At 31.9% G+C, this 144,179-nt stretch overlaps 3 protein-coding genes and 2 long non-coding RNA genes across 12 annotated transcripts in view; 3 read left to right on the forward strand and 2 right to left on the reverse strand.

Moving 5' to 3' along the window:
• The window catches only part of LOC143074318 (uncharacterized), a 1,828-nt gene extending 156 nt beyond the window's left edge, over positions 1–1,672 (forward strand). Inside the window, exons 1-3 of the long non-coding RNA XR_012977797.1 lie at positions 1–922; positions 1,207–1,328; positions 1,592–1,672. The exon at positions 1–922 is cut by the window's left edge and continues 156 nt beyond it. This is a non-coding gene — a long non-coding RNA (uncharacterized LOC143074318). The remainder of the gene's footprint in view (positions 923–1,206; positions 1,329–1,591) is intronic.
• Positions 1,673–8,406: 6,734 nt separating this feature from the next.
• On the forward strand, positions 8,407–19,651 carry LOC143074319 (uncharacterized). The gene is made up of 2 exons (XR_012977798.1): positions 8,407–8,491; positions 18,617–19,651. It is a non-coding gene; the product is annotated as an uncharacterized LOC143074319 (long non-coding RNA).
• A 3,622-nt stretch (positions 19,652–23,273) lies between these two features.
• LOC143075127 (pescadillo homolog) lies at positions 23,274–68,658 on the reverse strand. 4 transcript variants are annotated; one of them, XM_076250439.1, is made up of 17 exons: positions 68,540–68,658; positions 47,931–48,010; positions 40,768–40,921; positions 39,878–39,987; positions 39,206–39,333; positions 38,672–38,715; positions 37,243–37,332; positions 36,684–36,800; positions 36,233–36,298; positions 34,643–34,732; positions 34,209–34,342; positions 33,723–33,848; positions 27,477–27,661; positions 26,770–26,871; positions 24,995–25,071; positions 24,289–24,465; positions 23,274–23,394 (listed from the first exon to the last, which is right to left on the reverse strand). In XM_076250439.1, the coding sequence occupies exons 1-17, from the start codon at positions 68,561–68,563 to the stop codon at positions 23,311–23,313; spliced, it is 1,788 nt and encodes a 595-aa protein (XP_076106554.1). In that variant the 5' UTR covers positions 68,564–68,658; the 3' UTR covers positions 23,274–23,310. The 4 variants fall into 4 exon arrangements, with proteins under 4 accessions (XP_076106554.1, XP_076106553.1, XP_076106552.1 ...); XM_076250438.1 differs by having other exon boundaries at positions 24,995–25,074; XM_076250437.1 differs by having other exon boundaries at positions 26,770–26,877.
• A 7,236-nt stretch (positions 68,659–75,894) lies between these two features.
• On the forward strand, positions 75,895–79,339 carry LOC143074320 (uncharacterized). The gene is made up of 2 exons (XM_076249828.1): positions 75,895–77,942; positions 78,515–79,339. The coding sequence occupies exons 1-2, from the start codon at positions 76,058–76,060 to the stop codon at positions 79,285–79,287; spliced, it is 2,658 nt and encodes an 885-aa protein (XP_076105943.1). The 5' UTR covers positions 75,895–76,057; the 3' UTR covers positions 79,288–79,339.
• Positions 79,340–96,324: 16,985 nt separating this feature from the next.
• LOC143075128 (cyclic nucleotide-gated channel alpha-1-like) overlaps positions 96,325–144,179 on the reverse strand; it is a 48,418-nt gene continuing 563 nt past the window's right edge. The window contains exons 1-13 of one of the 5 annotated variants that reach the window (XM_076250441.1): positions 139,281–139,382; positions 131,068–132,921; positions 124,681–124,739; positions 122,010–122,071; positions 120,598–120,686; positions 119,372–119,471; positions 116,788–116,942; positions 116,325–116,411; positions 101,776–101,872; positions 99,645–100,204; positions 98,440–98,572; positions 97,822–97,926; positions 96,325–96,729 (exon numbers count right to left, since the gene is read on the reverse strand). In XM_076250441.1, coding sequence (XP_076106556.1) covers positions 96,670–96,729; positions 97,822–97,926; positions 98,440–98,572; positions 99,645–100,204; positions 101,776–101,872; positions 116,325–116,411; positions 116,788–116,942; positions 119,372–119,471; positions 120,598–120,686; positions 122,010–122,071; positions 124,681–124,739; positions 131,068–132,080 — 2,520 coding nt within the window. In that variant the 5' untranslated portion in view covers positions 132,081–132,921; positions 139,281–139,382 and the 3' untranslated portion in view covers positions 96,325–96,669. Of the gene's footprint in view, positions 96,730–97,821; positions 97,927–98,439; positions 98,573–99,644; positions 100,205–100,462; positions 100,570–101,775; positions 101,873–116,324; positions 116,412–116,787; positions 116,943–119,371; positions 119,472–120,597; positions 120,687–122,009; positions 122,072–124,680; positions 124,740–128,022; positions 128,042–131,067; positions 132,922–139,280; positions 139,383–144,179 lie in introns of those variants that run through there. The other 4 variants (XM_076250442.1, XM_076250440.1, XM_076250444.1 and 1 more) reach the window with 4 other exon arrangements.

Below are 144,179 nucleotides of genomic sequence, written 5' to 3' on the forward strand. Positions count from 1 at the left end.
GACCAAATTTTGCTGTGCCGCTTGATGATCAGGTACTTACTTTACTTTGTTTATTGTATTCAAATTATTATTTTGGAAATTAAAAATTGATTGAATAGTTTGTCTTTGTGTTATACCGAATATTTTTAGTAATTATGTCATTTATAGAAGTATTTTTTATTATTATTTTACGGCTATTTTGTGTCATTAAATTGTATAAGACCGTAGTATGTGTCAATGAACTGGCTACTACAGTAGGCTATATCAATTAGCCGTCTAGTTAGTGTACCGTTTGGAACCGTAGGCTGTCAATTTACCGTCTTTGGTTGTTGGCTGTGTTAATGTGCATTTAAGTATTATAGATTGTGTTATGTGCACTTTAGCGCCTTAGTTTGCAAATGTACTATTTTTAGCCGTAGGCTTTGTTAATATTACAGTGTCATGTGCCGTTTATAAGTTGTAAGAATATGCATTCTAGTTTGTGTAAATAAACTATCCTGAGACGTGTTTTACGGAAAATTTTATTAACGTTATTATTCATATCAGTTTTTGTTTTTTTTAACTTGCAATTGAGGTAGTTTTTTTACATTATAGTCATATAGATTTCTTTAACAATTCATAACTTGTCGAATGCCATGAAATGAAAACAAACCAATAAAACAGCGGGGTTTTTTTCATACTAAAGAAATTGAAAATTCTTACTTATTATAAAAACAGCCTTTACTTTTGAACTTACCTTTGTATTTACTGGTACCTTATGCTTCTCTTACTAAAGAAGAAAGATACTTTTTAGAGCATGCCGAGTTAGATGTTGATGAAAATGAGTCAGAGGAAGAACTCCCAGAAGTGATTATTGATGTACGACACTCATCCTTAACTGAGGCTTCAGATGGAAACCAAATCGCCAGTACAAATCATAATGAAGAAGAACTCACTTTACATGGTTAAGTTTTAAAAACATACGAATAACTTTTTACTTAAAACTGTCGTCCTGTACATGCATGAAGTATTTGCCACTGGACTTTTAGCGACATCAAACAATCAATCATTAATTAAAAAACTTATAAAGTTTAACATATAAAATTTAATTTATAAATTTATTTGTTAAAAATAAATACAATTACTTGTTTTACATGTGATAAAAATCAATGCAAATTTAACACATGCCTAGCTATATTTAAGTTAGAATTTTATATTTTTTAATTATTTTTTGTTTTTATTTTGCAGAGGTGATGAACATTCTAGACGATGGCGTAAATGAAGAAATTGGCAATTTACCACCAGATTGTACACAGGAGGATGCTTTTGTGGTGCCCGAACCATCATTTTCACAAACTGCTATTTTGCAAGTATGTATGTTAAGCCTGGTACATTACTTTGTTTATAATTTTCAACACACGCCCAAAAAAGTAGGACAAAAATAACACATTAGATTTAAATACATGTAGTATGTTGGTTTTTTTTAAATAGAAAAAACACATATTGTAGAATAAGTTGCCGTACGGATTAGACGAATATTTGTACATATGTATTAATGTATTATTTGTTTAGTGGAATATGAAGTAATAAATTGTGAACAAAATAACACGAAATAATATGTCTTTTTTTTTAGGAAAATGTTAGTCCATACTACAAACAAATGTATCAGAGAAAGTTTTATAATGAGCAAAATAAAGAAAATGTACAAGTTCATCAACAGGTATGTGATTTTGTTTGATTTTTTTTTAAATGTCCTATATCTTTCACTTTGTTCCTTAGTAGTTTGTTGCTTATTATGCTGATGTATAGAATAGGCTTGTAACTGTATGATGTGCTTTTTAAAATGTTATTCTTATATCATTACAATTTATGCATTTGATAGAAATCTTTAAAAATGTTGCGACTGCACGTTTACATTTACATGTGTTAAACTTTTAATAATGCTAAACCATTGAAATGAAGATGTGAAATATGAATTTTAGTTTGTTTTGTAGGGTTATTACTAGTATATTAACTTTTTTTAAACTGCTTCACTTTGCATGGATTTTTTAAACCTATAAATCATTAAACGGCGTTTTTTTTATCCTTGAATTATGGTTTTACACTAGTAATTTGTTGGGGCCCTTTATAGCTTGCTGTTAGGTGAAAACCCGTAAATTTTACAAATTGTGACATTGATGGAGAGTTGCCTCCCTGTCACTCCCTGTCACTCATACCACATCTTCTTCACGATTTGCAGTAGTATAACATGTATAACGATACTAAAGATGTCTCGAATACGCATTAAAAAACGTATGCTGCAGCAGCGTGCTTACAGACGAAGAAAAAGGATTGACATGTTAGGGATCACTACATTTTTATCTTTTCTAATTCTTTCAAATGGTTTTTCTTCTCCAAGGAGTATTAGGCAAAGGGAGATATTTATGTTTTTTTTTTTTTTTTTTTTTTTTTATTATTATTTCAAAGTGTATTTAACGTATCTGAGATACTAGACAAACAACACAATTTACCTCACACTTTTTTTAGTAATGCATTTACAAGTGAATCGTTGTTTGAGTAAAGACCAGTGGCAAATATTTCCGTGTACGTCCAGTCGATCGGGAAGACCTTTTGAAATGAATTATGTGTTCGACAATGATTATGGTTTCAGCTTTGAGTCTTGATAAGGGGTGAATAAAGCTACATGAAGTTTTTTTATAACAAATAAATATATTAAGTTTCGACAAATATTTCCGTAAAGAACTTTATTAATAATTGTTATGAATATCAATTTTATTCAAAAATCGTTCCTTCCTTAAATATACTCGGTAAAATTAAAGTTTTAACTGCCCAGTTTTGTGTACACTTAACCTACTCAAGGCCAACATTGACTACCGACTGCATGTAGACAAAACATGATTTAAACTTCATGTAAACATTGAGTTTTATCAATGGAAACGTAATTGTGTTTAGCTTACGTGTGATTTAGGCCGTGTTCACACCAAACTCCATGTACAGTAAACTTATTTACAATTAGTTTAATGTACTGGACATTGGTTTCACAATGAATTTGTTCACATCTATACACCTTGTTTAATTACCTGTAATAAGATTTGTTCACACTTACTCTATGTCATTTAAATGTTCATTGCGTAGAACAAAATTCGTCGGACAACTTTTTAGCATTAAGGGAACGTCAATTTGACTTCAAATCGGGGGGGGGGGGGGGGGGGGGGGGGGGGAGATATTCCGAACCCCAATTGGATAAAAAAAATCTGGTCCTACAGATGATAAAAAAATATTCTGAATCAAGAGTTTCTCCATACAAAATAGTGTTAGATGTTGAAAACAATGAGTACCAGCATCGAAAAAAACAACTGAATAAAACGTTTGCGCGGAAAAATTTCTGACTCAGTTAAATTAACAAAATACCCCCCTTTTTTAAGTTAAGTGGTTGCTTCTTTATGAAAGCCATTTTGATGATTTGCAGTAGTTTAAAGATACTAAAGATGTCTCGATTAAGCATTAGAAAACGTAGGCTGCAGCAGTGTGTTTACAGACGAAGAAGAAGGATTGATATGTTAGGGATCACTATATTTCTATCTTTTCTGTTTGTTTCAAATGGTATTTCTTCTCCAAGGAGTATTTGGCAAAGGGAGGGGGTAATGGTTTTTTTTTTTAGTTTTGAGTGTAATTTTACGGATCCGAGATACTAGACAAACAATACATTTACCTCACACTTTTTAAGTAATGCATTTATGATTGAAACGTTATTTGAGTGAAGACCAGTGTCAAATATTTCTGTGTAAGTCAAGTCGATTCGGAAAGACCTTAATTTTCAAATGAATTATGTGTTCGGCAAAGATGCTGCTTTGAGTCTTGATAAGAGCTTGATAAAGCTACGTTAACTTTTTTTTTCTCAAATAACAAATAGATATCAAGTTTAGACAAATATTTCTGTAAAGAACTTTATTGATAATTGTTATAAATATCAATTTTATTCAAACATCGTTTCTTCCTTAAAGTCATAAGAAACCTCAAATCAAAAAAAAAATAATGCATATGATTTTAATAACTCAATGGATAGTTTTCATTATAAAACTTATGTACATGTACTTTTTTCTGAAGAAATTTCTTTAATTTATTCATATTTAGAAGAAGTTTACTTTATTTGAATAGCTTCCTTCCAGCAAGCAATTCCCCCGAGATATTTTCCGTATGCAAGGTGACCTCAGTGTGACCCATCTCGTAAAAATCCGGTGACCACAATACGCATGGATGTCCTTTATAAAATAAACTATTATCTGAATTTACATGTTAAACACGTGCTCAATTTCCATGCTTTTTTGTTTATTTTTCGTCAATTGTTGACAAACAGGTGACAATCGTTAAACTTCGGCTTCAAGACACGAACTTTAATTACCTGCCATATTTTCACAACAACACTGACCGATTGAAAAAAAAATTGACAATTATACGAAATTTACACGAAAAAAATGATAAATTCGAGCACAGAAGACTAAGTTTATGATGTTTGTATGCATTGGTTCAAGAATTGGAAGAACATTATTTTTCACCGGTCACTCGTTTCTTATGACTTTAAATATACACGGTGAAACTTATGTTTAAATGCCTAGTTTTGTGTACACTTAATCTACACAAGGCCTACATCGCGTATCGACTGCATGTAGACAAAACAGGATTTAAACTTCATGTAAACATTTGAGTTTTATCAATGGGAACGTAATTGTGTTTAGTTTACGTGTGATTTACACTAACACAATACCGAGTTTAGGTCAATGTGAACATGGCCTTAGTTTACAACCCCGAATGAACTTGATGGTGAAGAAAGGAGATGGTACATGCAGTTAAAAATGTGCAATCTATTACTTTTGCACCATGTTTAACATTTGTGACACCATTAAAGGTGTTCAAGCGGCGGTATAATTTTGAGAACGATACGATGTATAAAGGGAAATAACCTCGTTCAATTTTGAACGTTGTATTTTTTAAAAATAAAATATTTGAAATAAGATAACACATTTGTAACTATCCACCATACACCAAATAGCATATTATTGTACAGCTTTAGAAACCATATGACCTTGAACATTGAGCTAGACCCATTGCGGATAGCAACTCATAGCTGTTAAAAAAAATCCTAGATTCACGGATTAAAACTAACGATCTGGTTTATATACGAAAAATATTTTTTCTGTAATAAGTTTATACTTCAGTTTTATTATGTATATCTTTTATATAGTCATTTTATAAAATTTACTGTTTGCAAAAGTATGAATTATTCTAAATAATAAGGATGTTCTTATCCCAAGCAGAAAACCCTAGACGTATTTGGCACAACTTTTTTGAACTTTTGTATATGGGCGTCACTAGTAAGTTTGTGTGGACGAAACGCACTTCTGGCGTATTAAATTTTAAATCTGGTGCCTTTTGGAAGAACACCACTAATTCATGGTCCCATTGCTTTCTATGTTAAATTCCTCCATTTCAAGCAGGCACACCTCTTTCATTTTAAGTTCAAATAAGGTGGCAATCATTGCATGTCAAAGCAACACTTTATGGTGTCTTGTACATAAAGCAACACTTTATGGCGTCTTGTACTGAAAAAAATCAACATACCTCTAATGGCATATAAGAAAGAACTGGTTCCCGGAACTTCGGAAGTACCAAAACAGGTACTTCAGATCTGACAAACAGACAAAATGTACCTTCTTTTTAAAATTTGGTGCAGTTTTTTTAATATTCAAAAATATAAGCACAAAAGTGTTTTACAATGATCACCCGTCCTTCAGCTTTCATTTGATGCCAAAAATACCTAAATATCCTACATATTTTAAAAGTTACACTCGTGCGTAGGAACTCTTTTGTGTTAAGCATGTACTACTTTCTGGTATGTGCTTTCTGACCGGGCCTGAATTAGTGGTGTTACCTTATGTTAGCTATTATTCGTGTGTTTCTTCGTCCAATATGTTCTCCTATTCATTTGTATTGTAGTCCTGTAATGTTATGTTGTCATTTTAATGTTATATTTAACATTGTCATTAAAGCGGGAGGTTTGGCATGCCACAAGACCAGGTTCAACCCACAATTTCTTCTTTAATAATGTCCTGTACCAAGTCAGGAATATGGCCATTGTTATATTATAGTTCGTTTATGTGTGTGTTACATATTAACGTTGTGTTTCTGTTGTGTCGTTTGTTTCCTCTTATGTTTGATTGTGAATTCACATTACTATAAGAATGTCACGGTACTTTTCTATCCCAAATTCATGTATTTAGTTTTGATGTTATATTTGTTATTCTCGTCGGATTTTGTCTAATGCTTAGTTCGTTTCTGGGTGTGTTACATTTTCATGTTGTGTCGTTGTTCTCTTATATTTAATGCGTTTCCCTCGGTTGTAGTTTGTAACCTGGATTTGTTTTTTTCTATCGATTTATGAGTTTCGAACAGCGGTATACTACTGTTGCCTTTATTTGGTACAGTCATTTTAACACTGAATTACCTTACTTTGGACAGGCACATATATAATGTGGCATGGTTAAACAAGTTTGCGATTTGAATCCCTTACCTAGAACAGTGGTGTTAAAGCACAACAAATCCATACAAAGTATATTAGCAGCTGACTAAAACAACTTACAATACAGTGTACTGAGATTACACGCAGTTACTAAAATAAATTTCAAAGCCAACGGAAACTTACAAAGTCTCATATGCATGTATCTAAGACTGACATTTATACATCCAACACCTAATGGATTTAATGTAAAAACATCATTAGCAGTCAGAGAAGGATGGGCATGTTTAATACCAAAATTAGAATGTTGTAACCTCAATGTGTTAGCAATGATGTTTATTTATTTTTTTAGTTTATTGATTACAGAATCAAAATTAAAAACGATCAACACAATATTAAAAAATCTTATAACATGGTGTTAAACTAGAAAAAAGAGGCGAATGATATCAAAGGGACATTCACACTCATGAGTCGAAAGATATTGATCATCCCATAGAATTTTGCAAAAAAATCAACCAAATATGATATATTTCAATTCTATTGTATGATATCACTAATTTATTTATTTGTTGTCTTACTTGTTAATGTAGAATTATAGTATGTAATTGTTAATGTATAACTGTTATCCTCTTGTACCACCATACGTCTGCCTAAGTTGTATTGTCTTGTTTTGTCATAGCAAAACAACGTTACACGTTCAAAAGGCAAACAACACTGTATAAACACAACTCAGGTGGTGCTGGTACAAAGGCAAAGGTAAATGGTTATCTAAATTGTTTCATTTCCAACAGAAAAACGTTATAGATCAATTCTCACTTAGAATCAAACACTTTATTCTGCTATATAGTATATTTCGTTTGCATTTGGATAGATGTCATCAGCAGGGTTGCCAAATTTTGAAGAGAGGTTTCATGTTTGTGTGTTTGGCGGAATGTGAAGATGAATGATAATGCTAGTTGTATTTCATGTTGCTTTTCAAAAGTCTGCTTCTAGTAAAGGAATCAGGTCAGTCAATTGTCTGGTGGAAGCCATGGCCATCCTGCCTAACATAATTTTTTTTACTGGTAGTTGTTTTTCTCTCATTATTATGGCGTTTAGGGGTTTGTTGAAATATACCCTAGCAAAAGAGGGACGAAAGATACCAAAGGGACAGTCAAACTCATAAATCTAAAACAAACTGACAACGCCATGGCTAAAAATGAAAAAAGACAAACAGAAAAACAATAGTACACATGACATCGTGATGTCCCTCATAAATGCTCCCTGGTATTCAGGGCTATCAAAACTCGCAAATAAATTTAAAAGAAAAATGATGTCCCTTAGAGAATCGGCTTGGTAATTAGTGACATAAAAAGTACCTTATATATACTTCTTTAGCAAAAGCAAAAAAAAAAAAGTATGTTAGGTCTCTAGGTTATTACAACTATAAGATACATCCCCAAAAAGTGAGGTCTTTTACGGAGGTTACGTGATAACCAAGGATTTCACAACTAGTAGATCTATACACTAGTAGAAAAAAAAACGAAGTTCCTCAACAAAGCTTTCCTTAATGTGTTTAAACTATCACCTATACCCCAAAGATACAGTGAAATTCCACTGAGCAATAACCAGGTAATTATCGTTATCAAACATTTATTCTACTCAATGTTATAAATAATTGATTTATGAAAGTATTCAGCAATGGCTAAAATTGTTTAAATATGCAATCATAAGCTCAAAAGTGTACTTTTGTGTTGAATACAGCGTATTATAATCACTGGCAATATTTTTTGGTACAAATGTAAATCCGAATTGACTAAAATCGGTGAACGATATAGTATATATAGTATATAGTATTTATATACTATTATACATTCCGGTCATAGTTAATTTTTTGTAAATTACTAGATATAGTAAAAAAAGATCTGTGTGTACAGGTGTAAGTTCCGCAATAGTGTTAAAGCTTCCGTCTTCCTTTTATTATACAGGTGAATAGTATATTTTTCTTTATCATTAGAATGAAATTGATGTCAATATAAGGTGAGTTTTATTTTAAATTATGTATTCACATTGTCGGCATTAGTCTTTTTAAATTAAGTTATGTTGCTTGGACTTGAGTAGTACACATGCCTGTATTTGTGCATATATCAGTTTGCATTAAACATAAAACATATCACAATTTACATTTGTGCAAACATTTCTTTATTGGATTTGAACTAGCTGTCAGAAACAGCGAGTTACCTCAGATATGTACAATGTACTTTGTGTCTTTTTATTTTGTTACCCTGCCACGTCCGGTATATGTATTCATTAGCTCTTTTTTCTGCTTTGTATCGTCATGATGAGTTAAATCTTTTGTAACCATTTTTATAGTTTGTTCTTCTTTTATGTTGCCCCAGGTTAGGGACGGGCTCACAAACATGTTTAACCCGCGGCATTTTTTATATTCACGTCAGTAACCTGCAGGTCAGTGTTTGTCGTTGGTTTGTATATCTCAAAGCTTGTTTTCGTAAATTGTATATTTTTATAATAAGGCCATAAGTTTTCTCAATTGAATTGCTTCCTATTTTTCATGTCGGGGACTTTTATAGCCAATTATACGTTTAAGGGGTTTCTCATTGTTGAAGGCTGTATAGTTACTTATAAATCGTTACATACACTTCATTTGAATTTTAATAGACATTTGTCTCATTTGCTAGCATACTACATATCCTTATTCTTACAAAATGATATGGAATATTACAGTTTGCATTCTTGCATATATGATATAATATGACTTATTCAAGTTTCTTTTTTGAAAACAGACATATGACATATTACAGTTTACATTCTGACACCCATGAGACGAAGTGACAGATAATATGAAACATACTTTATCGGTTTTCTATATGATAGTTTTGACATGAACTTCTCATGAATGTAAGAATGTTTAACCCGAAGTAAGATTATTTTTTCAATATTAAAATATTTAAAGTGAATCGCTTTTATTTTATGGTATCAATATAAAGAACATTATAACCGATATACATATAAGGCTTTGGCTGTATTTCTGCTCTCCTTTCCCATCATATCAATTATCACATATTGACAGGTCTTTACATATCAATATGTTGAATGGCATGTTATTTTATACATTACCGTAGTTTATAAACTCATCATACATAACAGCATAAAAACTTGTGTACGACAGACTTCGCGCGATTCATCTACCATTAACTTATCTGTGATGCTTAAAACAAGAAAGAGAAAAACATCAAATAAAGTTCGATGTTAATGTAGGACCTAAATATATGAATGGTTTTGTACGATATTGCTGTAGTTAATCTATTTCTACGGGAATAATAATATTGAAAAATTATACGATTGTTAATTTGATTTATGATTATTACCATATCAATTATAAAAGAGTGACGAAAGATACCAGAGGGACAGTCAAATTCATAAATCGAAAACAAACTGACAACGCAATGGCTAAAAATGAAAAGGACAAATATACAAACAATAGTAAACATGCCACAACATAGAAAACTAAAGAATAAACAAAACGAACACTTTGATAACCTATGTCAACATTAAAAAGCTGACTTCTGAGTTTGTGATACCATCGTGGCATACCATGTTGTTAAACCAAATCAACATCATGTCTTTGCTTTTTTTTCGCACATTGAATAATCCATCGGTCTATAAATACATTTTTGGAGTGCTTTTGGTAGTTGATGTGGTTAGTTTTTGTCACTCTTGCTATTCTCTTTAATATATCATTCACACTTATAAAACAATACCAGTGCCATATCATAACTGAATACGTTGACTTATTCCAGGCCTTTAATACATTAATATGTTTGTTTGCCAAATTCTATCATTCATCGGTGAATTAGTTGTCATAACTTTGTATTATTTGATGACGAAATTGACTGCAGTTTAAAACATGTGTCATTTACGTAAAATCAATCGTAGACAGAACGTTGCAAAAAAGAACAAGAATGTGTCCATAGTACACGGATGCCCCTCTCGCATTATCATTTTCTATGTTCAGTAGACCGTGATATTGGGGTCAAAACTCGAATTTGGCAATTAAATTAGAAAGATCATATCATAGGGAACATGTGTACTAAGTTTGAAGTTGATTGGACTTCAACTTCATCAAAAACTACCTTGATCAAAAATTTAACCTGAAACTTGCACTATTATTTTCTATGTTCAGTGAACCGTGAAATTGGGGTCAAAAGTCTAGTTTGGCAATTAAATTAGAAAGATAATATCATAGGGAACATGTGTACTAAGTTTGAAGTTGATTGAACTTCAACTTCATCAAAAACTACCTTGACCAAAAACTTTAACCTGAAACTTGCACTATTATTTTCTATGTTCAGTGGACCGTGAAATTGGGATCAAAAGTCTAATTTGGCAATTAAATTAGAAAGATCATATGATAGGGAACATATGTACTAAGTTTGAAGTTGATTGGACTTCAACTTCATCAAAAACTACCTTGATAAAAAAATGTAACCTGAATGAACGGACGGAAGGACGGTACGACGGAAGGACGGACGGAAGGACGGACGCACAGACCAGAAAACATAATGCCGCTCTACTATCGTAGGTGGGGCATAAAAACAATTAAAATACTATGAACAAGTAAAAACAGGTGATATTTTGAGAACTGAAAACATACAAAATCACACGAGGAAATAGCAGTTACAATTCTACACAATTGCTAAGTTATGAAAAAGAAGAAATTCTCAGAAAATCTAGTATAATATTTAGTCAAAGAACTATCTTAGTGACAACTGAGACTGTGTTATCATGATAGCATTCTTTGGTGACATCAATGATGTCCTTGTATTGTGACAATATAATAAAAATGTCTTCACAAGTTCGAATAAACCGCATCTCAAGTTTCCGAATTACAATAGATATTGTGTCAGCTGTAAGATTTCGCATGCAGTCTACTCAGATGTTTTATTCAGGAATTTGCATTATTCTAAAGGAACCGAAAACATCTAAAGCCTTTCATTGCAATTAGAACACCGACAAATTGTTCCCAATGCTTTTTTACAATCTCCCTATCTTGTGACAGATAAATATTGTCCTGATTCAGAATCCTTTGTTCTATTGTACTATATATTGTCCAACTGGTTTGCAAAATATTCAATACAACAGAGAGAGATTTACTGATTATCAACAGGTGGGCAGTCAGTCGACCATTGCCCATCATTTAGACTATACCTAATGTGATTCATCCAATATGACATACTTTTCTTTGAATTACAGCCCCCAGTTGACATAAAGTGATATAATACAAAATAAACAATGAAACTTTTGTAATTTGCATCCTGCGTTTTAATGAACAATTTATTTTCCCGTATTTCGTAAATATATTGTGTCTTGTTTCCGAATAGCTAAATTTTAATCCAACAAGGAAGTGGGGTGATTTTTTGTGCTTTGTAGTACCTTAGTTTTTGGAGCTATTTGTAAATAAGTTAATAAGGATGATATCAAAACTGATCAATATTTTATTATAGAAAATAAGTTGAACTGCAAAACACCTACATAAACGTTGTGCATAGCTATATATACTAGTGACAATGAAAAAATGTTGTCATTAACATCAAATTCACTTTTGGATGAAAAAAAATATAAAAACTTAACTATCGAAAACAATTATTGACCCGATTCCTGACTTAGGAAAGGCAATTGAACCCATGAAAGGGTTTAAAAACAAATCTTCCAAAATATTAAGCATTTTTTATTTTCAAACAACTCATCAAATCTGTTTTGAAGACTTAGTTTCTGAAATATAGAATAGATACTTTTTTGTATTAAAAATAAGAATAACAAAACAATTAAAGAATACAATTAATTCCTACTCGTTGTTTGTCTCCTCATTATAGAACTAATCACTGTGACATACTCTAAAAGATATTGGACAATGGCTGAAATTGTATTAACTTTTTACTGAAAGACAAGATATTCTTAAAACTGATAGGTATTGGAATTTGTACTATTAAAAACTGCCCAAGTCAAAACTCAAGCAGCAAGTCTTTTTAAAATGATCTGTTGTACAATGTTGTTTGCTAGAAAGAAAATCCGAGTAGTGAAAAAGTAACACCAAACAACATAAAAAGAGACAAAATTAGAATATGTCACTAATTTCATTTCTACATTAACTGTGAATTAATACACATCCGTATTGGAGTAGCATACTTCCATTTTGTAGAAGGTCCATCAGATAGTTTGCATTTCTTTAATCATTTTGAGAGGGGTTTCCACCTGAGGTTCTAAGGATCACCTATATAAACACCTTGAGATAATGGGATAATGGATAATTGTAGATTCCATCATTTCAATATAAACTTCAGCATTTATTTCAAGGTAATTGTGTAAGTCTTTAATATTAACCTCCTTATCAACATGAACAAAACACTTTTTAATAAATGGCTGCAAATTCGAACTTTATTTGGCTTTTTTAACTTCTTTAACATTTTGTTCAAGCGTCACTGATGAGTCTTCTGTAGACGAAACGCGCGTCGGGCACAAATCTAAAATGTCAATTCTGGTATCTATGATGAACTTACTTATGTATTCAAACTTTTATTAGATGGTATAAATAAAGGACCACCATTATTTGAAGAGCATATGAAACTGGCTATCTGTAACTCCGTTGTTAACAATGCCAATCGAATTTCGGAAAAATACAATGTACCTTTCATCCTTTTGGATATAATAATCCTCACTGGTTCAGAAGTTATGACCATGGATACATGATTTATATCCTGTTCATAGTATTATGTCTATTAAAATGTACATTACTTATAAAGATGTTTTACTGATAGTAACATTTTGTGCAATGTCCTGGTTACTTAGTTGTCAATGAAATTATATCATGTATATCTTGTTGTTGTAACTAGTATTTGTTTATGTAGGCGGCTTACTTTGATAGTAATTGCGCAAAAAACTAATATTAAATACTAGTAGATATGAGTGTATATACAATTCCTAATTATATAGTTTTAGTATTACATTTTGGCGAGAAATTTTATTAAACTGTAACGAAGAGGGATGACTTTCATTCGTTACTGTTATATAATCAGGTTTCGGAGTAGCTTATAATCTTCAATAGACCAGAGTGTTTAACCTTCTTTTTTTACTTGTTTTAAAAAACAATTACATTTACGTACATATGTTTAAAAGATGATTAATTCACTGATGTACAATACCGGAAGACAAAAGTCTTTTGATTACGTTCAATGAACCGTCGCAAAATTTTAAGTCTGCAAAGGACTTAGCTTAGCTTGTGTATCGTTATTCTATGGATATTAAAAAGCTTTCAGATTCGGGTTAGTGTTTTCTTTTATTGTGCTCGTCTTGTGAGTAATAATCGAACTTATGAGACTACCCTAAGAAACACATCATGAATATTTCTGTTACATAAACATTGATATTTCATCTAAAGACAAACTGAGAACCTTCTTTATTTTCTGAGAAGTATAAAACTTCCTGTATATAGTAATGCAAGGGACTAAAAGTGTGGTTGTTTCAATGAAAGATCGATGACTCCATGCTTTTTGAACGTTTCAAACGTCAGTTTTCTTTACGCATCGTTGTTCTTAGCAGACTAAACAATAATGTGTCCATAGTACACGGATGCCCCACTCGCACTATCATGTTTTATGTTCAGTGGACAGTGAAATTGGGATAAAAACTGTAGTTTGTTATTAAAATGAGAAAGGCATATCATAGGGAACATGTGTACTAAGTTTAGAGTTGTTCTGACTTCAACTTCATCAAAAACTACCTTGATCAAAAACTTTAACCTGAAACGAGACAGACGAACGAACGCACGGACAAACGAATGGACCAGAAGACATAATGCTCCTCTACTTTCGTAGGTAGGGCATAAAAGTTTTTGCGATTATAACCCAGACGAATTTTAGTTGGATGATTGCCATCATAACTACACGTAGATTCAAGAAAGATTTTCTGCATTCTTCGTGAGATCACCTACTTGCAGTCTACTGGTGGTTACATTTTTATATGCAACTTATCAAATTTGATGTAATGGTCTTTGTATACTTTACATTCGTAGTCTATTTTAGATGCTATTAGTGCATTATATATGTTTCGAAAGGAATAAATATGTGCTTCTCATTTAGTGACAGTTCGCAGTGTAATGCAATTTAAGACTTTACTGCATTTTGTCTAAATATATTGCATATGCATTAAGCCAACGTACTATCAATAATTGTTCCTAAACATTTCACTTCATTGACGATTTCTATTAAACTGGATCCAAAATTTAATACTTTATTCTACTAAACACATTCGCACAGTTTTTGAGGGGGGGGGGGAATCAACATTGATTACACCATTTAATTTGAATATGACCAATATTAATACCACACAATCATATAGCAAATTGGGACAAAGAACAGCTCTCAATTTATTATCATATATCTTGATGATAAACTCATCAAAGACGGAATTTGATGCGAGTATCATCTATACAAGTGAGAGGTTTAGCTAGCTTCAAAACCAGGTTCAATCAACAATTTTCTACATAAGAAAATGTCTGTAGCAAGTCAGTAGACAATTGTCCATTCGTTTGATGTGTTTGAGCTTTATATTTTGCCATTTAATTAGGTACTTTCTGTTATGAATTTTCCTCGGAGTTCAGTATTTTCGTGATGTTACTTTTTGCAGATACCAGGATATACATTTAGTATTTGCGCCAGACGCCAACGAAGTTGAAGATTATTGAGGACCAAAATTCCTAACAATTTAGCTAAATCCAGCTAAGACTATCTATTCCCGAGGTAAAAAAAACCTTAGTATTTAAAAAATTATTCAAAAAAAATGTTTGCTTAACCACTAATTTATAATTATTAATTAGATATTGATGAGATATTGCCTCTTATTCATACATAAGAGGAGTAACTGTTGTCTCTTTGGTGTCACATTGGCAGTAATAGATTATAAATAAATTGTTATGTTGCACATACATGTTAAATTACTAGTAACTATAAAGTAAAACAATAACACACATTTATAGAACTGAGCCCATTGACAGATTTCTCTTGTTATATTACCAAAGAGTAGTGGTCCACAACTGTTGTTCCAAAGTCAGTTTTTCATTTCGGTTTAAAAAAAACGTTTTAGTTTGTAACCTTAAAATTGTTTTCTCTCATTCGATTTAGGACTTTTGAACACCTGTATAAACTTTTACCTTTATTTAAACTTTTTGTTATTCAATTATGAATTTTCTTCTTACATCACATTTATAACATTACTATAATGGTTATGGAAATACAACACGAAACTCTATCAATGAAAAAAAATGTTGAGGTAAAACACAACCAGATAAAGATCCAGGTGAAGGGCCTCCGAATGACAAGTTTTTACAATACTATTGTACAATTTAAATGGACAATTTTTTGTGTCAATTCTTTAAACTGTTCACACAAAAAGGTATTACAATAGAACAAAGGTTACTTGATAAGGACAGTAAGATTGATTTATATCGATTTAATAGAGAACTGTGTAATATGTCGTCAATGCAAGGACACCAAGCATAAACCCCCTATAAACACGGAAATAATTTTGTTTTACTTCGATACCGTTTATCTTTCAAGGTATCTAGTAACTCTACTGAAAAGACCCCATCATGATCATTGATGGATATATTATTTCATCCATTTAAATAACAATAATCATGGACACTTGATCAGTTATCAAGAGTTATCTTAAACTGACATAGTGAACATTCGCAATATATAAACATTTTAGAAGGAGTCACTTGAAACTAATTTTAAATTTGAATTTTTGTTTCTTTAAATCAGACAACGTTTATTTGGGGCATTCGACCTATTTTAACTCAGATTTTGGAATTTTTTAATCGAAATTATAGAAAAATGGAATGTTGTTAGTACATATAAAATAGAAAAAGATGAATACTATTAGCTAAAGCAAGTTTAGATGGGGTTCTGTGTATTTACATTGTTTGTACAACTGCCATATTTTGGAATTTCCGTGACCTAAATGATTCGCGAAAATTAATATTTTTATATATAGTATAGTAAATATGAAAGAACATTTTACGATGCGTCTACTCTACTTTTCTGGATTAACCTGCATCAGCGAACTCACTTTCCAATATTTAAAAGTACTTTCATCCAGTTCCAAAGGAAGGGAGGATTTGATCCCAGGTCGTGAAAACTTATATTTTATATGATTATGTAAACCCGTTCCTCCTCCTCTAGCAGCAAATTATCATAGACTTCTATCAATAAATGGTCAACTCGAAGTCAGAACACTGTATGTTGTCATAGTGAAATGTCATATGAGAGCTAAATAGACATACACTGACAATAGGCGTCAAAAAAGATCAAAACAGGGTATATTCCTGCGACTTCAACATGTTATCACCGATTACCGGATAGTAGGTATATATATAGCGAAAGCAAATTTACAGATCTAACATTGTTGGGTTGATGTTTAGACGAGTTGTATATACATTATGTACACAGCCATGTATCACCATCATTGATGGCGATCCGATGGATACATCTGTTGTAGGGTTGTCACTGACTCAGACGTACTTATGAATATAATTATTTTCTGTGACTGTATCTTACATTAATTTGTAGGATCCTTTACTATAGATAATTTAGCTGATCTGTAACAATAACATCTTCATGTCTTATATATCATGTACTGTAGTACGCCGCTAGATTAAAACTGACGTGGAAAGGTAACACATGGCCAGCGAAAGCTCTTTTTTTGAGAGCCCAGGTGGTCGTGTGGTCTAGCGGGACGGATGCAGTGCTGGCGATTTGGTGTCCCGATATCACAGTAGCATGGGTTCGAATCCCGGCGAGGGAAGAACCAAAAATTTGCGAAAGCAAATTTACAGATCTAACATTGTTGGGTTGATGTTTAGACGAGTTGTATATACATTATGTACTTAGCCATGTATCACCATCATTGATGGCGATCCGATGGATACATCTGTTGTAGAGTTGTCACTGACTCAGACGTACTTATAAATATAATTATTTTCTGTGACTGTATATTACATTAATTTGTAGGATCCTTTACTATAGATAATTTAGCTGATCTGTAACAATAACATCTTCATGCCTTATATATCATGTACTGTAGTACGCCGCTAGATTAAAACTGACGTGGAAAGGTAACACACGGCCAGCGAAAGCTCTTTTATTTGAGAGCCCAGGTGGTCGTGTGGTCTAGCGGGACGGCTGCAGTGCAGGCGATTTGGTGTCACGATATCACAGTAGCATGGGTTCGAATCCCGGCGAGGGAAGAACCAAAAATTTGCGAAAGCAAATTAACAGATCTAACATTGTTGGGTTGATGTTTAGACGAGTTGTATATATATATACATATATCTAGCATACATCAGCATCATATCAAATACATGCCCCTGTACGCTAAGCAAATATCAATCAATGAAACACAGTGGCAAACAGCTCTTCAACTTTGTACTTTATTTGGCCTTTTTAAAACTTGTTTATTCGAGCGTAACATATAAGTCTTTTGTAGACGAAACGCGCGTCCGGCGTAAATACAAAATTTCAATCCTGTATCATATGATGAGTGTATATACAAACAAAAGAGCAATATACATGATATAGTGAATACTAAAGATTCGAAAAGTATCCCATGGGATTTACCCAAAATTCCATGGAATAATGATGAAACTCGCGGATTATGCTGAATACCATGTTTATCTAAATTCAAATTGCAATTGAACTGCTTAGTATAGTACTTTAAATGTTGGTATTTAGTTAATAAAATGCTGTTTCGGCCATTTTGGTTATTTACACGACACGGTATTTAATTTTTTAAAAAAATGCGGCGCCAGATTTGCAAATGAGTGTTTTGCATATTTAAACTGTTAAAATTATTACTGTCCCTATAGATACAAGTGGGGTTATCTGGGATAATAAAGAAGCGAACCTTGAAAAATTAATCACATACTAAAATAGTAGACATTTCACTGTTCGCATTCGTTTACTTATTCTACTATATACAGCAAGATAAAAATGTGCATCTGGTGAGAAAATAGTGAATTACCTAAATGCACCATGCTATTTGTAATATGATTGACTTACTGTTTTGTATTTATTACATTTCATTAAACAGGAAAACAGAATGAAGAATTCTTATGTCCACCAAAAGACTGGATCACAAGGAAGTCTAACAACAGCGTTACTAGTATCAAATGTTTCTCTTATGAAGAACCTACTACAGACAGGAAAATGTGGGGATAGCGATAAGTGCATAGCTGGAGTCACTTTGTTGTGTGTGTCTATTTTATTACAAGTAGCAGCTGGAATTATGCTAGTTATACTGGCACCAAGGGAACAGAAAAGTTCAAATCTAAAAAAGAAAGATAGGCAATCTTGCGCCCTGGAAACCGAAGAAATAGTACAAGAAAAAGCTAATATTAGAAAAGCGAGAAAAATTCTAAATGACCGAATCAACACTACAGTACTGATACTGACATTCCTTATTGCAGTGATAAATATTGTTATAAACGGAATTGGTATCTAGATTCAAGTTGAAGTATACTTTAAAATTACTGTTGTACATATTTAGTCAATGTTCAAGTACTTACCTGCAATACATGTAGCTTTTGATAGTCAAGTTATTTGTAAATGTGTTTCATGTGTAGTATATCCATACAATAATTTCGTTAAAAACGTTCATTAATTCAGATGCAATCACTATACATACAAATGTTGACCATATTGAAATGCTATATTGTAAATCGTTTACTACAATTACAAAAGAGCTATAAGCATACTATATCTTTAGAATTTGAAAAGACCAAACTTACTATTTATGTATCAACTGACACGAAACTGGAAGGTAGTTTGTTATTCTCATAACACTATATCCTAATACTATCTGGGTACGGAATAAGTGCAGTGACTACATACTGACAGTTTGCTGATCTTTTATTCCATTTTTATTGTATATTATGTGAAGATTCACAAGGTGAAAAATTGAGATAATCTTGAAGTAAATATCCTTATTATATTGTGTTGATAAAAGTTTTGTTCTACGTGCATTTCAATTCAATGTGCCTATGGTCGACACAAGTAGTTTGAACGAATATTTCATGTAATGACATATTTGAAATTTGTACTCAAAATAAACATGTATATAAGATAATTTATTGTAACCACTACTTCCGGGAAAACTTAACCTTAACCAAAAACTGTAACCTGCAAATGTACAAATTCACACAAGAAATGACTATGTTTTAATGAATCTTGAAATATCGCTACATAATTTCAAATAATTTCATCATACTGTACATGTGTACTTAGTTTCAAATTGATGAGACCATTACATCAGGGTTAACTGCCTGAATAAAAAAAATACACACTGATATGTAACGGACAAAGGAAAAGACATATGCACAGACCAAAAATCATACTGCCTCTGTAAGAACTTCATACAAAGGACATAAAACTGACATATCACAGAAGGACATGAGATGCAATTGATGCAATAGCTCACACTGGTCATCTGAGTTGTGCACTAACAAACCGGGGTAATTTGTAAGCACGTCTGCTTTCGTCCAGACAGATTTTAGGCATTTTATTGTGCAATATAATAATTAGCATATCATTAGGTATAATTTTGTACTTTTAGCCTTCTTTTGTGCTTTAATTATGTTACTAATTTATGCTAGATCTTCTGTTTAAATTTTTTTTATTGGAAACATTTGTAAAATTGGACAAATAAATTGGGAATGTGACCATCAAACACAGAAGATGTGCCCCTGTTTGCAGATAACATTATAAACAGACATACTATAAAAACAATAAAAGTGGCATACTTCATCTGAGTTTTGTGTACAAGTTTCGTAACATTCATTGGGGTCTTCCCGATTGTCCCACTTTTTGAAATTTCAGGTAAAATAGTAATGAAGTTTTGTGGGACAATTGGGAATTGTTTTGGTAGTGATTAATTTGTGTTTATAGTGTGTAGCAGTTAATAACAGGTTACTTATCAATGTAACTAATAAAATATTTTAAAAAAACATGAAAATATTTTTTTTTACATATTTTATTTTGTACATAGGTACAATTGAAGCATCATCAAACACAGAATGTAATATGAAGTCCTAAAATTTTAGTCCTATATGCATGATGTTTTAATAAGTTTTTAGTGGCTTTGATCATGAACTTGCTGTCAGTAACTACGAGTACTCGTGAACTATTTTTATATTGGAGATGATGCACAAGTAGCAGTCCTGGTCTACTCTGTGTTTTGTCCGATGTATTTCTGATTGGTTCCATCTTATGAGATCAGCCTTTTTTCAACCTGTTACGACACTGTCCTACATTATTGGGAGGGTACCTTCAAATAATGTTAACCTCGCCATGTTCTGCATGTGTTTGTCCCAAGTAAGATCCTGTAATTCAGTGGTTATCCTTTGTTGCTGTGCAACATATTTGTTTTTCGTCATTACTTTGTACATAAACTAGGTTATTAGTTTCACACTAGACATTAGTTTTTCTCCTTTGAATTGTTCTACATTTTTCATAAAAGGCCTTTTTATAGTGAACTAAGCGATATAGGCTTTTTCTCATTGTTGAAGGCCACATGTTGACATATAGTTGTTAATTTCCGTGTCATTTGGTCTCTTGTGGAGAATTGTCTCATTGGCAATCATAGCACATCTTCTTATTTTTAATGGAAGTCTGGTTCTTCTTTATAGTTGGTGATGAGTCCTGTTGACTGCATTTTATTGCAAAGACACTGGGAATATTCGGGGAAAAAACTTTGATAGTGATTCGTGGAAAGACTGATGTGGGAGAGTTCTAGACAGCAACTTCGATGTCAATAAAGAAAGTTGTTGAGTTCCGATGAATCTGACGTTGATTGTTCGAAAATGCAGAGAATGTTGTATAAATGTCCCACGACTTCCCAGTAAAATTGCAAGACTAGTGGAAACATTTCTCAAATTCTCTACGTTTGTGTTAAGTGTGATTATGAGTTTATACCTCTTTTTTTGAAAATTGCATGCATTATTTCTAAATTTATTTACAAACTTATAGAGAAAATGAACTTAAAGTTGTTGTCATTTGTTTTAAAAATATCGTACAATTGTTGATATATTTCATAAATCAGAAATATTGTATTTTTTTAAGGGCTATTCCAGAAAAAAATGTATGGGGGGTTGGAAGGCAGTTTTGTCAGCACCCGCCACCCAGACAATTGTAATCGAGAATTATAGTGCATTATTGTGTGAAAAGTTGCTCTGATACCCATCACCCATGTATTATTAATATAATATGCCTTCCAAACCCCCCCTCCCCCAATACATTTTTTTCTGGAATAGCCCTAATCAAAAACTATTTAAAAACTTTTTTTTCTCAATACTTTTATAAAATTAATATTAAATGTACAATAATTAATACCTGTTTATTTAGAAAAACAAACAAGTTACCTTGTTTATTTATGAACATTTTACTTCACAAAATAATGTGGGACAATCAGAATTTTTCATGTTGGACAATCAGAACTATCTATAATTTTAAAAAGTGGGACAATCGGGAATAAACCAATTCAGTTGAGGGAAACTCAAGTAAGAATGGAAACAAAAATTTCATCAATTTTTTCCATTTGTAAAAGTCTAGAATAGTAAAAGTTGCATCACCAAAATCAAAACCTTACTCTTTCATGAATGAATGTTTTTATTACTTTTTATTGACTTTAAACTAGCTGTCAGTAACTAGTAAGTACTCTCAAATCTAATCTAAGGTCCTTTTTGTTGTGGGGATGTACAAGTACTTGGCAATGTCAACTCTGTGACTGTCATACAAGTGAGAGGTTTAGCTAGTTACAAAACCAGGTTCAATCCACCATTTTCTACATAAGAAAATGCCTGTACCAAGTTAGGAATAGACAGTTGTTATCCATTTGTTTGATGTGATTGAACTTTTGATTTTGCCATTTGATTGGGGACTTTCCTTTTTGAATATCCTCGGAGTTCAGTATTAATGTGATTTTACTTTTTATTAATCTGATGAGTTAAGACCTTTTCAACTGATTTTTATAAAACGTTCTTGTATTGTACTGTCCAAGGCTAAAAGATGGGTTGTCATGCCTTCAAAATAGTTTAATCCTTTTACATTTTGTTTGTGCCTCTAATTCAGCAGTTGTCATTTGTTACTGTCAATAGTTTCTTTTTCTCCTTTTTTATTTGTACATATATTGGGCTATTAATTTTCTCATTCGAATTATTTTACATTTGTGATTTTAGGGCTTTTTGTAGCTGACTGCAGTACAGGTTTTACTCATTATTGAAGGACCTACAGCGACCATTTTCATCATGAAAACCACAAAAATAAATATCTATAACCAAATTTTCCCTACATTGATGTTGTAAATAATAAGCTTATAAGATTTTTAGACAAAATGTATTTGATAATGCCATTAGAAAAATGATATACATAATGCAAAAACAACTATCCTCTTTTTTTTTAAAAGTTTGAAAGGAATATTTTAACCCTTTCACTTTTGTATGTGCCCTTCTCAAGTCAGTGGCCTGTAATTAAGATGAAATTTGTTGTTATTTATCATTATTGTTTTTCATTTGTTGTTTTGCACAGAATCAGGTTGTAGATCTTTTCCTTAGAAATGTTTTATATTATGTGGTATTGTAACATATAGTTGCTGACATCTGTGCCATTTGGTCTCTTGTAGAAGGTTCACTTGTCTCATTGAAAATCATACCAAATCTCCTTATTTCATATTAGTATAATCAATCAGTGTGAAGTCTTCTTAACAAGTTTAATTAAATTAGACAATTTATTTTATGATGTAGATTTCCTTTTTCTCTTTCTCTCTGACTTTTTTGACAGTTCAATAGATTTCCTTTTTTCTTCTAATACCTTAGCCTGCAAAATATGAAAGTATATTTTAGCTTAACTGTATTCAAGTAATGCAAACAAATTTTCATAAATGGCATGTACAAAAGATGATCAACCAAAAATTGAATCAATCACCTGTAAGTTACCTGTCCCTTATCATAAAAAGGTTGACCTCACAGAACATCTGTCACAAATCACAAATGACCTTATTTTGGTAAGCTACAATAGGATTTTCTTGACCTCAATTGTGATATTAAAGAATACAAATCATCATAAAAAAAATGTTTACCTGCAATGAGCAAAACAACAGGTGCTACTAGTAGATCAGAATTTGCTTATATTCCAATGCACCTAATTAGATCACACAATGTTTGCTTATATTCCAATGCACCTAATTAGATCACACAATGTTTTCATTGGGACTGTGTAGTGTTTTGTACAATGTCGCTTGTTTCACTTTTTAGCTATAATCTGTTTATCTTTGACTTTGATTAAATTTGTTTCTATCCTAGGCCAATTGTTAACTTTTTTTCATATTTCAAGAGTTATCACTATTGATATTTGAAATTCTCATCCAAAGTAATTTTAAAGACTTGGACATCAACAAAATAATTATTTTTTTAATTTTATCTAAGAGGGTAAACATTTTTTTGTGGTTTGGGACAAAGCTATATTTTTGTGTATATTTCAATGTGTGGTTTCACAGAAGGTGCAGATTAAACTATAAAAAAGTGTATTTTGTTGGAGATTTTAATCTGTAGATTACCTTTTTATCAAAGAAATCTTTAAAAAAATAGGTATCCAGTGAATAATAATTAATCCACAGTTTTGCATATATATAACATGACTTGTATAAGATAAAATAGGTTAGAAACTACCAAAAAAAAACTCTTCAGGATGAAAAAAAATATCCTAACATACCTCCTGTGTTTTCTTTTTTTTAGAATACATCATCTTGTCATATAATCTTTTCTTCTTTTTAGGTATCATCATTTCTGCTAGTCGTTTTTCTTCTTTTGTTTGTCTTTGTAATCTCTGATCAACATTGTCGACCTCCAACTCTCCAGCTTTCACTGACATAGAACGAGTGTTTAACCCCTAAAGAATAAAACAAAGTACAGCGTTAATTGAGTGCTAAGTCTCAGGGAATAAATCAAATTATAGCTTTGATTAACATAGAACTAGTGTATAAATCCTACAGAACAAAACAAGTCATTACTTTTACTGTCAGAACTGATGTTTAATTCCTTGGGAATTATTTCATAAAAGGGAAGATGAATAATAAGACTTTAAAAACACCTACAGTTAGACTAGGCGAATCATGTTGTATGCATCGTGCTAAAACATTTTTTTTCTGAAAAAAAAGAAGCTATATCAACCAGTATTCATTCTAACTCAGTATTCAGTATTCATCCGTTATTAACAGAATTCAATGCACTTTAATTTCCCATATTATATGACCATTCAACTTTATGATTCAGGTGGCACGAGCATCTGGCGTACAACATTTTAAGACTGGAATATCTTAGTTAATTCTTTATACACAACATTTTTTATCAACCTTTGCCTAAGGTCAGTTTTATAGAATGCCAATAAAAATAACATAATATACTGTTATGTATCTTACCTTTGTTGGTTTTTCTTTCTTTCCACTTCCAGAAGTGTCAAGTTTTCTTTTCTTTCCTTTATTTGTTGTCTGTTCCTCTACTTTTTGAAAATTAAAAAAAATATTACACAGTGAATCAATAATTTTTCATTGATTACAACATAGCATTTTTTTAATTTCTAATACAATAAAGCTTATTGAAACCACTGTCTCAAATTCATTTTGTCAGGGATATATTTTAAATAAAACAAGTGAAACTGCGAGCTACTGCTCACTGATGATACCCCCGCCACAAGTGGATAATATAAATAGTGTAAAAATATGCAAGTGTTCGGTAAACAGGAAGTTGTCAAGTGATGAATCTGAAAACGCATCACACGGTATAGCTGACTTATATAAATCCTGAAACCAAATTTCAGAAATCCTTGTATTGTAGTTCCTCAGAAAAATGTGACGAAAATATTTAACTTGGTTATCATGTGTAAAATCATACAAGGGTTCGGTAAACAGGAAGTAGTCGAGTGATGAATCTGAAAACGCATCACACGGTATAGCTGACTTATATAAATCCTGAAACCAAATTTCAGAAATCCTTGTATTGTAGTTCCTGAGAAAAATGTGACGAAAATTTTGAACTTGGCTATCATGTGTAAAATCATACAAGTGTTCGGTAAACAGGAAGTTGTCGAGTGATGAATCTGAAAATGCATCACACGGTATAGCTGACTTATATAAATCCTGAAACCAAATTTCAGAAATCCTTGTATTGTAGTTCCTGAGAAAAATGTGACGAAAATTTTCAACTTGGCTATCATGTGTAAAATCATACAAGTGTTCGGTAAACAGGAAGTTGTCAAGTGATGAATCTGAAAACGCATCACACCGTATGGCTGACATATATAAATATTGATACCAAATTACAGAAAGGGTGGATGTGTAGTTCCTGAGAAAAATGTGACGAAAGTTTCATGGGACGGACTGACTGACGGACTGACTGACGGACTGACTGACGGACTGACTGACGGACTGATGGACGGACGGACTGACAGACAGAGGTAAAACAGTATACCCCCCCTTTTTTAAAGCGGGGGTATAACATGACTGTAAACAGAATAAATCTCAAAAATACTTGTTCAAAAATGTACACCAAACATGTCAAAAAGCACAATTCAAGAACAAAAGATAAACAAGAATGTGCCCATAGTACAGGAATGCCCCAATCACACTATCATTTTCTATATTCAGTTGACCCTGAAATTATGGTCAAAAATCTTATTTGGCATTAAAATTAGATATATCACATAATAGGGAACATGTGTACTAAGTTTCAAGTTGATTTGACTTCAACTTCATTATATACTACCTTGTACCTTGACCAAAAACTTTAACTTATAAGATTACAATTTAACCTGAAGATGGACAGACAGACGGATGGATAAACAAACCAACCAACTAACGGATGCACAGACCAGAAAACATTATGCCTCTACTATCGTAGGTGGAGAATAAAAATAAAAAATGACTAAATACTGTAAATTCAGAATTTTTTTGGATGTATATATTATTGCAACCTATAGATATTGCAATAATAAACCCTCAATTTTAATAACATATTCTCAAAACTTTCTGAATTTTCAGTATTCATCTTTAAAAGGTTAACATTGTGATATTTGTATGGAAATGAAAAATAAAATAAATTCTACATCTAAACATATTATTTCAATGCTATAAATAAATATAAAATATTGTTCTGTTTTCTCTTGCTTTGCATTATTAAAACTTGTGCAGGTAATTACCTTCACTTTCATCACTTTCCTCTTCTTCACTTTCTTTTTCCTCTTCTTCATCCTTGTCTTCCTCATCTTCATCTTCACTGTCTTCTTCATCTGACACAACTTCTACACCTCAAAAAAGAAAATAAATGTAAACTCCTATACATATTATTTTGTCATAATTTAGATGTTGAACATGTTTGACCTTTCTGTATAATTTAAGTATTATTTACTTTAAAGGTAAAGTTTGTGGTAGACTTGGCCCAAAAAAAATATGAATTCATTATGTTGTCCTATTTAAAAATATCCATAAAATAAAAATCAAGTGCTAGTTTCTGGCTTATAAATTATAAAAAGGATTATGTCATTTGATTAAAACAAGAAAATAGAGAATGAATAATACAAGATTCACTGGGTCAATAACAGCCTATTTCAATGAGTAGATTAAGGTTATATCTTTGGTTAGCTTTCTTACTGGCTGAACCATGAAGTCATTATAAGGTAAGGTATACTACCCTACTTCAGATGTAGTCTAGTCCTACAGACAATGAAAGACAGATAGATTGGTTATCTGTCAAACTAGTCTACTATTAAAGGAGTGTAGTTTACCTAATCTTATAATGACTTCACGGTTCAGCTAGCAAGCAAGTTTACCAAAGATATTACTTTTAGCTACACACTCATTGAAATCGGCTGTAAAGGTTATTTAGGAAACTTATTAAATGTAATACCAGAGTCTGTAGCTGATTGTCCAGCCAGCTGTGATCTCCTTTCTGGAGGTACATAATCTCCCTCCTCCTCCTGAACAAATGGTGACAGATGTGGTGGTAGAACAGCACCAATAAAGTAGTCCTCAACAGGAAGTAGTTGTCTGGAATTTATACAGTCGAATACCCACTGTGGCTGAATATAGTACCTGCAGAAAAATGTCATATTTATTTGAATTATTTTTTAAATTACTTTTAAAGAAAATGTCATTACATCAGCGTCTATCAATAAATAAAATCTACATTATACTCACCACTTATTAGGACTTGAAATATCTGTCAGAATAATTGTATATCAAACTTTACCAAACCAATGAGGACACCTTTAAGAAGCTTGAGGTGATTCTGACAATTTCCTTTTTACCTTTAAACTACCCGTAAACATTCCAAAACGTGAAAGGATTTCAGAGTTAAAGGGAAACTTCGCAAAAAAATCAAAAATTGATATTATGTCTATTCTGTAAAAAAATGCTCAAATCCACAAATATCAAAGTTTTATTCTGCCAGATAAGAGATCACCATCGATTTTAAATTTAGAGTATCAATTCTCTGCGTGCCGCCATTTTGTCATCTTCTCCATTTAGAAACCACGATATGTCTATAAATCAAAAAGGACCAAAACTACAGTAACCTAATGTAGTCGTAATTGCATGTCGATATCTTGTCAATCTTACGGTTGTTTTATCTGACTAACGAACTTGATAGGGAAAATGTTATTATTTTTTAAATAACCATGGTCTGTTGTTTTTAAACTGTTTATATGGAAATTAGTTCAAAAGTCAAAGTTCGAATTCATTAATGATCATAAATAAGTGTTCTGTGAAAATTATTTTTGAAAATCTAATTTGTTCATAATTCTATTATGTAATAAACTTTTGGACCTTCCCTTATCTCATCACCAGCATGGCTAAAAGTATTACTTCCAAAGGTATTGTGAGGTGACACGTCCGGGTATTCAAGCGATTTCCTGTACATGTTTGGCTTGCAAGTTAATGCATCGTTTCACTTCTGAGGGTATTGATCAGTGTACAAGACCGATAACTTGTAACTTTCTATTTTGAACTATTAGGTGTGTAATATACATCTCCGTCTTGATAGTGATATACTAGTCATTACTAAACTCGTATGCTTGCTTATAAATAACGTTTCTGGTGTAAAAAATATTTTTTACAGAAATCTAAATAATTCAAACAAACAAAAAACATTTGATAATCAAAGAGCTGAAAGCTCTGAAGAAAAATGACGCCACTGTCTCTAATATTGGGATAGTTTTTATGCAAGTCTTGATTTTCACATACCGTAAATAGTTTAACAATGCAACATGTATCGTAAGCATATAATTGATATTCGTATATGTGTGTGTGTGTGTGTGTGTGAAGTGAAGGTGACAACTGGCTGGTTTTTTAAGACAAATGAATAGGTCAAGACTACCTGAATTGTACAAATAAATACCGTAGAAAGGCTTGTATGTTTCTCACTCAGGTACATAGTCTGAATCTGGGTCCGTTCGCTTCCATTCACGTTTGCGCCCACTCATGTTCACCCCCTTTCACTTTCACACCCTACATGTTCGCACCCAATCTTAATTGGTTTTGTGTTTAATAACTCTGTAAGCAAGTGTTTTCTTATAAGTATTATTGTTGTCATTGTCTCAAAATAAAGTGAGACAGCATTTTTTGTTGTTGTGTAGAATAAATCTTAATCATGTTTTGGATAGCGTATTGTTAAAAATAATAATAATCCTTTCTAAATAAAGTGGTATTTTGTCAACGTTTTATTTTGTGTTGAATAACTCTTAATCATGTTTTGGTAAGTGTATTGCTATAACTTTGTTTCATTGACTTGTTTCAAAATGAAGTGAGATTCTGACTAGTAGTGTATTTTTAATGATATATATATATATATGAGTAGTCCAAATAATTATTACGTCTGGCAAGGCTTTTTAAATTTTATTCTGGAACACCTTCCTATGACCGCAAGGCTATGTTAATTTTTTTCTGGGACGTTGTAGGAAGGCGTCCCAGAAAAAAAATAAAATAGCCTTGCCAGACGTCATAATTATTTGGACTAATACATGAGATATTGGATATTTTTCTGCATTATTTTAACCAGTTGAACATTTTACATGTTTTACAGGATTGTTGGTTTAATGCTGTTTAAACTTTACTGAAAAAAAACACCTTAAATTTGCTAATTATTTGGCATGATAGTTTGATTTATTGAAAGGGACTCATAGTTTTCCATTTTATTTTAATAATTGTCTAATTGTTAAAACAACAGCTTTGGTAAGGGCTTCGTTGTTTACCTTTATACACAACAACATATTCACTTTCGTTTCGTTGTTTACCTAAATACACAACAACATATTCACTATGTACTTGGTAACAGTAATTAATTAATTGAATAGAAAATATTATAACAAATATTATTGGATTATTGGATGCCGAATTGACGTCAAATAGGTGCCGATTTGACTAGATGCCAATTTAACCAGGTGCCGACTTGACTTGTACGTTTCAATTCCTCTGCGATTGTTTGCGGTATTTTCTTGAGAAAACCTATTTTCCATCATCAAAGAGAAGAAGAAACTGCTTTAAAATGATTCTGGAACGCTTCATGATTGTTAAAATAAGTTTAATTCACTCAAAAAACAATTTTAAAACTTGCGATGTTTAAACAGGAAGTTTCAAAAGCACGTGTAAAAGAAGAAATTAACCGGTGAGAGTGGAAATCCGTACATGACAGATATCACTATAGTACGACTTTGAAAGTAAAACAGTTCAATCCTTTTGTAAAACAGTCTTTAATATACCTATCACATTAATGTTTGAAGGGTCTTAAGCTTATTCAAACCATATTATAAGTCGGTATGAAACACCAAAACGGAATGAACAATAACCGATTACGTTTAGGAGATAACTGTATTGTATTTTAAGCTCCGACGGCATCAATTGGGGATTTGATGGTCGCAAATTAAGTTTACTGGCGACGCGTTAGCGGAGACAGTAAACGGGTATTTGCGACCATCAAATCCCCAATTGATGCCGTAGGAGCTTAACATACAATATTGTTATCTCCATTCTAATGAAACTGACTGAAAACAACGTTAAAACATGTATTTAAAGTTTGCCATATACCGTCTGCGCTTGCGCGTACGTCCCATAGCATCAATTGTCAATTGATGCCATGTAAATATGTGATGTTATCCAATCAAAATGAACGTTGCACATTTGTTGCATTAGAATTTGTAGTTTACAAATTCTAAACTGGTTCCCGTCAAACTACAACACTTTGTTCGAGTGTAGTGGAATACAAGCAGAAACCAGTTAGTTTGTTAAATAGAAATATGAAACCGAGTGTAAACTGGTTCCTGGCTGATTACTACACAATGATCATGCATAATGATAACACAAGCAGATTCCAGTTTGTATGGGAAATCGTAAATACGAAACCAAGCGCGGTAGGCAGAGAAATGTAATGAAGTTCAGGTCGGCAGTAATGGAACAATGACTGTGTCATTTTCCAAAAAAAAATCTATTTACATATTTTTTTCAAGGGAAAATTTGGGAAAATGTAAGTATATACTCGTTGTCAATAGTGAAGGACAGTTTGAAACATACCAGAAATATTGATTTAACAAAAATGTAGGCACTTGTCGATCATTCGTTTATACACAAAATGATACACATGGGATAGAAAATTACGGAACTATAGATAGTCGCAATTTAAAATATATACATGTATACATTGAAAATAAGAAAGAAACATACATTTTGTTTAAATTGGGGTAAAAGTTTTGTAAATAGACTATTCCATGTATGCCAACAGTAAGTAATCATCAGATGTCGATGGGCTATTGTATACCAAAATTAAGAAGAAGAGAATCAATTTGATTTAAATACAGGTCGATATCTAACTTGCTTTGATTCATCTAAGTTATGGACATAGTAAAATCACAGATTTATATTTCAATTTGATTGTTCTCGAACAAAGGAAGAAATTCGTCACCATCACACGTGTTAGGTATGATGGATAATAATGTGAACATGGTTCTGAAAGTACTTTATGCCAAATTTCCTGTTCCGACATGTATGTAATATATATGCCACTGGAGGTACACTAATTATTCCCAAGGAATGTGATTTTTTCCAGGAAAACTATTGACTATTTAAGTCTCAAATTAATTTCGGGACTTATTTTTGTTTTTTGGTATTCAATAACAGAAATTTAAAGAATAAACTGCTTCTCTGCTTAAGGGATATTCTTGCCAGTTAAAACAGACTTATATCTATATACAAAAAATAGGGAAAGATGACATTAAATTGGTTCTGTCTTTTTTTTTTAAACATCGTTGGTCAAATAGCTTAAGTATTATACGTTGTAAGACGAAGACTATTTTAATAAGGACATTCCCAAGCCAAAGACAAGACAAAATATTTTATTTCCTCAGACACAAACGTGTACAAGAGGTCAACACATGATAAAGTATACATATAAATCAACAGCAGAGTAGTGTATAATAGCAAGTGATTTTCATGACATTCATGATTATGTATAAATTTTGTTGATGTTTTCACACCTGAAAAGAATATTTGTTCGTAATTTTTTTCGATTCCATTCCAAGAAGATCCTTAAATTTTCTGTCAATTTTTATACCATCTTTTTTTTTCTCAAATAGCTGAAGTATTTATAATTATGCGTTGTGAGATTTAAAATATTTTGATGACAACATTAATTCCGGAATATGTTAATAAAGATCGTTTTTGGATGGACCAAATTCTATAGTTGGAATTGCTAATGATCTGTTTCAAATATTCAAGGTTTCTAATTTGAAAAAGCATGATTTTTAAATTATAATTAGTTCATACACTTGTATTTCATCGTTACAAAAGTAATCAGCAGTCATAATTCATTTAAAAGTAAGCTTTGCAAAATATAAAATATATAACCACTATACAGTTATTGTGCGACCTTATTACTCCCCTAAATTATTTATAATTTTTTCTTTTTTACATATCCATGACTGAAACCATCACTCTCATTTATCATTCATACGAAATGTTGTTCACACCTAATGCTAATCTTTTAATAATCTTGAGTTTAACCACGCATTCAACATTTACTTATAAGTGTCACATAACAATACACATTGTATTTCCACAGTACAAGTAATATTTGCTGGACTGAAGCACAAAGTTCAATACAAACAAGTATTTTTAATACAATAACTATCATGTCAGTTTCATATGTTTGTTTGAAGTATTTGTCGGGGAAAAAAATCATAATGTTTAATTGTATGATTTAATTTTATTACTAAAAATCGTATAAAAAATCGTTAAAACATAAATCCTACAACCAAATTTTAAAGTTGCATGGCTATCACCTATTTTTCGTTGGTTAATAAATACATCAAAAGTCGTTGATGCGCTTTAAATCGAATTATAAGATGGTTAACGAACAAGACTTAAATGAGATTAACTTCACCCCCGGCATGCAAAAAGACTTAAAACTACGTCACATAAGTCAGGAAGATGGAATAAATAAAATTAATAATTCCCAATTTTCTTCTTTATAACTTTTCAAATCAAAATAAAACTTGGTGAATATGTTTTTTATGGTATTATGAACATAATAAGATGATAAGTGAAAAATCTATATTTTCCCTTTAATCAATATACTGTGGATTCTTTTATTTCCATGGGTACCAATTTTCATGGATTATGGAAAACTTACATGTTCGTGGATATTTATTTTGTGTGGTTTTACCGAAGTCTAGATCTGTATACAAGCCTATAGTTTTTTTTATTCGTTGAACTTTAATTTTGTGGTTCTCTTGAACCCACAAAATCAACGAAAATTGACATCCAACAAATAATTATAAATCCACAGTATCAACAATTTAACAGATTGGAAAGGTGCTCACACATTACAACTCACCACTGTCCAGCTGCTGACCAAATTTAAGTCATTATAGTCAATTGTACCTGAGAGACTGAGAGAAGTGTGTTATTGTTGTGAAAAGTTAGTGAACAAGTGAATGGCTTAAACAAGATGGCTGCAATATGCAATATAATTTCGGAAAAATTGTTTTATCACCTTGAAAGGTATAGATCTGTTTTCAAATAGCAGGAAATATATGTAGATTTGTTTGCAATTGTTCTTTTATCTTGCTATGTACAGATTTAACTGTTTGACTGTAAACATTTTTACCTTGACAGATATTGGTTTGGCATTTCTGTTCTATCAATAATCTGATGTGTTATAGTTTCATCATCTTCTTTATATGTAGACCCCACACTAACTGTGTGACACCATGATACCGAACCACCAAAGGACCTGTTATCAAATATTAATATAATTAAAATGTTACATTTTCAATACCTGATATAACTGATGAGTTGAAATCTATTTATATACACTTTATATCTTGTACCTACACCACAAGTATTAAACATAAACGCTTACAAATTATGCATTTCAGATTTACATTACAATTTCTCATTGACTTCAATCATATACAGGTACACAATTTCATTGGATGTAAATTTTTGCTAGAGTTTATTTTATATAATCAATAAAATGCTAACTTCAATAAGTAATTTTTGTGTGTTACTTTGCTTAGTTTTTATCAATTATAAAAGCCCTTTTTAATGTCATGTGGTATACACAACTGTTGCGTGTACAAAAAATATTTACCTTATCAAAAATACTAAGGTTTCTCTGGGAACTTCCCTACTCAAGTAGAATTTTAATCCTTTGAATAAATTTTGTAATTTTTTCAATTTTTCTGCCTCTACTTTGACCTGTTCTATCTGATCAGGATCATCTGTCTAAAAAAACAAAAAAAACACTAATTCATAGTTCAATATTATATATATATAATAATTCTTTTACACATGATGCATTGTGATGCATGCAATTAAGCTACCTTTATGAGAGACGATACATATAAATAAAATAAATTCTATTTAACTGGGATTCATTTTCAATTTTGTGAGAGTATTATTTTTTAAATATAGCTATATATGGTAAAAAGAAAATGTGAAGAATGGAATTAATCCAGATTTGACTTTTGTGTATTTCAATCAAATCTAACATGAATTAGACATTTAAATTAAAAACAAACTTACATTTTCTGAAGGGAACTCATCCATTTCGATTTCTTCTTCTTCACTCCCTGCATGAAGTGTCTGTAATGACTGACTAAGAGCTGCTAATCTCTGAAAGACAAACTCATAATCACTGAAGAGAAACTGACAATCTCTAAAAATAAATGTGTCCATGGGACACAGATAATGCCCCCACTTGCATGTGATATAAAGTTACAAAGGGACATAACTGAAGAACATTAAAAGTGACTCTACCCTTTTTGGCCCCAAAATATAGCAGTTTTATTAAATTGTTAAAATGTAAACTTTTAGTTATTCATTGGAGAGTAGAATGCTTCTGCGACATAAATATGGGCTGTTATTGACAATACAATGCACATATAGCCTGTACTAGCACCATTAAGTCATGCTAAATTACTGAAATCTTCATAATTCTAGCACTTTAGTTAAATTTTAGACGGTTTTCGTGTAAAACGAAAGTGGCCGCATTCGTGTTCATCCTTAATATTAAAATGTAAGTTGTATTTGATGATAATACATAACATATATAAAGGTTGAGGATGAACACGGATGCGGCCACTTTCATTTTTACCAAAAACCATCTGAAAAATGACATTTTTCGGCATATTTGGTAGATTTTTCATATTTGAGCTTGAATCAGATGGTTTTTAATGACTTAATCTGTTTAAATCTTTCACATAAACTAATTAATTCAAATAAAATAGACACTTAAGTGTTTAAAAAGTGGTCAAAGTCTTTAGTCAGATGAACCTGAAATTTGAGGCCAAAATCGGTCCTTACCGGACCTACTCCTTTGTACTTGATCTGAGTTTTGTGGTAATAAGTTTCTTAACATTTGGTTGAGACAAACTGAAGTAAGAGAAGGGAAACAAAAAATTCAGCAATTTTTCCATTGATAAAGGAGCAAAACTCTGGAACTGTTAAAATGATGCTGCAAAAATTTAAACTTGATCAGTGTTTTAAGGTAGTGAGTATTCAGTATAAGTTTCATATAAATTTCAAGAAGGCATTATACAGTTTACACAGAGAGACTCTTTGGACAATCCTTATATCATACGGAGTACCACAAAAGATTGTCAGAATGATGAAATGCTTTTATACCAACTTTGAATGTGCTGTGATACTCAACAACAAGGAAAGGACTGGTTTGAAGTAAAATCTGGAGCTGGATGAAGAAATCTTGTGACGACCTTATGCTCCAATAGGAGCAAAGAGGATAGGTAGGTAGGTTTAAGTTTCATAATATTTGGTTGAGGCAAACTGAAGTTGGAGAACAGAAACCATATTTGGGACGGACATAGGTACAGAACGGACATAGGTAAAACTTATTAGTCATCAATGAAACCTGTTATCTCCATGAAATGTTTCACCTGCTTTACTGATCACGATTACAAACAAAGCTTCTAGATAAAGGTTTTACTACAAGTATCATGAAAATTTACTGTCCACCAAGGAACCATGAAAATCAGGTCCTACCATACAACAAATATACTTTTACCTATATTTAAAGTATTTTGTGTTGTCAGATTCCTGTCTCATTGATGTATACCCTTTATTATCATTTATTCATATCATACATATAATTGTTACCTCTTCGTGTTGTTCTCTGTACTCAGCATTCATCTTTGTTGTACCTTCTTGGTCTTCTAACTCTAACTGTTTAAATATATATAACAATAGTCAATATAAACAATGAAAATCAATTTTGATTTTGAAAGTTCTTGTATCTTTAATTTGCAATGCTGGGGAGTCATCACATAAAACATGTTTAATCTATGCTCAAAAGGAAAGGGTTAATTAAATAAAAATTGTTAACAATTGTTCAGTAACAGGGCTTTTTATAGTGTACTTTACAATATGGGTTTGTTCAATGTTGTCTACAGGCCATACTGTGAAATAAATGTTTTTTAAACTGCTTCTCTTGATCATCACTCAACCCATCATTTGCTTATTATTTAATAAGTTTATGAAAATATTTTGTTCTCAAAATTTGTAATTGTATTTTGTGTGTCAATTCCATATAAGCCTACGGCAGTCTTACCTTAGGGGGATAGTGGAGGTTGAAATCTGTGTATAACTTGTAATTTACAAATCCTAATAGTGTGGTGTAAAATTCTGTAAACGTCTGCATAATCTTGTAATCTACTTCGGTTGGATGCTGGAAAATACAGAAAAAAATATTTCACATTCAAATGAGTTTTAATACCAAATTAACATGCAGTCTGCAAATTTGAAACAAGTGGATACAGTTGTCTATATTTATATTCTTTTAATATAGACACATCTGTTCAATTCTAAACTCTTATCGGTTTAACAGAGACGTAAAATTTGAAGCCCAACTTGTTTTGTTCAACAGTAAATATCAATTTCTAATTTCATGACAACGATATAACAAGAATTTTACTTTCCTTTCAGAGATTTATGAAATAAGTAAAATTAAGGAAAGCATTAAAATAGAAATTCCAGAGTGAATTTGTCATTTGATGAACAATGACCACAATTTGAGATCAATTATATTGTTCAAACAAGATTATTTTTATGAGTTATGTGTTTCAATGAATTGTGAAAATTATGATGCTCATTTTAAATACTGTACTTACATCATATCCCAGTTTGTGTGGTACAACCCATGATATTGTCTGTCCCATTATCTCCGCTTGGTAATAAATTCCTTTGATAGAAATAAATACCTATAAAAAACAAAAAATTACAAATCTATAAATGTGTTATGTTTAAGTCATATTTTTATCATGTCTATTTCATGTATTTCAAATAAATCTGACAATAGCCATATACTTTCAATCTGAAATCTAGAAAACTCATGTCCTTATGAATTAAAAAAGTGCTTAAGTTCAGGTATCTATATTTTGCAAACTTTTATAAAAAGATAAAAACTCAAAATTCAAACTATATTTTACAATATCAGATTAAAATTGTGATTTTTAGATTTGCAAATCACACCTACTAATTTCAGAAATAAATCTCAATACTCATGATACAACTAAAACTGCTAATCTGAAAAGTTGAAAATGCTTTACAAAATTAATTCTGTGGCCAAAACAATAAATCATACCGCCATTCTTACCAGACATCTTAATTTCAGATAAGAGGTTTATCTATATACCAGGACAAAAATGCAGGAAGGATGCATATGCAATACAACAGCATGAAGCATGATACATAATTTCTTCACTGAGATGAATTTTTTAAATTTAAAATGAAATTTGTATTTTATTTGTGAGATTTGCAGTAAGATCTATAGTTCATTACCAGGTTGTCTTTTTTTCCAGTGATGTCTATATATCTATAGCTGCGGAACTGTAGCTCTTAGGTCCTTATGTTATTTTTTGACTATTTGCGGACCATCCGCAAATAGTCAAAAAATAACATAAGGACCTAAGAGCTACGGTTCCGCAGCTAATATATCTATAGCCAAATCAGAAGAAAGCAAGACAAATTTAAATAATTTAATTTTGACAAATGAAAAACATAAGTCAAGAGAATCTCATGCTGATTTAAAATCCTACCAAATTCAAGGGAAGTATTAAGTTATTAGAATAGACAATCAAATGTATCTAACATATCTCTACTATAAAGGGGGGTCCTGATCCCGAAATCCTGGGCTCAAAAACATGAAATCCTGACATCCCAATTTTCGAAAAATGAGTTCCTGAGGCCATAAAAAAGAATAGGTTTGTTTGCCCAAACGCTACCTACTCAGAAAAAAGCTGCCTACTCAAATTCTTTTATTGTCCTGATTTGAAGAAGTTTTTTTTTAATCAGATAGGCATGAAGACTAATAAAGACCAGATACTTCAATTTCTCTTTTTGAAGAAAAAAAAAGAAAATGCCTACCTACCTACCCACTTTCTCAACCTTTGGGTAGGGTTTGGGCAAATCAAAATATTTTTAATTGTGGCCTGAATCCAGAAAAGATCAATCCCGAAACACCAAGCTTAAAAACCCCTGATCCAGATGTCCCGAAAAAAGGTCCTACCCCCTCTTTATAAGTAAATTAGAGTGACTTACTTTTCTCAATGATTTTGATGCTATCACATAATGCATGAACTCCACTGAAAATACAATGAATAATGTTATCTAAAAATAAAATATACATTTATTTATTTCTAAATCTAACAATACATTGATTCAAACAAAGACTTGATTCTCACCAAGGACAAATACGGAAATTTAATTCATTTTCTGACCTTATTTCAGTCTTACATGTATGAAATCAGAAATTCAGTCCACCACATGTTTTTATTTTAACTATAACAATATCAGTTTAAGAATACTGATGTAGTGTTTAATTTGAGATACATTCATTGACATTACATTGAAAAATCTTGAATATGCATGAAAAATTACCCCTGGACATAGTGCAACCACTGGATATCTATCAATCATATATTGATTATGTTAGAAAATTAGCAGTAAATGGAGACAATGTCTTTCATGTAAAAACATATATTAAATACACAATTAATGCTACAGTTTATGAGTTATGAATTTGATAAAAGAAGAAACATTTCCCTGATTATTATCTATCAGGTATATACCTACCTGTTAATCTCTTTGACAACAGTATGAAGTCATAAGACGTATGTGCAGTTTTAGGAAATGTAGCAAACAGGAAACACATGGACAGGCAGTCATCAACATCTCGTAGAGCATCAATAAAAGAAGGATACCTGAAAAATAGTATAAAATTATTAAGCACATATATTTATTTACTAGAAAAAATTTTCGAACTAGCATACAAGTAATATTTTTAAAGTTTTGTTATAAGAAAAGAATTCACCTTATTGCTTATTGTCGCCATTACTGAACATCACAAAGGTTCCCATTAAATTTTGAATTCATAATACAAAATATGTGACGTCACAAAATTTAAATGAGAAGTGATTGTTAAATGATGTCAATTGTTCAAGCAGGGCAGATTTTTAGGTCAACTAAGACAAATTTCCAAATAGTGATAAGGTGTACACAGACATCCTACATTTACACACCAGGTTCTGTTTTTTATAGTAGGCCCATATCATGTCACTTGTTAGTCAAAATTGGTTTGATAGCCCCGATGATCATCATATCACTTTCTTTGACAATGTGATAAAGCTAAGACCTAGGCTTTAACATGTACAGGTGAGTTTTCATATGTAAATGTACTTTTCTTGAAATGGATGGAATAAATCAAAAATTTTCTGTTTTGGTTTAATAAGCCTTTATTTTTTTTACCTTTCTTTAACAATGTGATCAAGTTTATATTTAGGTTTATTAGCCCTGATTCTGTTTGCAGCGTCTGTATTCCTCTTGTTAATGGCTTTCTTCAACCGTCTCACAAAATGCTGAAAAGAAATAATGAAATGTTATCTTTTTAAAATACATTTTTGCTCTAACATGTCATATCCTCATATCATTAAATATTTGTTAAGTTGTTGTATCATCAGAACTTACCAAAATGGACAGTTTGAATTCCAACCACATGTTTCTTCTAGACTTACATGTACCCAAGCTATCAGACAAAATTCTTCATCCATACAATTTATAGACGAACATAACACAGTATTTCAGACAATATGTGTGAGAAGTCTGATTTCATTATAAAATGAATATTGAACATTTTATATCCTTATGAGATGATATTCAAAAGCTAATTTGAGCACCTCACTTAGATAATCATCATATGTTTTGGACACACTCATCTCTGATTAGAAATCAAGACCCAAAACTTTATGCACACCCTATGAAATCATAATTTCAAGTACTTTCAAAGGATTTTATTCTGCCTACAAGGATGTTGATTATTTATACCTTTACATTTGATATGTTCATGTGATATATATATATATATATATATATATTTACCTTGAACCCTCTGAAATTGTTTATGATTGGTTCATGTGATATATAGATTTACATTGAACCCTCTGAAATTGTTTATGATTGGTTCATGTGATATATAGATTTACCTTGAATTCTCTGAACTTGTTTATGATTGGTTCATGTGATATTTAGATTTAACTTGAATTCTCTTAACTTGTTTATGATTGGTTCATGTGATATTTAGATTTACCTTGAATTCTCTGAACTTGTTTATGAGTGGTTCATGTGATATATAGATTTACCTTGAATTCTCTGAACTTGTTTATGATTGGTTCATGAGATATATAGTTTATATCTTTAGCGAAGTAGTATGTCTTTGGTGCTGTACTGCCTTTACCTACTCTCTTCTTGTGTCGGGGTTCATGTGGGTAGATACCTTTCAGTATACATAACCGCCTGAAATAAACATAAATCTATTGTATCAAGTAGGGGGTTTTGTAATTCAGTGGTTATCATTTGTTGCTGTGTTACATATTTTTTTTATATTTTCGGCTCGCTAATTTTCATTATGCTTCTATATAATCATGATAATTAAGATTTGTCTGTCTTTTTTTAGAATTCCCCATCTTTCAGTGGATTGTTATCATGCTTATATAAATGGGGATCATTTAATTAAAACAAATTCCTGATTGCAATCAGTCTTTTACACATGATCATTTCATAATGCATGACATGTTGGGTTTCTTTTTCTACCAACTGTGGCGTAGCTCCATATACGCTGTCACGCCATGGCGTGCACATCGTGAGTTCTAAAAAAATGTTTTACACCGAAATCGTTTTCTAATTTATTTGCGTGATTAATCTTCCGGTACTAAACGTAACTAAAAAGCAACGTAAACATGAGCAGTTCAAAGCGTGACAAGCCTAAATGGCAAACTTTAGACAATTTTTTCACCAAAACGCCTTCTAACAGTACAAACAGTGATAGTCATGCAGAAGCACAGCCAGCAGCAAACAGTCGAGACTCTGAAACGTCAAAAATTGACGATGAACTAAGCTTAAGCGCCGCATCAGAGTTAGTGTCATCGCCAGTACAAAAAAATCTAGGACCATCTTATCCAGATATTTCTTTGTTGAAAGATTCGACATCCTTAGGAAAAGATGAAAAGTTACAACTTTTGACCAACAAATGGAAAGATGTTCACACCTTCAAATTTCCGACAAGGTAAACCAACTCTACTTCAATAAAAAAAAATATACAGTAATGCTAATCCCTGAACTAAGAAGATTGCAGGGGTAGTTAACTTAACCCATGTTTTTGTACAGATAAGGGTTAACTTGTAAATTTCGTACAATAATTTTGGCAAAACTGAAAGGCTACTTCATAGTGTACTGTTTTGACACATACCTGTCGAAATAAGGCGTCAACGCATCAAAAATAAAATTAAATAACCTTCCAAGACTTCACCAAATTCCGCAGTACTACCTCCAATGCAAGGAATAAAATAATTAGCCTCAAATGGTCAATCAATTGATTTAAAATGTGTTTAAAGAAGTATATGTATATATGAATGATAGTAACTGTACATGCACCAGACATGTTTGGTAAACGTCAATGAGGAGTCGACATAAAAATAATCGAGAGGCTATGAGGTCACTGTGTTTTTTACGCAGATTAATTTCATACAGAAGCTCGTACCATTTGTATATATGTGCCCACGATAAACCGCAAAACCTACCTTTCCGAAATAAAGAACTTATTACATCAATACAAAAGTCAGATACAGTTACAGCTACCAATTGATCCCGTCCGTCCGTCTGTCCACCACGTATTTAAGTGGTACCTGAAGTGTTTAATCAGTAACTCCAAGTGTATTGAACCACTATTATTAAAATTAATTTATTTGCAATTTTGCGCCTGTTCCAAGTCGGGAGCCTCTAGTCAATGTTAGTCTACTCTTGCTTGTATTTTTTGCTGTATTTTTTTTTTAGTGTTTGGTTCCTTTTTTGCTGGACTATCACACATCATTGTTTGAGGGTTTGCTGTGTCCGTATATGGGTGCTAGAATTCTCGCTAGTTCCTTTTCTCTTTTGTCGGAATTTTGTCTCTTATTGTAATTCCCCATTTCAAAAATGCACTTGCTTGCTTTTCTATTTGCATTGTGTTTATATACATATAGAAAATTTGCATATCCTAGCGTGGATTAGTATCTAGATTTTTGTCTGTGCTGAACTATGTAATGTTCGAAAATATACATTTGATTGTTGACGCAGGGTCAGACATGTATAGTGTCTTGTTTTTTTTCTTCCAGAGACCTCGGCAATCGTCAACGCCGTCTTTCGGCGAAGTGGCTAACAGAAAACCCATGGCTTAGGTATTCTATGAATGATGATGCCTTGTATTGTGCACCATGTGTTTTGTTTGGACGACAGGAATCAAAAGATAAGCTCTTCATAAATAAAGTGACAGACTGGTCTAATTTAGCTTGTTTTGTAAAGCGGCACCTTAAAGATGGATCTCCTCATTTCACTTACCAAGCGATTGCAGATGATTTTGTTAAAGTTTGTTCGAAAGATTCGAAAGAAGAGCCAATTATATACAAAATTTGTGAATATAAAAAAACACAAGTAAACCGCAACCGACACATCTTATTAAAAATAATGGAATCTCTGTTACTCTGTGGAAAGCAAAACATTGCTATTCGTGGGCATACCCCAGAGCGAAGTAACTTCATGGCTATTTTGAATTCAAAGGCACAAGGTGATCCTATTCTGACCGAACACCTCGCGAACGGTAATAGTAGAGCAAAATACACATCCCCTGATATACAGAATGAAATCATCAACATAATTGGCAATCAAATTCGCACCGATATTGTTGATAAGTGCAATTCAAGCAAATTCTTTGCTCTGATCGCGGACGAATCAACAGATGTCTCGACGCGGGAACAAGTATCTGTTTGTCTTAGATATATACAGCGGGATTCTCTTAGTGGTGATATTTCTATAAAAGAAGACTTTCTAGACTTTGTCATGACGACTAGTACTAAGGGTGAGCATTTAGCGGAATTACTAATCGAAACTTTACAGGGTGCGGGTGTCAACATCGCCAAAATGAGAGCTCAAGGCTATGATGGAGCTGCCAACATGTCCGGCAAATATAACGGTGTGCAGGCCAGAATATCAAGCATAATACCAGAAGCAACATATGTACATTGCAAATCGCATTGTCTCAACTTAGCGGTTGTTCACAGCTGTAAGGACAATTCGGTTCGAAACGTCATGACAGTCGTCCAAGAAATAGGGTTTGCTTTCGACTATTCCGCAAAGCGACTACAAGCTTTCTTTGACGAGCTTTCATCAGACGCGGATACGAAGGAAAATATGGAAAAACGAACTAAATTAAGAACTCTATGCGAAACTCGGTGGACTAGTCGTGCAGATGCTCTGTATACGTTCAAAACAGCGTTTCCGGTAGTTGTCCACTCATTAGAACGGTTACAAAACTTAGGTGACGACAAGGCAGGCAAACATCTTGCGTCGCTAATGAGATTCCAGTTTGTAATTGCATTAGTAGTATCAGAGCATGTGTTACAAAGTACAGTTCATTTGTCAATTTTCCTGCAAGGTGCTGAATGCGACCTTCTAGAGGCTGTGAAGGAATGTAAAACCGTAGTTGAAATGTTGCGTTCTGAGCGAAATGATGATAACGTTTGGAACGAGCTATACCAAACCGCTCTAGATATGGCAGAGCCTTTTATTATAGTTGAAAATGTTCCTAGACGGTGTGGAAGGCAGACATCTAGAGCTAACCATCCAGCCGATACACCCAAACAATATTGGCGAATCTCTCTCTACTATCCGTTTCTAGATCATATGATCACAGAACTTGATGCTCGACTCCTGAAGTCAGAAAACCGTTTTAATGCACAGTATCTTCTTCCGTGTGTGGTCGAACAGATAACTAATGATCAAATTGTCACAATTCATCAGACCTACCTGATGGATATTGGGTTGTCTTTAGAAGATTTCAAGAGAGAAGTTGAACGCTGGAGAGCTCGCTGTCGAATTTTACCAAGAGACAAAGTGCCGACAACACTGTGTCAAACGCTTGATATCGTCAACCCCGCATTGTATCCGTCTATTGATACAATACTTTGTGTTCTCCTAACAATGCCCGTTGCTAGTGCTACAGCTGAAAGGTCGTTCAGCGTACTGAAACGTTTGAAAACGTACATCCGTTCCACAATGAGAAATGACAGATTGTCGGCTTTGGGTTTAATGCACATCCACCGTGATTTTGAGGTCAATTTAGACAAGGCCATGGACGTGTTTGTTGCAGCTAAAAAACGAAGGGCAGATTTTTGAAAACTATTGATGTTTCTCAATAAAATATGATCAAATTCAGTCTTAACTATTTATCATTCAAACCAATTTTAGGCCCTCAAAACCCACCATTTTGCGTCTAGTAAAAAAAAAATCTTGGGGGGGCAATCCCCCCCAAACCCCCCCTGGTTGGCGTGCACTTCAAAGGGACCCAGCTACGCCCCAGACCAATATTGTTTATATTTTTCGATATTAGGTGGGCCATATAGTTTAGGTGGTCAGAGTGGTAGAAGTACATTAGCCATTCTTCTGACAACTAGCATCATCATGATCATTCATATTGTTTAATCAAAGATCGCTAGCAGTATGAACTTTCATATGTTTTTCATTATTTTTATTGAAGTGTTTTTAAAAAATGTAGCAATGGAAATGGTTTGAGTAATTAAGTTTTTTTAAATTAAAGGGAAACAAAAATGTGTCATTTGCATTATTACAGAATGCAACATGTTTCAAACCGGATTTTTCCTGAAATTTTTAATTGCATGTTTGTGTTGATTTCCCCCCTTATCTTCAATATCCTCTATATAAATCATGAGTAGATGAGAGGCCATGTTGTTATGTTGATTTTTGTTGGTTTAAGAGAATTTGTTATGCTGATTTTTGTTGGTTTAAGAGATTCTCGTGTACTTTTTAATCCTTGGCCTTAATTTTCAGGGTTTAAGTTTTCCTGAAGGTAAATCCTGAAAAGCAATAATGAAGCATCACATTTATAAGTACAATTTTCATTATATACATTTTACAACAGAAACCAGGTGCTCCGCAGGGCGCAGCTTTATACGACCGCAGAGGTCGAACCCTGAACAGTTGGGGCAAGTATGGACAAAACATTCAAGCGTGATACAGCTCTGAATTTGGATTGTGATCAAATTTTTGACATTACATGGGTTTTTTTTACACAAAACAAATGTCAAGATTTTACAAATCAATTAAAGATTTCTTCTTCAAACTTTTTAAATCTAAAATTAAATAGTTGACACAGCATAGGTTTCTGACACAGAATGAATGTGGTCTAATGAACTTAAAAGTTTTGTTTTGCCTTTGAGCAATTCACTATGCTGTTGAATATTAATCCTCTCAAAAAAATGTTTGAAGAAATTTTCTTTTTATTTATGAAATCTGAAATGAGAAAAATTTAAACACCCCCCTTTTTTTTCACATCCCCGTTTCCCTTTCTCTAAAACTGATATCAATTCAAATTTCTAATGGAGTTTGCAACAATAACTACTCATTTAAATACATCATAAAATATTAAGATGTAAAAAAACTGCTTGTTATCACTGAATGGTAAAGATTATTTAAATTTATCAGTTGGTAGTAAAAAGTGTATATACATTGTATATTGTATATAACAAAGATTTAAGTTGATTCTGGACAAAGAAAGATAACTCCAATTAAAAAAAATTCTTGCTATTGCACAAATAGGATATTTCTTGCTTACTATTCTGGACAAAGAAAGATAACTCTAATTAAAAAAAAAATTGCTATTTCACAATATTGTGCAATTAGATATTTCTTGCCATTGCACAATACTGTGCAATTGAAAAGACTTGCTATTGCACAATACTTAATATAATAATTTTAGATCCTGATTTGGACCAACTTGAAAACTGGGCCCATAATCAAAAATCTAAGTACATGTTTAGATTCAGCATATCAAAGAGGCCCATCAATTCAATTTTTGTTAAAATCAAACTTAGTTTAATTTTGGACCCTTTGGACTTTAATGTAGAATTTGAAATTTGAAAACAGGACCAAAAATGAAGAATCTACATACACAGTTAGATTTGGCATATCAAAGAACCCCAAGGATTCAATTTTTGATGAAATCAAACAAAGTTTAATTTTGGACCCTTTGGACCTTAATGTAGACCAATTTGAAAACTGGACCAAAAAACTTCAATAATCAAGAATCTAAGTACATTTTTAGATTCAACATATCAAAGAACCCAACCGATTCATTTTTTCAAAATCAAACTAAGTTTAATTTTGGACCCTTTGGACCTTAATGTAGACCAATTTGAAAACGGGACCAAAAGTTGAGAATCTACATATACAGTTAGATTCGGCATATCAAAGAACCCCAATTATTCAATTTTGATGAAATCAAACAAAGTTTAATTTTGGACCCTTTGGGCCCCTTTTTCCTAAACTGTTGGGACCAAAACTCCCAAAATCAATACCAACCTTCCTTTTATGGTCATAAGCCTTGTGTTTAAATTTCATAGATTTGTATTTACTTATACTAACGTTATGGTGCGAAAACCAAGAAAAATGCTTATTTGGGTCCCTTTTTGGCCCCTAATTCCTAAACTGTTGGGTCCTAAACTCCCAAAATCAATACCAACCTTCCTTTTGTGGTCATAAACATTGTGTTTAAATTTCATAGATTTCTATTTACTTAAACTAAAGTTATTGTGCAAAAACCAAGAAAAATGCTTATTTGGGCCCTTTATTGGCCCCTTATTCCTAAACTATTGAAACCAAAACTCCCAAAATCAATCCCAATCTTTCTTTTGTGGTCATAAACCTTGTGTCAAAATTTCATAGATTTCTATTAACTTAAACTAAAGTTATGGTGCGAAAACCAAGAAAATGCTTATTTGGGCCCTTTTTGGCCCCTAATTCCTAAAATGTTGGGACCAAAACTCCCAAAATCAATACCAACCTTCCTTTTATGGTCATAAACCTTGTGTTAAAATTTCATAGATTTCTATTCACTTTTACTAAAGTTAGAATGCGAAAACTAAAAGTATTCGGACGCCGGACGACGACGACGACGCAGACGCCAACGTGATAGCAATATACGACGAAAATTTTTTCAAAATTTGCGGTCGTATAAAAAACATTTTTACATAAAAAAAGGCCGTTAGTTTTCTCGTTTGAATTGGTTTACATTGTCATTTTGGGGGCATTTATAGCTGACTATACAGTATGGGCATTGCTCATTGTTGAAGGCCGTACAGTGACCTATAATTGTTAATTTCAGTGTTATTTTAGTCTATTGTGGAGAGTTGTCTCATTGGCAATCATATCACATCTTCTTTTTTTATAAATCCAAACCTGTAAATTACACACAAACCTAAAATCCGCTAAGTTGAGTTGTAACTTTTTAATAGCTTGATTCCTTGACATGTAGGCTGTTGCTGAACCACTTTCATACTGAAATTAAATAATACATGTTAATCAATTGACTATTCTATGTGTCGGCATTACTACATACATGTAATCTAGGTTTTTGAAATACACTTAGTAGTTACCATGCTTCCAATCTCCAATCCTACAGTCAGGAGTACTACATTTGTACTTGTACAAGTAATCTTTATTTACTTAAAGATGTAAATAAAATATACTTATATAACACTGTATAACATGTATAACAGTATTACTTGATTATAACGTTTGAATAATCCACCCTATATTTTCTCAAAAATTTACTTGTATAAGTAAGTCATTTGTAAGTTTTGAGATGTAAAAACATGCCTTTAACAATTGTTCTCAGGTGAGCTCATAATTTTCTATTGGAGTTCAATGTTTCATCTCATTAATTCAACAAAGAAACTGATTGGGCAAAGATCTTAAGTATTTGCCAAGGCCTTAAAAATTGCACCATGGGGGCTTGTGTTCTGAGGATTACAGACAAATGAGATTTTCATTGTCCATGAAATAACACTTACATGATTAGTACATGTAGTAAAGACATCTGAAAAGGACATGAAGGACAAATAATTAAAATTCTATTTGAACAAAGAAGTCCTAAGAATTCAAGAAAAGAAGATAGGATAACTTTTTTACTATTATAAGTAAAAAAATCAGAATGTCTTTTTTAAAAGGGACATAACTCAGCCCAATTTTTTGTTTACCTAAACAAGTAAATAAAATACACTTGTATAAGTATCCTACAAATTATAGGTATATTAATATTTACTTCTTCAAGTAAATAACAATTACTTGTACAATTAGTACCCCTGACTGTCCTATACATATTTAAACAATAAATGCATGTAGCACGCTTAAGATAAGAGATAGTGGTGACTGGTGAAACAGGAAAACTTTCAAAATAATTGACATCTATCAAGTCTATAGCAAAAAAATTAAAGTGACCACACCTAAAATGACTTACATGACTTATACTCCAGAGGAAATTGTCTAAAATGCAGGTTGCGGGTTGCGGGTTGCGGGTTGCAGGTTGCGGGTTGCCACAAGGGGATAAGTATGGGATGGTGTAATCTACAAAATTTTACTTGCTTCACTTGTTATAACAATTTTATTATCAATGTTAAAGGCATGGTATTTAATTACAATACACATCATTCTTGTGTAAATAAACTTACACCTACAAATAGAAATCTATCAACTTAAATTATCTTGATGGGTTTATATAATATTATACACACATTTTCGAATGAACTTGAAAAGAAAGCTTAACAAACATTTAGGTAAAACCTTCAACAAACGGTAGATTATCACCACTAACTAATACATATTAAGCACTTGACACGGTTTTAATTTTAAGTGGTAAATTAAAGACTTTTTGCCTTTAAACTAGATATATATATGAACATCATTGTATATATTTTTGATTAACAGTGTTTCTGGATTCTTTTTAGCTAAGTTCTTTTGCATTCTTAGCAAGGGTCCTTTTCAAAAGTCTACCTATTCAAAAGTCTTGTTTTCGCTTGATACTCCTTAAAATTTTTAATGGCTTATAAATACGCTATGAAAGGCATTTTTTTAGTAACATGTTGCAGGGGAAATAGAAATACCCAGCGTCTGTTAGTCCTTTCTTCGCCGGTCTGTCTATCCGGCTTTTGTTATCGCTCCCACGTGTACAACTCTTGCCATTTTTTTTTTTATAAAACTATTCTATAAATAGGTTATAATAGGTTAATATCAACAACATCTATGACAAGTTCTAAAAAGGTTGACGTATTTAAAAGAGTTATGACCCTAAGAAGTATCATTTTTTTTTTAGAAAATGTCCTGTGAGCTGAACATATACATGTATACCTTGGTTTTTTGTTGCTGTCCTTGAGCAAAGTTTCAAAGAAACTGAGAGTTGAGAAACTATGATAATTGCAAAAGACAAGCAAAAATTTTGAATCACTAAATATAGACCATCAAACAGAGCTGCCCCTTCTGCCAAAACAAATCTCAATTTTTCGGAAAACATTTGAAATACTCTGTAAAGCCTCCAGGATTACTTGGACATGTCTTCCCATTTTAAAATTTCTGTATTCGGTCCTGTCTTTCATGTATTGTCAAAATATTAATTTACATGTATATTTATAAGAATTGCACTTCTAATTTTCATCAGGACCCAAAATTGAGCCAACTTGAAGGTTCTGTGTTGAAGGCCGTATTGTAAAATAATACTGCTTACTTTAACTTCATTGTCTTGGATGGAGAGTTGTCTCATCGGCACTCGTACCACATCTTCTTATTTGTGTACTAGTGTTGTACTCATGTTGTTTTTGTATCAGGATTATATGTTCTACTAACCTTTAGTTTTCAGTAAGTGTTGATTTCTGCCAATTTAAAGCACAAGAGTGCACACGGTAAAATGTATCGCCTTCTTTACTAGTCATTGATATTATGTTGATAGTTCTAACTATATAGCTTTATTACAACTGTCACATTAATTTAACATTTACCAAGAAAACTAAACATTGACCAATGAACCATGGCAGACAGACAGACATGTACAGCTAACAATTCTTCCGTACAACAAATATAGTTGACCTATTACTTATAAATTAAGAAAAACAGACCAAAACACAAAAACTTAACACTGAGCAATGAACCGGGAAAATGAGGTCATGGTCAAATAAAACCTGCGCGACTGACAGATAGATCATCAAATATTTCCATACACCAAATATAGTTGACCTATTGCATATAGTATAAGAAAAAAAGACCAAAACTCCAAACTTAAGTTTGACCACTGAACCATGAAAATGAGGTCAAGGTCAGATGACACCTGCCGGCTAGACATGTAAATTTTACAATTATTTCATACATAAAATATAGCAGACCTATTGCATACAGTATAAGAAAAATAGACCAAAACACAAAAACTTTACTATAACCACTGAACCATAAAAATGAGGCCAAGGTCAGAAGACACCTGCCAATTGGACATGTACACCTTACAGTCCATCCATAAACAGAATATACCAGACCTATTGCTTATAGTATCTGAGATATGCAATTGACCACCAAAACTTAACCTTGTTCACTGTTCCATGAAATGAGGTCGAGGTCAAGTTAAAAAGGAAGGATAAAATCATCAGAGAAACAGATTCCACCACTATAACTCGTGTATTACAATATTTTGCCCACTTTCAACAATTAAATTTAAGTATTTAAATATTAAAAAAAAATAACTGTCTGGAGTGGAGAAATATCGTAACACACATGTTGCATTTGTGGAATTTATATTTCTTAATATTTAAATGTAAGTTGTATTTAATGATAGTTCATAACATATTATAAAGATTGAGAGTGAACACGAATGTGGCACTTTTATTTTTGACAAAAAAACATCTGAAAAGTGATATAGTATGGCATATTTGATTGATTTTTCCGATTGCAGCTTTGAGGGTCTTAATTGACTCAATCAGTTCAAATCTTTCACATGAAATTTAATTAGGCCAAAATCAGCCTTAACCATACATACATGTACAATATTGTCTTGTCTTGTCTTGTACACCTTTATATACTCAAAGGATTCTCTTTTTGAAAATAATAAATACTATTTTTACTTTTCAATCAATAGTCAAATTGTAAATGGACAATTGTAGTGGAACTGGCTCAAGGACAGCCCCCCCCCCCCCCCAAAAAAAAAGAGAAAAGAAAGTAAAAATAGCAGAAATAAGAATACTTACCCTTTTCATTTATTTTGGCTGGGTCTGCAAACTTATGTTGACTCTCAAGCGTCTCTGTAATGTCTAAATTTTTATTTTGCGTCTTTAAATAATAAAACTGACTGCTAAAGGAAGCAAGTTATTTTGTTTGCTTCTTGTACTAAATTATGTTCATGCAAGAAAGGGCATATACAATTGTTTAAACCTAATAATTTCATAATATTAGCCTCAAAGATGTTAAATGTCCACTGAAAGGAATTTAATTGTTTATGTAACTAGATTAAGACAGATAAATGTGTTCTATGATAGAACCTGTTCAGCCTATGTAAATAAGTTTTCATTGCTTTCACTTTAATTAGAATCAATGTTTAGAACTATTAAAAGCAATTGAGCAGTATGATAAGCATCAAAAGATACATGTATGTGTATTAAACTTATGATTATTGAATTTGAATTATAATGAAATGACAAAATCAAAAACTGACAACTGAAAACTGACCAAAAACTTCTACCCTACTTTTAAGCTTTATTACTACAGGATATGTTCTGTTAGAAATGATTTTAAATTTATTAGTCATGAGGTAGATTTTATACATGTATTTTCATACATATATTTATGTGTGACCTGCAACCTGCAAACTTCATCCCGCAACCCGCAACCTGCAACCCGCAACCCGCAACCTGCAAAATAGCACTTCCCACTCCAGAGAAGCTGCATATTTTTGTAATTACGCAATTGAAACAACAGAAAACTCAATTCAATTGTCCTTCTCTGCATTAACCCTTTCAACGCTATACACGGCATATGCCGCGATGACGTACGCCATTTCCCACTGATATTCGCAGCATATGCCGCAATGACAAAGGATTTTTCATAAGGACTCTTAAACCATTCTGTTTTCATTTGGGTTCTCCCTTATTTTTTACTCGTTTGAATCAAGGATATACAAGGGGGTTACACTAATGACTGGACCAAATGACTGGACCGAATGACAGGACCAAAAAAAAATGCTAATTACTTTTTCATTTCTCAAAGGATTGATCTCAAATTTGAAATATAATAAGATTTCATCATTTGATATATAGATTTAAGAAAAAAATTTAAAAAACTTTGTAAGAAACTTTAGAAAACGTGACATGACCAACTCTGATAATGACAGGACCAACATCGACAATGACAGGACCAAATACAAATGCTAATAACTTTTTTATTTTTCAAAGGAATTATCTCAAATTTAAAATATAAAATGATATGTCATATTTTGAAAGCTAAATGTTATAAAAATTATAGATTTTTTTTTCAAAAACATTCGAAAACGTGACATGACCATCGCTGACTGGCAGGACCAACCTCGACAATGACAGGACCAAATGAAATTGCTAATAACTTTTTTATTTCTCAAAATATTTTTCTGAAATTTGAAACATAATAAGATTTCATCATTTGAAATATAGATTTTAAAAAAAAATTTAAAAATTTGTAAGAAACTTTAGAAAACGTGACATGACCATTTCTGATAATGACAGGACCAACAACGACAATGACAGGACCATATAAAAATGCTTGTAACTTTTTTATTTTTCAAAGGTTTTATCTCAGATTTGAAATATATAATGATATGTCATATTTTTAACCTAAATGTTACAAAAAATATAGATATTGTCTCAAAAACTTTCGAAAATGTGACATGACCATCGCTGACTGACAGGACCAATTTAACCTCGACAATGACGTACAGGACCAAATGAAATTACCAATTACTCTTTTATTTCTTAGAATACTTCTCTGAAATTTGAAATATTAGAAATTATACCATTTTATACATGAATATAACAAAAATAAAAAAAAGAGTATTTAAAGCTTGCTGTAATGTGACCTGGTCAACGTTGTCAATGACAGGACAATCCTCGACAATGACAGGACCAAATAAATTTTCTTATTAATGCTTTATTATTTGTCAGAATATTCCTCTCAAATTTTAAATAATGACAATTTAGACCATTTCGCACATCATATAAGAAAAATATAGAAAAAAAACGTATTGAAAGTTGTTGCGGTTATGTGACCTGACCAACATCGGCTATGTCCTGGCCGATGAAAAATCATAACTTTGATTCTTATTTTACTGAAATTTTTCAATTCTGATCCATGATTAGTAACTTGGGAAATCTTGACATAGCTGCAAAACGTATGTTGGCGTACAGAGAGTCACAGGACAAAAAGACACGAATGATCAGTATATCTAAGAAAGAGATCTTGAAATATTTACATGTTATTACATATAATCATTGTATAGTTTAAGAGATTGTTCATTAAACTATAGATAAATTAAGATTTATTGAATTATCATCATAATATTTCTTGACATCATGAAGTCCAATTTAAGCAACTTTGGAAAGGTATCAATTAACCTTTTAAAGTAGTCGGTGGAAATGTGTGCTTCATTTTTGCGCCTGTCCCAAGTCAGGAGCCTCTTGTTGGTCTTGTATTATTTTAATTTTAGTTTCTTGTGTACAATTTGGAAATTAGTATGGCGTTCATTATCACTGGACTAGTATATATTTGTTTAGGGGCCAGCTGAAGGACGCCTCCGGGTGCGGGAATTTCTCGCTTCATTGAAGACCTGTTGATGAGCCTCTGCTGTTGTTTTTTATTTGGTCGGGTTGTTGTCTCTTTGACACATTCCCCATTTCCATTCTTAATTTCATTCAGTATATTTTATGAAAATATATTTAAAACTAAAAAGAAATCATGCATGCAAGGGTCGGACATACTTCAAGAAATGTTTATTTGTTCATTATGAGAAGGAAAAAAAATCAAGATATACCCTGCACATACTCGAACATTCCTTAAGTAATACATGGAAATAATTATTTTCTGTTTTGAAAATATTAATAAAACACTACATGAACAATTATGTGATTTTAATTACTGTCATAACAACCTTTATTGGATTTATCAACTTATTTATGGCTTATGTCACACCTTTTGTTTGTTACCTTATAATTGTTACCAGAGGTGTCAGATTATGAACGGTAATTAATATACAAAAAATTTTGATTGAATGAATGAATTATCTTTATTCTCTCAAACCAAATACATATAAAGTTACATAGAAGATATTACAATGATATATATAAGATATACACGTGTGAAATATCAATTAATATGATAAATATTTACACAAAAGATAAATCAAAATTTAAATGTACTAACCAGGAGGATAGACTTTCACATATATAGATTTTATAAATACAAAGTTTCTCAAGCTCAACAATATTTCGACAACTTTTATTACGTTTCCCCGGCGAGAAGAAATTCATGACTTCATGAACTATCATGAATGGTTCGTGAATGTTCATGAATGGTACATGAAAATTCATAAATAATTCATAAATGAAGGTTCATGAATCTAATTCATGAACTGTTCATTAAAAGTATTTTATGAATGTTCATGAAGTTTTGATGAATCACTAGCTGCTCATAAAAATTCATGAAATGTTCATTAAAAGTATTTATGAATGTTCATGAAGTTTTGATGAATCACTAGCTGCTCATAAAAATTCATGAAATGTTCATTAAAAGTATTTATGAATGTTATGAAGTTTTGATGAATCACTAGGTGTAACATTTATAACTTACATCACACGTATAAATGAGTATCATAGGTACCGTTTCGACCAATCAGAGTAGAACATTTTACATAATTATTCGTGAAATATCATAAATGTATGGTGTTTTTATTTTTTTATTCCTGCAAAATAAAAAAATAAAATAAGATGAAATAGAAGTTGTAGCTGTATTTTAAGATAGATAGTATACAAAACTAAAATTTTAAAAGGAAAACGTATATTTTAATGAAAGTGAAATACATTTTCAAAACATTTTCAAACACCCATATTAAGGGGAAGTAACTCTTGTGATTTTAAATTTCTACAAACCGGCAAACCCCGCAAATCGGCTGTTTCCGTAGTCCAACGGTCGACCGATTTTGAGAAGTTCACTGAAATACCATAACAGGGACGAATCAACTTCGGGCCGATATTATATGGGACGAGATTGACACCTTGACTTAAACGCACTTGCAAATATGACGTCATATGATTACGCTGGATAACAAAAATGGAGAATCCAAACGCAGATGTTTTCAGATAAGTATTTGATTTAACATATAATGATTATGAAATACAATTTGTTGAGGCAATATAAAACATTTAGGATTTTAATCTGAGCAAAACATCAGAAAGAGTAGGCAGACAATAAATTAATGAAGAATGATAAATTGATATATTGTTGTCACATTCATAACAGACGTATCGTAATCTGACATGTAAATGGTACATGGGTATATATGATAATCTGATATGTAGAAATTAAATTGTGTGAATAATATTCATCGTAAATTAAATTGGTGAAACGTTAATAATAATTTAAGGCGCCAGTTTCATCTTCAAGGGATAAAGAGGGGGGGGGGGGGGGTACTAAATTTGAGTTTAACTTAAACTTCCAATGCAATTTAAGATGCATAATGCTGTTTCTATTGAATGTATTGCTTCATACAATCATTACCTCTTGAACAATTGATTCTTTGTGGATATTTTTGTACTTTTAGGGGATTAAATATGAGCTGCCAGCAATGATATGAAACAGATTTTATGTAGACTCCATTTTAATACCTTTATTCAGCAATTATTGTTGGAAATACAGAGACAGCAAGTTTTGAATTACAGAAAGGAAGAGAAGTTTATATATCACACATAATTTTTATATTAGTTAATCAGTTTGTGGATTTACCAGTGATAATTCCAGTGGAATCTACTGGAACAATTCATGAACAAGAAAGGTTCATGAACATTTAAGTGTTCATGAACTTCAATGTTCATGAACAATTTATGAACAAAGTTCATGAACAATTCATGAACAAGAAAGGGTTCATGATCATTGTTGTTCATGAACATTTAAATGCTCATGAACCTTTCTTGTTCATGAATTGTTCATGAACATTAAAGTTCATGAACATTACTGTCGATTTTCAGTTCATGAATTGCTCATCAAATGTTCATGAAGATATGATGAACTGTTCATGAAATCTGTTCATGAACAGTTCATGAAATGTTCATGCATATTCATGAATTATTCATTATCATCTCACAGGGGCTAATACAGACCTAAAGTTTTTTCCCTTAATTGCTAAAAACATGAAAAACTTAAATCATTCAATCTAAATGTGTGTGTTTTATTTTATTTTGTTAACCAGGATTTATATTGTAGGAAGTATGGTCATTTCACGTTTTCGCAATATATCTTTCAATAAAAACATCTATTGTTCTTCCACTAATCCCCCATGTAGGAATAGCCAGAATAGTAAAATACAAAATGTAGGAATAGCCAGAAGACACCATTAAAAGATGAGATCTTATAATATTTTAATTCTGAGAAAATTCCCGTCAGGCAGCAATGGTCATTTCACGTTTTCGCAATTAAAAATCTAGATTTTTCTTTAATTGATGTATTAAAAGATAAGATCTTATTATATTCTAAATCTGAGATAATTCCCTTTTTAAATAAAAAAAGTTAATATCATTTTTATTTGGTCCTGCCAATATTGTCGAGGTTTGTCCAGTCACTGTAAGTGTTGGTCAGGTCACTTTACAGCAAGCTTTTAATATTTTTTTCTATAATTATTCCTATGTTTGTGTATAAAATGGTTAAATCTAATTATATCTCAAATTTCAAAAAAATATTTTTTAGAAATAAAAGAGTAATTAGCAATTTCATCTAATACTGTCATTATCGAGGATGGTCATCCCCGGCGAGAAGAAATTCATGACTTCATGAACTATCATGAATGGTTCGTGAATGTTCATGAATGGTACATGAAAATTCATAAATAATTCATAAATGAAGGTTCATGAATCTAATTCATGAACTGTTCATTAAAAGTATTTTATGAATGTTCATGAAGTTTTGATGAATCACTAGCTGCTCATAAAAATTCATGAAATGTTCATTAAAAGTATTTATGAATGTTCATGAAGTTTTGATGAATCACTAGCTGCTCATAAAAATTCATGAAATGTTCATTAAAAGTATTTATGAATGTTCATGAAGTTTTGATGAATCACTAGGTGTAACATTTATAACTTACATCACACGTATAAATGAGTATCATAGGTACCGTTTCGACCAATCAGAGTAGAACATTTTACATAATTATTCGTGAAATATCATAAATGTATGGTGTTTTTATTTTTTTATTCCTGCAAAATAAAAAAATAAAATAAGATGAAATAGAAGTTGTAGCTGTATTTTAAGATAGATAGTATACAAAACTAAAATTTTAAAAGGAAAACGTATATTTTAATGAAAGTGAAATACATTTTCAAAACATTTTCAAACACCCATATTAAGGGGAAGTAACTCTTGTGATTTTAAATTTCTACAAACCGGCAAACCCCGCAAATCGGCTGTTTCCGTAGTCCAACGGTCGACCGATTTTGAGAAGTTCACTGAAATACCATAACAGGGACGAATCAACTTCGGGCCGATATTATATGGGACGAGATTGACACCTTGACTTAAACGCACTTGCAAATATGACGTCATATGATTACGCTGGATAACAAAAATGGAGAATCCAAACGCAGATGTTTTCAGATAAGTATTTGATTTAACATATAATGATTATGAAATACAATTTGTTGAGGCAATATAAAACATTTAGGATTTTAATCTGAGCAAAACATCAGAAAGAGTAGGCAGACAATAAATTAATGAAGAATGATAAATTGATATATTGTTGTCACATTCATAACAGACGTATCGTAATCTGACATGTAAATGGTACATGGGTATATATGATAATCTGATATGTAGAAATTAAATTGTGTGAATAATATTCATCGTAAATTAAATTGGTGAAACGTTAATAATAATTTAAGGCGCCAGTTTCATCTTCAAGGGATAAAGAGGGGGGGGGGGGTACTAAATTTGAGTTTAACTTAAACTTCCAATGCAATTTAAGATGCATAATGCTGTTTCTATTGAATGTATTGCTTCATACAATCATTACCTCTTGAACAATTGATTCTTTGTGGATATTTTTGTACTTTTAGGGGATTAAATATGAGCTGCCAGCAATGATATGAAACAGATTTTATGTAGACTCCATTTTAATACCTTTATTCAGCAATTATTGTTGGAAATACAGAGACAGCAAGTTTTGAATTACAGAAAGGAAGAGAAGTTTATATATCACACATAATTTTTATATTAGTTAATCAGTTTGTGGATTTACCAGTGATAATTCCAGTGGAATCTACTGGAACAATTCATGAACAAGAAAGGTTCATGAACATTTAAGTGTTCATGAACTTCAATGTTCATGAACAATTTATGAACAAAGTTCATGAACAATTCATGAACAAGAAAGGGTTCATGATCATTGTTGTTCATGAACATTTAAATGCTCATGAACCTTTCTTGTTCATGAATTGTTCATGAACATTAAAGTTCATGAACATTACTGTCGATTTTCAGTTCATGAATTGCTCATCAAATGTTCATGAAGATATGATGAACTGTTCATGAAATCTGTTCATGAACAGTTCATGAAATGTTCATGCATATTCATGAATTATTCATTATCATCTCACAGGGGATGTCAGTCAGCGATGGTCATGTCACGTTTTCGAAAGTTTTTGAGACAATATCTATATTTTTTGTAACATTTAGGTTAAAAATATGACATATCATTATATATTTCAAATCTGAGATAATTACTTTGAAAAATAAAAAAGTTACAAGCATTTTTATATGGTCCTGTCATTGTCGTTGTTGGTCCTGTCATTATCAGAAATGGTCATGTCACGTTTTCTAAAGTTTCTTACAAATTTTTCAATTTTCTTTTAAAATCTATATTTCAAATGATGAAATCTTATTATGTTTCAAATTTCAGAAAAATATTTTGAAAAATAAAAAAGTTATTAGCAATTTCATTTGGTCCTGTCATTGTCGAGGTTGGTCCTGTCAGTCAGCGATGGTCATGTCACGTTTTCGAATGTTTTTGAATAAAAATCTATAATTTTTATAACATTTAGCTTTCAAAATATGACATATCATTTTATATTTTAAATTTGAGATAATTCCTTTGAAAAATAAAAAAGTTATTAGCATTTGTATTTGGTCCTGTCATTGTCGATGTTGGTCCTGTCATTATCAGAGTTGGTCATGTCACGTTTTCTAAAGTTTCTTACAAATTTTTAAAATTTTTTTTCTTAAATCTATATATCAAATGATGAAATCTTATTATATTTCAAATTTGAGATCAATCCTTTGAGAAATGAAAAAGTAATTAGCATTTTTCATTTGGTCCTGTCATTCGGTCCAGTCATTTGGTCCAGTCATTAGTGTAACCCTATACAAGGTCTCATTTGCGCTTGAAATCCTGGCAATTTTTATTGTAAAATCATGCAGTAGAAGGAAAATAATCAAAGAGCTGAACAGCTCTGAGGGAAAAGACGGCCATTGTTTCAATTTTTAGGGGGGTATCTTTTGATAGTCTACATACAAAGAATGAGCAAAAGAACAGCTAGAACATAAAGAAAGGCTAACAATAATGAAACTAATTGTTGTTTATTGTTATTTCATTTCCTTAGTCAAGAATTCATCATAGAGACAATTTGGACCAATGAGATCTGCACCTTCTAAATCAAAATTTTTGATTAAAGTTGGGAGTTAATTATCTAAAATTCAATTGAATTTAACAACTACTACAATATATTTTAGAATTTTAATTATGTACAACTGAACGGCAGGCTAAGACCATTCTCAATTTTTTTGTGACAGTATTCTCAAGAAAGTGAGGACTGAAAAATCTATTCAGTTTTAATTTTCCATTGATAAAGTTCCCAGTTACAACTCTCATCACAGGGATACATGTACTTATAAAATCAAATATGATTGATATAAGCTGTGTGAAGTTTGTTTCCAGATCCCACATTTTGATATATATCTGTAAAATTCATGAATAAATAGCTTTAAACTACAAAAAGCAATATTTTAAAAAAAAATGAATAACAAATGACCACTACGATAATTATGTTGGTACGCAAAATTATTTTTTAATTGATGACTACTTATCATATATATAAACTTAATGTGACATTTTTAGTGTTCAGATACATTAACTTTCATTTTTGTGGGTAATTAAATTACTCATCAATTGAGGTGCTCCTTAATTGGAGAAAGATTCTAATAACTTTACAGAAAGAATGAAAACTGCAGTTGCTCTCCCCAATCTCAATAGGTATAAACTACAAAAAGCAACATTTATAATTTTTTTTTTATTTTTTTTTAACCATTTCAATAATTATGTTGCTACACAATTTTTTTTTATATAGAAGACTACTTATCATATCCTAAATGCCACATTTTAAGTGTTCAGAAACATTTACTTTGATTTTAGTGTATAATTACTCATCAATGGAGGTGCTCCTGAATTGGAGGAAGATTCTAAAAACAGAACTTTACAGAAACAATGAAAACTGTCGTTTCTCTCCCCAATCTCATGTATCCCCATTGACATTGTTTACCGCGAAAGTTGACCTACAAATTATCTGATTATAGTCTCAGATTAAAGCATTGCATGTTGGTGTGTGAATGATCTACACAACAGCAAGTTTACATTTAACAAATACGGATTTTAAATTAGTATACAAATACTGTGACTGGTTTTTATAATGAATAAGGCCATAAAAAAGAATAGGTTTGTTTGCCCAAACGCTACCTACCCAGAAAAAAGCTGCCTACTCAAATTCTTTTATTGTCCTGATTTGAAGAAGTTTTTTTTTAATCAGATAGGCATGAAGACTAATAAAGACCAGATACTTCAATTTCTCTTTTTGAAGAAAAAAAAAGAAAATGCCTACCTACCTACCCACTTTCTCAACCTTTGGGTAGGGTTTGGGCAAATCAAAATATTTTTAATTGTGGCCTAAAGGATATCCCTGTGTGGCATTCCAACAATGACGTCACTAGGTTAGATATATTTAGAATATTTCGTAATACTGATTTTTCCGGACTGTAAAAGAAACGTATATAGTGTAAGGGAAAGCTCAATATACGATAATTTCACGGGAAACAGAAGGGAAATGTGTAAAAAATGTATTTAAAGTTAATCTGTTCTCCTTGTCATCAATTTCAGTATGACATTTTGAGGGGGTTTCCAAACTATCAAAACAAAATGATTGACGTGAGGGAATGATACTCTGGCCAACCCCATTAGGGAATTGACGGCTTGAAGCCGTCTTTCCCCAAAAATATTTTGACAAATGCAAATGGCGGAAATCGGAAACGAAGCTGTAAATATGGAAATATTTCAGCATTTCTATGGCGAAACTAACGAGGATTAGTTAAAAGGTTTCTTTTTATCTCAATGTAATTATTACATTTAATTCGTGTGGGAAATATGATTTGATCGATCATTAGGAGACGTAGAAAAAAGGGGGAGAACGGAGGTTGACTGAAATTTTTTAGGACATATCCATTTATTTGTGCCACGATTACATAAAACATTGTGTATGGTGCAATACGCTACGGAATCGAGCAACTGGTGTCTTCTTTGTCATATGGCAGATAAAACAACAAAATAAATGAAGACTAAAAGTAGTTTTTATTCAAAATTCAATACAAATGTAATAAATTACACCTTTTACCTGTTACAGTGATTTCCCTGGTGTTTAGGGGAAGGGTCCTGGGGCCCATGCAATTGGGAAAAATATGATTGGTCTTTACGACGGCGGGCACACGGCATAAGCCGTGTGCGCCTTGCTAGGGGGGTTTGGGGGCATGCCCCCCCAAGAAAATTTTGAAAATTAGGTGCAAAATCCTGCATTCTGAGAAGGATTAACTGCATGAATTGCCTACAAAATAAGCTATCTTTTTAAGGAAAAGGATTAAAAATAAAAGTTGAATGTGTCTGAGGACACATTTGCATGCACTCAAGCTTTGTAACTTTACTCTTGAAAGGTAAAATTCAACCTATCCCTTCTGATTCTATTTATAATGATGAGAATCTATAGAAATTCTAAAAAGACACATTTGAAATCTGAAGCATTTATTTTTTAGTTTTATTTAAAATTCCAAGTTTTCCTTCATGTTTATTTTTAAACATGTCAACTAGTTGTTCCAGTTCTGTATCTGAGAGTCGGTCTTTTCCTTCTTTCACTTGTTTCATCAGAAGGAAGTAGAAACGACTTTTTGAATCCAAAAGCTTCCAGCTTCCGGCATTTACTACCGTCCGCCGCCTTTAGCTTCTTTGTGTAATATTTGGAATTATGAGACATGATCTACGTTCATTTTGTTTACATTATGTCTCATTTTTTTGCTTTGTCATTGAATTATTCATTCGGATGTTTCAAGCGCAAACGTGACCAGAATATCGTAGATTGCAATATTATAATGCAATCCAAAAAACATGAAAAAGATTGCAAACCAATCATTGTCTTAAGTGAATGATAATGATAACTATCGAAATACCCCGAACGCTCAGAGATTTGTCAACAAAATAATACACGATACGGAGATACGACAATAACAAAATCTCGCGACGATGTCCATATACGATTGGGAATTTTAGAGCTGAAAATTGGGAAAAAAGAGCATATTTCTCTTTGGGAATGGGGCCGAAATTCGGCCCCAAAATGAGGGTTGGAAAATCACTGTGTTAATTACCTGAAAATGCAGGTAACCTGATAAAAATTTCATTAAAATAATTCCCTTACATTACAGTTCATGCTCTCCTGAGCATTTTTCATGCAATAACTTTCTCTGTATCTCATATAATAAAAAAGATACAGCAGCCTGAAAAAGAATATACTGTTCTAATGAATGAACACCAAAAAATTGCAGCAGCAGCAGCCATTTTTCTATTTTTTTGTGTAGCGTTGAAAGGGTTAAAAAACTCATTTCATTCAAAGGAGAACCAAACTATTTATTAAAACTATACATTCACAATCCCATAAGTCGCTGGCAAATGCACTATTAAACATAATTTATGTTTGCGTAATTTATAAAAAAAATAATTGTTGTGTAATTTATAAACATGATAAATTTATTTTTGTAATCTTAAGAAAATCTCTTAAATATGCACCAATCAAAAAGACTTGTTACCACTTTTTTTTACAAATTTCATCTATCAGGATTCAAATATGTTACCAAATTTTATGAACTAGTTATTTTAATTTATTCATTATTTAATAATTCTGGGGTCGATCAATGTAGGACAAATTGACTTTGGCAAATAATGGGGCCAGATAGTCTTGGGGCTGGACAGGTTTTGGGATGGAACAACTTGATACCTTACAGATCCCAGGTAACATGGCTCAATTTTTTATTGAAAAGTTGTCTCATTGACAATCATACAATGTATATACCACATCTACTTAGTTTTATATTTATATCCACATTATGAGTATAAAACCTGGATCTCCTGTAGTTGGTGATCGCAATACTGGTATACCAGTATTGTCCACAATACTGGTATAAAAAATTTGTACCAGTATTGTACCAGTATTGTGCTTTTTTTAAATAAACAATATAGGTAATTAATCTTTTGTTAAAGGTGTCACATATATGCATAATGAAATTAACATATGACATGACAATTTTATTAGGAATGATTGTGTTTAACTGATGATGCCATAGATGGTACACTATGATTGTCATCAAATAAAGTTTTAAATCTTCTGATGTTTTTTTCTTAACCTTTCTGTCTCAGCATTTTAACAAGATCTGTACTTTCTTCTATGTTTTCTTTCAGTTCTCTCTTTCCAAGATTCATGTAGTATATTTTAGTGAATTTTATATTGACATTAATGCTGTTATAGCTTCTGTATCATCAGCATTGGTATTTCTTGTTCAGATGTGATTTCTGCAACCCCTCCCCCTTCCTATATTGGTATTTAGGTATTCAGTCTCTGTGGACTTTCTCTAACGCTTACTAGATTACAAGCTATTTCAGATAGCATTTGTATAGCTCTCTAACTGTCAGAATACTGGTCTAGTATTTGTACCAGTAGATATACATGTATCTGCTACTAATTGTATTGTCCATGGTTCTGAATCAACTGCTTTAACCCTTAACATTTATGTAGACAAACTAGTTAATTTGATTATAACAAGGTTCCCCTATAAAGCAACTTTTTATAATTAATGAATTATATTGATATCTTTTGTTGTGAAAGATTATAAGAAAATAAAGACAAACAAATGCATATCATCTTAGTACACAAAAAATGTATACATGTATTACAGTGCTTATCCAGTGACCTTTGGGGTATCACAATAGCAATGGCCAAAACAGTTTACCAAATTGCAGTTAGATTTCTTCTCCAACTAACTAATCAACTGGTAAAATGTTTTAGCAGATTGCTCAAGTGAAATGTTGTTAGTATGAAGTGAGTGCTGTGAAATCAAAAGTAATACTAACCATCCAGATCCAGTTAGTTGATATCTTTGTCAGTTGTGTCAAACACAAAAATGACTTACTATAGTATGAGTCACTGAATAAGAAGGTCTAATTTTGACATGGAAACTTCTATCATAAATAGATTTTATAAATAAATAGTTCAAACCATTGTTTTGTAGATGTATATTTTATAGCTTTGTCTTCTAAGACAAAGTTATTGTGTAATTATGATTCGTATAATATTTTCTATACAAATTACTGATCTGCTGGCATTAAAGGGAAATAATTTTTATTGAGTTATTGTACACTAAAAAATTAATCAATGATACCTGGCTTCTGATTTTGCCTACAATTTTTTTCAAAATTTTAATCACCTTAAAAATAAATTTCATTGTTTCTTTTCAAAACAGAGAATAAAAGTTTAATAATCATAAAAGTAATGTTACAAACAAATTAAATGAGGAAAGTTGATATTTGTCAGACAAAAATTGTGACAACATTTTTCTGATTTTCAGTAATGTAAATTATTTCCCTTTAATGGTAGCAGATAAGTAATTGCTTTAGAAAAAAAATCCAAATTACAATTATGCACTAACTTGTTGTTGGAAAACGGAGCTATAAATTATAGACTTACAAAACAATTTTTTCAACTATTTATTCATAAAATCTATTTATGATAGAAGTTTCCATGTCAAAATTAGACCTTCTTATTCAGTGACTCATACTATAGTAAGTCATTTTTGTGTTTGAAACAATTTACAAAGATATCAACTAACTGGATCTGGATGGTAAGTATTACTTTTGATTTCACAGCACTCACTTCATACTAACAACATTTCACTTGAGCAATCTGCTAAAATATTTTACCAGTTGATCAGTTAGTTGGAGAAGAAATCTAACTGCAATTTGGTAAACTGTTTGAGCCATTGCTATTGTGATACCCCAAAGGTCACTGGATAAGCACAGTAAAATATCTGTCAAAATATGTGATGGCATACATGTAAATGCTGAATTTACAGTGTTAGAGTCTAATAATTTGCTTGAATTTATTAAATTATTGCTCAGATAATAAGCATAGATGAATCGGTTCAATTTCTCAAGCTGTGCCATGCACATGTTATTCAGTGTGTAGCAGAATATAGTCGATCTCTTAGACAGTGTTATTAGATGTGTCAATACACGATGTGTCAATACATGATGTGTCACTGCAGTTATACTTTAAATATTGCTTTTATAGATTATTTATATATCATCTTTTGTGTATTTACCTTATACTTTGCTCTTATACTAATAATTTGTGTGTAATTATGTTGTAACGTTTGCTTATATTTATTAATTGTATGTTCATTGAATCTCATTTATGAGGAATTAAAGATATGAATGAATGAATGAGTTAATTTCAATAATCCTTTGTTTATTTGTGCGCAAGTATAGTAATGACTTTTAACTGGTTGTTAATTGATTTCACAATTATCCTCTATAATCTTTTTGAGTTCCATTTAAAAGCTTATAGACACTAGAATGAATTGCTTATTATATGCTGACGATTTACTGTTACTATCTGAAAGCAAAGAAGGTCTTCAATCCTGTTTAAATTCTCTAAAAACATACTGTGATAGATGGAAGCTAAATGTCAATTTAAATAAAACAAAAATTATGATCTTCAGTAAAGGTAAAAAAGATTTTAAAAAATTTAAATTTTTTTATGATAACAAAGAAATTGAAATTGTTGAGAAATATAAATATCTGGGTATTATCATTTACTTTAATGGAAATTTTAAACATGCTGCAGAACACTTATACAAACAAAGCCTAAAGGCACTTTTTTCTCTGCATTCTAAGACATTTGGATTCAATACTATAGATCATAAACTAAAATTAAAACTTTTTGATACTCTTATAAAACCCATAAGTACTTATGGATCTGAAATATGGATTAGTGACTACAATATAAAAGACTCAAATATTGATAAATTACCTTTTGAAAAAATTCATAATAAATTTTGTAAAAATATTTTAGGAGTTCACAAGAGAAGTTCAAATATGGCAGTAAAGTGTGAATTAGGAAGACAACCTACTTTGAATCATATACTAACCCTAGCCCTTAAATATTATGATCGACTTAAACAGCTTCCATCTGACAGATTGCTTAGTGAAACATATAAATTAGATCATTCATTATATACTGATGGACACAGATCTTGGCACAAATTTATCTCTAACGCTATTGAAAAATATAATTTAACAGACAATAATCTCAATTTAAAGAACTTAAAGGAAAATATTAATAACCAACATTCTAATAACACTTTGCATAATCTAGAAAAATTACGTTCAATTGAACAAGACAATAAATTACATTTCTATGCCAATATTTATTCAGAAGAATTTAAATTGCAAAATTATCTATCTTATAAATGTTCTCCTAATATAACAAGAAATCTTACAAAATTAAGAATTAGTTCCCACCCTCTTTTGATTGAAAAGGGTAGATATTTCAGACCAAAAATTAAGAGAGAAAACAGAATATGCTCTAACTGCAATCAAATAGAAGATGAAAAACATTTCCTTATTTATTGCAAAAAATTTGAAAATTATAGAAAACAACTATTTAATAAACTAAATTTTAATTCACAAGATCTGTGCCCTGAAAAAGTTATGGAAACCATTATTAGTTTACTTAACCCACAAAATATTGATGACACAAAAAATATATGCCATTACATACAATTATGCTTTGAATCTTTGTAATTTTATTCATTTAACCTTGATTTGATATTTTGTCATACATAATATATATTTATTTATGTGATGTAATATCATGTTAATGTGGGGGAAGACATCATTATACTTGTATTGATTTTCCTGATTTAAAATGTTTAATAAAAACTTGAAACTTGAAAAAATTTAATCTCCCTTTGATCTTCAATATAGTCTAGTCAACAATACAACTACAATACTGGTATATCAGTAATGTACCAGTATTGCTGGTTTTTTTTTTATTATAAAAAGTAACAATACTGGTACAAAATTTGTATACCAGTATTGTGGAAAATACTGGTATACCAGTATTGCGATCACCAACTACAGGAGAAAAAGTCTCTATTTTTTAAAATTGTAATTGTAATTGAAAACTGCTGATAAAATAAGTAAATTTTAGTGTATAATACCCATTTATAGAGTAATACCTTCATTTTCTGTGAAAATGCAATGTTTTCGTGTTGTTTTTAGTCATGGCCTTGTTCAACGTGATCAGCTTCATCATAAGTTCATGTACCGTTTTAGACGCACACGCTCTAACATCTTTTTTTATTTAGACAAACAAACCTAAATATTGACTCTATGCTCATACGTACCTTCTTTTTCTTCTCTCCAACCATTTTTAGTCTTCTAAAACACAGCAGCACGTGTTTGATGTCAACACTGTTTTCAAGTTCCGGTAAAAGGGAGGTAATAGGGATGTAACTAAATACCAACAGTTTATTTCTTTTTCGTTGTACAATAACGGTCATTAACGCTAAAGTGGCAAAAACCAATCAAAGTCCTGGATAGCACCTGTTCAAAGTTTGCAACGGTATATGTGTATTTTTTCGGAAAGGTATTGATGTGTTTTATTTCAAATATGTATTAAATCACAGTTTCATAGCTTTGATGTTTTTTACTAAACAATTAGTCAGCCTTATCAAAGATAATTTTTTTTCCATATGTTTGTCATGTAAAATGTTGATACTTTCTAAACTGTACATTAAGAATAATCAAATATATCGAAATCTCTGTTAATTTTTTTATGTGTCCATCCCATGTCAAGGGCCTATGGTTTTAGAATATTTTATTAATTTGGGTCCTTCATATTTGTTTTTAGTAAATCATTTGTTTGTTACTATAATTATAATCTGTAAGTCTTCTTGTTTTGAATTATTCCACATTTTTCATATCAGGGCCTTTTATAGCTTACTATCTAATGTGAGTTTTTCTCAATTTGACGACCTTACGGTAACCTATCTTATTTTATATATCTTCCTCCTTTGCACTCTTTTGGATAGCTGGTTCATTCGCAAAAAATACCACATCTCTTATTTTAATTAATACAACAAACTAAAATCAATACAACTATAATGAATGTGAATTTTTATGAAATACTTTAAACAACAATTGCAATATGTAGACAGGAATAAATAATAACTGACAAGTTTGATGGCGAATACCCTTCTCTATAGGTATATATTATAGTGTTATAAACTGGCTGTTTCTGTATTGGCATTGTTATAGATTCAACACAAAGACCGCATGTAGTTGCTTACATGTACAAGATTTTGTATTTAGTGGAGAATTGTCTGATTCGCAATTATACCAATTGCAAACCTCCTTATTTCGTACAATATAAACTTTAGTATAAGAAAAGGTTAAATTTGATACGGTATGTTTGCCAATGAGACAACTCTCCACCATAGACCAAATGAATATAGAAATTAGCAAAATACGGCCTTCAACAATGAATAAAAGGCTTCGAAATGATATTAAAAACCAATTCAGATGAGAAAACTAAGACCGGCTTGATTTAAATACAAAACAATGAACGAATAACAAATATGATGTACAGAAACAAACGACAACTACTGAATTAAAGGCTTCTGAATTGGGACATGCCCTAACAGAATGCAATAGAGTTATATAAATACATGTTTGATGACGCATATCCTCACCAATAAGTATAATTTTAATAACCATGGTTGTTTTTCTTAATTAAAATTTTAATAATACTGTCTTGAAACAGACGTCTCTTCATTATCAAACGACGAGTTTAACGGTATAGTTTGAAAGCAACTGTACACATTCTCTTTCGTTATGGTTTTGATGGAACAACAACTAGTTTATGCAACGCATAAGTCTTTTGTGATCTTTGTGTCAGCAATCTTTTATACATTTGTGTACGATTAAATTGCCAGGTGAAATTAACCAATGGCTTGAGTATTGCTACATATAAAAGGCAAAAAGGTTTTTGCCATTCACTTAACTTATAACACATAAAAAATGACATCATTAGAATGTTTACACATGAAAGATTAACATCATCACAGACTTTGTCAACGAGAGTATTTCTAGAATTTTATATAAAAAGTGAGTATTTTATTGGTATTTTAGTTTTTAAAATCCACACGTCTGTTAATCGAAGGGATTTAATGTTGTCAACGGTAGTGTTAAAGCCTCATAGAGACACACATTTATTAAGCTTACGCTGATATAATGTATTTTGTCTATCTCTGTTGTCCAACATGCAGTCAATCTTACAATTCTGTACATACGATTCGCGAAAAAAAACAGACATTTCATAATGGTCAGACCACCTTTCGAATACTAAAGGTTATGCATCTATGTAACGAAATCCAAACATTTCCAAAAAAAAACCACCAACATTGACATTTTACGATAATGAAATTACGTATAAATAAAATCTATTTCGAAAAGGCATAATTGCTTGCAATCAAAGTAATATGTCAGCGGTTCAGATTGTTCAGTAGCTTCTATTTACCTGTACACATCAACATTATTTCTCTTTGTTTGGATTTTGTAAAAAATTAGAATGAACAGTATTTCACCAGTAATATGCATTCTAGCATGTCAGTTAACTGCTAGTAGTCTGTTGTTATTTATGTATTATTGTCATTTTGTTTATTTTCTTTGGTTACATCTTCTGACATCAGACTCGGACTTCTCTTGAACTGAATTTTAATGTGCGTATTGTTATGCGTTTACTTTTCTACATTGGTTAGAGGTATAGGGGAAGGGTTGAGATCTCACAAACATGTTTAACCCCGCCGCATTTTTGCGCCTGTCCCAAGTCAGGAGCCTCTAGCTTTTGTTAGTCTTGTAGTATTTTAATTTTAGTTTCTTGTGTACAATTTGGAAATTAGTATGGCGTTCATTATCACTGGACTAGTATATATTTGTTCAGGAGCCAGCTGAAGGACGCCTCCGAGTGCGGGAATTTCTCGCTACATTGAAAACCTGTTGGTGACCCTCTGCTGTTGTTTTTTATTTGGTCGGGTTGTTGTCTCTTTGACACATTCCCCATTTCCATTCTCAATTTTATTTTTCCATTATGATTTATTAAAAAAGATGGTACCAAATACATTTTCACAATTTTCAAATCATGAGAATATTTTTTTCTGATATGACTTTAAATCTCTGGTTTGTTGCACAAAAAAAAACTGAATCACAAATCAGTACCGACCGTGCAAGACCCTCATAGATAGTTAAAAAAAAAAACACTCGTCGTCGTTAGTCAGTAAAACATACCCGAACAAGATGCTTCAAAAAGAGTCTATCGTTCTCTAGCTATATGTTTGACAAAGACGTTTCCGGCGTCATTTTGCGGCCAAAATAGGATGTTGTTATTTTTTATTTGGTTATAAAAAGCAGGTTCTCCTTCGTTTTGCATTTGCTTCAAAAGATCTTCGTATTGTTTGGACCAATATCTTGGAGTTTATTTACATATCTTACCAGTTCAAATATTTCCTAAATGGAGTATTTTTTTTACAAATCTGACAACTCTTCTAGAAATGAATTTCTAAACTTGTTCATCACTTTACAAAGCCTTCAACGCTGTTTAAAGACATCTTTTTGTGTTTTTTGTAGAGTCTTCATTAGGTCGTTCATCTGTTATAGAATGACCCAAACCACAAGATCTTTCAAATTCATTCTCTTGTATACTGACTCCATCCATCCACTTGTCTAAATGGGATCATCGGTTAATCCTAAAGCACCAATATCGCCCTTCACAATTGCATTATTCTGTTTTTGTGCCTGATCAATTGTGTTATAAGAAAGAAATTTGCTGGTCTTACGTACAGTGCAAGTATCATTTTCAAATTCCATTGCCACCTTTGGGTGATGTTCGGGAAGGGAAGTCATATCTTGGAGATGGGTCGGTAACGATCGAGCATAATTTACTTGATCAAAACCTAAATCAATACCCTATCATGCTTTATATGGACTGTTTGTGAAGTACAAAATCTGATTCATGAAATGAGCATAATATTAAATTAGAAGAAGTTCTTATTTTATAATTGAACGCCAGGAATGAAACTGTGGTCGAGATGACTCTATTTCTTTACACCAGTCTTTAAAATCATTGAACGTCACAGAGCCATGACATAATTATATATTCTGAGTTTAGCTTTCTTAATCCGAAATTAACAGTTAAAGCAAAAGACATGCAGTTATCTGATGCGCCTGTCTAGTCCTATGTACATTTGAACATACATAAAAAGAGTCTGCCGTTCTTGGTGTTGCAATATTGACCTTAGTAAGACAACATGTCCATCCCCTATCACGCAATAATATATCACCCAGAGTTTTATAACAAGTCATTTCAATGTGAAATCCACCAAACATGACGATAAACGTATCTTTTCCGTACAAATCAGGCCATTCCCAGTGAATTTGCTTAGGCGTTTCCAAAAGTGGCTGATCTGCAGTTACAATGGATGTTTCTGCGGGATTCACCACATTGTCGCGTTATCCATCGAATACCTGAGAATTGCCTGGTAGTGTATACAAATCGCTAATGCATGATATCTATAAATAGTTTGCACATGCGCAAAAGTGTTAAACACATGTGTATCATAACCGTGAAAAATGTTATTAAACCAATTCATAATATCATTAGAAATCCAAAAACACTAAATATATAGTAAATAGTTCAAATGATTTTGAAAGAATTTTGTTATATTTTCGCGCATGCGCAAATACTGGAAATGTCAAATATTCATTTTTAATAAATATATGATGTAAGGAAGGTAGCCGCCAAACCTCATGATTGTTTTTTACCAAAAGAAGGTCAAAGAAAAGTTTTCCAGAAAAATCAATATTTTCAAACTGAAGAAACCAGCCATTTTAGAAAATGGCCGTGGCCATCTTGAAAATTTTTATTTTTTTAATGGCCAGCAGTTATTTCTTAAAAAGTATATAATAATGATGCTTTGTGGTAATTTTCATGCTTGTATCACCATTTGCACAATTCCCTCGATTTTGCATGCTAATATCTTCCACTATATTGTCTGCTTCTGAATTTGCTCTTGATTGTACCACGTGAATATAACAACAAGACGATATTGTTTAATTATCAATAAGAGACAAACTATCCACAAAAGTCCAAAGGGCGAAAAACAAAACTGAAGGTCACCATGCATACTACCTTCTTTAATAAGCAAATCAAATTCCAGATAGTAAGCTATATGGGTGCCACATGGTAAGTAGGGCATGCTTACAAGGGACGGATCCAGTCATTTTAAAAAGGGGGTTCCCAACCCAGAATAAAAAGGGGGGTCAACAATTTGTCCCCATTCAAATGCATTGATCGTCATTAAAAGGGGGTTCAAACCCCTGGACACCTTTGGATCCGCCAATACTTACCCTGTAGGAGCACTTTTCCTGTTGCTCAATCTTTAATTTTCTGTTTTGTGTTTTGTATGCTGATGTTTGTTTTGTATGCTGTTGTTTGTTTTTCAGGCGTTTATCGTTTTTGTCATGGCATTGTCAGATCGTTTTCGACTTCTCTTCTGCAAAAGGTTCCAGGATTACAAAATGTACAATAATTCAAAAGAGAAAACTTACTCAGAGTGTTATAAACACGCGTAAAGTGTATTGACAGTCACATCGACATTTAATGTGCAGGTCAATTTTCGTCGATTAACAACTATATATCTATCTTTTCTATACCTATGTAAACTATATGGTTTACTGAGAATAACGATTGACAATCTTTCGTCATTCATAAATTTTTATTAAAAAAAGAAATAAATAAACAAAAAAGACTGACTATACACATGAATTGTACAGCTATGTACATTGTTCATCATTCTTCCATTCACACGTGCCGCCTTGTGCTCTCCTGCATATGGCGGTCTTACGGTAACACTCTTTCGAACTGTTTGACAGTTTACAACTCCTTGGCGTCGATGCATCACCCTCTTCAAGAACCTACAGAAAGATGATTTAATCAAATAAGTCATAGAATAGAGTAAGTTACTTTGATTCAATTAAGCCGATGCCCATGTTCACCGTCGCATTTGCTTATATGTCACCGGGATACATTTTCTAGAGGTACATGTCTTTATCCAGTATGAAAACACACTCGGTTTATCTAATTGAAGCAAAACATTATAATGATTCATGTCAAATCTATATATATAAACTTTACACATTTTATTGATCATTCTCATGAACAAAGTCGGGGTGGCGATACATTTAAATGTGGGTGATTTAATCTAGTTGCAGTTTTGTTATTATTATTGCTAATGTATTCAAATTAGTATGACGTTGCGCACGATACTGGTGTCACTTTAAAAAAATGAGGAAGAGGGCGAGTTTTTCTCTTTAAAACACTTTTTTTACAAAATAAATATCAATGTTCTGCATATCATACGAAAGATAATTAATCACAGAAGAATAATAAATAGTTTATTTTCGCTTTTTTTAATACATAAAGATTTACTGTGTTGATTCCGATGCCGTAAACGTCATTTTACGGGTGTCCCACTGTTACAATTATGGTAGGTTTGGATCTTTGAAATCGATTTGCGGTTTTAAAAGTTCGCGAAATGGTTTAAAATTTCGCAAGAGCTGTGTACGTCATCAAAGATTTATGACGTCATTGCTGTTTTTCAAGATGGGTGAAAGTAGATAGACAGAAAGATTGAAACAAATCAGAGAAAAAATGTCCCATACAGATGGTCAACACCCGTAAAAAAATTTCAACTTTAGTTATTACTTGATAAAAGACACGTAAGTAGCATTTAATCATATCAGAAAATTTGAACATGCCCTAAAGAAGCTTTCTGAAGTCATCAATATCTATCTACTATCTTTCTTTCGAAATATCGTCAGTTTTCCCGTGTCCAATAAAATGTCCCCGCTGACAAAATATGACGTTTACATATCTAAAGCCTGTTTATCAAATGAGATTTGATCAGATCTGCAATAAGTAACACCTTTTAACCTATAGAAATGAAAAATACATGTAATGCCCTCTGTAGAAACATAAAATTTATGCTCATTAAAGCTACATATCGAAAATACGAAAAGAAACAAAATGTCCAATGAAATGTCCCTACAACTAAAATTTGACGCCGCCGTTGTCATGCAAAGTTTTGAACGTTATAGTTCGATGTATTTGGCATGAAATTCATTTTCTGAAATGGGTTGAAGAATATTTAATCAAGTCCTTGGTCTACATGTACTCCTGCTCCCAGTAGAACAACTAATATCACAATATTGCATACAAGTAAACTCGTATTATCATTGGTGGCCTGCTGTCTGCTATATGCCGTGTTACTGTCTCTTTGACACATTTCCCATTTCCATTCTCAATGTTATCGTATAAATGGATAGATATACAGCTTAAAAGAAAAGATATACAGGTTGAAAGAAAAGATATACAGGTTAAAAGAAACATTTTATTTTGTAACCGAACTGATACTATGTATCTGCATGCGTAACAGGATTACATTCAGTTCACATATGAATAAAAGGAGTCATGGAGAAAAACGTCAATGAGACAGAAACCCACAAACAAAACTTCAACACACGATATCGAAAATAGACATTCAAGTTTTCAAGTATAATTTACTCTGCTAATGCCTACACTTTCTAGTAAATTCACCATACATCTATTTGTTTACAATATTCTTCCGCTTTGCCGGGTGTCATTATTAGTATGTGGACATTTTTATACTTTATGTATGCAGAATTGCATTAAAAAATATTGTTTCAGAAAATTTACAAACTTAAAGTACTATATTTAAACTACATGAACAATGATATACGTGTAATTGACATTTATCTTTTTCCCTTTTTGAACAGTCAAACACAAAATGTCTGCCAAAAAGAAACTGGAATTTAACAGAAAACAGAAACTCTTAAAACGTCGACAACAAAAACTGACCTCATACTACAAAAACAAAAGTAAAACAAATACTGAGTATACGTACACAAATACCAAAGAAGCAACAAAAAAGAGAGAATACAGGGCAAAAAAGGCCGAAAAAAAAGAAAAGGAAAACATAAGAAAGAGAAATTACAGACAAGCTATGAAAAACAAACACATAACTCAAAATACTTTAGAAGACAGGGATATTTTTAAAAATGTGTTTAATAACAGGACAACTAAACACCGAGCCATTAAGAGATTGAAAAACGCACTACATAGAACACCAAAAAGAAGATCGGCTACTCTTGCTGCTTACCTTCAACATACAAAATCACCAGCAGTTGAAATCCTGAGACAGGCGGAAGTTGTATCTTCACCAGAAGACCTAATGAATATGTCAATAGAAAAAGCTGCTCTAGAAGATATAAAGACAGCCATTGAAAGCTGCAAAACCAAAAGATCAAAGGACTCCGTTTTATCAATGAACGTTCTTGTAGCATCCATTAGTGGTGAAAAGATTACAGAGACAAGGTGTCGCAAAAATTTAGCCAAAAAATTAGGACTACCAGTAAGACGACTGAGTAGGGGGAATCGAAACAGGACAACTATCCTAAAATCAGAAAAATCTTGCTGGGCTTATGTATGCAGAAAGACCCGCAAAGACGCATTATCTGAGGAAACAAAGAGACTGGCATACAATTTTTGGATGAAACCCGGCATATCTCGACCTACAGGTAACAAGGCAGATGTAAAAAGAGAAAGGATTGGGCCCAAAATAAACACTTGTCACCAGATATACCTACTTGAAAAAACTCAAACCGAGGTATACATTGATTTCACAGCAAACTATCCATGTATAAAATTGTCCCAGAGATCGTTCGAAAATTGTAAACCGTATTTTATACGTCCAGTTCGTCCGAAAGATAGACAAACCTGTTGTTGCAGGTATCATGTAGAGATAAAAAGCGTATTCAAATGTTGCATGAATTTTCGAAAAAAAATGTTGAACGACAACGATGCATATGATGAAACTAGTGTTAAAGTTTATGATTATATAAGCGACATTGTAGATGTCACATTATGTAACAAAGAGGATCATGTCCACAAAATAGCTTGCCTTAAAAGAGATTGTGGAGAATGTGGTGTTAACAAACTAGAACTACTTACAAAGGAAACTGATGATTTAGATACTGCACAAATAGTAAAATGGGAGAAATTTGAAAAGGTAGACATTAAAGTTAAAGGCAATAAAACAATTAAAAAATTGGTCTTGGTGAAGAAAGAAACCAAAGCTGTAGAACTATTTTCACATTTCTTAGAACTTTTAAAATCATTTCCATTACATCAGCATAGAGCTACGTGGCAAAACAAACAATTCCTAACATTACTTACTGATCTTCCACAAAATCATTGCGTCTGCGTACATCATTTTTCGCAAAACTACCGCTGTACGGATTTGAAAGAACTTCAAAGTTCTTATTTTCAAAAGACTGAAGTGTCTATACACGTAACAATAATACATCGCCACGCTGTCCTTGAATATGACGGTGTTGAGAGTACGACAGAGTTTCCTGAAATAATAACTGAACATTTTTTTGTGATAAGTAGTGACCAGCAGCATGATCAACATTATGTACATGAAGTTCGAAAGAAAATAACAGAGTACTTAAATTCCATCTCTTATCCGGTCCATACAATGCACAAATTTACAGACGGATGTGCAGCACAGTACAAAAGTCGCCACTGCTTTGGTGATATTAGCCAGACTTGTAAGGACTTTGGATACAGTAATTTTACCAGAAATTATTTTGAAACCGCACATGCAAAAGGTATTGTTTTTGGGGCAATTTCTAACATTTTAAAGTGGTACCCAACACAATAGAATTTTGACAAAACATTTACATCGTCGTTCTTTTAGCGGTGATATATAAAATAGCAATATAATCTTCCGTGAGATACGTAGTCGTAGACAAAGGAAAAGTAAAAACACTGATAAGACACATCATTATGCAAAGTTGAAAAATAAATAAACGGAAGAACAAAACATAAATCTTGATGATCGATAATCAGGCAAATATACTATTAAAATAAACAATTAAAGCTAAAAGTTTTTTTTTTTTTGGTATAATTATAAAAAAAACAACAACATACCAATACATTATTAAAATACAAAGAAGACATATGGATTATGCATATATGAAAACCACACTCAAAACATACTCCACATTCGACTTCGTCTCGGGTGACATACTTCTTTCGTGTTGTCCCAGAAAATTGTATGCATGTTTACACGAGTCGAATCTTCAAACATTGTCAGTTTTTGTAAATAGCAACTGAATATAAAAACAAAAACAAAAACTCCCGGTATTATGATATTTAACAAGTTTCCTTATCATTTCAGGTCCCCAGGATGCTGCCGGTGGACTTCTTAAACGACAGGCAGATATAGCCGTCTTACGCGGACGAGCGACAATACAAAATGCATTCGATCTATATAATTTTGCCGTTATGAATATGACACAAACCAAATCCGTTTGTAAAAGAAGACTATTTAGATTTGTGGAAACAATCCCAAGGGACAAAAGCATATCTTACAAACCTGTATCAAACACAAGATTAGTACACCAAGTTGTTGTTAGGGATAACCGTGATGAAATCTTAATCAGGGAACTATCATGTTTTTCTTGTGACAAATGTGCCAGTCATTTTTATGAAGAATGTGAAAACTTTTCAAACACAGGGAGTTTTACGAACGTAAACATGATAGTTGAAACTCCGACAGTACTTGATAACAATGAAAACACGAACCCCGAAACTGAGAGAGAAGAAATATCTGAACTTGTCTCCTCCGGACAAGTAATTGCCGTATACACAGATGACCCAGAGAGTGAATATTATCTATTAAAAGTTAAGGATTGTCCTCATGTTCTTGGTGTGGACACAACCGATTCATGGGGCTCCATATTGCCAACTGGGACAAGCGTTATCACTGGATTGTATTATGATAACAAAACATCATCACCACTATCATATAAACTTGTATCTAGAAAAAAGGCGATTGTTCCAACAGAGTCAATAATATATATATGTTCCGAAATTGACGCATCAAGAAATATTCAATTACACGAGGATATTCATCTTAGCATTTTACAATGTCTAAATGAATTAAAATAGTCACATATGATTAAAGGTGTTATTTTGTATTTTAGTTTTTCGTATCATATTGTTACATATGTAGCACTACTCGTATTATAAAACAAAGTAACGTCGTTAACTTCATGTAATATTGACGTTTTACGTGTAACGTAAAGTGACACCAGTATCGTGCGTAACGTCTATATAATATGAACATAATATATGAGATTTAATATATTTGTAACACTTCCTTTCATTTTAGCTGAAATAGGTCATGCAATGATAGATATTTATTGTTAGAGAATTTACTGCAATTGTAATTGGCTAATAATATTTTTGACATTGATACGATCTAATCATAAAACAGTGTATTAGAATTGCCATCATTTGTTAAAGCAGTTATCCATATAAGTTTAGTTAACGTTTGCCAATTTCAAAAATATATACACTAAATAATATTTGCCATGCACAACTTATATACCCCTACTCAGTAAACTTTAAATAGTCACAAATTTGCATACCCATACCTTGCATCTACAATTTCTAATGTAAGAGTTTCTTCCCCTTGTCAGGAGATACACCCAGTTTTCAAATGTCCTAGGAATAAGCGTGTTGCAAATTCTGATTGTGTTTTCACCTCTCGAGCTCCCTGAAAATAACAGAAATCAAAGAAATAATTTATCTGTATATGGAATCGTTCAATTAAGCGAGCTGTCTCTTTCCAGCTTCCACACTGTTTACTCGTCAAATATTATTCATCTGACTGTGACTCTACTGCGTACAAAGTTGAATTACATTATAAGCTGTCCCTTTATTACAGTTCCATGTGTCAGAGAACAGATCTATGCACGTAAAGATTAATCTTCTATGTACTACAATGTTTGATTCCCGAGGATGGCTTTGGAATATATATATAATCACTTATGTAGTCGTCCGACAGGCAGTACACACAATTGAAAATTGTGGTGTTCGACTGGTTGTTTAATATGCACAAGTTCACAGCCAGGTAAATCATTGCTAAGAAAATTGTGCATCACTATCCTAGGGTTTTCGTCCTGAACATGCATGAACTATTTGCCACTGGAATTTAAGCAACCAACAACAATTTTAATCTAATAATTTGTCTATTGAAAGTTAAGTTGGATGATTTCTTGTATCGCAGATGTTTGTTAAATTGAGTTTAATAAAATATAAAAGTAAGTGTATGCAAAAACGTATGTAAAAAGTAAAATCACAAAAATACGGAGTTGCGAGGAAAATTCAAGAAGGAAAGGTCCTTAATCAAATGGCAAAATCAAAAGCCCAAACACACCAAACAAATGGATAACAACTGTCATGTTCCTTCTTATGTAGAAATGGAGGATTAAACTTGGTTTTATAGCTATATAATGACAACTATGTGTGAACAGAACAAACAGTATTTAGTACCTTTATTTAGTCCTTTTCATTAACGAGAAATTCCAATATGTTATTATATTATATTTACGCGTTTATTGATACACAATGTTTGAATTTGTATAAAAGTCTGATAAAGGCATTATCATGTCATTCTGATAATATATTCACAAGCAGAAGTAACCGGTCATCATTATCATAAAATCTAACTAAATCTTTAATAAGAACATTTTTGTATTTTTTAGGCGGATTTGAATTCGAATGTATCCATGGTGCTAAACCGAACTTAAAATGTCTCCTAAACTCACTTTTCTAATTACTGATATAACAGACATTGTTATTTACAGCTAGACATTTGCCAGTAAAATACATATGTATCTTTGCACTTTATGCAGTTTGAGAGACTGAGAATTTTTTTAAAGACATTTACCCATAAGAAACTCCATTTTTCCGATAGTATATGACACTCCACATGCTGCTCCGGTTGAGGGTGTGTTAAATTCAAATGTTGAGCCAACAGAACCGACATTTCCCTAAAACACAAGGTCAATAGTACACTTTCTATAAAATTAAATATAAAGGCAAGGTTGTACGGTCGGTACTACGGGGCGCCGAATGGGACTCTTGTGGTTTTGTACAAAATTCAATTCTGTCATAACAAAATCATTTTTGTCTTACAAAACTATGTGCTACAGACTTGTTTTGTGAGAACTTCAATTTTGTGATGACAAAATTCATTTGTGTAGACAAAATTCATTTTTGTCATGACAAAATTCATTTTTGTCATGACAAAATTCATTTTTGTAGACAAAATTCATATTTGTCATGACAAAAGTCAATTTTGTCTAAAAGGTATGCAAATATAAACATATTTGCATACAAAATTGACTTTTGTTACCTGATATGGAAATTAAATCACAAAAGTCAATTGTGTGAGGTAAGATTCAATTTTGTGAGACAAAATTGACTTTTGTGAGACAAAATTAACTTTTGTGAGACAAAATTGACTTTTGTGAGACAAAAGTCAATTTTGTTAATTTTGTTGAGACAAAAGTCAATTCTGTCAATTTTGTTGAGACAAAAATCAATTTTGTTGAGACAAAAGTCAATTTTGTTAATTTTGTTGAGACAAAAGTCAATTTTGTTAATTTTGTTGAGACAAAAGTCAATTTTGTCTCACAAAAGTCAATTTTGTCAATTTTGTTGAGACAAAAGTCAATTTTGTCAATTTTGTTGAGACAAAAGTCAATTTTGTCTCACAAAAGTCAATTTTGTCTCACAAAAGTCAATTTTGTCAATCTTGTTGAGACAAAAGTCAATTTTGTCAATTTTGTTGAGACAAAAGTCAATTTTGTCAATTTTGTTGAGACAAAAGTCAATTTTGTCAATTTTGTTGAGACAAAATTCATTTTTTTCAATTTTGTGTAACAAAAGTCGATTTTGTATGCAAATTAGTTCACAGAAACCAAACTAAACTAATTTGAATACAAAATTGACTTTTGTCGCCCAATTTTCAAATTAGGTAACAAAATTCAAGTCTGTGTAACAAAAATGAATTTTGTCATGACAAAAGTGACTTTTGTCCGCTGATAGATAATTTTGTATGACAAAATTTTAAATTTGTAGTATGATACAAATTTTGTTAAACTGAACTTATTTTTGTTGAACAAAAGTCACTTTTGTCCGTACAAAATTGAATTTTGAGTACAAAACCACAAGAGTCCCATTCGGCGCCCCGTAGGTACTGCCTTTAACGGAGGCAAATGTCGTTATTTTAAGGAATACCGCGCATAGAAAAAGATGTCGCACACATTGGAAAAATGTGAAACTGCAAATTAAATATAAAGAAATAGGAACTTTTTTTCATGCTAATTTCAAAATGTTGGACTAATAATGTACTAAATAAGTGAGCTTGTCCCTTCAAACTATATAAATATACGTCGATCACTTGGTCTCTAGTGGATAATGAAACTATAGAAACATACAAAATCCTGTCAAAACAAAAAGAAGGTTAAAGAGTTTTTAGATATTAAATACTCTTTACTATAACATATAACCGCAGATCTGACCTAGTCATATATTTTTTCGGGATAAGTAACTGGTTATTGTGCCTTATTACTAATTCAGTCATAAGTGCTCTAATACCAACGCGAGGACAAAGCTCATTTTATAACACATGCACTTGTTTATTTCATTTGGGGGTTTACTATCCACACGTACGAAAAATCACAAGGAAGAACGAACATTTTCTATTCATGACTGTCTTCTGTTCAACCGACATATTTTTACCTTGATGTTCCCTTGCATACTGATCCCGAAATAGTTGAAAAAATATTCTTGTAAAGCCAGATGACATACCTTATCATGCTTATAGTGTTAAATTAAAAAAAATATAATCTGATTGATCGCTTTGAAAAACTAAATAAATTTGCATCCCCTTGAAGTCAAATGGTTGCTTCCTAATAAAATATTCAAAAGCTTCGTCTTTATCAAAATTGTTTTCATATAACTACTAGTACTTATTTGGTATATTAACTATATTGTGTGTCGTCAAAGCAAATTAACACTTGCATAAAGTAAGGAATTAGAACATAGTATTGATATCGTTTGCTTTTTACGATAGTCGAATTAAACGTTTGAGTGACGTCATAATGTATTAATTTATTCATTTTATATGTAAATGATGTTTATTCTCTTGGATTACTTATCTATTTTGAGATGTATTTTTTTTATTTTTGAAACTCTCTGATATGTTAAAATAACAAAAGACAACCACTTATAGCTAGATACTTACTTTTATTCTGTTTACGACTCGCGCTGTGTATTTAACATTTTGTTGACCTGTTGGTGTCTTTGTCAAAATTACTCCAACTAAGGCTATTAAACAGAAACCAAAGTAAACGATAAATGGATAAACTTGGGTGCAATAAAAACAAAATTGATGTGAAGTAAACGTTATTGTGATAATATGATTACGTCAAAATGACATAATATTATCTATGGTCAACATGTACAGCCTTCAACACTATTTGCCTAATTTTATCTAGCTGTAGTTGATAGCCACAGCTTCAATTTAAATGATAGAGATTCAGTAGTAGACAGTTTTACTTTGTTTTCACTTGATGGTATTAAAAGATGGGTGGTATTCTACTGTTGTACAGTAAACTTAATTTTCGATTTTTAAGGAAAAACTGCGAATAAGGGTGAAAATCAGTCAGTTCGCTTATTTATGGTGTGTATCACGACTGAAATTTTCTTTTTTTTTCTGCCATGAAACTCTTTACAAGTTATTCTTGCCATTGCACAAGATCTTGATAACATGTGTTGATGTGTTGTGTATACCATTGCTGTTTGAAATTTATTTTGAAGTTAAGGTACCGATGAAAAGAATTTTTGACGGCATACATTACATCAGCGGATGTAAAAAAAAATGGTTGATTTATTGGTGTCATTTTGTTTTGTTACGTGTAGTTGATTTTAAGCTTAGTACCAGAGTCATGCCAAGTCATGCAGAGTTTTTTTTAATAGTTACAGAACTGACTCAGGTAAGGGAATTTAACCCTCACATGCATGTTCACTCCTCCATATTCTTTTATATAAATGTGCTTGTAACAATTCAGGACTCTGTGACTTCCGTATTTTGCTACCTCTCATAATGATTATCGTTGATATTTTGTAACACAAAAGGTGTCACTATTGTAAACGGTTAGGGTTCGCTTATGGCTGAAGATTATACAGCGACCAATTATAAAAATAAATATGTAGTATGACATTGACATACCAGTTTACTATCCTCCATTGTCCACAGGACGTGAATGTGTACAGCCTTCAACAATGAGAAAAGTACAAATCGCAGAGCTAACAGCGATAGCAGTGCAACAATTCAAAAACTTAAAAACAAAACTAGTTTTTACTTCTAAACATATTCACAATTTTAAATGTGATGATGATAGGTGACTTTTTTAAAAAGCACTACCATACTATTGAGATAAATGCACTGTTTAAAATCCTGAATGAAACCAATTTTTTTCAGTTACATTCATTCTAAATGATGTCTTGTGTCAAATCCAAACAGTTCTAAGTGAATACTTACCAAAAGAATTTTGACAGAACACGGTTTGTGGATGTGTAGGAAAGCAGGAACACGCAGAAACATCTTGTGGAAGCCATGATAATAATGTTACAAAAACAAATACAACACCAATGATACACGCCATCCTTAGATATGTATATATACAGCTTCTTGTATCAAATATACAATGGGAAGATTAAGATGTGTGTTTTATACTGCATTACGTTTGTTTTACAGATGAATACACATTCCATAAAAGATTATTTCTATTTGCATAGTTAAGATGAATTATTAAATACTATATTAATATTTAATTGACGTATAAAATAACCTTTGACATGCTACGTCCGCGTATAAATGCTATATAATTGCATATTATTTGCAAGAATGCTTTTATCATTCAACATCTGTTTGATAAAAAAAAATTTAATATACAATCTAAATATGTACCATTCTGTTTCCTTTCTTATTCCAGAAATATGTAGAATGAGGACTCGTTGACCTTCATGTACATAAACTGAGATATAGGACAAACGTCAATGCACGAGAAATCAACGATAATGAAACCCAATAACGTCTATAATTTTAATTCGGCCTATTTCCTAACTATTATAAATGTATTTTGTTTTAAAACGACACTCGTCTATCGCAAGTGGATATATTTATCAACATAACAGTCTATTATAACCGAAACGGTTTTGGAGTAAACAATAGCGGAATTGTTTCGATATAAGATTGATTTAAAGAGATATGGTATGATTGCCATTAGTATAACTATACATTGGAGTAAAAATGGTGTTGATTTCAGAATGAGTAGGTCATCTTACGTCCTTTACAAATAAAACTTTATCTATTGGTTTAATAGATTCCTTGTGAGCAGCAAATATCTATCAAGAAAATCATGATAGGAAATATAAACCTAGGAATACCGTATCACCTAGGACATATATACTCTGTATGCAGGCGCTGCTGAATTGTGGTTACATATAAATTGAATGTTTACAATTGGGAAGATGACGTCATCTCTTTATGCAAAGTTTTGTTTTTAAACGACCCTCAATGTCAAATTATAGATGCAAGTCAAGATATGAGGCAGACTTAACTGTATCTGTTGTTTCCTTTATCTCCAGTTCGATGGAAAAGATTCGTTCAACATAGTCACCAAATTTTGTATCATCTATTGCGAGAACATCATCCATATAGCGGGGAATAACGTTAAAGGATACTGCTAATTTCTGTTCATCGTATTAAAAGTTGTTAAACATATGTATGTTCTCAATATAGCACAATCGATATGCTGTCTTTTGTATCAGCTGGTTAGACAATCAAAGTAACACGATATATAACTTAACTTTAGTTATATATTGTAAACAAACGTTCACAATAACAAAACACAATGCCATAAGTAAAACAATATTTGGCGGAAGTACTTGATGTGCTGTTGTTAAAAAAGAAAGATAATTGAATTGAAAGAGTTTGTTTCCTTAATTTTCATCGCTGGGTGTCAATTTACAATCTTTAACAAACAAATGTTATTTGATATTTTTCGATACACCATGGAACTTGGGCAAATAATCGATCAATGCAAAGAAAGAAAATGTAACTACTTCATTGGTTATTGTGTAGGTCATTTTTGAACATATAGCTCTTTTTGTATTTAAGACTTATTCATTTTTGACCGTCAAATATTTTGGTATGAGTGTTCTTGAAGAAGGTTAATCTAGAAAAGTGCTTTGGACACACAAACATCATGAACTATTTTATTTTTAATTTACTAGAGCAGAATCAATTCCACTGTTAGTGGACTTTATGTCTCCGATGGTATATTATTTTATTTAATAATAGTACTTTTACTGTTAACCCACTTTTTTGTGATATTCATTTGACGTGACTCTGTACTTATGTATCCCGTCATACTTTGAGCCACACTATTATTTTATTTATTAGTACTTTATACTGTTTAGTCAGTTTTTGTTATATCTATTTTGACTGACTGTATTTATGCATCCCGTCATACTTTGAACGACAAAATTATTTCATGTTTACCTGTGCGAATTTCAAACGCGCAATTTTACACTAGTACTGAAAACCCTCCTTCCTTGATGGGTGCATTTTACATAGACAAATAAAATCGTATAATATAATCAAAATGAGGATGTTAATTTGATGTGTGCGTCTTCGTTACATTTGTTGTTTTCATAGTGATTAATATGATAACACAATGTTGACAGCTGTACCCCTATTTTTGACATTTTTAACTATTGTGTCTGTTTGTTTTGTTCAAGCATCGGTGACAATATAATGGAATGTGATACGACTGTCATACAAGTGAGAGGTTCAATCCACCATTTTCTACATTTGAAAATGCCTGTTCCAAGTCAGGGATATGACAGTTCTTGTCCATTCGTTTTTGATGCGTTTTGTTATTTGATTTTGTCATGTGATTATGGACTTTCCGAATTGATTTTCCACTGAGTTCAGTATTTTTGTAATTTTACTTTATACACAATTTGGAAGTTAATGCTTTGGAACCCACATGATTGTTAATAACTTCTCTATGTTCTCCGTTAATACATTAGTAGGTTTGTTATTTTTTTTTTTATATTTTTAAATTACCCATTGCCAACAAAGGTATCGATGGCGTCAACTTAGGCAATATCTTTCATCATAAATTAGTTCAATCGAAAATACCTCCTTATTTCAAAGACCAGTCTGTACCAATCATTTCTTATACCTATACAAAACCTTTTGCAATTAAAATTTTCAATTACAAACACGTTTTGCAGGATCTCGATATTGACGACTTCAAGTCTAAACCTCCTGATTGCACTTGTGCTAGTTCCCAATTCACATATAATCCTGCTGGCCACGTTATTACTGGTAACCTCAACATTGTTAATAACACTTCTCTGTGAAATGTGTTATCGAAAGGTCCGAAATATCGTGGGCCTAAATCCATCAATTGGAAATACAACTTTAAAATTTTGATGGATTCAGTTGAGGATTATGCCAGGCAACGGGCTAAGCTCGAGAAGGAAGACGTAGACACTCTTTTCGAATAGATTAAGGCAGTGAGGTCGGTGATACAAATCAGAAATAAGAATCTGAATGGGTTTGTCAATGCCCGTGCTACGTCAATCTTTAAAGACCCAAATGTTGAAAAACACCTATCCTACCTCCATGACAAATATGCTGTTGTCCCCGCAGATAAAGCCCTAAACAACATCGTGTTTGTGTGTAAAACTTATTACATTAAATACTTGATAAACAAATTAGGTATTGACAATTCACTTGGAAACTCAACATATACCCTCACGACACTTACCAGGATAATCATAGGTCTGTTCTATGTTCCTTTGGAATTTTAACCAAAGATGAAGAACTGGATCTTCCATCACTATATTGGATACCTAAACTACACAAGTGTCCTTACAAACAACGGTATATTGCTGGGTCTTCCAAGTGCTCCACGAAACCTCTTTCTAAATTATTAACATCTATTTTATCAGCAATCAAAGACGGGCTTCAAAGTAATTGTGAAACTGCCTTTTCTAGAGGGGGCGTGAATCAGAATGTGGATACTTAAAAATTCCAAAGATCTCTTAGAGTACAAACAATCTAACTCTCTTTCATCTTGTAAAAGTATTAAAACATTTGACTTTTCTACTCTTTACACACGTATTCCACATTCCAAACTAAGAGACAAATTGAAAGAGTTGGTATTGCTTTGCTTCATAAAAAAGAATGGCCAACGTAGATACAAGTATCTTGTCTTAGGGAGGGATAAATCCTACTTTGTAAAGGATCACTTTGATTCAAACAAAAAATTCTCTGAAACTGATATTATCAAGATGCTTGATTTCTTGATTGACAACATATTTCTTACGTTCGGAGGACGTGTTTTTCAACCGACTGTCGGCATTCCAATGGGAACAAACTGTGCCCCTCTACTTGCCGACTTGTTTCTTTATTATTATGAGGCTGACTTCGTGCAGGAACTTCTTAGGAAGGAAGATAAGAAGTTAGCAATATCCTTTAACTCTATTTTCCGCCATATACATGTAGATGATGCTCTTTCACTAAATAATTCCAAATTTGGTAATTATGTGGAACGCATCTATCCCATCGAACTAGAGATAAAGGATACTACAGATACAGTTAAGTCGGCCTCATATCTTGACTTACATCTAGAAGTTGACAATGAGGGTCGGTTGAAAACAAACTTTACGACAAAAGAGATGATTTCAGCTTTCCAATGGTGAACTTTCCATTTCTAAGTAGCAACATTCCAGCAGCACCTGCATATCTCCCAATTGATACGATATTCCAGTACTTTCATTTTCTATCATGATTTTCCTGATAAAGGGTTGCTGTTCACAAGGAAGCTTTTAAACCTTGAGTTCCAAATGGTGAAGCTGAAATCATCCCTTCGTTAATTTTACGGACGTCATCACGAGTTGGTTGACCGGTATGGAATAACCGTTTCACAAATGATATCGGATATGTTCCTTGTTGTCAGTTTGTTTTAGATTTATGAGTTTGACTGTCCCTTTGGTATCTTTCGTCCCTCTTTCCTTACGTCGTAACTACAATCCCCTTCCCTTTCATTAATGTGACCTACCGAATTAGACTATTTACCGGATTTGTTATCACATAAGCAACACGACGGGTGCCACATGTGGAGCAGGATCTGCTTATCCTGTCGTAGCACCTGAGATCACTCCTAGTTTTTTGGTGTTGTTTATTCTTTAGTTTTCTATGTTATGTCATGTGTGCTGTTGTTTGTTTGTCTTTTTCATTTTTTGCCATGGCGTTGTGAGTTTGTTTTAGATTTATGAGTTTGACTGTCCCTTTGGTATCTTTCGTCCCTCTTTTAAGAACTGTTAGGTAGGTTTTAAGTCAGAACACTACAGGGTTGCCTAGAACGAGAAAATATATAACGCTTTGCAAGTAATTGAAGTTTGCTACTAATCCTAGAAATGAACATATCATGTTCTATTTCATTTATTTCTAAATTGTTGTCATAATCAAATACTCGAATATTAAAACAAAATCAATTTATTTCTTCTATGCACCAATTCCTGTTTCAGATAACTTCACTTGTAAAAAAGGGTTCATATCAGATAACATGCATGAATGTATGACGAGGAATGAACCTTTAAACTTATTAACCAATGCTGTACGGGTTTTATATGTTGCATGACATTTGCTTGTTCTATGTTGAAATGGAGTGTTACATTTTGAAGAAATGAATGTTGAGTGTTAAATGGTGTTGTAAAACGAAAGTTGAATATTGAACTCGAATTTAGAGTGTTGAGATCAAAGGTTTAAAGTTTAAGGAAACAATGCTGAATTATGGAAAACGGGTGCTGCATATTAAACATTTAAAAATAGAATGTTGAGGTTTGAAATCAAATGTTGAAAATTCAAGCTTTGAAAATATTCAATAAAAAAAAAGATTTTTTAATATAGAATGTTGAAAATTGAATAATCATTCTATCCGTAATCTCCATCCATAATCATTCAATAATCATTTTGCATTTCGAGTTAACTTAAAGAAAACATATGCAACGTTAAATCAACAATACTTTACCGATGTTCAAGTCTCATGAATCTATTCAAAAGACAAATGAAGGTAGCGCACAAAAACTGAGGAAGTCGTCAAAAAATACAGAAGGTACGTCGACAGGGCAAGCGTATCATTCGGAATGAGCATTGTTGCAACAAATTAGTAACATCTCTATTCATACTTGGTTAGGCTATGATTTAGGCCTGGAAATGCCTTTTTTGACTTTACCAGATTTGTATTTCTGGAGGAAGACAGGATTAATATTAGCAAACATCTTTTCCGATAACTGTTTGCAAATAAATTAATAAGTGTTTGACATTTCGCTTGCAATCAGACAATATTTGGTTAGTCGCTTTGTAGGCTGATTTATTATTTATTGTTCATTATAGATAACATATTCCGATTTGTTCATAAATAGACATAACAAACATCAGTTCATTACCAGGGAAAGGTCTTACTCATTTATAAAATTGAGTATATTGTAGCAGAAATGAATGTTTTACAATTGCGCGAAGACTGAATGATAGATGATATAAATTAATTCATTGATTGCAAAATCGACTTTACTGTCACTCACAATCTACGTAGTTTTTATTTGCTACTCTTTTAAAATTTTCAATCTATATGTTAGTAATACCAAAATATGATGATATTGGATTGTTTTCATTGAAGAAGTTATTAAAGAATATCTATATTTTAGAATTATAACCTTTTTAAACACTGTATACTAATGCAAGAGTAAGAAATAAAAACAAACATACTATAAGTTGTTTACAACGATTCAATTTCATTTAATATGAGAGCCCACTTCTGTATTTTAAATTATGAATGCAGAAACCAAGTCGTTCGTTTGTTCAACATGTATCATTGCGTGGCCTTTTATTGCTGAATATGCGGTTTTACGCATTGGTGAATACCTATAGTTGTTCATTTCTGTGTCTTCTTGGTCTCTAGGGAAGAGTTGTCTCAGTGGCAATCATAACACAACTTCCTATTTTATAGATACGATATTTAACGTTTTTATGCCCCACCTACGATAGTAGAGGGGCATTATGTTTTCTGGCCTGTGCCTCCTTCCGTCCGTTCGCTTCAGGTTAAAGTTTTTGGTCAAGGTAGGTTTGAATGAATTGGAAGTCCAATCAACTTGAAACTTAGTACACATGTTCCCCACGATATGATCTTTCTAATTTAACTGCCAAATTATAGTTTTGACCCCAATTTCATAATCCACTGGACATAGAAAATGATATTGCTAAGTTCAGGTTAAAGTTTTTGGTCGAGGTAGTTTTTGATGAAGTTAAAGTTACGTCAACTTGAAACTTAGTACACATGTTCCCTATAATATGAACTTTCTAATTTTAATTCCAAATTAAAGTTTCGACCCCAATTTCACGGTCCACTGAAGATAGAAAATGATAGTGCGAGTGAGGCATCCGTGCAATATGGTCACATTCTTGTTTCTGAATACTTTCGGTTGAATTCAAGTACTAATGTCATTAGCGATCCTATTTTGTTCTGTAGCAATTCTCCTAACTTTATATATATATATATATATATATATATATATATATATCAACCCGCCACCATTGGCTGAGCAAATGTTGTGCATACGTTTAGTCAGTTGGTATAGCGATGACTTACTGTGTCAGAGTGAATCGTTTGAGAAAACATGATTTGCCTATCCTTCATGAGCACCTTCAATCATCTAAAGTATTTGGTCGGGTTCGTATTGCTCCATATTTAGTTTCATATGTTTTGTTTTATGTACTATTGCCTTTTTTTATTTTAATTTTTCTAACAATGGCGTTGTTAGTTTATTTTCGACTTTTTATGCCCCATTTATGGGCATTATGTTTTCTGGTCTGTGCGTCCGTTTGTTCGTCCGTCCGTTCGTCCCACTTCAGGTTAAAGTTTTTGATAAAGTTGAAATCCAATCAACTTGAAACTTAGTAAACATATTCCCTATAATATGATCTTTCTAATGTTAATGCCAAATACTGTAAATTCAGAAATTATTGCGTGCATTTATTATTGCGATTTTGTCATTTTAGACTTAAATGCGATTTAAATTTTTACGAATTTGAGAAAAATCCTGTTAAATTCATATAAAATATTTCAAAATGCGAGTTTAAATTATTGCGTTTACAACTCAGTCGCATTTTTCGCAATAATAAAAACCTCGCATTAATTTCTGAATTTACAGTAAGAGATTTCATCCCATTTTCACGGTCCACTGAACATACAAAATGATAGTGCGGATGTACTTTGGACACATTCTTGTTAGTTTAAATGTCCTTTTGATATCTTTTGTCTCTCTTGTGCTCTTTACGGTTGCATTTTACCCCCAAACTGAAAAACCCACGACTGACAAACAAGTATTGGTGTCTTGCAAGGGTTAGAAGTTGATTATCGTCATCACGATATAATGCCTACTGTTGTGCGGGAGGTAAAGGGGCTTTACCTGGATAAGTAATAGTGCAATAATACCTGCAACTTGAATATGTTTTGTATTAATATATATTACCTTTTAAAAACATTAACACAACGATGAAATTGCAACGATATCTAATTTTTATAACAAAACAAGCGATCATCGCCGCACAGAAAACATACAAATTCACAATGGCTGCGTTCCTTATCAGGAAATGCCTGTACCAAGTTATGAATATGATAGTTGTCCTCTTTTCGTTTGATGTGTTGAGCTTTTGATTTGGGACCTTCTGTTTTGAATTATCTTGGAGTTCGGTATTTTTGCAATCAGATGGATATTATTTTAAGCATATCGAACATAGTTTGCGTCATTGGTTTTAGCGATCTACAAATTAATTGTTATCTGTATATAGTTTATGATACTATATATAATATCCAAAGCTGTAATGTGACCCAAATATAATTATATAAAAATTACACTTATATTTAGTCATCAATGTCAGTAATTAAAGTATTTGGTCATTATAGGAATACCAATAATTCATGTTTCATTGAAGACAATCAAAAAATCAAACCGTTGATGATGATTACTAACTCTGGTGTCAGTGCTGTTTTTATCAAATGAATATGAAGTACTTTCTTTTCTTGTCATGATAATTAATGAGCACGATTCTATTAAAGTAAAAGACTGTGATAACATTTGACCAGTTCAATATATTTCTTCGAACGACTTGGTATTAAATGATAGCATGTATTCAATAAATTATGACCTTCCACCAGTTATAAATGATAACAAACTTTCCCACACGACAAAGACGAAGGAGGAATGTAAAATAGCCATTAACGTTGATTGTTGATATTGTCTGACCAAAACACATTTAGTAGTATCTGAGATTGCAAGTGAGAACCTTAATTATCAACGGATTGTTTAGATCCGAAACATTTAGATATACAACAAAATCACAAGAACGTTGACATGACATTTGCTATTTCACAAATGCCAGATCCGTAAATGAAAAAAAAAAGAATACTTATCAGCTTTGAGTAGGAGGTATATTGTCTTATATTATTTTAGTTCCCGTAAGAGCAGAACAAAGATTTATCACTAAAGAAGTGATCCCATGAAATCTACAAGTCTACAAAATTGACAAAACTGAATTAACAAAGTAAATGACTTCTTCTACTGTTATGTTTTAAAAATGTCTGAACTGATAGAAGTAATAGAGTGTTAATAAAAGAAGATGGTGCGTATACGTCAATTTAAAGACAAAAAATAAATAAAACGTGACTGCTGTATAAACTGTCTGTGTTTAAACTTTTTTTACCATTTTGGGAAATGACCTTCATTTCCTTATAGATGTTCCTCCACATGAATCATAAGTTTTAAGAAATGGTAACAAACTACAAATATAACATGAAGCGAGAAGAATAAGCAATTACGAGAATTAATTTTTGAGTTAATCCTTTTGTTTCAAATTTTGTTGGGAGTAGTTTATATATTAGGGAGGCAACGAGTAAAACACAGAAAAAGACTGAGCAACACCAAAAAGTGCAAGTAATTTGTAGTCCAAAATTGTTGTTGATAAATAAAGTCGTATTATAAAAAAAAAAGAGAAAAAAAATCTCGGGGACAGAATATACATATAAATTGTTTACAGAGGACCAAGCTATGTTTGTTGTACGTTTGTCTTTCGGTAATAAAAACACTGCATCCCACCTTAAATCTAAACTTATCAATAGACGTTTCAGATTCATCCGAGTACTCGCGAGTACTCGAGTATCATGACCGAGTATCCGAGTATTGAATTTCAGATCTTTTGACATCCATATTATATATACAATACAGGTTATAAAGTACTTTGTTTTACCTTAAGTAGACTTTATTTTAACAATTAGGAGATGTTGTATTCGTCCAATTTAGATAACAATCCACCAGACGATTTTAATAACCAGAGGTCACATAGCGGCCTTAACCAATCAAAAACGCCATACTTTATTGTAATATATAGATGACTAGTTTATAGGTTGTACAAATAAAACCTTAATAGATGGAAGGCTTGAATACTTTTATCATAAACGAGCGTTTCTTCTACATTAGACTCAACAGAGAATTTAATACAAATTATACTCAAGACAATTCAGAAGAAGCAATTAATTTACCAGGGATTGTATTCCGTGTTTTTCAAACGTCAATTCAATCAATCATTTACACGTATGTGTACATAATTAGTCGTGTTTCTGAGACAGTTACTTTGTTCCTGTTTTTGGTTCGCTCTAATCAAATATACTGCCTATTGGTTGACTTTTATTACCTCTTATATACATAGTCATTACTTACTTCAAATGCGGCAATCACCTGCATGTATATTATTGAGTACAAATATCTATTTTCATGAAAGAGCTCTAGCAAAGCTATTTCTACTTGTGCCAAATTCAAGTTGCTATATTGGATGTCTTAACTTACACTTGAAATATACTAATAGTTCACTTATAACCAGTAAAGACTTTACACATGTGTCAATATATGCCTTTTTAGTTTGATGAAATGAAGATATAGGGTAGACAAATTAGAAATGTCTACATTAGGTTGTGCAACTATTGTTTCATGAATGCACAATAACAGCGAATTTCATAACGTTGATTCATCCTTGTATCAATGATGATTTGTGTTTTTCTTTCATGTCGTTACGCCGTTTGTTGTATCATTTGTCTTTTTTTATTTTATTTTTATTTGGTTAGTGTACGTCCTCAGAAGTAAAGGAATTGCAATAACAATAAGAAGATATCAACATATTTCAACTTTAAAAGTATAAGACTTCACGACTTAAATAGACCAATTATGTGTGTACCACTGTACATACACATCTTAAAACAGACTAAGAGTTTACCTACGATATTTTGATATTTGCTTTAAGACGAGCATCGACTATGATGATGTTGTTTGTCTATATTTTACTGCAGTTGTTCCCTTACCTCTTTAACAAATTTAGATTTGATTTAATAATTATAAATAACTTAAAGTGCACTCAAAATGCTTCAGATTCTCTCACCTTTGTTGTTCAGCGTTCATCTGTATATGTTTCGTATTTAAGAATCCGTTGTTTTGTATATGTTTCGTTGTTGGTTTGATTACTTTTTTGTGCATCTATTGTCTTATAAATTTTTTTTTGCATTTACATGCAGTATGTATCTCGGTTAACTTTGATTGATTGCTTTCCCTTTTTAGCTTCAGGGTAGAGTCATCTTCTAGAAACGTTTGTTTATGTATTATCCTGTTCATTACAGATAATATCTCGTTATTTTGTATGTCTTTTATTCGGTCTTGCTTAGTTTTGTACTACTTATTTGTCTTGGGAGTGCTTTCCAGGTTAAACCAGGTTAAATTCACTATATTCTTCATAGGATAATCCTGCACCAAGCAAGGACTATGGAAGTTTTTTTCTATTCGTTTGCTGTGTTTGAGTTTTAATTGTGCCATTCGATAAGGAACTTCACGTAATAAATTACCTTAGAGTTTCATATTTTTCATTTTACTCTTAGCCTCTCAAATGGTTATTGTGAAGTCATGATTAACATTAACAATAATAAAAGGAAAATAATGAGTCAAACAAGCAGTGTTTATTTCTTTAATATCCTCCAAAACACAGATACATGTACTCTTATACATGTGCGTATCAACAGGTGCATACATACATACATTAACAAAACTTGTATATCGGCGGGATGTTTATTATAATCATCTCTGTCCTTTTGATCACATTAATATGCACCATATAGTTGTAACTGATCAGCAGTATAGATTTTGATGTTCCAAAATTTCTTCGCACAAGAACCAAGTATTCTCGTTAACTTGTGTATACAAATAATTTTTGCCGTTATTGATCAGCTTTCACAGACAAGATTTTAATTGCATTCTTTACTTTTCTAAACCATTTGATGGCTAAAGTACAACAATTCATAATTTTGTAGATTCTATAATTCTTTCACGGTCTACAGAAGAATCCATGGGTTGATCCTGTAAGTAATAATTCATGTTTTAGTTTTACAATATTGCTCTTCATAATAGATCTATCAGAGCAATGGAAATTATTATTTGCATAATTCTTAGTTTCCAAATATATTGTAAAAGTTTCATATGATGAGAAATGTTAATTCTATAAAAGTTCAAATCTCAAATATTCAGCACTTTTTAATTTCTAAGTCATTTGATATGCTATTTGATATATCAGTTATGATGCCGTTATGTCTTATTCTGGTGTATATAATAATTCAAATCAATGCCTAGACGATGAGGAAAACACTTCATATATCATCACCATTCATCTACTTTCCAACTATTGTTTATTATTGTTGTCTCAATAAAACAAGTCTTTTACATAAAATACAAATTAAACTATCAGTAGATGAATGTATCTCCGTATGATTTTTTATCATGTTTTAGTCATTTTAACAATCCAATTTGGTCAAAATGCATATCCTTCAAGCCCTCATTTTTGCGAAATCATTTTCATATTTGCATTCATCATACATCTTTTGGTTCATAAGTATTATTGATTGGTCTCACGAATCGCGTTGGACAGTTTGATATACTCAAATATGTATGCTATCTCCGAAAAGTCTTTACAAATCTGAATGAAGACGCATTGTTTTGTTTAATTATGAAGTATGCTGCTGTTTATTGACGGTACCGCCCACATTCCACATGCTCGTATGAAAAGTAAGAAACGCAGTAACAAATTAGCCCACTTTTAAAGATAATTCACAAGACAATAACAGATAGAATATACTAACTCGCTAAACTCATTATACTTTTAAAAAAACCAGTTAGATGGATTCGTAAACGTTTCATAGAGTTCAAAATTGTTTGCAACATCAATACAAATGCGTTCCTACGTTATGGCAGTTACGTAATTTTCAAATATATCATATCAATTTATAATGGAAATGTGTTCTTCATTTATTATGCATTTTCTCCAGGAAACACATGATCTTATAGCATCTTATATATCAGCTTTAACTTATCTTTAAACTCTATCTGGATACAGGCAATAAATACATTTATACCAAACAAAGGTGCAGATATAAAAGCATCTTACTACATACTTACATTACCATCTGGAATGTTATTCAACATCTGAACATATTTCTCATTTATTTCGTTGAATGTCTCTAATTGTTTTATACCCACTGCATATAACTTTTCCACAGACAACTGCAAAAAGAATCATATTTCATGTACAATTTTGTTCACCAATCATAGACCAACGGTTAATTACAATTTGATAACATCAATTGTGTACGTTTGTTTCGTTTCAAACAACACTAAAAGCTGACATCTAGCACATTTACCTTATTGGTTTAATACAAGCGAAAGAAATAAAACAAATGATATATTATTGGTTTGCAAGTCAATAATTCAACCTCACATACAACTTTTGATTCAATCGTTAACTTGTGATGATTTACGGAACGCATATCCTAAGCATGTGAAACAATGTGTGCATTGAAAAGTTAAACAATAGAGCATACAGTAGAAATTATTTCTTAAACTGATTCGACAAACAGGAACATCTTTTAAACAGATAAAAAAAAACCGATTAAATGTTTTTTTAATCCATTACATAAAATCAAACAGACATCATACGATTAATGATCATCTTCACTAACAGTAATACAACAGTAATACAACAATACATTACACAAATTCTTGAATTTTAATACATACTAATTGTTTTTCAATAAGAAATAACTTTTCTTCTAGATGGCCACATCGACAACATGTTTGATCTGATGACTGTTCCTCCGGGTCAGTGTTTGTACGAGACTTTCCAATTGGACTTTCCATTTGATTAGATTCCCTGGAAAATATTGATAATCAAAATATTATTGTACTTGCAGACGATTTAATAATACCGTACTTGACGTTATTTACTACCGATATGACTGATTCCAATTTCATAAATTGAAAAGGAAGATCAGGAAGGACGGAAAACGACTGACAACAAGAATGACCATTTCTCATAATTCAAAGTAAAGACAAATATGAAATTAAACAAAACATGTGTCTAAATGTCTGAACTCATATAAAAATATTATTCTATTTATACACATCCGCCATGCAATTTCAAATCAACCACAGACACACAGTAGATTATCGATACTCAAGTCCCAAAAAATAGATACGCAGATACCAACCAAGGTAACGAACACAAACTATGGGAATTGCATTCATTTATACATGCATCAATATCCATGCCATGTAAAATCAATATCCATGCCATGTAAATCTGCACTCAGTCAGAATATCACATCGGAAATAGAAATTATTTGTTAATTTTACCGACCGGTCGATTAATCTAAAGAACGCAAATGTATGTTAGTTATTTAAATTATATACAGAAATGTATCAGTCAACAACTTAATAATGGAAATCGTACAATTGTACTGTCGATTTTAGTTGATTTACTTCAAAAGTCTTTAAGGGCAGGTTTTGTGAATAGGGCACACTCTTAATGACGTTAATAAAGTACCTATATTGTGAACATACACCAGCAAACCGTCAAAATTGAGATGTGTACAATGGTCACGGAATTGTCTTACTTTCCACTTTTATGAAACAAAGACTCGAATGATTTTTGATAATTTATGCCACTTTTATGAAAGAAATACATGAATGAATTTTGGTAATTTATGCCACTTTTATCAAACAAATACATGAATGATTTTTGGTAATTTATGTCACATTTATGAAACAAAAACATGAATCATTTTTGGTAATTTATGCCACTTTTATGAAACAAATACATGAATGACTTTTAGTAATTTATGGCACTTTTATGAAACAAGTACATGTAAAGTAAAAAATTATCCGTTTTACCGGAACCTTTGCTTAATACCCTCTTCAAGATATTGTTCATAAATAATACATACCGAACATTTGTATGAATGGTTGATACGTGAAGTTCACTATCTGGAGAGTCATTATTTGATTGAGAATCACAGATGCATTCAGCAGTGTTAGTTATGGCTCCATTTACTTTGTTTTGGACACTAATTAGTAAAGGGAAAGCTTTCAAACAACTACTATCTAACGAATCGTCGGAACTATTTTTACTACTTGTTTCTATCACAGCGCATGCTTTATATCCATTTTCAGATGCATTTACACCCGTAACGTCATTTATGGATATCGAATCTCCATTAACGTCATGAACACATATTTCCGTTTGGCATGACGAACCAACACGATATTTTGATTTCTTTGCTTTAGTTCGTTTAAATAATTTATCTAAATGTCTAATCGATGATTTTCTACGTTTTGAAACAGTCCCTGTACTTTTTCTGCTTGATGACGTAAATAATGACGTACGAGGATATACCAACAATTGGTTAAGTGTCGTTTCACTTGCACTTGACTTCATTTGTTGTAACTTTTCACGATCTTGAAGAACTTGTTTTAACCTTTGCTCTGCATATTTACGTATGATATCCTGTAAAATTTTTAAAAACAAAATTTGTGTCAACTGTATTCGAATTTCAAAACGCCATATATGATACATGTTAACATTTTAGATAGTAAGAAAAAAGACGCGTTGAAATCAACTGTTTATCTCTCATAATAGTTTGAATATCATTAGAGCAACACTACAAACTATTGTTAGCCAAGGTTAGCCAAGATTAGCTTGCATGGTAGATATGTTAGACAATAAAGCAATTTCATACTAAACCGTTCAAACATTTGATTATACCTAATTGGAAGATTTGTACATTTATCAATACAGTTGTTATTGATATTTTCCACAGACATCCGGATGAGTTCTGCTAGCCTCTTCTTTCCAAATTCCAAAAGAATGTGCTGATAAAACAATCATGTGTTACTGGTCTATCTAACAAATTGTACTATAATACATCTTGGAAAAGGATAGACTGACAGTTGATTAATTAACGACGAAGTATTAGTTTTTTCCAACAAGCGTCAATATCCGACGTACATTGACATAATGAATTTCACAGCATTTTATATTTTATGAAAAAAAAATGTAATGTGTTCACTACATAACTGTGTAACTTATTAAATGCTGTTACAGATTATATATAAAACATGTTATGAAAAAATTAATTTCATGAGCAGTAACTTTGCATGGACAGTACCAATGCAATTACAAACATTTTATAAGACGTGTGCCATCAGAACAGCAAATAAGCTTCCCTTGGTTTAGCACTAATGTATAAATTCATTTCCAGTCTTTTTTCTCAAATTTACCTTATGTACAATGCTTTGTGATCATCTTCGTCTTTTCGCAATTGCTTTGCTTAGTCGTATTAGACAGATAAAATTCTAAGTTCTCTGTTCTTTTTTCTCGTTTGTGACGTTACAAAACGCGAACTATTATCAGAAAAAAGGCTTGAAACGATCAGCATGGTGAGTATCTAGCTGAGCGAAAAATGTCAACCCTTCCAAGTCATGAGTATGTAGGTACGTTATATGTTTTAATTGGACGGTTGAATCTTTTTTTTTACTGTGGAGTGTTGTTTGCACTGTTCTTTCCCTGCTCGCTTTATACAATCCACGTATGACAGGAGGTGTGGCATTATGTATTCCGTGATGTGCGTCCGTCCGGTAACATGTTGGAGTTTGATTTAATGCAGTTTACTGTGAATCGTTGGTAAAACAACTTGAAACAAAGCATGTTGGTGACCTTCTGCAGCTGTATGTTCTATGGTCGGGTTGTTGTTTCTTTGACACATTCCCCATTTCCATTCTCAATTTATTGTTTATTTTGATGTGATAATTTGGAGAAAAAAACGTACTTTTGTCGTTTGCCATGGTGTTGAGTGTCGTTCTTTGATTATGACTTTTATTTGCTCTTACTACTATTATTTTCTTTCTCCCTTTTCTTGTTCTGTTGCAATCTTTTTGTATGGCATTATCTTTCCAATCATATTTTCTATCCAGTCACCTCTAAACAAAAACTAAAAGGTTCAATTCCATTTCAATTCAAGAAACAAAAGTGAGTAAGCTAGGCATTATAAAGAAATTAAGACTTGCAATACAAAATACCTTGGCATCCGGGTGATCTTTCAAAGCTTCTAGTACGTCTTCACGTGATAACACAAACAGCTCCGCATATCCAACTGACTTTACATCAGCTGTTCTCCTATCAAAGACAATAGCTATTATGAGATCTTTCATATACTAGTAATTATCAATTTTGATTTTTAATTTAAGCCAATCCTACATAAAATTAGATGTCACAAATACTAACAATGCAAATATAATGCAATTGACCTAACACAGTATAACACCCTTTATAAGGTGTATAAACAACTAAAACAATAATATAAGGTTTCAACTCCCTCGGGCAAAGTTGACCTAAGATGGATTTGAATATTTTTTTATGTCCTTTATGATAGATTAGCTCTTCAAATATATGTTGATTCACATACATACTGGAAATTGGCTATCCAAAATTCAGCTTTGCTTGTTCCTGATGAAGTAAAATCAAGAAAAGCGCGTCGGACGCAAGGAATTTAATTAAGAATTGAATGCTTCTTTTTGTAAATTTATTGGGGTGAAAAAGCGTTGACTGAAGTACATTTTGTATGACTTGCGGAAGTGCTTCATTCTAAACATGTGCGCACGGTCAACGCTTTTACAACCCTATTAAGTTACAAAAAGAAGCATTCAATACTTATAATTACATTTTTTAGCTATGATCATGAAAACACGAATTTTATATATTTTTTTATTTAATTCACCTGTGCCCTTTATTGTTGGACCACGTGTTATCATGAATGAAAAGTTGAATTGAGTAATGCAACTGCTTACGGAATAACACGTGATGTGCAGTTAGCCAATCAGAATAAAGTATTATAATGAAACATACATCTAATGTAATTATAACGTTTTGTAGTCATAATTTAGTTTTGCATGGATGATAATTGAACACTTTGTGTCAATATTAATCCAGTAGTCCACGACAAAGTGACCGATAATGTGGAAGTATCAACATTTTGGAATTTTCCCAGAGGCTTTTTAATCACGCACCTTCATATCAATCATTAAGGCAAATGTCAATTCAAAAACCCAGGATTGGTGGTACGACAAAAAGAAAATGATGGGACGAACATGAAGAAATACTGCTAAACCCCTTTCTCTCTTTTCGGTGAATGGGATACATAACTATGTAATGCAAATATAACTTATTAATTATTACTAGTTTAAAATTAAATTTTCACCGTTTCGTTAAGTACAACCCTTTATTTCTAAAAATCTAATCTTATCTCAATTTCACAATAATGAGACAAAACGTCAAATTAATATAAATTAATATTCAATTAGGTAACAAAAATAAAAACAGAACAAACAACGCTGATAAGAAACTACCTAGATTTTCCATGGATGATTAATTTTTTTCTATTGTTATGCAATAATAGAAATGGATTACAGCACTTTTATTCCTTTAAAATCTCTGTCTTTAAAAAAAAACCCATTAAAATAATGACACAAAGATTACTTACACAAATAAATAACTGCCATAAAATTCAAAAGGATGTTACACAATCACGACATTTATATTAAATCATATTAGCAAAATCTATACTATGAAATCCAATGTGAAAGAATTCTTGTTGAGCTCAGACCGAAATCTAATTATTCAAGACATGTTTATCTATTTTAAATATATTGTATATCCTCTTCCGGGGTTTATTATTCAACTGTGCAGTGCAAACGTCTTGAGAAACAGATTACTCAAAGAAGTAAATTATCATCGATTGTTGAGATACATACAACAATACAATGAAGCGATATGATAACTGTTATAGACATCCATCAATGAAGACAACAACAATTAATTTAGTATGACAATCGGTCACGATATGACCAAAACTACTGGCGAAAACATATCCACTGCTGCATAGGATTTCCAGTAATCAGATTACTTCAAATTTATCGTGAACATAAAAATGGTTTTATTAAATCATTAGTTAAAAATGAAAAAGAAGTATCAGATGGACAAATTAAGGCGACAGTAGTTGACCGAGGTTCAAATCTTGTAAATCTATTAGGAAGAGACAACTCAAGGTAACAAACAGAAAACAGGGGAATTCCCTGAACTTCAACAGGAGCGAGATCGGGTGCGACGATATAGTAAGCGTCTCTTGCAATGCATGCATCAACTGCCATGCGAATTCACAACTAGTAAGCATGACGAAATCCGGAAAGGACATAATCGGTAGTATCAAAGATAAAAAAAATAGTATACAGAGATTTCTCACATCAATTAATAACTGACACAACATTCAAAAGGGTGTTAAAAATCATGACATTTGTATTGAATCATATACAAGAATCTTGCTGGACTCGAAATTTAATAAGACGTGTTTATTTATTTAGTATCTGTTTTTCATATCCTCTTCTTTGGTTAATTATTCAAGTTAACAGTAAAATGTAAGTGAATTTGAGACAATGACAACTCATAGAAATGCATTTGCATCGATTGTGTAAATACATACAAACTTTACAATGGTTTGATATGATAACTAACAAGTTTATCTATATATCAATAGTGACATTACATTTATGTTCATTAAAATACGTTATTTTGATTTGCTAACAGAAATTTCGCGTCTTTTTGAAAGTACCCTTTATTTCCAAATGAAATGTAACATTCTCAATAAAGTGCACAGGTAAATAAAAGACAATTTTGATAGAAATCGTGCTTTCATGATCCTAGATAAAACCAAATAATTGTAAGTATTGAATGCTTCTTTTAGTAATTCTATAAGTTCGTAAAACAGTTAACAGTGCGCATTTTTGTTTGTTTTAGAAAGAAGCGCTTCCATGCTTCCTATAAAATGTACTTCGGTCAACGCTTTAAATAAACTCATCATGGATACCAGGACTAACTTTTGTATATACGGACGCGCGTTTCGTCTACAAAAGACTTAACAGTGACGCTCGAATCCAAAAAAGTTCAAAAGGAAGTTGAAGAGCATTGAGGACCAAAATTCCTAAAAGTTTTTCCAAATTCAGCTAAAGTAATCTTTACACCCAAATAAATTTACAAAAAGTAAAATCACAAAATTACTGAACGCCGAGGAACATTCAAAACGGAAAGTCCCTAATCAAATGGCAAAATTAAAAGCTGAAACACAAGAATTCTTCAATAAAAACCCAGCCACTGCATAAGGCTCGAATTAGCAGATTAAACCAAAATTTCAATGTACATAAGAATGGCTTTTGTTAATCGCTATCTTAAAATGAAACAGACATTATCAGAAGGACAAATTAAGGTGACCGTAGTTTACAGAGGTTCATATCTGGTAAATATATGAGGACGATACAAACCAAGGTAGCATAAACTGATGGAGATCCCTAATACAAATATATTAGGACGTTACAAACCAAGGTAGCATAAACTGATTGAGATCCCTAATACAAATATATTAGAACGATACAAACCAAGGTAACATAAACTGATTGAGATCCCTAATACAAATATATTAGGACGTTACAAACCAAGGTAGCATAAACTGATGGAGATCCCTAATACAAATATATTAAGACGATACAAACCAAGGTAACATAAACTGATTGAGATCCCTAATACAAATATATTAGGACGTTACAAACCAAGGTAGCATAAACTGATCCCTAATACAAATAAATTAGGACGATACAAACCAAGGTAACATAAACTGATTGAGATCCCTAATACAAATATATTAGGACGTTACAAACCAAGGTAGCATAAACTGATGGAGATCCCTAATACAAATATATTAAGACGATACAAACCAAGGTAACATAAACTGATCGAGATCCCTAATACAAATATATTAGGACGTTACAAACCAAGGTAGCATAAACTGATTGAGATCCCTAATACAAATAAATTAGGACGATACAAACCAAGGTAACATAAACTGATTGAGATCTCTAATACAAATATATTAGGACGATACAAACCAAGGTAACATAAACTGATGGAGATCCCTAATACAAATATATTAGGACGATACAAACCAAGGTAACATAAACTGATGGAGATCCCTAATACAAATATATTTGGACGATACAAACCAAGGTAACATAAACTGATGGAGATCTCTAATACAAATATATTAGGACGATACAAACCAAGGTAACATAAACTGATAGAGATCCCTAATACAAATATATTAGGACGATACAAACCAAGGTAACATAAACTGATGGAGATCCCTAATACAAATATATTAGGACGATACAAACCAAGGTAACATAAACTGATGGAGATCCCTAATACCAATATATTAAGACGATACAAACCAAGGTAACATAAACTGATGGAGATCTCTAATACAAATATGTTAGGACAATACAAACCAAGGTAACATAAACTGATGGAGATCTCTAATACAAATATATTAGGACGATACAAACCAAGGTAACATAAACTGATGAAGATCCCTAATACAAATATATTAGGACGATACAAACTAAGGTAACATAAACTGATGGAGATCCCTAATACAAATATATTAGGACGATACAAACCAAGGTTACATACCTGATGGAGATCCCTAATACAAATATATTAGGACGATACAAACCAAGGTAACATAAACTGATTGAGATCCCTAATACAAATATATTAGGACGATACAAACCAAGGTTACATACCTGATGGAGATCCCTAATACACATATATTAGGACGATACAAACCAAGGTAACATAAACTGATGGAGATCTCTAATACAAATATATTAGGACAATACAAACCAAGGTAACATAAACTGATGGAGATCTCTAATACAAATATATTAGGACGATACAACCAATGTAACATAAACTGAGGGAGTTCTCTAATACAAATATATTAGGACAATACAAACCAAGGTAACATAAACTGATTGAGATCCCTAATACAAATATATTAGGACGATACAAACCAATGTAACATAAACTGAGGGAGTTCTCTAATACAAATATATTAGGACAATACAAACCAAGGTAACATAAACTGATTGAGATCCCTAATACAAATATATTAGGACGATACAAACCAAGGTAACATAAACTGATGGAGATCCCTAATACAAATATATTAGGACGATACAAACCAAGGTGACATAAACTGATTGAGATCCCTAATACAAATATATTAGGACGGTACAAACCAAGGTAACATAAACTGAGGGAGTTCTCTAATACAAATATATTAGGACAATACAAACCAAGGTAACATAAACTGATTGAGATCCATAATACAAATATATTAGGACGATACAAACCAAGGTAACATAAACTGATTGAGATCCCTAATACAAATATATTAGGACGATACAAACCAAGGTAACATAAACTGATTGAGATCCCTAATACAAATATATTAGGACGATACAAACCAAGGTTACATACCTGATGGAGATCCCTAATACAAATATATTAGGACGATACAAACCAAGGTAACATAAACTGATGGAGATCCCTAATACAAATATATATTAGGACGATACAAACCAAGGTTACATACCTGATAGAGATCCCTAATACAAATATATTAGGAAGATACAAACCAAGGTAACATAAACTGATTGAGATCCCTAATACAAATATATTAGGACAATACAAACCAAGGTAACATAAACTGATGGAGATCCCTAATACAAATATATTAGGACGATACAAACCAAGGTAATATAAACTGATTGAGATCCCTAATACAAATATATTAGGACAATACAAACCAAGGTAACATAAACTGATTGAGATCCCTAATACAAATATATATTAGGACGATACAAACAAAGGTAACATAAACTGATGGAGATCCCTAATACAAATATTTATCATATATTTAGTACAAAATACAGCTATTTTGTATATCTAATAAAGGTTCTTTTTTCCAATCTGTATCACCTACCCTGTATCGCATACCCCGTATCGCATGGCTAAACCCGTATCGCATGGTAAAACCCGTATCGCATACCTTTTTTTTTTTTTTTTTTTTTTTTTTTTATACACCAAGTCATTTTTTTAGGTTTTTTTGGCTTAGAAAAAATTTCCAAAAAATAGGTCAATTTTTTGAATGACGTCATCGTTTGGTATGTAACGTCACGAACGTTAAGTTTTCATATTCTATGTGACGTCACGAACATTACGTTTTTACAACATATTTTTGGCACACTAAATGCAACTATAAAATATACAAAACACTCAAATAAATAGAATAATAAACAAAATATTTAAAACAACAGATTGTAAGGTAACCCAGGTGCTTCGTATAAATAATTGAGCAGTTTTTTTAAGGCTTTGAAACAAGAAAAAAGCAGAACTGAAGGTAACCCAGTGCTATGGATCAGAAAACAGTTCATATAATATAATACTCTTCTGTTGAAATATATGATAAAGCGTATAATACATGGCAAAATCCGTATCACATGCCGTATCACCCTCGACCAATATCATCCCTCGGGCCTAAAGGCCCTCGGGATGATACGACATATGATACGGATTTTGCCATGTATTATTCTCTATATATTAGGACGATACAAACCAAGGTAACATAAACTGATGGAGATCTCTAATACAAATATATTAGGACGATACAAACCAAGGTAACATAAACTGATTGAGATCCCTAATACAAATATATATTAGGACGATACAAACCAAGGTAACATAAACTGATGGAGTTCTCTAATACAAATATATTAGGACGATACAAACCAAGGTAACATAAACTGATGGAGATCTCTAATACAAATATATAAGGACGATACAAATCAAGGTAACATAAACTGATTGAGATCCCTAATACAAATATATATTAGGACGATACAAACCAAGGTAACATAAACTGATGGAGATCTCTAATACAAATATATTAGGACGATACAGACGATACAAACCAAGGTAACATAAACTGATGAAGATCTCTAATACAAATATATTAGGACGATACAAACCAAGGTAACATAAACTGATGGAGATCTCTAATACAAATATATAAGGACGATACAAACCAAGGTAACATAAACTGATTGAGATCCCTAATACAAATATATATTAGGACGATACAAACCAAGGTAACATAAACTGATGGAGATCTCTAATACAAATATATTAGGACGATACAAACCAAGGTAACATAAACTGATGGAGATCTCTAATACAAATATATTAGGACGATATAAACCAAGGTAACATAAACTGATTGAGATCCCTAATACAAATATATATTAGGACGATACAAACCAAGGTAACATAAACTGATGGAGATCTCTAATACAAATATATTAGGACGATACAAACCAAGGTAACATAAACTGATGGAGATCCCTAATACAAATATATTAGGACGATACAAACCAAGGTAACATAAACTGATTGAGATCCCTAATACAAATATATTAGGACGATACAAACCAAGGTAACATAAACTGATGGAGATCCCTAATACAAATATATTAGGACGATACAAACCAAGGTAACATAAACTGATTGAGATCCATAATACAAATATATTAGGACGATACAAACCAAGGTAACATAAACTGATGGAGATCCCTAATACAAATATATATTAGGACGATACAAACCAAGGTAGCATAAACTGATGGAGATCCCTAATACAAATACATTAAGACGATACAAACCAAGGAAACATAAACTGATGGAGATCTCTAATACAAATATATTAGGACGATACAAACCAAGGTAACATAAACTGATGGAGATCCCTAATACAAATATATTAGGACGATACAAACCAAGGTAACATAAACTGATGGAGTTCTCTAATACAAATATATTAGGACGATACAAACCAAGGTAACATAAACTGATGGAGATCCCTAATACAAATATATTAGGACGATACAAACCAAAGTAACATAAACTGATGGAGATCCCTAATACAAATATATTAGGACGATACAAACCAAAGTAACATAAACTGATGGAGATCCCTAATACAAATATATTAGGACGATACAAACCAAGGTAACATAAACTGATGGAGATCCCTAATACAAATATATTAGGACGATACAAACCAAGGTAACATAAACTGATGGCAATCCCTAATACAAATATATTAAGACGATACAAACCAAGGTAACATAAACTGATTTAGATCCCTAATACAAATATATTAGGATGATACAAACCAAGGTAGCATAAACTGATGGAGATCCCTAATACAAATATATTAGGACGATACAAACCAAGGTAACATAAACTGATTGAGATCTCTAATACAAATATATTAGGACGATACAAACCAAGGTAACATAAACTGATGGAGATCCCTAATACAAATATATTAAGACGATACAAACCAAGGTAACATAAACTGATTGAGATCCCTAATACAAATATATTAGGACGATACAAACCAAGGTAACATAAACTGATTGGGATCCCTAATACAAATATATTAGGACGATACAAACCAAGGTAACATAAACTGATGGAGATCCCTAATACAAATATATTAGGACGATACAAACCAAGGTAACATAAACTGATGGAGATCCCTAATACAAATATATTAAGACGATACAAACCAAGGTAACATAAACTGATGGAGATCTCTAATACAAATATATTAGAACGATACAAACCAAGGTAACATAAACTGATGGAGATCTCTAATACAAATATATTAGGACAATACAAACCAAGGTAACATAAACTGATGGAGATCTCTAATACAAATATATTAGGACGATACAAACCAAGGTAACATAAACTGATGGAGATCTCTAATACAAATATATTAGGACGATACAAACCAAGGTAACATAAACTGATGGAGATCTCTAATACAAATATGTTAGAACAATACAAACCAAGGTAACATAAACTGATGGAGATCCCTAATACAAATATATTAAGACGATACAAACCAAGGTAACATAAACTGATTGAGATCCCTAATACAAATATATTAGGACGATACAAACCAAGGTAACATAAACTGATTGGGATCCCTAATACAAATATATTAGGACAATACAAACCAAGGTAACATAAACTAATGGAGATCCCTAATACAAATATATTAGGACGATACAAACCAAGGTAACATAAACTGATGGAGATCCCTAATACAAATATATTAGGACGATACAAACCAAGGTAACACAAACTGATGGAGATCTGTAATACAAATATATTAGGACGATACAAACCAAGGTAACATAAACTGATGGAGTGTTCTAATACAAATATATTAGGATGATACAAACCAAGGTAACATAAACTGATTGAGATCTCTAATACAAATATATTAGGACGATACAAACCAAGGTAACATAAACTGATGGAGATCTCTAATACAAATATATTAGGACGATACAGACGATACAAACCAAGGTAACATAAACTGATGAAGATCTCTAATACAAATATATTAGGACGATACAAACCAAGGTAACATAAACTGATGGAGATCTCTAATACAAATATATAAGGACGATACAAACCAAGGTAACATAAACTGATTGAGATCCCTAATACAAATATATATTAGGACGATACAAACCAAGGTAACATAAACTGATGGAGATCTCTAATACAAATATATTAGGACGATACAAACCAAGGTAACATAAACTGATGGAGATCTCTAATACAAATATATTAGGACGATATAAACCAAGGTAACATAAACTGATTGAGATCCCTAATACAAATATATATTAGGACGATACAAACCAAGGTAACATAAACTGATGGAGATCTCTAATACAAATATATTAGGACGATACAAACCAAGGTAACATAAACTGATGGAGATCCGTAATACAAATATATTAGGACGATACAAACCAAGGTAACATAAACTGATTGAGATCCCTAATACAAATATATTAGGACGATACAAACCAAGGTAACATAAACTGATGGAGATCCCTAATACAAATATATTAGGACGATACAAACCAAGGTAACATAAACTGATTGAGATCCATAATACAAATATATTAGGACGATACAAACCAAGGTAACATAAACTGATGGAGATCCCTAATACAAATATATATTAGGACGATACAAACCAAGGTAGCATAAACTGATGGAGATCCCTAATACAAATACATTAAGACGATACAAACCAAGGTAACATAAACTGATGGAGATCTCTAATACAAATATATTAGGACGATACAAACCAAGGTAACATAAACTGATGGAGATCCCTAATACAAATATATTAGGACGATACAAACCAAGGTAACATAAACTGATGGAGTTCTCTAATACAAATATATTAGGACGATACAAACCAAGGTAACATAAACTGATGGAGATCCCTAATACAAATATATTAGGACGATACAAACCAAAGTAACATAAACTGATGGAGATCCCTAATACAAATATATTAGGACGATACAAACCAAAGTAACATAAACTGATGGAGATCCCTAATACAAATATATTAGGACGATACAAACCAAGGTAACATAAACTGATGGAGATCCCTAATACAAATATATTAGGACGATACAAACCAAGGTAACATAAACTGATGGAAATCCCTAATACAAATATATTAAGACGATACAAACCAAGGTAACATAAACTGATTTAGATCCCTAATACAAATATATTAGGATGATACAAACCAAGGTAGCATAAACTGATGGAGATCCCTAATACAAATATATTAGGACGATACAAACCAAGGTAACATAAACTGATTGAGATCTCTAATACAAATATATTAGGACGATACAAACCAAGGTAACATAAACTGATGGAGATCCCTAATACAAATATATTAAGACGATACAAACCAAGGTAACATAAACTGATTGAGATCCCTAATACAAATATATTAGGACGATACAAACCAAGGTAACATAAACTGATTGGGATCCCTAATACAAATATATTAGGACGATACAAACCAAGGTAACATAAACTGATGGAGATCCCTAATACAAATATATTAGGACGATACAAACCAAGGTAACATAAACTGATGGAGATCCCTAATACAAATATATTAAGACGATACAAACCAAGGTAACATAAACTGATGGAGATCTCTAATACAAATATATTAGAACGATACAAACCAAGGTAACATAAACTGATGGAGATCTCTAATACAAATATATTAGGACAATACAAACCAAGGTAACATAAACTGATGGAGATCTCTAATACAAATATATTAGGACGATACAAACCAAGGTAACATAAACTGATGGAGATCTCTAATACAAATATATTAGGACGATACAAACCAAGGTAACATAAACTGATGGAGATCTCTAATACAAATATATTAGAACAATACAAACCAAGGTAACATAAACTGATGGAGATCCCTAATACAAATATATTAAGACGATACAAACCAAGGTAACATAAACTGATTGAGATCCCTAATACAAATATATTAGGACGATACAAACCAAGGTAACATAAACTGATTGGGATCCCTAATACAAATATATTAGGACGATACAAACCAAGGTAACATAAACTGATGGAGATCCCTAATACAAATATATTAGGACGATACAAACCAAGGTAACATAAACTGATGGAGATCCCTAATACAAATATATTAGGACGATACAAACCAAGGTAACACAAACTGATGGAGATCTCTAATACAAATATATTAGGACGATACAAACCAAGGTAACATAAACTGATGGAGTTCTCTAATACAAATATATTAGGATGATACAAACCAAGGTAACATAAACTGATTGAGATCTCTAATACAAATATATTAGGACGATACAAACCAAGGTAACATAAACTGATGGAGATCTCTAATACAAATATATTAAGACGATACAAACCAAGGTAACATAAACTGATGGAGATCCCTAATACAAATATATTAGGACGATACAAACCAAGGTAACATAAACTGATGGAGATCTCTAATACAAATATATTAGGACAATACAAACCAAGGTAACATAAACTGATGGAGATCCCTAATACAAATATATTAGGACGATACAAACCAAGGTAACATAAACTGATGAAGATCCCTAATACAAATATATTAGGACGATACAATCCAAAGTAACATAAACTGATTGAGATCCCTAATACAAATATATTAGGACGATACCAACCAAGGTAACATAAACTGATGGAGTTCTCTAATACAAATATATTAGGACGATACAAACCAAGGTAACATAAACTGATTGAGATCCCTGATACAAATATATTAGGACGTTACAAACCAAGGTAACATAAACTGATGGAGATCCCTAATACAAATATATTAAGACGATACAAACCAAGGTAACATAAACTGATTGAGATCCCTAATACAAATATATTAGGACGTTACAAACCAAGGTAGCATAAACTGATTGAGATCCCTAATACAAATATACTAGGACGATACAAACCAAGGTAACATAAACTGATTGAGATCCCTAATACAAATATATTAGGACGATACAAACCAAAGTAACATAAACTGATGGAGATCCCTAATACAAATATATTAGGACGATACAAACCAAGGTAACATAAACTGATGGAGATCCCTAATACAAATATATTAGGACGATACAAACCAAGGTAACATAAACTGATGGAGATCCCTAATACAAATATATTAGGACGATATAAACCAAGGTAACATAAACTGATGGAGATCCCTAATACAAATATATTAGGACGATACAAACCAAGGTAACATAAACTGATGGAGATCTCTAATACAAATATATTAGGACGATACAAACCAAGGTAACATACTGTGGATTCATTTTTATTCGTGGTATACCAATTTTCGTGGGTTTCGTGGGTCATAGCGAACCACGAATTTAAGAATTCAGCGAAGAATAATCCCGAGAAATGTGTATGGAGTTGGATGTTTATTTCCGGCTATGTTATGCAGTTCTAGTATAGTGTTGACTAGCGATAAACATTGTAACGTAACACGTGATTTTTATTGAAAGAAGATACAAGTATTTTGATTAAATCTATAATAAATATATCGAATATCAGTGATAATTTACTTTTTAAAATTGATTAAAACTGTTCATGGAAAATAACTGCAAGTTGTTAATAACCGTGTCATAGTTTGGTTTACCTGTGATTAAAAATCAATAGGATTAAGTACGGGGATATTGCCCGTAGGTAATATTGTTTATGACAGGAACATTTATTTTCACACCTTATACTTATATCACTGTTTATTATATCGTGATTAGGGAAATAAATTGTAAAACAAACAAATAATTAGTTATCTCTGCCCATTATTGTAATCGAAGTTATCAATGAACACTTTAACCTAGAATGACCAGTTAAGCGAGGATTTTGACAATTCAAAACTTTTTCAATGAATTCCTTCTTTTTTGTTTTGTTTTATTATTGATCGAACCAAGGATGTTATATGATCTCCTAAATCAAAAAGAAATCCACGAATTACGTATGTATTTTTGTTGTTGTTGTAATCAGCGATCCACGAATTTACGTATACCACGAAACGTCTTTTTTTCTCTATCCACGAAAATTGATACCCACGAAAATAAATGAATCCACAGTAAACTGATTGAGATCCCTAATACAAAACAGAGAAGAGAAAGAACACATTTAAAACAAGAATGTGTCCATAGTACATTGATGCCCCACTCCCACTATCATTTCCTATGTTCAGTGGACCGTGAAATTGGGGTCAAAACTTTAATTTGGAATTAAAATTAAAAAGATCATATCATAGGGAACATGTGTACTAAGTCTCAAGTTGATGTAACTTTAACTTCATCAAAAACTACCTTGACCAAAAACTTTAACCTGAACTTTGCACTATCAATCTTTTTCTATGTTCAGTGGACCATGAAATTGGGGCCAAAACTATAATTTGGCATTAAAATTAGAAAGATCATGTCATGGGGAACATGTGTATTAAGTTTCAAGTTGACTGGACTTCAGCTTCATCAAAAACTACCTCGACCAAAAACTTTAACCGGACGGACGAACGGAGGCACAGACCAGAAAACATAATGCCCTCTACTATCGTAGGTGGGGCATAAAAACACCGTTTGGACGTGGTATTTGTACATTCCAACGACAAAAAACAAAACACTTAGTAAATACCTGAGAGTATTCACAGTAACTTACAGCTAGTTCACAACCAATAACAACAAATAAAAACACGTATATAAGACTTCAATATTTATCAGTACACATCCGAAATCCAATGGATTTAGTGTAAAAACGACATCATCAACAGTCCAAGAAATACATGATCTTGTGTAATGCCACAATAAAGATGACGACAGATTGTAGAGCCATGAATTTGCATATATTAGGAATATAACAAGACTATTTAGTTTGATGTCAATTTACTGATAACAATATAAGTATGTATGGTGCACACACATCAGATGTAGCGTCGATTTCAGTGGTTCTTTCTCATAACTTTATAGAAGCAGTTTTGTGCTAGGAACACACATTCGTTACTGGAGTCGGATTGGTGTGAACATGCAGGAGTCTCAGAGTAATGTATTTACAGAGACAAGTAAAATGAACAATAACTGTAATGAAAATCAAGGCTCAATTCTATTGGTCTATTAATAAAGTTTTAATGTGAATTTCTTATTTCTTAGTTTACCTGTTAATACCTCCATCTAGATTTAATATTCCTATTTCACCAAAGAAATTTCCGGTACTCATTTGTGTCAATATGTTTCCACTTTCACTATAAAAGAAGAAATTTGACATCAATTACTTAATTCATGCAGATAAAAGTTTGTCATGTTAGTTATATATAGCTAAATCATTTGTTATTTTATGACAAAGATTTAAATGTTTTACTTTTTTTTCAAATATACAACTTTACCTTTATAAAATGAATATAATGAATAAAGTTCAAACGATGAAAACGGAAAATATAGAAGAATTTTTAAAACTGTTTCGGTATTTACAGAAGTTGATTACAGCTATAAATGAGTGCAGAACTGACGTTCTTGCTGGAAGTTGTTTCTAAGCTGATGAAGGTATATTTCCTAAAAAATCAACAGAAGAAACGATTAATAATTATTTATGTGTGCGTGATTTCGATTGTTCCATTTTACCTTATGATTTCCACAACCCCGTCTGCAATAATGAACATTTCCCTCGCAACTTCACCTCTCCGACAAATCAAATCACCAGGGGTAAATATGTACGCTTTCATTTTCAGGACAAGGTCATGAAGAAACTCTGGCTGGCACTCATTGAATATTGTTACCTGTAAAATGATGGATAACTATAAAACTTAAATAAACTCCTTTTTGATTTCACAACAGCTGTAAAAGGTGATATATACACTCTCATTTATATGCATTTAAAAAGGAAATTCAATAATTTACAAGCATTAGTGTAGTGCAGTGTCGTTTGAAGGACAGACACAACATAATAATATTTTTGTGTACATTAGTCCCTATTTAACATGTTGTGTCTTGTGTACTATAATTTATCTGTTTGTCTTTTTCCCTTTTTAGCCATGGCGTTGGCAGTTTATTTTCTATTTTTGAGTTTGACTGTCCTTCAGCTATCTTTCGACCCTCTTTTATTCACTAGAACGACAAAAGCAAGGTGTGAACCAATCACCATTTGTATTATAATCCTGAACGACCAAAGCAAGGTGTGAACCAATCACCATTTGTAATCCTGGACTAAAATAGAGAAATCGTATCATAGAAGTAATCAAACGATGCGTGTAAGGTCATTTAACCACAAGTGATGCGTCACATTGTCTTATGCGTTTTAGTAAAACAAAATCAGAAAATTCAATCGGAGTGTATTGTGTATGCTTAATTTGCAATAATCTATAAATACAAATCGATAGTGAAAATACAACTGTATCGTGAACTTTGATTACAAGTTAAAGATAACAGTTTTTTGTTTCTGTAAAATTGAAGATGGACTATGTTGGTAACAAACACAATGAGGTTGTGAGTTTGAACCATGCATGTGGCAGCAGTGTTTACTCCAATCTGAGTTGACAAGCTTAAATCTAGACCTAACGTTTCATAACTCGTATACATAAAACTATGCATCCAATGTACAGATTCTAATTTGAAGAAAAAATTGTATGCAAGTCGCGAATATGTCGCGTCTGTCATATGTTTTGTGTGTATGCTTCATTTATTTCAAAAAAAAGTTTGGTTGATTTATGGTATTTAATACCACTATCAGCACGTATGTCCATTTCGTGGCGGCTACTGTTTTTGTTTTTGTTAGAGGAAGCCAGTGTGCTCAGTCGTTAACTGTTTTATAAGTTGTTGATGTCTTATTGTTATTATAATTCTGAATGTCCTACGTGAATCAGTTGGTTTAATCGAATAGATGGCATGTTAGAATTTAGAATTTAAAACGCACCCTTCAGATATTTAACAAATGCAATACAAGTCGAAATGTTTTTTAGGTTAAATTTACCTAAAAGAGACGCAGTTCACGAAGTATTAGAAAATTAAGGATATTAATGGATTTGTTATCGGTGGCTCTTTCTCTCAATTTATTTGCACCAATCAATTTGCATAAAACTATTATCGGCCAATTGAACAGTGATAGGATGAAACGAGTTTGAAATTATATTAAATTAAAACAGATTGCTTATTTGATTCTAATGAGTGCTCATCGTGATTTCGTAGAAAATAGAATTAATCCATGTGTTTGCTATAATTTGAAAAGCCAGACGTTTTCACGCCGTCTCTCATTTTGCTCTTTTAAAAAATAGGATAAGTCATCCGTTTTCTTGAAAATAGATTTGTAAAAATTATGGAACGGTAGAGTTAAGCCAGTCTAAACAATTCAACAAATGATCCTGAATAATGGAAGAACTATTACAGTAATTATGAAAAAAGCAGAAAAGTTGAAACAAATCAAATGTGTTAAGTAGCCTTTAATACGACATCAAATATGAAAAACAATGACCAACAAGTGATGAATTAAATTCTAGTTTCGACACCTTTATTTGAATATGCAATCAATTGCTGTCTTTTTTTTACAGCTTAGAAGATGCACAAGGAATTGCAGACAAAGAAGCATTTCACGTGAAATGAGATATTGTAAAAATCCGTATACGTGTTATAATGCATCACAGTTTCAATCCTCATGTTAAGGTTCTAAATTCATTTAAGAAGGGAATGCAGTGAAGAGTATTTCAACTCTCAAATGTACAGTCATGTACATATACTACAACTCCGCACATTTGAATACTGCTTCACAAAATTAACAGAAGAAAATAAAATACTAGCGAACAAGTGCACAGCTAGTATAACTGCTATCTTTATTCGCATCACCAAATACAGAGAAGTATATATATGTGAAACCTGTGATCAGGTGCTTGTTAACTTTAAGTCATATATTTGCAGATTTATTATAAATAAGATTTGATTGAGTAATTACATAATTCAGGAAAAGGCTCTTTACAAATAGCCAATTGATGTTTTCAGAGGATATTCACATCAATCCTTTTGTTTTGACAGATCCCACAATCTCAAGTGTTTTATGTTTTGTTGGATAACAAAAATTCACAACTACAACTAATCGACAGCACGCGAACATTAAAGAACTATTAACAATGACTTTACGTAATAATATCCAATGTAGTATACATGATAAAACGGTTTAGTTGTGTAACAAACTCATCTTACCCTACTTAATTAACTTTACCTTTTTAAGTGTTTCTAAGTTGACATGTATTGCTAGTTCTGTTTTAAGTTTATCCGGCAAGAGTCCCAGAGAATTAATGTCGGAACCAGTCATTCTTCCTCTAAAATAAAAAAGCATTTCCACTTATAATCACTACAATACTACTAGACTAAGTACTACTATTCCTACTTTGTCTGGCGCCAGTTCATGTAAATGCCCCTTTTCATTTTTGTACCATGTTTTGATTTAACAAGAACACATGTGGCGCACACGCAAATTGTATCTAGTTTGTTCAGTCCTTTCTGATAAACATTTTACCGTTTTTTATATCTCGCTAACAGAAAAACGTATTAGCGCTCACTAACATGTTTATCTCATGTGGACAATGGAATCGTTTTCGCAGCTAAACGTCCTTTCATATGAATGATGTTTGATACATTTTCAAAGAAATATAAAATATCTCTGTTGTGAAGATATTTAAAAAGTAATAATAATTGTATAGGTGACAATGGTAGCATTTTTGGGGTGGCTTATTTCACTATAACAAATCTACAATCGAAACCGCGAAGCTCTGAATTTGTAAAAACTTTGGGTAGGAATAAATCCCGAGAAAAAACAGACTAGTATATGGTATATTATTGAAAAATGGCACTCTGTGATTCCGGAATTTTCAAAATAGTACGAATGAGTAACACCCTGGCTTATTTTTTTGCATTCAATTTTGCCTTACACAAAATGTTTCTCTATGTTTCACCGTATCAAACATTCCTTTCTCACAATTTCGATTTTTTTTTCTAATTTGAAGGGCTGTATAGTAATCGTAGATGAAGAGATCTATATTGAGGGTCATATAAGTATGTTACCTTGTCCATATATAGTCATACTATCGCTTTGATGGTAATATTATAAGAAAGAAGATGTGGTATAATTGCCAATAAAACTCTTCAAAAGAGACCAAAATGACATAACAACTATAGATCAAAGTACTGCCTTCCAAAATGATCAAAGCCCTTACCACATAGTTAGACATATAACTTCAATATAAGGCCTGGCTCCATATGGCAAATGTTTAAAAAAAACACACGAGAAAACTAACGGCATAGTGTATGTACAAAATAATGAACGAAAATCAAAACAAACGAAAACCACTGATTTACAAGCTCATGACATGGGACAGGCACATACTTGCAGAATGTTGCTTGGTTAAACATGTTAGAGGGCACCCAAATTTAATATTAGAATGTTACCTTGTCCATACATAGTCATACCATCGCTGGACTCTTCTCTGTACAGGTGGGGGTACATTGTGCATCCGCATATAAAGCTTGGCTCCGTCCTGTAATTCGATGTTATACAAAAATGTTTTAAATATCTATGGTGTATTTGTGGTATTATGTATTCTTAAAATGAATCAAAACCTCAATAAAGAATTGGCTATTAGCTCAAGCTATCAAAAAAATTTAATGGGAAAAAAGGATCTTTTTAAACAGCATCATGAATGAAATTGAAACAGTCTCCATAGGTATTTTCATGTTTGTGACAAGCTCCAAAGATCTAGCATAACAAAATGGTACACTTCTTTTTAACCTTTCCTTGAAAAAAGACTTTACAAATCGCGACTTGGATTGAGAGTTGTCTCATTGACACTAATTTAATACCATATCATTTAGCTTTGAAATATGGAAAATTGGAGAAAATTTCTCAAAGAAATTCAGGTGCGGGTGCAAAACTGTATGCAACATATTTGCAATCAATCTTTAAGAATCTGTGTTGCAAACTATTGATGATTACATTAAATCATTTTCTAAAGTTTGCAAAACAATAATAATTTTTCTCGGTGCCTAATCATCATACTAAATGAAATATTACAAGATTGTAATGAGATTTCTACGATGATTTTTTGTTATATATGTGACATATTGTATATTGTTCAACACGGTATTACAGTTGAATATTTTCATTTGTGTTTTTGATAGCAGTTTTTTTTTTGCGTTTGTTGAATTCGTCTAGACGCTGGAAGATTTAAAACCAGCCATATGCTATAGACACGTGTCTAATTTGTCCTTTGACTGAGGCCTTATGTTGTCTGATGATATTTGATTTTCTATAGGGGATTGTTGATGTAGGTTTTTATTTATTGCAAGATAAATCCAACCTATCTTATATCATAGCTTAAGATGTTTTCAATAGTGACGCTGTCGGTTCTTCATAGAAAAAAACATCTTAGAAAAGAAGAAAATTGTTTATTATAGAGACGCTGTCAATTCTTTATAGCAAAAGTTAGAAAAAAACATCTTAGCAAAGAAGAAAATTGTTTTCTATAGAGACGCTGTCAATTCTGTTCCACAAAAGTTAAAAAAATATCATCTTAGCAAATAAGAAAATTATCATCAATATCATTTCGTTAAGTGTTTGACATACGAAAATTATTTCTATTCTAAACAAATATTACATTGCGACCTTAAGGTTGTTTAATATTATAGAATTTTGATCGAGTGTATATCACCCTCTGACACTCCAACGCGTCTGTAAAATCAAGTAAACAAATATTTATTCCCTCCAAATACAGAATCGTAATTACATCTACATATTTTCAATTAGCGATAGATTTGTAGATTATTAGTTGTCAATACGACATCAGCTAATCATTATAACGTACCAAGAGTCGTTCAAATTCAAGTCGACTGGCATTCCTGTTCGTAATCACATTACCAACTTGTCCTGAAAAAGTCATTGATATCAATTTTACATCATTCAAACTTGATATTGCAGTCTACTCTTCTGACTATAAAATGACACAACATATATCAAACATTGAATACCAATAATGCCATTAATGTACCTTTGTTAGTCAATTATAGAAGGTGTACTACAGATATTTTTTATGTTTCACAGAAAAAATATCGAGAGAACTTTCAATTCATTTTACTAAATGTTCTTCGCAAAAGGACACAATTGGTTACCATAATTCATAAAACACTAGTATTGTTGCAAAGTGACAAGGCAGTGCACATTTTTTATATTGAATAGATTGTTTTTATTCTTATTTTCAATACCTGAAATCATGCAAAGGCATCAGAATATATGTAAACAAGAATGTGTCCTCAGTACACGAATGCCCCACTATCATTTTCCATGTTCAGTGGACCGTAAAATTGGGGTAAAAACTCTAATTTGGCATTAAAATTAGAAAGATCATATCATAGGGGACATGTGTACTAAGTTTGAAGTCAATTGGACTTACACTTCATCAAAAACTACCTTGACCAAAAACTTTAACCTGAAGCGGGACAGACGGACGGACGGACGCACAGACCAGAAAACATAATGCCCCTCTACTATCGTAGGTGGGGCATAAAAAGAAGCCATAAGATAGTTTCATTCTCACTTTCTATTTTAAAGACAAATAAGAGGCAATACTGGAGTTTACATTTTGTCAGAAGTTATTCCATATCAAGTCTGAAGATTTTATTTCCGTCAACTATTTGCACCGTTACGTCGTATGCTTGACATTGTAAAGCTATGATTGGCATGGTTAGGCGTGTGGAAAATAGCCTTAAACAATCACATTTTTTTACAATATCATGTTAGAAACGTGAATAATTCTCGAGAGATAATATAATCAAGAAGGCTATATCTTCAACTTGTCATACATGTATTGACAACTGTTTTTACTTCAGAAAAAAATTAAACCTAGTACATTTTATGTGAGTCTTCATGTCATATATAAGATACAAAAGATATATGCATTTTCTTTATACAGGTCCAAACTACTAAAGGCAGAATTTTCTCGCTGCGTTTTAAACCCATTGATGACATTCGGTTGTTATTTGCTCTTTGGTCAGATTGTTGTCGCTTTAAAATGTTCCCCATTTCTATTCTAAATTCTAATAAGCTATTAAAGAATTTCATAATCACTACAGACCCTTTTAGTTAATAAGTCAAGATCGCGGGAAAGAGACGGTAAAATGTTTACTCATAATATAAAAATCTATGTATAGCATTCTTTAATTTTTTTGTGTTGAATCATCACATTTAAAATTGTTTTACAACTACTGATACCATTCATCTCCCCATGGTGACCTTTACATAATATGAGGATACTCTGCTTTGTACATAGACCGGTTCATTGTGTCGTATTTCCCTATAATACCGAATGTGAATTATAACCCGGTTTTTAAATGTCACGAGAGTCACGAAGTGTTAGAGTAAAACGACGTTTTTTTTTAATAAGTAAGCCCTATCCAAAATTGTTATTTTTTTCTTTCTGAAATTATTGTTTTCCGGAATGTTTTATGTTTTTTTGTTGGTTATTTTCTTTTGACCAAGATCAGTAGTCAGTCATTGACTTAATAGAGATTTCGTACAAAATGACGAAAGGTACGAACGAACGTAAAGGGAGCACGTATTTGATTTCCACAATAACAATTTAAAGTCTTTACTTTATCCGGTAAAACAGCGTTCTTTCCTGGATCAAATTTATCTTTCAAAAATAAGCATATCGCAAATTATAATACACGCTTTTGATATAAGAAAACAAAAAAAAATTGTGTCAAATACACTTACGTCCGATACGTTACTTACGTAAACCACGGGTACACAAATTTCCGCGGGAATATTTTAAGCACGAGTTTCATGATTAAAATTTTAATGGCATTATTGAGGTACGTTAGTTTAAATTTAACGACAAGATTCACATTTGTTTTTATTTTTTATATTACACTTTCAGCAAATTGTTAACGTGAAATATCGAGATTTGCAAAACAATAATGCTGCATTGTTTTGAAATAGTAATGTGAAATGAATTGTGATCAATTTTTTTACAAATTTTAATTGAAGTTTGAATTTACATCCACGATTCACAGGATCTTGATCATACTTTTGACAAATTTTAATCGGGAACGGTCCTGTCAAGGACGGCAGTAAAAATCGTGAATGTGTGACCCCAGCTTAAGGGTTTTATTTTTTTGTTTTTAGGGGCATTTTTTTTCTTCTGAATTCCCTATATTTAGGATATTTTATAGAGTTATCTCCTTCCACCTGGTGGTATTATATGTTAACCTATCGTACGTCCCGAAATCCTATATGTCCTATATATCGGGAAAAATGTCGATGCATGTAGGGTAATGGTCTGTCTGAGGTTCCATGACTATTATTTAGATATGTCAAAATAAAGGATCCCTAAAACGAGTCTTACGTATGATTCGTTATGCGTACGTACCTTTCGTCAATTTGTAAGAAAGCTCTATTAGATCAATATACTTCATGTCCATTTCAGTATGCTCCCGTCATCTAGTTTTCAGCATTGCCATTTTATTTTGTCTACTTACCTACAATTGTAGCAAATATAAACACACCAATGAGATAACTACCAATCACAAACAGGTACCTGAAAAACAAAATATTTAAAGTAAATTTTAAAATACATTATATAGATATAAGAAGATGTGGTATGGATGCTAATGAAGCCATTCCAAGTCACAATTCGTAAAAAGAAACCATTATATGTCAACGTACGGCTTTTAACACGGAGTCATGGTTTACACCGAATAACAAGTTATAAAGGGCCACAAAAGGACATGTGTAAAACAATTCAAAAGGGAAAACCAACAAAAAATTAGAAACGAGAAACACTAAGTCTTATGAACCGCATCAACTAACGACAACCTCTGAACATCAGGTTCCTGGAAATCAGTATACTGTAAAAAGAAATAAGTTAAACTATAAAACAAAACAAAGTGAAGCAACAAAAGAAACACAAGAAGAAAATATATTTAAAAAAACCCACCTACATATACCATGCATGCATCCATACATGCACAAACAAAGTAAACAAAAAAACCCACCTATATACATATACCATGCATGCATCCATACATGCACAAACAAAGTAAACAAAAAAACACCTGTTTGAACAGGGTAATGAACTTATTATATATAATCAACAATATCATTAAAACATGCAGATAAATAAAATAGAGTACTGTAACAAGAGATAACTGAAGGGAAAAAATGACAATGCATAACCAGACGATTGCTAAACCAAATATTGTATAAACCAATATAATTGTCTTAAATAGATAAATAAAATCAATATTGAGAATGGAAATGGGGAATGTGTCAAAAAGACATCAACCCGACCATATAGAAGATGTTTGAACCTGATATTGTACAAATCAGTTTCCGAGAAATGAAAGTTATGAATTGACTGTACTTTTTTTCTATCTATTCGAAATTATCTTTAAAATGTTCTGCACACCTTTAAATAACTCGTGTGCACCACATTTTATGTTAGTTTTTCATAGAAAGAAAAAAATACTATAGTCATTCCTTAAATATAGGAATGCAGACTGCAGTGTATGCATTAATTGACAAGTCTGATATTATCTATATATTTGGAGACCAATTGTATAGACTATAGTTTTAGAATAATCAAGAAGTAATGAGTTTTAGTGAGACAAAAAATTGTATTATGTAATATCAAGGCTTCAAATTGCAAGCCATGTAAAATAGATATTTCATGCATTACTGAAAGGGCGGAAAACAAACTGACAAATATAGACTTTCATTACATCTTAAAAGGATGAAAAGCAATGAAACTTATTCTACAGAGCCGAAAGAAAACAAAGATCAAATTTAAAACATTGATTCATAAGTCTGGTTTGCATTAGATACTTAGCAAGTTTTAAAGCAATCTGACACAGAGGTTTCAATTTATAGAAAATAACCTATATAATGCAGCTTCATGTTTTCCAGTGTAAGATTTGCTATTCGTTAGAACACGAACGTATTTCTTGATCGAACAGCCATTTTCCTGTATAGTTCCCCGTCACTCGCGTGAGATCTTATGCTTACAATAAATAATAACTTTGCAATGTTATGTTTTCTATCTAGTAGCTGATTTAATGTATATATACATACGTATACGTCTAACAAATGAAGAAAAACAAAACAGCATTACGGGGTACTTTGACGCCAATGAGACAAATCTCCATACAAGTCACAATATGTAAAAACCAAATCAAGTACGGCCTTCAACACGGAGCATTTGCTCACATCGCTAAAAAAAAACCCACATAAATGAGCTGAGAAATAAACCATGTTTGTAAGCCATTGCAGACGCGATCAATCAAAAAGATTTATATTTTATATAATGTTTTGTTGCAATTGGTTATCTATTAATTACCAACAATTTGATTAAGATTTATGATGTATTACTCTATATTCAGTCGAGGTCAAGCCTATTCATTCTTATTATTGGCAATCATGTTGGTCAATTGACAAAAATATATATGTATGTATATAACTGTTTATAAAAAAAAGACAATTCAGATATTTGTATCCAAATATTGTTCCAAATTGGCATAGTGGTTTAAGTAGAATAATGATTAACTTTGCAAACAAAGATACATTTGGTTACTAGCATATCAATAAACCCCTACGGGTGGTATATGCGAGAAAAACGGTTTCTTTGGCTTAATTTCTGATAGAAAATAAAGACCTTTGTGCTATTAGAATCATACAAGACTTTAGATTATTCTGAATAATTTAGTCCCTCCCCGTAATCATTCTCTCCGACGAGGATGAAGTAATCGTAGATCAGCGGAATATAACGACCAAAGTATTTAGGTTACTTGAAAACCTGCAAGAAATTTAAAAGACATCGTTTTCAGAATATTTTGTTTTAATTTTGGTATTGATAACCGTTCATAACATATCATAAGTACATGGACTTTTAAAAGATCATTTCACACAAACAATTCTTTATTTAAAGCTAAATAATTTCAGAGTACCCGACTACAAGTTTGTTCCTCTTTGATATATAATAATTAAAGTTATGCTGATAAAGGAAAATACCAAAGATATAGCCTTCAGCAATGAGCAAAGTCAAGTAAATGTATTGAGCCATCAACGGTAACGGGAGAACAAAATGCGAAACAATTTAAAAATGAAAACCAACTGTCTGATTTAGAAAGAAAAAAAAACGCAAAATAATTAAGGTTCTAGATTACATTTAAAATAAAATCTATGAACAAAGCCACGTCCACTTGTATTTTTGTTTTGTCCATCTGATGAGTAAATCCTTTTTTAACTAATGTTTATAGTTCGTTCTTATGTAGTACTGTTATACCACTGTCCCAGGTGAGGGAGAGGGTTGTGATCCCGCTAAATTGTTTAACCCCGCCACATTCTGTATGTATGTGCCTGTCCCAAGTCAGGAGCCTGTAATTCAGTGGTTGTCGTTTGTTTATGTGTTACATATGGGTTTTTCGTTCAACTTTTGTACATAAGTTAGGCCGTTAGTTTTCTCGTTTGAATTGTTCTACATTGTCATTTCGGTGCCTTTTATAGCTGACTATGCGGTATGGGCTTTACTCATTGTTGAAGGCCGTACGATAGTTGTTAATTTCTGTGTTATTTTGGTCTCTTGTGGAGAGTTGTCTCATTGTCAATCAAACCACATTTGTTTTTTTTTTATAAAGATATCATTATTGTATTAGTAGAGGATAGTATTATCTTAGCCTTCAGTAACGTTGACCGTTCTTGGATAGAGTACTAGTTCTATTTGTATTACTGTATTGATTTTTATGTCTATTATGACTATATACCATTGAATGGAGTGCGGTTTTTTCGGAACAGATTTTTATTTTGCGATTTTTTTTTCGCTTTACCTCTTTTATTCCAATTATTGAGGGAATAATAGTTTAAAGGAGAAGTTTCCCTCGCGACATTTTAATGGATTCATCAATCCAAAGTCTGTGATTTTGTCATTTTTTTCCGTGTTCGCGTGTCCTTTGAGAAATTTGGTGATGTCAGCAGAACTTTGATAATCTCTGCATTTATTCACGTCTGTCTAGACTGTAGTTTAACTTATGTTTGAGATGAGGCATATATTGGCCTATTTCTCAGTCTTCGTCTGCTCTTTGGTTAAATAGATATATGAAGATGTGGTATGAGTGCCGATGAGTCACAATTTATAAAAGTAAACCATTATAGGTCAAGGTACGGTCTTCAACACAGTCTTCAACACGGAACCTAGGCTCACACCGAACAGCAAGCTATAAAGGTCCCATAAAATTACTAGTGTAAAACTATTCCTTTAAAACCTTGCTAAAAATAAACAAAAGACAAACAGACAACTAAAAGTACACAAGACACAACATAGAATTAGAAAACTCAAGAACAACAATGAAAACATAGAAAGTGAATAGGAAAAAAATTCAAAAAAATCAAAATTAAGAAAGATAAATATGGTTTGCGTATTTTTCTTTCATAGGATATTTGCCCCATGAATGTACTATAATGCTACAATCAGATAACGGTTCAAATGAGGCACTATTAGGAGTTAACAGAATATAGAAATGCAGGGTATTCAATTTCATTTAACGACATTTTGGTGTTTATAAAATTACTGCAGCTGCATTATTTTTAACTGACACGCTATCTTCCAAACAATATAAAGGACATTTAAATACTCAGACGGAATTTTTCTAACAGGTAAACTAAGTTATAATTTTATTCAATCAAGAATGTTATGTCAATTGTCTGCGGTTTTGTTAGTTGATATTAAATGCAAAATAATATTATGATGAGGAAATACGGTTAATTATTAAGAGTGACATGACAATGCATTTAATATTATTCACAATGAAAGTACAATAAGGTATTGAGTACAGAAAATAAATTGTTGAAAGGTCTACGAACTTCCCAGTTTGCTTCTAGAAAAGCGTTAGAAAATTTACAGAACTGCTCCGCCTGCATTTCAGAGAATGTAAAAATCGTATTTTGAGAATCACTGCGAACTGTAATATCAATTTGATGGTATATGAATATCTAACCGTCAATTATATATCAACCCACGTGATAAATAAATCAAGGACAACCAGAGGTCAACAACACAGAGTCCGAGTGTCTAATACAATATACATTGTATTAAGCCCTCAGACTAAGAGCGCATTTGTTTCTAACCTAAACGATGTAAACGATTACGCGCGTAGTCGTTTAATCCATTTGTTTCTTACAGTTTTTGGTCAACGTTGACATCGTTCACATAAACGATGTAATTACGAGTATAAAACAATGAAAACAAATTAAACATGCAGAAACTGTTTAAAATGTGCCATCAACACCAAATTCTCAAAATATAGAAAAGAAAGTTATATAATACTTCTGTGACCAAGCTAATTTCCACCACATTCTCAGATACTCCAGGCTTGCTCATATGTATACAAGAAGCCTGATTGAAAATCATTTTGTGTTGCTTACTTAAGATATGATTTATTTCTCATAATATCGTTTTAAATAAAGCGTAATATGATATAAGACCTTGACCTTAGACCAAGTGACTTCTTAACCTCTTATATATCTTTTAAAACACGTCGACGCAAGGTTGCAGTAGAATATCGTTATGTATTTATTCAACCAAGATGTCGTGGAATAAAATAGCATACCCTGTATTTTATCATGTTTTTTAATAAAAATTGATAAAAAATGGAGGACCCTCCTAAATTATTGAAAACCATCATTCTGCAATTTCAAAAGTATATTGGTGTCAATAAGTTACACCCATTCCAGAGACCTTTTCGGACTAACGCCCTTAATGTATGTAATATCTAAATAAATACTTTTAAAAATTAGCAGAAGATTTCTCTTTTCTATGAACGTGCAATGAACAATTAAAAAAAAATGTAAACCACAATAGTAGAATTATGAACTTAAATTTCAACATCTGTACATGTATATATAACAAGTTGATATTATAAAGCGTAATAAAACTAATTTAAAAGTTATTTGTATGTTAAATCCTTTCTCGTGCGAAGTATTAAAAAGGTAGATATAATAAATTAAAATGTTGTATTAAATTATAACAGCATTACTACGTAACCGTCAAAGAAACAACGTAATCCAATTACTTAAACGATACATTTCTATGAGGAAAAAAGATGTACAAAAGTGATTATATGACTTTGATAATGCAAAATATTTCTAGATAATCCGATTTGAATTCGTATACAGATTTTAAATGAAAATATATTTTATTACACAGTTTTGGTCTGTGCATCTATTCAGTATAAATATAAAATATTAAGTCCCATATCGAAAATCTTTGACATGTCACAGTGTCATACACAAGTTATAGATCCAAACAAGACGGAAGATATTGGATTTCTTATTCAAGCTTATTTCAGTTTCCTCGGGTATGTTGACCGATTGATTAATTGTGCTATAATTCAACTCTGACCATATGTGTCCAGTGTTGCTGATTACAGTTGCGTTAATAGAACATGTAAATAGCGACCTTGGAGCGGGCTTCTGTTAGAACATTATGAAAAATGATAGCAAGAGGACTCTATACTATCTTATTGTTTATATTGAAAATTAATGAAGAAAAAAAAGGTTGTCAGGGTAAATTAATAGGGTTTGGTTTTTTTGTTGTGTATACTGGAGTAATTTCATTGCATGACATATCGGCTTTTGACATGTCATTTTAAATCATCCATTTGACCATCTTATATTATTTTCCGACATGATCGCTGAAACAGTTTTAATTTTTAGTAAATCCATTTTCCCGACTATTTAGTGCACATTTACCCCGCTAATTTCTTCCATTAAGTGTCTTATAAAACATGTACCAATTTGTTTTTCGTGGATTGTTGACTATTTTAAATTTGAATTTTATCTAATATAAGAAAACATAGTACATGTATATTACTTACTCCCAGTTTGTTTCCGGTGGCGGTAAATCGCCAATAGTAGTCAAGGTTAAAGTAGACCAAAACAGAGACGCTAAATACTTCCGGGTCAAGGCTTGGTGACTTCCTGATGGCTGTGGATATGACCATTCACTGTGAAAACCTTCAGCTTCAGAAATCATAAAATAAAACGCGGCAAACCAATGACACCCAAGGAATAGCATGTGCGTTAAATTCGCAACGCGCACAAAATTTGGATATGCCGTTCTTGTCTCTAACATATATAAAAATCGAAGTGACCTATGCACTTTAAGAAATCGTGGGAATCTCAGCAATGGTTGCCAACCAACGGCAAATTGTATAAAGTCAAACGGTAATAAAGTAATTATGTCTACTTTGAAATAGTTAGAACGTATATATCTTTTAGCTAACTTTACGCCATCCAGCACCATTAATCCTTGCTCTAAATATCCCGTACGTAGTTGAGCCACAATGTCTAGAATGTATATTAGATCACTAACAATATCAAACGTTATCCACATATACTTATGGTCGTACTGTAGTTCACGGAAAGCTTGTCTAACTATACACGTCCATAGGTTATACAACACAGCAATGGTGACTATAAGTAACCAGTAGAACATCGGCGAACCGTCCGGCTTGAATACAGTCACATCGTTATGTACATACACAACGCCCGGCATCTCATCGTCCGAGTCAACAGATTCTTCCGAGTCAGTTTTATAATGCTGTCGCGTAGAAAATTTCTTCAGAAAAGAATCCTGTCGACTAAGAGATCCTTTTTTCTTTGCACTCATTGGCTTTTTTACGACATTTGCCGCTTGAATCACATGACGAACGCTAGTCCATTTTGTTTGCTTTCTTTGTTTTAATGAGAAACTGTTGTTCGGCGATTCCGAGTCCGAATGCGTTTGGTCTTTCGGGACGTTTCCATTTTCTATCCTTACTTTCTGTTGACCAACTGTTTGTAACTCAATGTCCGCAGACTTCTGATCCTCATCTGAATTTATTGACATGGTAAGATTTTGCGGGAATACAGCTCGTGAGAAAGCTTTGCACCTTTTTACTTTTAGAATAATAAACTGTAATCGGCTTACCGTATATCTTTGATAACTTTCATGATTTTTTTTTACAGATTATACAAATTACTAATAACGGTGGTTAAAATTGTTCAATTTGTTTTCGATGATATCTATTTAATCATGTGATTTTCCAATAAATCTTTTCACGAAGAATATTAAAAGAAGATGAAATTCCTCCTCAGGACTAAATATTCAATAAAGTTTGTATTTCTTTTCTATCAACAAAGGCACGAAACTTCTGCTGACAGAAAAATGATAACTCCCATCCTCCATATCTCTGTAATATTAATTCCACGGGTACTTCACACGTTAGAAGATTGAAAGCTTTAATTAAATCCGTCACGAGTCATAATTTATGAACATCTTTGAGAAGGTGATATTATCCAATATTTTTTTAATTTGAAACATGAAATTATCTTTGAGAAGTGTGATGTTATCCAATATGTTTTAATTTGAAACGTCAACAGTATTCCAATTTACACAAGTGTTAGTATATAACAGCTAATATTGTTGCCTAGCATGCATGAGGAATAGTAATATGATATCCTCTGTAGAAACCGATATAGTCACACAAGTCAGTATGTTACAGCTCCGGACAACCAATTATCTCGTGGGTAAACGTTTAGTAACATATATAGATAAACATTGATATAATTCTCCCTTTCAGTTGTCATAGATCGAAGATATTTTCCTTTACAAGTGTAGGAAGATTATTTCACTCCTCATTTATTCTTCAAAACGAATTTTGCTGATCACAAGGGGACTATTTGTTTGGCTGAAATAGAAAGAAAACATGATCAATGTCCGTGAAACAAACAACATATATATAAGATAATATCTATCTCAATCAGAAGAAGGGAAAAATCAAACCTACAACTATAGTTTTATAATTAATATATTTGACTAATATCCCGGAGGAAATATTGAAAGTAAATATCGATATCTAAAACGTTTACGTTCAGGGCAATACTCAATAGTAACGTTTAGGGCAATAGTAGTCCGTCAGGTCATCCACAACGACTATAAACATTTATCAAAGATGATACCAAGGCCATAGAACTACATATATTTAGTCTGAGAGAACATTATTTATTTATGAGGTTTAACTAGATTTTAGTAGCTCCCGGTACTCTTGTTATTGTAAAAGTATATATATATATTGATTTGTGATAAGAGTACAAGTAAAATTTAAATTGACTCTAGAAACAGTCTTTGATACATGATAATTTAGTTTGTATGTTTTGCATTAATGTTAGGTTTTGTTTGTGCCACTTGCTAATCTGAGGAGTTAAAACATTTCTAAATGATTTTTACATTAATGTTGTGCTGTTGTCCCAAGTAAGGAGCATGCACTTTAATGTTGTGCTGTTGTCCCAAGTAAGGAGCATGTACATTAATGTTGTGGTGTTGTCCCAAGTAAGGAGCATATACATTAATGTTGTGCTGTTGTCCCAAGTAAGGAGCATACATTAATGTTGTGCTGTTGTCCCAAGTAAGGAGCATGTACTTTAGTATTTGCCGTTTGTTGCTGTCCGTCATATTTACAATGTTTTATTTATTGCGTTGTTAAAACGCAGGACGTTTAATTACTCGTTTAAATTGCCTTACGATGTCATCGGGTCGTTTATAGTTGAAGATATTGTGTTAAATTCACTCAGTGTTGAAGGCTATACGGTGACTTACATCCACGTTATTCGAAAACTGCAAAGTAAATAAAAGCCTCATGTCTTAGCAATAATACCACGTCTCCATACTTTAATACATTTGTCTATACAGTTTGTCATATTGAAGAAACGTATGTGTTTATTTATAAACATATGTCTTAAAAGAGTCTTATTAGTAATTTTGCAAGGAACTATTTAAAAATATTTTCGAAGATTTATTTTCTCAATTTTCATCTCCTAGATACTCCTTACATAATCAATAAGGTTATGTACCAAATTAATATTACAACTGATATAACAATACTTTATCTTTGGCTATAATCAACATAGCATATAATATTTTCATTCTGGTTCTGTATTTGTTAATCCTCTTACTTGTTTTCTCATCGTTTCTACAGTTTAGAACTAATTAAGTAATCCACGAATAGAGTAATATAACAGAATACAAAATATGACCTACTGATACTTCTATAACAATGTATATCTCACTGATTGATTCATGAGGCCAATTCTATTTTTCTTATATGAAACAGTCTTTGAAACATAATTTGTTTTTGTTAATTTAAAATCGCTTATGGCTAAAATTCTTGTTACGAAGTTTGATAAGTATAAGAGCTGCAAGTTGAAGATAACTGAATGGAAAGAGGAAAACAGATTATAATCTTCAAATCAGTACAATCTTACGCTGTTTTATATGAAAAGACAAGATTATTGGTTTTTTTTCATGCTGTAAGGTTGTCCCAAATCATTTTGTTTTAGTATATCGTACAAATATTGCACAGTACTTTTTTTGTACTCTCAATTTTATCTTACATGAAGTATGGTACACAAGTTGAGCCACTATGAATTACAGTAACTGAGTTAATATGTTAATGTACAGTACAGCTATATATTTTTTAGTAATTATTTTACACGTCAACTAAGGTAATCATAAGTATCATCGAGTGGCGAGAGGGGGGATATTTCCTGTCGAGGCTTGACATTTGAAAAATCTAGATTATATTTCTTCACTGGAAAACCCGAACATCCACCTTTTAAAAGAAAAAGATTTAAACCTATTTTCAATTGAACTCTTTCGAGAAAAAAAAATAAAAACCTATTTTCAATAGACCTCTTCAAATTTACTTAACACCGTATACAAATTTTGGATCATTTTGTAATGCAGTACGAAATTCTTGTCACGTGGGTCCATACAGAGCCATATATGTCTCGTACAGTTCAATTTGGTTAACATGTCACATACAGTGCAGATGGGTTACTAGTATACACTTCAGTTATGTTACATTGCCACGTGCATTGCAGTTTGGTTACTATGTTATGTACAGTGCAGTTTTGTAACTTTGTTACGTGCATTTCAGTATGGTCATTATGTCCTTACATGGCAGATGGGTCACTGTTATACGTAGTGTACAGCCGGGTTACTATGAGGGGGTCTATTATGCAACCATAGTCGTCCATTAAGGTGTAAATTTCATTTAATAGAAAAACAAAGGATGTGGAATATCCATCCATAACACAAAAACATTACATGCCCAAAACAACACACACAAACCAAAGGAACAGGGCTTTTATTGCTGTTCTTCATCTCAAAGTCATAGTGAGGCACTCAACACGTAGAAAAAAACAAGGACTTTCATCTTTAGTTATAATAAACCTGCTAGAACATTTATATTCAAACTGCTCCGTAACCCCCTTCTCCCCTCAAAAATAAAATAAATCGAATGTATAAAATTTCAATGGTGGACATTTCCAAGAAGATATGCATCACCATAAAAATGATACTTATTTACTCGTAGTTTTTATTGTTTTTCTGAACATTTTGTTTAAAAATTCCTGATACACATATTTCCCGACCGTCTGATATTCATCATTGACAAACTCATTTCATGTTTGAGGGAACACGTCGTTACATTTCTACTCACGAGTAGTAACTACTAAACCAAGGTTAATCAAATGTAAAACATATCAATTCCCTAATGAGCCGTCAGTCAAACTAACATCTGATATTAGACCATGATAGATTAAGACAGAAATTGGTTTTAGATCAACGTAGACGCAGAAATGAAAAAAAAATATTAGAAATTTGCCAAATCATGTATGTTTCATGGGTTACAGAAACATTAATCAGGTGTCAAACCTCAGATGTTTAAATGTACAATCAGAGATCTAATACACATCATTGGCTTCTGATTGATAGATATTTAAATACGACATGGAAATTTATATAACATGTTTATTCTTTCTCTCATATTGAATTTATACACCAATATTGACTTAATATTAGAGATTAATATAAATTACCTCAGCAACATGTCCATGTTTGCAATTTAAAATTCGTTATGTTAATAAATTGTTCCCGGATTCTGTGTGATTTCACTTGCAACTTATTAAATTTTCCAAACGAATCTCATTGGAAATGAATGTGTTAACAATGAATGAACTACCGCATATAAATCGCTGAACATTATTCATAAAATCGAGAATGTGTCAAAGTGACAACAATCCGACCAAAAAGCAGAAAACAGCCAATTGAATGTTTGGCTCTCCCTTGACACCATTTGCGAGTATGGTCTTGAGGAAACGATGATAGACCTTCAGAAGGGGACGATAAATGACTGACCCGTGTTTAGAGAGGGCCACATCTCTTGCACGTTAAGGACACCCTTGTAGATTTCGAAAAAGAGCAGGCTAATGCCGCTACAAGGCAGCACTCGCACCCACAAAGTGGAAAGGATTAATATAAGTTGCAACACTTGTTTCCCAATCCACTATAAATAAACATGTTTAAACTTAAAACCCAAAGGCTACCAATGGATCTTCAATACAGCGAGAAAATGTATTGTATCAACAAGAAAGATGAATCTAATGGATTTACAGTGTACTTAGTACGACAATATTTAGATAGTGGTTAAGTTTTTGCATGTTCATATAGGCTATTGTTTACTATACTAACGTTGACCTCGCAAAATTAAGCATCAAAGCCGTTAAATCTACATTTGAGGTACATAGTATACAAAAGTATGGAAAGAATATACATAGATATAAGAAGATGTGGTATGAGTGCCAATTGGACCACTCTCTATCCGTGATATTGTTGAATATTTAAAGAAATGATTAAACTGATATTCTTAATATTAAACATACTACGGTTATAACTAACTAATTTTTGATGTACTTTTTACCGAAGGATTTGCCCTGGGTACCTGGGTATCACCAAATTTCATAGTATTTGTCTAACTTTGACGACATAGACTCGAAAGTGGTCAAACAGTGATTTTACAAAAATTTTGTTGAGGCCCATTATGCTTAGGGTATTTTGAATTGGTCTAATGTTGGGGTATCATGAAAACTATTAGGATACAGTGTTTGTTCTATGTCTTTACTCGAAACTAATCGATAACCATTATAACCATGAAGACGGATAGAAGGATCATAAGAAAATATTGCTTTTAATCTGGAAAACTCTCTTTTATGTGTATTGCCTGAATATAAAAAAACTAATGCTTGAAAAAGAATAAACATGCAGAAAGTTCGAGCAGAATTTAGATGACACACTCAATATATGAAACACTTATAAAATATAACACTTTCATCCTTACAAAAACCTTAAAATTTGATTTGACTGAAAATAGAAAGAAAAAGAAATGTTTTAGTATTCAGTCCTATAAATTAAACACAATATACTTAATGTCATGTTAAGCGGAAATGAATTGTAAACAATATTTAATAATAACTTACGTTAACTTTAATATATAATTTGTGGTCCTGTATAAGACAATGGCGGACTGTCGTTGAGGTCGACGCAAACGGGAATTTCCCTTATGGCATTGGTTCATGTTAAAATATGAATGCATATACATGTACTAGTATGCAGTTAGAAAAACATTAGGCATGTAATGCAGCTGTTTGCAAACGAGAAAATAAATCGGTGTAAAATGTCTTAAAGTTTTCACACTTCATTGAATGTCATTGTAAAAAAGTGCAACTATATGCTATTATGATTATGTAATTGAAATGGCGTATTGAACCCTACACTGAACATGTCCCATTTATGAAGAATTCTATACCCTCACATTATTTAGTAAATGAAGATTTATAAAAATATGTTATATAACAATATCACTTGTCATAGGACTTGTGAATATTGTTTAGACTCGCTTATCACAATCTCTACCATGCGAAATTTCCATACAAAATAGAAAGTTTAAATTAAATTTTTATAGCATGTTCAATTTTTCTGATATCAACTGTATTTTTAATACGAGATCATCTCCACAAATCATATTGCATGTGTAAAGCCATATATATATTGATATTTCGTTTTGTTTTTTATCCGAGGAAACGGATGTTTGTGTTGTCTATTATATCCTGTTAAATTTATCATCACATCTATGATTAACGATTATTTGAATATATATATTGAACCAAGAAACCATTCAATTAAACAATAACAAGATTTTTTCATTGATTTTTGTTGATTTCAATTTACACAATTCACTTTCTGAGGCATTGTTTCTCCCAATGCAGACTGTTTGCCATGTATGGAGATTGGAGTCTAAATGATCATCAATATTAGCGTCGATTGAATTTGTAAACAGCTAAAATTAAACTGTTAAAATCTAGAAAAAAAACTAAGCTAAATTAAATGGTAAAACAGACTGGTGATACGTATACATTGGTACAACTATGTTGATTTAAAGTTATTTAAATTAAAAATAAAAAAAGTTTATATAGCTTTGCTTATATTTCAAGTATCGAGGGTCTGCTGACGATTACCCCCTCCCCCCACTACCTACTTTGCATTGTCAATGAATGGTGAAGTCATTGCATGTAAACCACCCTTTTGCGTTGTCATGGGTTAGTGCAGTCAAACACTTCTGGATTGTTATGGTACGTGAAGTCATTGCATTTGAGTCATAACTCCTGCATTATCATGGTACGTTAAGTAAAGTCATGTGATCCAAACCTCCTGCATTGACATGGTATGTGAAGTCATTGCATATGAGCCAAACCTCTGAATTATTGTGGTACGTGAAGTCATTGCATTTGAGTTATAACTCTCTGTATTGTCAAGGTTCATTAAGTCATTGCCTGTGAATCAAATCTCCTGCATTGACATGGTACATAAATGAAGCCATTGCATATATAAAAAACCTCTATATTTTCATGGCACGTGAAGTCCTTGCATATGAGCCAAACCTACTGCATTGTCATTGTACGTGAAGTCATTGCATATGAGCCAAACCTCTGCATTGATATGGTATCTTTAATATCAATATTTTTGTATGAACAATGCAAGTATAAAAGAGATATGGGAATTTTTGACCAGTTCTCTTTCAGAGAGAGAGAGAGAGAGAGAGAGAGAGAGAGAGAGAGAGAGAGAGAGTAAAATTATTCGACGTGCATGTGATAGGGGTCTACTCGTTTCAGAAGTGTATTATGTAACATAACGTTAAGTAGAAGCACTTACCTGCCTAATGTTAAAACATCCATTATCTTCGTATTTAAATCTATAAACTTTAATATCACTTAAACATGGTAATTCTTAAAGACAACACACATAAAAACACTTCCCCCAACTGCACATCAAAGTCAAATTTACAAGCTGTCAGTTTAGGGTCATAAAAAACAAAAATCAATTTTTCGATCTGCTTTATATTTGTAAGTAATTGTTATATTGCCTGACATGACGGTAATAGGTGGTAAATGTTCATTATAAATTAAGATCCCAGAAAAAAGAAGATGGGCTTTTTATTATTCATAATGACTGTCATAACATTTTCTAGCGATCAACTTTAGCATTGTATGTTTTACCATAAAATTAAAATAAAATTTGCTTGTATATATTTAATTTGTATATTATCCTTATAATCGTATATTATTTGCACGTTAAACTATAAGTTCAATTATTAAATGGTTTAATTTGCATTTATATTTGGGTTTATTTATATAAAATCATAACCTTTTTGTAATAACCTTTGTACACAGAAGTCAAAATTAGGTTTAATATAATAAAAAAAGATGTGGTATGATTGCCAATGAGACAGCTCTCCACAAGAGACCAAATTGTATAGAAATTAACAACTATAGGTCACCGTACGGCCTTATACAATGAGCAGGCCCATACCGCATAGTCAGCAATAAAGGGCCCCGAAATGACAAATGTAAAAGTCATGTTTATCTGAAGGTTGTGTGACCTTTACTAAACAACAAAGCAAAACGACTTTGAGAGAATTATATGAATTTCATTTCATTTCATTTGATACTTAGGGTAATATATATATATCAACGCAATTGAAGTTTATAACTCTTTAAATGCTTTAATTGACATGTAATACACCATATAGGTATTGAAAATCTTAACTCGTGCAAAAACTTTGTTACATCTACATGTAATTGGCTCCAGTTTAATGAGTATGAAGACAGTAATATGTTAATCTAGTCCATATTGATACATTCTACAATGTTTATGTGAGAGAAAAGTGTAGAAAGGTCCATTGTGCAAAAGAGTTTCGATAATACGTTTAGGTGATATATGTTTACGATACAAAATAAAATAACTAATACCAATAAAACTTCATTGCATGTTTAAATCTGTAATAACTGTTTTCCACATTGATTTTTCGACTTAATAACCGCTAAAAATATTCCATACTTGCCTTTCATTGCATGCAAAGTGTCTTGTTTTATTGGTTTGCCATCTCTATGTACATGTATTTATAACATCATTGAAGGATGGCGCACTTCCAAAGGGAAAAGTGCTTGCTGTCATCTAATAGACGTTAACTTGAGTGACATAGGCTTAAAAGGCTTATACTCATGCAATCTTACATGTTAATATTTACTTGATAGAAAGTTGTCACGTTTGTAGTCCTATTTTACATATTATTACATTTGTATGATTATGTTCTTCAGCAAATATCTATAGTATTTAAAAGACATAGTCAGTTGATCACTGAGAAATAAGAATTAGACATCGAACATGTATAAATTAATTGGTTATTTCATACATAACGCGGATTTTTGCATACTTAGAACGAAGACGTTGAAAAGCATACAAGATCTCACTAATTTAAGAATTCGGTGAACATAACATTTAAGTAATGAATCTTTAACCACATCACACAGTATAGCATATTCACTTAAAGTACATTACAGGAAGCTCTTATATGTACATTCGGTTTCTTAGTTCTCTAGAAAAATTCATCAACATCTCAAACAGGTCTTTTGTTTTTCGTTCATATTTTGCACATAAAAGGCCGTTATTTTTCTCATTTGATTGGTTTACATTGTCATTTCGGGGCCTTTTATAGCTAACTATGCGGTATGGGCTTTGCTCATTGTTGAAGGCCATACGATGACATAACGTTGTTGATTTTTGTGTCATTTAGTGGAAAGTTGTCTCATTGGCAATCATTCCACATCTTCTTTTTTATATTATGTAGTTTTTTTTACGCTTTCATTCTTTACTTATGTATTCACCAATCAAAGCACGGGGTGGGGTGCTCATCCTCTACGACCCCCTGAATATGCCACTGTATATGAGGCAGACAAGACAATACACGATATTAAGTATTTGTACTTCAGGGGCGGATGCAGGAATTTTCGAAAGGGGGGGGGTGCTAACCCAGGGCACCCAGGGCAAAGGGGGGGGGGGGTGCAAAACATATGTCCCGATACAAATGCATTGATCGGCAAAAATAAAGGGGGGGTGCGCACCCCCGGAACCCCCCCCCCCCCCTGGATCCGCCACTGTACTTTTATACTTTGTAGCAGCTGGACATTTTAAACTATTTTCTCGGTCTTAGATGACGTAATTACAAACCCACGTGTCTTCAGATTTCTCTTATTTAGTAGCCATTTATTTATTGTTCATGTAATCAGTATGATCCTCATTATTACATAATATCATATCTTCTGTACTTTCTATAACGCATATCTATTATATATTTTGTTATTCAAAACTTAGCTGTAAACCGTCGTAAGAGATACATTACAACTATGCTGAATGTCTATTTCATTCATGTATTACATATTAATAGGTGTAACAATAATATTTTTATATCATTATGTAACAAAAGAAATGCAATATCATAAATTGGTAACTGCATTTGATGGGCATTTTGTCTATTGAAATAGAATACTGTTCTCTCATTATTTCTTAAAAAAACTCATCATAGATACCAGGACTAAATTTTGTATATATACGCCAGACGCGCGTTTCGTCTACAAAAGACTCATCAGTGTCGCTCGAATCCAAAAAAGTTAAAAATGCCAAATAAAGTACGAGGTTGAAAAGCATTGAGAACCACAATTCCTAAAAGTTTTGCCAAATACAGCTAAGGTAATCTATGCCTGAGGTAGAAACGTCTTAGTATTTCAAAAAGTTCCAAAATTTTGTAAACAGTAAATTTATAAATATAACCATATCAATGACAATTCATGTCAGCACAAAAAGTGCTGACTACTGGGCTTGTGATACCCTCGGGGAAATAAATCTCCACCAGCAGTGGCATCGACTAAGTGGTTGTAAATAAACTTATCATAGATACCAGGACTAAATTTTGTATATACGCCAGACGCGCGTTTCGTTTACAAAAGACTCATCAGTGACGCTCGAATCCAAAAAAGTTTAAAATGCCAAATAAAGTACGAAGTTGAAAAGCATTGAGAACCAAAATTCCTAAAAGGTTTGACAAATACAGCTAAGGTAATCTATGCCTGAGGTAGAAAAGTCTTAGTATTTCAAAAAATTCAAAATTTTGTAAACAAAGTTTCTTTTCGCATACCTAACTGTTTCTTTAGTTTCATTTTTCTTTTAGTTTTAGAAAAATATTACATCACGAAAATACGGTATAAAAAAGATCTGCCATTGAAATCATTGAAAGCTGGTATTTATTTTTCGTATTTATTATGTATTCTGCAATATGATAAAATACCACACGCAACATAAATGGTTTCTTGAAAGGGTTTTATATGTATTAAATATACATATTTTGGCGATTTAAAAATAATACGATCCTTTTTCGAACGTCAAAAACCTCCAATGAAATCTCGAGGGGCAAGTGCTATCACGATATTTGCTTATTTTATATTTACCAAAGTTAACTCTTGAATACATAGTTTATATGTTTATATAGGTAGATCGATAAGAATATAAAAAGAAGATGTGGTATGATTTCAAATGAGATAACTCTCCACAAGAAAAGTTTGCTTTAACATAGCATCGTCCTCAAATTAAAGTTTAATCAGTATTTTCTTTTACTCTGTATTCATTATATTCTCCCGTTTGATGTTTTAACTGTGGATTGAAATGCAAGCTCAATTGTAAATTCTAATTAAATCCTCAAAGGTTTTTGTTCTTAATAATTTGATGAGACAAAACCACTGTCTAGTTTATCGTATTTCAATTTAACTACTTTGTCTCATTAATCTCAGAACTACATGTATACTTTTTCATCTTTTTGACGTATCTGCTTTGAAAACATTTACATTACAAAACTCAAGAATGTAACTCATAACATTGCAAACTTAACTGGCTATTTTCTTACACCGCTGTCCAAGGTTAGGGTGCTGGGGATAACACACTCAAACATGTCAAATCAGCCGCATTATGTATGTGTCCATCCAGTCAAAAAGTCATTTTTGGGCTGTTACATGTATCATGAGCTAATCAGCAAATCATAGCATTTAAATAAGGTAGAATGATTCAAATATACAAAAAAAAAGTGAATTAATAGATCAGACCTTCCCGATCCAGAAACCTAGTCCACGGTTGTTCCTTCATTTATCTTTTTAATAATAATGTTGGGCTGCCTTCTTCATGACACATCTCTAAATTCTATGAAAAATTTGAAATTCAGTACAACTGAACTACTGTAATAATTGCAGAATAAATAAATAATGTTATAACTGCCGCAATTTCAAATAAATTTAAAAAATGGCGCAGTAAAGCATTATTTTACTTCTTATGCAACTTGAAATATTTAGCATATTTCCTTTTTATCAAATAACCATTAATATCATGTGTTTTGTTGAATTTCCACATTAATGTAAATAAAAATGAATTAAATAGCTGATGTTATTGATGTGAATGATTTATTAAAATACGGGTATAATATTTACCCCAATATTGGTATAAATTGTCAATGTCACATAATTGGCGGTAAAGATGATAATTCAAAACCGGTTTTACACTTCATGCTCTTCTTTAATTAATGCATATATGCAAAAATCTCTACAATCAATCAAAATTAGATACCAACTTCGTTCGTCTTTTCGCCTATGAAGTTGATACCTCTTCAAAATATAAAGAAAAATAAGAAAAAGGGAAACAAAAGACAAACGTATTTAATATTGTTACACTTCA

This window comes from Mytilus galloprovincialis, chromosome 5, assembly GCF_965363235.1.
Source record: "Mytilus galloprovincialis chromosome 5, xbMytGall1.hap1.1, whole genome shotgun sequence".
Lineage (NCBI taxonomy): Eukaryota > Metazoa > Mollusca > Bivalvia > Mytilida > Mytilidae > Mytilus > Mytilus galloprovincialis.

Coding starts and splice junctions, on each gene's coding strand:
- LOC143075127 (XM_076250436.1), bottom strand. CDS start 68,563: ATGGTTGGAGAGAAGAAAAAGAAG. Junction 48,011..68,539: donor TTGGAGAGAAGAAAAAGAAG/GTACGTATGAGC, acceptor ATTTAATTTCAG/TATGAAAGTGGTTCAGCAAC. Junction 34,343..34,642: donor ATGAGTTCCCTTCAGAAAAT/GTAAGTTTGTTT, acceptor TTGTTTTTTTAG/ACAGATGATCCTGATCAGAT.
- LOC143074320 (XM_076249828.1), top strand. CDS start 76,058: ATGTCTGCCAAAAAGAAACTGGAATTTAACAGAAAACAGAAACTCTTA. Junction 77,943..78,514: donor TGAAACCGCACATGCAAAAG/GTATTGTTTTTG, acceptor TTATCATTTCAG/GTCCCCAGGATGCTGCCGGT.